At 42.6% G+C, this 144,179-nt stretch overlaps 3 protein-coding genes across 3 annotated transcripts; all 3 read right to left on the reverse strand.

Moving 5' to 3' along the window:
• Positions 1–23,430: 23,430 nt before the first annotated feature.
• Positions 23,431–24,348, reverse strand: LOC141141349 (olfactory receptor 2D3-like). The gene has a single exon (XM_073629016.1). The coding sequence runs from the start codon at positions 24,346–24,348 to the stop codon at positions 23,431–23,433; it is 918 nt and encodes a 305-aa protein (XP_073485117.1).
• A 15,689-nt stretch (positions 24,349–40,037) lies between these two features.
• LOC141141142 (vomeronasal type-2 receptor 26-like) lies at positions 40,038–104,303 on the reverse strand. Its single transcript, XM_073628847.1, has 5 exons — positions 104,211–104,303; positions 86,437–86,560; positions 78,681–78,984; positions 64,471–64,478; positions 40,038–40,633 (listed from the first exon to the last, which is right to left on the reverse strand). Exons 1-5 carry the CDS (start codon positions 104,301–104,303, stop codon positions 40,038–40,040), a joined length of 1,125 nt encoding a protein of 374 aa, XP_073484948.1.
• LOC141139123 (olfactory receptor 13C3-like) lies at positions 62,695–63,612 on the reverse strand. Its single transcript, XM_073624944.1, has one exon. The coding sequence runs from the start codon at positions 63,610–63,612 to the stop codon at positions 62,695–62,697; it is 918 nt and encodes a 305-aa protein (XP_073481045.1).
• Positions 104,304–144,179: the final 39,876 nt, after the last annotated feature.

The raw sequence follows: 144,179 nt of genomic DNA on the forward strand, positions 1-144,179 counted from the left end.
CCCAGCTCCATCTGACACGTCTCTGGATTCCCCTTGCCTGCTTATGTCTGCCTGTCCCTGATCTTGATTCTCGGCTTGTGACCTGACTCCACACTTCTGCTAACCAAACCTCAGTATCTCCAAATTCAAGTTTATTCAGACAGTATTAAAACCGTTTATATGGTTTGTTGAGATCATCTTTGGGATATCCTAGATAGGATGGGTTGGGTACCACATACAATAATTGGGTTAAATTCTTATATATGGGTCCCACCAATCAGGATCTTTTCACTTCCTAAAGCTGCAACATAGGGATGTCATGATTCTCCTTTATTGTTCTCCTTGGCCATTGAACTCTTTGCATTATACTGTAGATCACAGATTTCTGGATATTTGTCATACATATATCAATACCTGTCAACAGTTTTGCAGACAGAATATTAAACTGTAGAAAGGGGTCCAGATCAGCGTTTATATACAGTAAATAACAATCAATCATCAAGAGTATTATACTGTACATGGCAGAAACTATGCTTTGTGTATAAATCATTGTTGTGTCCTTACTATGTAAGGTTTGGGATACTAGTTTTTGGTTCCAGTGAGCTCTTTTGTAGAATCATGGAAGAAGATGCTGAATTACAGAACTGTACCATTGTAGCCAGGGTTGCTTGATACTGTTATTGACCCAGCTCCATCTGACACGTCTCTGGATTCCCCTTGCCTGCTTATGTCTGCCTGTCCCTGATCTTGATTCTCGGCTTGTGACCTGACTCCACACTTTTGCTAACCAAACCTCAGTATCTCCAAATTCAAGTTTATTCAGACAGTATTAAAACCGTTTATATGGTTTGTTGAGATCATCTTTGGGATATCCTAGATAGGATGGGTTGGGTACCACATACAATAATTGGGTTAAATTCTTATATATGGGTCCCACCAATCAGGATCTTTTCACTTCCTAAAGCTGCAACATAGGGATGTCATGATTCTCCTTTATTGTTCTCCTTGGCCATTGAACTCTTTGCATTATACCGTAGATAACAGATTTCTGGATATTTGTCATACATATATCAATACCTGTCAACAGTTTTGCAGACAGAATATTAAACTGTAGAAAGGGGTCCAGATCAGCGTTTGTATACTGTAAATAACAATCAATCATCAAGAGTATTATACTGTACATGGCAGAAACTATGCTTTGTGTATAAATCATTGTTGTGTCCTTACTATGTAAGGTTTGGGATACTAGTTTTTGGTTCCAGTGAGCTCTTTTGTGGAATCATGGAAGAAGATGCTGAATTACAGAACTGTACCATTGTAGCCAGGGTTGCCATAGGAAAAGAGATTTTGGTAGGAGCCTCTGCTTGAAGCCAGCATCAATTTACATGTGAAGGAATGATTTGAGTCTGTGTCACAACTGAAAGAGTGTGAAATACTGTATCTCCCGCCAGTATATCTGGAGGGCCGGGCATTCCCATAGGATGCGTAGAATGTCTCCCGTTTGACCACAATTCCTCCAGCATTGGTGGGATACTTGTTTGTAAAAGGTTGCCAGTGTGGCAGGAGTTAGATACCATCTGAGGGAGAATTTTTGAGTTAATTCACATAGTGTGGAGCAACTTGTAGATTGGTCTATATGTGATTTTTAGGTCTGTCTCCCATTGTACAAATGGTTTGTATTTTGTAAATTACTTTTTTGAGCCAAAGATAGAGTAAATTATTGAGATCCCCTTTTTGTTAGAGTTGGTACTGGTGAGAATATGCCATACCAAGTTGGGTATTGCATATAGGGGTTTTTCAATTTTAGAGAGACCATGTTTCAGCCTAAGATATGTGAAGAGCATGATAGGTGGTAGATGGAATTACTTTTGGACTGATAGTGGAGTCGATGAAGAGGTCTTGGACCTTGGTGATTCTGTGGAGACGCCATCCCTTTGGGGGTATGTCAGGAGTTATGAGCGCAAGGAATTCTATGGGGATAGATGGATGTATAAGCTGTGAGGTAGAGTCTTGGGCTTCTAATAAGGAGCACCACGTTGTCATTGAGGCCACCATAGGGGGTGAGAGAGACAATTTCAATGGAGGGTTGTAGGGTGTGCCTAAGATCCAGGTTTTTAGATTTTGGTTAGGTACATAGCTGGATTCTATTCGCCCCCATCTGGTAGAGGGTATGGGTTGTATCCACTCCTTTAATTGTGTGAGGAGAGTGGCAGTATAGTAGTCTTTAAAGTCTATGTATCCCGCTCCACCTGCTGATCTATGTTTTGCTAAATTATGATAAGCGCAACAGGGTTTTTTGTTTGACCCACACATAAGTACCCAAATTCACTTTGAGTGAGGTGAACTATGACTTTGGTATGGGAATTGGTAAAGTCCTGAATAAGTACAAAAGTTGTGGGAATTTTAACATTTTAAATGCTGCTAATCTGCCAGACCAAGAAAATTCATGTTTTTGAAGGGATTTGAGTTCAGTTTGCATTTTAGTTAGAAATGGGAGATAGTTTGACAATTCCTTTATTAAGTCTTCTTCTTTCCCCGCTTCTTCTGGTCTTCCTTCGGTTTTCTTCTTCTTCCTCCATCTTGTTCTTGCCCGCTTCTTCCTCTATCTTCCTCTGCTTCTTCCTCCGGCCCTCTGCTTCTTCCTCTGGTCTTCTCCTCCGGCATCTTCCTCCAGCTTCTCCTTCCCCGCTTCATTTTCCGGACGATCCGCCTCAAAGGGAGTCTCCCGCTGTGTGACGCTTCTGTTCTTGTGACAGTCTTTATATAACTAACTACAGGGCCACACCGTGACGTTCCCGGGTGATCCCGCCCCCCTCTGATGCACGGGGACATCCCTATGGCTTTCCAGGGGCATCAGAGGGGGCAGGGTTCACCCATTTATGTAATCGGGTGACCACACCCACCTCTCACACCACAGGGAAGCCATAGGAAAGTCCCCGTGAGTCAGAGGGGGCGGGGTCACCTGGGAACGTCACCGTGTGGCCCCGCCCTCAGTTATAAAAGAACTGTCAAAGCGAAGACGCGTCATACGGCGGGTGCCTCCCATAGAGGCGAGTCGGTCACGGCTTTGTTTTTTTTTTTTCTTTTTCGGTCTGTCAGCAGAACGAGAGAAGATGAATGGGACATTATTTTTTAATAAAGGATTGGCATTGACTGGCAGAAGCTCTTAACCAATTGACCACTGGGCACTTAATCCTCCTTCCTAACCAGACCAATTTTCAGCTTTCAGTGCTCTCACATTTTGGATGACAATTACTCAGTCAGGCAACATGCTACCCATATGAATTTTTTGTCCTTTTTTCACACTAATAGAGCTTTCTTTTGGTGGTATTTGATCACCACTGGGTTTTTTATTTTTTGCGCTATGAAGGAAAAAAGATCGAAAAATTTGTAAAATAGAAAGCAGTTTTCTTTGTTTCAGTTTTAAAATTTAGCAAATTAGTCATTTTTCTCCATAAAGTTTGGCCAAAATCTATACTGCTACATATCTTTAGTAAAAATAATCCAAATCAGTGTATATTATTTGGTCTGTGTGAAAGTTATAGAGTCTACAAGCTATGGTGCCAATCACTGAAAATTGATCTCACCTGATCACACCAGATGTACTGACGGCCTTTCTCATTTCTTGAGACACTAACAAGCCAGGAAAGTACAAATACAATCCAAGGTATTTAGTAAGAGGCATTGGAAGTTTTTTGAAGTTGTAATTTTTTCCCACAATTCTTTGCAACATGAAGATTTTATTTAAATTTTTTTCCACAGAATTGTCATATTAACAGGTTATTTCTTTCACACAGCATATGCATACCACAAATTATACCCCAAAACACATTCTACTACTCCTCCTGAGTATGGCGATATCACACGTGTAAGACTTTTATACAGCATGGCCACATACAGAGGCCCAACATGCAGGGAGCAACGTCAGGCGTTCTAGGGACATAAATTACACATTTAATTTTTTGACTACCTCTAATGCCCCCTACACACGGTCGGATTTTCCGACGGAAAATGTGTGATAGGACCTTGTTGTCGGAAATTCCGACCGTGTGTAGGCTCCATCACACATTTTCCATCAGATTTTCCGACACACAAAGTTTGAGAGCAGGCTATAAAATTTTCCGACAACAAAATCCGTTGTCGGAATTTCCGATCGTGTGTACACAAATCCGACGCACAAAGTGCCACGCATGCTCAGAATAAATAAAGAGATGAAAGCTATTGGCTACTGCCCCGTTTATAGTCCCGACGTACGTGTTTTACGTCACCGCGTTCAGAATGATTGGATTTTCTGACAACTTTGTGTGACCGTGTGTATGCAAGACAAGTTTGAGCCAACATCCGTCGGAAAAAATCCTAGGATTTTGTTGTCGGAATGTCCGATCAATGTCCGACCGTGTGTACGGGGCATTACACTTTTGAAGGCCCTGGAGCACCAGGACAATGGAAACTTCCACAAAATGACCCCATTTTGGAAAGTAAACACCCCTAAGTATATTCTATAAGGCATAATGAGTCTTTTGAATATGTCATTTTTTTCCACAAGTTTTTGGAAAATTTGGAAAGAAAATGAAAACGCATTTTTTTACAGAAAGTTTTCCATTTATAAGATATTTCTAACACATAGCATGTACATAGCAAAAATTACACCCCAATATATATTCTGCTACTCCTCCTGAGTATGGCGATACCACATGTGGGACACTTTTCCACAGCCTGACCACATACAGAGGCCAACATGCAGGGAGCACCATCAGGGACATACATTTCAAGTCTAATTTGACTACCTATTACACTTTTGTGATTCACTGATGGACACTGCAGTGGCAAGGATGCGGCCTGGATGAGAACAGATGGTGCACAGATGAGCCAGGGATGGATGGAGCAAGGATGAGCACGGATGGATGGAGCACGGATGAGCCAGGGATGAATGGAGCATGGATGAGCCAGGGATGGATGGAGCATGGATGAGCACGGATTGAGCATGGATGAGCACTGATGAGCCAGGGATGGATGGAGCACAGATGAGCCAGGGCTGGATGGCGAAAGGATGAGCACGGATGTATTGAGCACGGATGAGTCAGGGCTGGATGTAGCATGGATGAGCCAGGGATGGATGGAGCATGGATGAGCATGGATTGAGCATGGATGAGCACGGATGAGCCAGGGATGGATGGAGCAAAGATGAGCCAGGGATGGATGGAAAATGGATGAGCACGGATGGATGGAGCACGGATGAGCCAGAGATGGATGGAGCATGGATGAGTGTGGATAGATGGAGCAGGGATAAGCCAGGGATGGATGGAGCATGGATGAGCCAGGGATGGATGCAGCATGGCAGAGCACGGATTGAGCATGGATGAGCACTGATGAGCCAGGGATGGATGGAGCACAGATGAGCCAGGAATGGATGGAGAATGGCTGAGCACCGATGGAGCATGGATGAGCAGGGATTGAGCATGGATGAGCATGGATTGAGCATGGATGAGCGCAGATGGTGCACAGATGAGCCAGGAATGGATGGAGCAAGGATGAGCACAGATGGATGGAGCATGGATAAACCAGGGATGAATGGAGCATGGATGAGCCATTATGACTCATGTTATTTTGTCTACATCTGATGTATCTGTGAGTAAGGATGGATTCAATCTCCAGTTAGTAGTCCTGTTCTGTTTGTTAGGCGTTCGTAGTGTTAGTGAAATGGGGGCATGATCCGAAAGGGTTTTAATGCCTATTCTGGCTACCTGCAAGAGGGGCAGATCCCTTTGAGAGAGGAAAATTTAGTCGATGTGGGTGAACTTGTTGTGCAAAGCTGAAAAATACGTAAAATCTCTGCCTGAAGGGTTCTCCAGGCGCCATGTGTCCACTAGTGTAAGGGAGGTTAGAAGCGATTGAATTTTGCGCAGTTTGTTATATGGCAGACTATATTTGCCGTCTGAAGTGTAATGTAAAGGGTTTAACGCTGTGTTAAAGTCCCCACCCAATACAATGCATCCCGTGGCAAAACTCTTTAGCTCGTCAACTACATGTTGGCAAAATGTGACCTGTGCAGTATTAGGAAAGTATACATTCGCCAGCATAATTGGAGTCCCTGCTCAGTGTCCTTTAAGGGCCCGCCTCTCTTATAACTGCCTTTGGGGAGCTATATAGCAGCTGGACCCAGAACAAAAACGTGTCCCCAAAGCCGAACTTGCCCATAACTTCCCAGAGGTATTGCCACTTTATGCTGTCGAAAGCCTTATGGGCATCCAGTGACAGCAGTGCCCTGCCACCCACGTTATCCAGCTGAGCAAGTTAAGAAAAAGTCTGCGGAGATTTATGGCAGTTTTCACCATCCTTGACTGTTTGGTACTTAGAGCACCTATAGAGGGGGAGGTCTGGGAAGACTTCACAATTTTTGCAAGTAGACGGCATATCTGTTCCCCCTCCTCGTAAAAAGCAAGTCTATTGAAAAATCTCTTTCTATCAGCTGCTGAACTGGTAATACGATCAACTGCCTCTTGTGTGGCCAACTAGGCCTCCCTATTAGAATCAGTAGGGCTATCAATAAACTGTGTCTCAAAGCCGACTCACCAACCGCTCTGCCTGCTCCTTCTGTGCACTGGTTTTAGATTTAATACTCATGACTTCAGTGATAAGGATACCTCTCAGGAATACTTTAAAGGCATCCCAAGCTGTATTCAGATTGGGCTGGTCCACATAATGTAGCCAAAACTCTGTAATTACATCAGTTATGCCATCATGGGAGGGAAATAGATTTAACCAAAAGGCATTGAGTTTCCAAGGGGCCCCACGGCAGGATCATGTCAGGTATAGTATTCAGATAGACCAAGAGGGGAAAGTGATCTGAGATACCCCTAACTAGATATATAATGTCATGTAAGAAGTGGGATGTTTGGGGCATACATATACAAGCAGAGATCAATTCTAGAGAGGGAGAGATGTGTCTTAGAGAAGCAGGAAAATTGTTTCTGCTGCAGCTTGCGGCCTCGCCAGGGGTCTATCCATCCCACCTCCTCCGTGAATTTCCGCAATGCCGTTCAGGCAATTTTGCGGCCAGTCACCGGAGGGGGATGTTTATCCAGAACAGGGTCCATATAGCAATTAAGGTCACCCCAAACAATTAGAGGTAGGTCAGGGTTGCCTAGCTGAAATGCCAGGAGGGTTCTCAAAGCAGCAAGAATACATTTCAATTGGTGAACTTTACATAGCAGGATCACATACCTCCCCTCAGAATCAATCCATTTGTCATATACTTGGAAATCCACCAATCGGTGTACCAGTACACTCACCCTCCTTGAGTAGAAGGTGTGTGTGGAATGGTATGCCCATCCCACCCATGAAAAGTTAACACAAGATATTGTCTCTGGAACTAAATGGGTTTCCTGAAGGACATAAATAGCCGGTGAGTGCTTTCTGAGGACGGTGGACACCATGGTACGTTTGAGTGGATCCTGGAGCCCCCTAATATTCCAAGACAGTATAGGGACAGTGTTCATCTAGAAGCAATAAAGTATCTGTAATAGGGTAAAAAGAACCCCAGGTCTTTTGTGCCCGGGATAATGCATGTTCCTTGCTCAGCCCAGCATAATATACCTGGGTGTACAGCAGCATGTTGGTCACAGAGCATTGGGTAAATGTCAAGGCATGTAGATCTGGCTGGCGCTGTCCATTTAAGCCCCTCCCATTCATGACATTGTCCTGATGCCCCCCTGAAAAAAGTTCCCATGCCCTTGTCTAGTGCCTTTAGCTTTTCTGATCAGATGCAAGAAAAAACCCTGAATTTGAAACTTGAGCCAATGGTGATGAATAAAAGGCATAGAGGATCCCCAAAAAATGAGGTCCAAAGCCCAAACGCTCTAGAACCAAAAATATATACGGCCAGGAGACAGAGCTAAAGACTTTGAAGGTCAAGGGATAGCAGAAAGCCCTCTTGAGGGAGACCCCCAGACCAACCTGCAGGGAACAGTGAGATTACATCAATGGTACTCCTAATCTGGTCCAGACCTTGAGTTCCAGGGATAAAGTCCACTTAATTCTTATGTTTATACAAACTTATAAAAGATAAGCGCCTGTTAGCCATAATTTTGGTTAAAAATTTGGTTAAAAACTTAAAACCATTATTAATAAGACATATTGCTCTATAGTTGCTGACTTCCCCGTTGTCCTTTTCAGGTTTAGGAATGACTGAGATGTAAGGCAAAGTCGAACCAGAATCTAGGGCACCACCAGACCGGAGGAAAGTGAAGGACCTAGTGTCCCCCCAATAGTTTTATAATATGGAACAGGTAGCCCATTGGCCTTGATGCAAAGCTGCCCTTAGCCTGTTTAAACACCTCAATAACTTCCTCCACAGAGATATGGTCTTTAGGATGGTTACAGTGGAGGGTCGCCAACTGAGGTAATGGGAACTGATTAAAAAAGGAGTGTAGCCTACCTCCTTATCCTAGCTTTTTGGATTGATAGAGGCTGGAGTAAAAGTTATGAAATTCCTCTATCATTTTTTGGGGGTTCTGCATTTGCATTCCTTGTGTGGTTCAGAGTTTTGGAAGGGCATATGAGCGGACTTTAGGGGTTAACCTCGCAGACAGCATATCCTATCGCATTGGGAATAAAACCTAGCCCTGCTCCATCTAAGACTTTTCTCAGCTTTGGTGGTCAGGGCCAGATTCAGGACTAGCCTAGCCACCTCCAGCTTAGAAAGCATTTCATGTGAAGGCTTATGTTTATGACTCCCGCTCTTCCTCATACACTTATGGCTCTTTCTCAAGTTTAGCTATCTCTGCTTGATGTTCCCACTTGAACTGGGAAGCTACTTGAATGTTGAACTGGGAAGCTACTTGAATGAACTTTCCCATAAAGGTGGCCTTGCGAGCTGCCCACAGCGTCTCAAAGGAGATATCTTCAGTATTGTTACGCTGGAAATATTACTGCAACACCTTATCAATCTCAGAACATCACACCGGATCACTAAGTAGGGACTCATTTAGTTGTCAACTTGGGCTGCCCCGGATCTCTGAATGCATTTCCAACACAAGACTTTCTATGGAGTGATCTGACCAAATTGAGTCCCTAATTTAAGTGTTAGTGATGTGGGGCATAGTGACAGCTGACACAAAAACATGATCTATGCTGGCATAGGTCACATGGGGGGGAGAAGATTAATGAGTATAGTCCCTGGAGTTAGGGTGTAGCTCCCTCCAAATATCTACTAGCTGATGGGAGTGAAGAAGAGTAGTGTGCTGCAGGGAAGGCATTTAGGTAGGGGGCATGTCATGCAGGATTTGTCGAGACATAAATTGAGTGCTATAATGGAGTCTCCCCCATTATAACCATCCCCTCAATGTGAGGAGTTAAAGTCTGAAGCATGGAAAGAAAGAAACGGGTTTGGCTCCAGTTTGGGCCATAGTAGTAAATAAAGGTATAAATTCTGTCCCTCTTACCCCCTTTTGCAGAAAGAAATGACCTTTTGGGTCTTTACCTTCCTCCTTGAACAAGATGGAGATTCTATTGAAAAAGAAAATGGCTACCCCTTTCGTCTTGTCCTGGGCAGTGGCCAGAAAAAAAAGTGGTATTGCTGGTGGATGAATGAAGGACCATATTGCAGGAGAAGTGTCTTTCGTAAAGAAAGAGGACATCCACTTTTTGGGAGTGGTAGTAATTAAAAATGTTGTGCCAGGGGCGCATGCGTGGCTCTTCAAGATGGCGGACACACTTTGAATGAGCTCCGGCCCCGCTCCATTGTCCATGGCCCCTGTAAAGCTACACACTCCATGGTAAAAATCAGCTATCAAAAGCCATAACCCCAATCCAAATCCGAGCCATGGCCTATTAACACCATGGAGCGCTTTCTGACTAGGCCTGCATCCCTGGCCTCGATTTCCCAGGATGACCCGGCCTAACACATTAGCGTCCTCATGGCTGAAACATCCTCACAATTGGCTCCCCCTGTGCATCGAGTCCCCTCCTCACAATCGCTATTAACCCCTGAGCTGCTGGATGAAAAGCTCTAGGCCCTGCTACTCCAGCTAACCCGCAACATATCTCAGGAATTGCTGGGGGAGATAGATCTGATTGGGGAACACACAGAAATATTGGAAACAAAGTTTGATGACATGATTCAATATGTGCATGCTCTGGAAGAGGACAAATTATTCTCTTAAACACTCAGTATCACAATTACAATTGCACCAGGAAAATCTGCGAATTCGTGGGGTATCAGAAAACGTGCACGACAATAAAATCCACATCTATCTCCTGGGTCTGTTCAACTTTCTTGTAAAAATATATTACTAAATATAAACTTGCGCTGATGGAAACAACTAAGTTATAATGAAATGCAGCTGCTGTAGACAAGGTGCTAATCAGTTGGATAAATGTGGATAAGAAGATACAGCGCTCGCAACACACAATATAAGTCCAAATAAAAATCCAAATAAATGCAGCTACTTCATTGTGGACTTACACGTCAGTTGCATTTATTTGGATTATTATTTGGACTTTTTTGTTGATTTCACTTATATTGTGTGTTGCGAGCGCTGTATTTTTTTATCCACATTTGTTCAACTTTCTTGCTCCTGATATCGCTGACATAGACTGATGCCTGGACAGAGCCCGTAGATCCTTGGGCCCTAAACCCCCTACTGGAGCCAGGCCAAGAGACGTCATGGTACGTTTTCATTACTACGATAGCAAGAATGCCCTCACTATATCAACTCGCAACCGCTCTCACATCGAATACACGTATGATAAAGTGCAGATTTTCAGCGATCTCTCTCCTATCATTTTGGCAAAAGCGCAACCTGCAGTCCATCACTGCACACCTGCAATCCCACAAAATTCCCTATTACTAGGTTTTTCCATTCCATCTGAGTGTCATGAAGGATTGGAATACAGGATGTACTGCGTGATCTACATAGATGAGAAGCCTTCCTCAAAGGTCTGGGCCTTCTGTCTATTCCAGATGAAAATCCACTTCCACCACCTTCCACCTCATGGCAGCATTCGCTCCAACCAGGCTCTGGACCCCTGCCAAGGGTTTGGAAAAAAGGCTTCATCCACTCTTTAATGACCTTGATCCAACCCAACTTGATCTCCCTCTGGTCATCCTTCTGGCTCCAGCCGCAGTTTTGGCACCATGATGTCCTTCCCATGGAACCTTACACCAGCCTTTGTTCTGCTTTTTATGAGGTAAAAAGTTTGGTTTATCTGTTACAGTCCAGAAGTTAACGGTGACATTGGCTTTCATCTATCCTGGATGGAGAGTGAGATGAGGACCGATGTCTTGTCATCTCCATGTCTCTCCATATGTCCCATGGCACTGGCCCTGGGCTCCTGAGATGATGTTGCTTCTCAGGTCTACAACAGTTGTTTCTAATTTTTTTTTTATGTTTTTGTTTTTTAGGCCAATACAGCCTTTTGGTTGCTACACTACAGACTGCTTCATGAGACTTTTTTTGGGGGTGGTTTTTTCTATTTTGTTTGTTCTGTGTATGTTTTACAAGTTATTTTTTTATTCTGCTACTATCTCTCACATCATTGGGGTCCTCTCCATTATGCATTGTGTCATGGTTATGCAGTAATCTTTGTCTTTGTCTGTCAGCTTACCTCCTCCATGTGTTCACCTTTAGAGGCCAGCCACTCTCACCTGATTGCTTATATAATCTTCCCTCAGCTTTTCTCCACCTCAGTCTCTAATTAGGAACACTATATTAACCTGTGCATTGCAAGCCAACCTTGCTGATCAACCATTGTGTATTCATTGTGTGTTTGGCTTCCTGTTTCCTGCTTGCCGTGTGCTCTTCGTTTGTCTCTGTTACCAACCTTGGTACTGTTATAAACATGGGAAAGATGCACTACTTTACAGGCAGACTAAGGACACCCCCTGGCACGATATTTAAAGGAATATTTCATTTTTATTGTTTCACTTTCAGCATTGATAAAATCACTGCTCGTGGAAAAAACTACAGTTTTTAAAACTTTTTTTTGCATTCATACATGTCCCCTGGGACAGGACCTGGATCACCAAAAACACTTTTTGTGACAATAACTTGCATATAAGCCTTTAAAATTAGCACTTTTGATTTTTCACGTTCGCGTCCTATAGACTTTAATGGTATTCGCACAAAAGTTTTGCCTGTTCGCATGTTCTGCTGCGAACCGAACCGGGGGTGTTCGGCTCATCCCTACTCAGCTTGTAGATTAAGTGTTTGTGGGGGACTGTATCAAATGCTTTTGCAAAATCTAGTTATACCACATCCACCAGAATACCTTTGTCCAGATGGCAGCTCACTTCCTCGTAGAATGTTAATAAGTTAGTTTTGCAAGAGTGACCTTTTATAAATCCATGCTGATTACTGTTAATGATACTGTTTTCGTCAGCAATTTCCTAGATATGGTCCCTTATCATCCCCTCAAAAAGTTTACAAACTACCGACATAAGCCTTTTGCCAATCAGCTGGTACCAATCCTGTCAGTATGCTGTCCATGAAGATCAGGAATAGCGGTCTGGCTATAACTTGACTGAGTTCTTTAACTGACCGGCGCACACAGATGTACATTGACAGAATGGCACAGGCAGGCAAATGGGCGTACAGGTACGTCCCTTTAAATTTGCCACCTTTCGGGCACGCAGCATGCCGCAGGAACATGCCCGCGGGTCCCGGGAACTCGATGCTCTCCAGCGACCCGTGATTGCAGTGTGGAGAGGAAGAACGGGAAGTGCCTATGTAAACAAGGCATTTCCCCGTTCTTCCTTGTGTTGTGACAGAGATCACAGCTCCCTGTGATCGGGAGCAGAGATCACTGTCATGTTGTAGGTAGCCCCTCCCCCCCCCAGTTAGAATCATTCCCTAGGACACACTTAACCTATTCATCTCCCCCTAGTGGGTAACCCTTTCCCTGCCAGTGTCATTTACACAGTAAGCAGTGCATTTTTATAGCACTGATAACTGACAATGGTCCCAAAATAGTGTCAAAAGTGTCTGATGTGTCCGCCATAATGTCGCAGTCATGATAAAAATCGCAGATCACCGCCATTACTAATAAAAAAAATTTATAATAAAAATGCCATAAAACTATCCCATATATAACTTTTGTGCAAACCAATCAATATACGCTTATTGCGATTTTTTTTTTTTTCCCAAAAAGTTTTTGTTGAAAATTTTAAGCATCATACAGCGAAAAAAAGCAGAAACAAAGTACCAAAATAATAATCAATGTTTAACATGTCATATGGCTGAACAAAGCGGTACATATGTTACATATGCTGAGAGGCACAGGTCATGTATAGTAAGGGGCCTATATAAGTAGACATATTAAACAGTATATAGATCGTAAGACAATTCTTTTAATATAGTATGGTTGTTTATATCTGCTTCTATGTTATGAAATATAACTGATTCTATTCTCCATTTTAGTAAAGAATTCTTATTGAGAATCTACCGAGGTTAACTCAGAGACTGGACAAATCCAGCTGGTCTAGATATAATTGTTTTCTGAGCCTCGGTCATATCAACTTTCTATGTTAGCAATTCCGTTTCTCTTTCTACTCAATTTCTGCTTCACCCTAAATCTCCAAGAGGAAGGACAGAAGGGTATAAGGAGAGAAGTGGATAATAATACAGGATGTATAAGTAGCAAGAATAAAGAGAGAGCGGGAGGGGAGAAAGAGGAGAGAAGGGGAAGACAAGAGAAAAAAAAAGAGGGGCGGGGGAAGAGTAGAGGTAGTATTATAGTGGATCAACACCATTAGATATTCCAGGTGAGCCATGTATGATAATGCAAGTGGTATTGCCTGTAAACCGAACGTCAGTTACAATGACATAGCCTCTCGGCCAAGGGTCAGTCGTTATTCTGTATCAGTGCTTGATACTGTTGTGACTTTTTAAAGGTGAGCCGCGCCTCCCAGATAGCTGAAAAGCTAGATATCCTATCCGGTGAAGTGTGGATCAGCTCCTCCATTGTCTCTATGCGGTTAATACGATGTATCCAATTTTTGGTAGAGAGGGGAGATTTGCATCTCCAATGTACCGGAATACACAGCCTAGCAGCGTTTATCATATGCATGGCTACCGACTTAGAGTATTTCTTTTGGGGAATTTTAGATAGATGAAGGAGATATTGCGCTGGAGAGAATTCCAGAGGTAATGAAGAAATGGCAGTTGTTACTTCATGTACTTTCATCTAGTATGGCTGAATTAATGTGCATGTCCACCATATATGGAGGAAAGTGCCTGTCTCTTTTTCACATCTCCAACATTGATCTGATACTGTTGGAAATATTCTGTGAAGCAGTTCCAGGGTTTTATACCATCTTGTTTTAATTTCATAGCCATTTTCCTGGGCGTTTACATTGAGAGATCCCTTGTGGATGAATAGATAAACGTGATCCCAGCAGGCCCGGATTTACTCCCTTTGCCGCCCCAAGGCCGGGTCCTTCAAAGCCGCCCCCCGCAATGGGCAATGGCTGGCATTAGTGCTTCAATCATCCCCGGCACCATGGTTGGTATGGTGTCAGGAGGATTGAAACGCATTATTTCTATCATTACATTGTAATATAAAATGAAATAGTTCAACTCACCATAATGCAGAATCATTGGGAGCCCTGAGCATGTCACTTGCCACTATGCCTGCCACCAGATGGAGATGTCACTTGCCACGCTGCCTGCCACCAGATGGAGATGTCACTTGCCACGCTGCCTGCCACCAGATGGGGATGTCACTTGCCACGCTGCCACCAGATGGGGATGTCACTTGCCATGCTGCCTGGCTGCCACCAGATAGAGATGTCACTTGCCATGCTGCCACCAGATGATGATGTCACTTGCCACGCTGCCTGGCTGCCACTAGATGGGGATGTCACTTGCCAAGCTGCTACCAGATAGAGATGTCACTTGCCACGCTGCCCCCAGATAGGGATGTCACTTGCCAAGCTGCCTGGCTGCCACCAGATGGAGGAGGGCGGAACAGTGGTGCGGGCAATGAGAGATGTCATCTCTCTCCCCCGCCGCCGCCCTGCTGACATTACTTGTCTCCTCCGCGGCCCGGCAGCAGAGGCGCCGCGGCACACAGGTTGCAGACATTTCCTTTCAAAAATGTCGCCAGACGGCGCAATCACACTACTGCGCATGCACAGCCCGGCCGAGCACGTACAAGCTTTCCCGAGCCCGGCCAGCTTCGGAACGGCGCATGCGCAGTAGTGCGCGGCTCACGGCCATCTTTTCTTCAGGCACCAGTGCCCTTAATGAACATTAACGGGCAGCCCGAAAGGGGGGGCGGCCGCGAAGTCGCCGCAGGAGCACCACAGCCACCCCGAGGCCTGGCCTCGGTGGCCTTGTGGCAAATCCGGCCCTGGATTCCAGTCAGCATCTTCAATCTCCCTATCCAGTGCGTGTCCCCAGAATGTGTGGTCTGAGTGTAGTACAGAATAAGGCTCACCAAACAGGGAAGCGTAGAGTGATGAGATTATATGATTCTGGGGTGCTGAGCTTGAGCACAGACACTCGAACACAGTAGGTGTTGTCGTATAGCCTGCCCTTCTCCTCGGGTCATCTTAGAAATGTTTCAGCTGAATGTAGGACCAGAGAGGAAAGGATTTGGTGTTAGATAATGTTGCTAGATCTTGTTGCATAAACTTGCCCCTATGGGAAAAAATGTTTTGCAAGCATCTCTGTATAAGGCCATTCCTGTGCTAGGTAGGATTTACTAGTCCTGGAGGGAAGTCAGGGTTACCCCTGATAGGAGTAATCGAGCACTCCTTGGCTGTATGTGCATGTAATTTACAGGCCCTATGGAATTCCTGAAGGGTTGCCCCAATGAGGGGGTGTGTGTGGAGATGAGGGCATGTGGGTTTTTTGGAGAACCAAGGGAGTAGGCGAAGATCATATCCTGACATCAATCGTTCAAGATCTACCCAATCTTTGTACCTGGCATCACGTATCTTCCAGTCTACAACCCTAGTCATATGTACCGCCCAATAATAACGCAGTAAGTCAGGGAGGCCAATTCCTCCCTTGGCTTTGGGTAGAACCAATTTCACCCATTCGATGCGTGCTTGTTTTGATCCCCATAGGAAAGATTGACATAACTTCTTGTATTGTGCAAAGAAAGTTGGCGGTAGGCATATTGGTATAGTTTGCATTTTATATAATATTCGAGGGAGGATTGTCATTTTCAAAGCAGAGGCCCGTCCAAACCAAGATAGAGTAGGGACATCCCATCTTGTAAATCTTGTTTTAAATTTTTTAGTTCAGATGAAAAATTCTTTTCATAAAGGGTATCTAATTTACTAGGAAGTTGAATACCAAGATAGGTGATGGCCTCTGTCTTCCATTTAGGGGAAAATTTGACTGACACTGCCTTACTAAGTTGTTCGGTAGGGAGACATTCAATGCGAACGATTTTGAGTAGTTTATTTTTAGGTTAGAAATGTGTTTAAATTGTTGGAGGACTGGCATAAGGTTTGGCAGGGACGTCAGTGGCGCTGAAAGGAAAAGCAGGATGTCGTCCGCAAAGGCCGCAATCTTGTACTCCTTACCATGGACCTTGATACCTTTTGTGTTTGGGTTGGCCCTGATGCAGCGTAAGAGGGGCTCTAGGGTAAGATTACATAGTAAAGGTGAAAGAGCGCATCCTTGTCTTGTGCCATTATGAATGGGGAAGGCGTCCGATAGGCGGCCATTGACTTTGACTCTAGCTCTTGGATTTACTTAGATCACTCTAATAAAAGTACGCATACATCTTCCTAATCCAAGAGCGTCAAGAACTGCATCCATATAGTCCCAGGCCACCCTATCGAACGCCTTCTCCGCATCCATTGACAGGAAGAATATCTTTTGCTGGGTCAAAGTCAGCCAATGATGTAAATTTAGGGCCTTAATGGTATTGTCCCTGGCTTCCCTGCCCGGAACAAAGCCTACCTGATCCGCCTACCTGATCCCTTCCTACCCAGGCTGGTACATAGTATGATAGGCGCGTTGCCAGTATTTTCTAGAAAAGTTTTACATAAACATTCAGGAGTGATATTGTTCGATAAGATGTCACATCAGTGGGGTCTTTATATTCTTTGGGAATTACTGTTTTATACGCTTCTAATAAAGTAGCCGAGGGGTAAGGGGCAGTAGAGAGTGTGTTAAAAGCCTTGAGGAAGCATGGGGCTAGAAGTTCTGTATAGCATTTAAAGTATTGCGCCGTGAAGCCATCCGGGCCTGGGCTTTTGCCTGGCTTCATGGTCTTCAGAGCTGCTTCCCATTCTTCAGAGGACAAGGGTGCTTCCAGTTCAGCTGGTCGCTATCTGATAATGTACTCAGACTAAACTTACCTAGAAACTCCCATATCAGGTTAGAGCGAGTCTTGTCCTCTGTAGGGCTATGGATAGTTTTGTTGAGGTTATAAAGTTTGCAATAGAAGCGGAGGAATTGTTGCGCAATGTCCTCATTTTTAGTGTGAGTTTTTCCTAAGTGGTCAGTTACATGGTGAACTGTGGAGGCCAGTGTGCATTTCTGCAAGCATCTGGCCAGTAGCTTCCCAGGTTTGTTACCTTGTTTGTAAAATAGTTTCTGTGACCATATATGACGTTTTCGTGCCCTTTTTAAGAGTTCCTCGACCAACAGCGCTCGCGTGTCTGCTAGCTCTTGTGCTACTCGAATAGCCCCATTATGTTTATGCTGCGCCTCTAGTTTGGTTATTTTTTTGGATAGAGCCAGTATCAGTGCTTGGTGTTCCTTTTTTTTCCTAGCTGCGATGGCCAAGAGGTGTCCCCGTATGACACATTTATGTGCCTCCCATTGAACCATGGGAGTCACATCCGGTGTGTCATTATGGTTGAAATAATCCCAGAGGGCCTGTCTGATGTGTTCTGCATCTCCCGGGTCCGCTAAGATGGACGCATCTAGTCTCCAGATCTTAGTGAGGCCCACTCTTTGTGGGAATCGTAGGGTCATTGTGATCGGGTGATGATCAGACAGTACCATGTTTTCAATGGTAGCGTCTGCTAGATAGGATAAATCGGCCTGGTGTATGAAAATATAGTCCAGCCTTGAGTAGCAGTTGTGCGGTATCGAGTAAAATGTGTAATCCTTCTTTCGGGGGTTAAGAGTGCGCCAGGTGTCATGTAATGTAAGGGAGGCTAACTGTAGTTTCACTTGAAGTAGTGCAGAGTAGGGGAATGAGGAGGTGCCAGTGGATGTGTCTAATAGTGGGTCTAGAGCCATATTAAAGTCCCCTCCCAGTATCAAGAGATCTGTCTGGAATGCAGACAATTTTGAAACAGTGGTTTTCAGAAAGGGCACCCTATTTGAATTGGGACAGTATACATTTGCTAAGGTCACGGGTTTGTTTTTCCACATGCCTTTCAAAAAAAGAAATCTACCCTCGGGGTCTATAAGCTTGTCGGTAAGATAAAACATCATAGACTTAGCTAATAGGATAGAAACTCCCTTAGTTTTGGACTCAGTACATGTTGCATGATATACCTCCGGATAACGTCTATCTGCTAAACTTCCAGTACCAACTGGAGACCCCTACCTATGCTTGGTGAACGCCCCTAGTATGGGCAAAGCGTTAAATTTACCAGGGGTGGGTATAGCCCTGCTTACCCACCTAGTGGATGGTCTACAGGAATACGGGAATAGGAATAGACTATTCCGGGTATGTTCAAAGGGGGAACCTGCCTCCTTGAGGTGGGAAAGGAACCTAACACCAAAGTGGATCCAGATGCTATCACCACCCAGAGAGTTCCATGTTGGAGCTTAACAAGTATGAGATATCCTTCCACTACAGAGGCCTAAGAATACCAGATACAATCCTGTTATAGTCAGCCATTATTGACGTTATCAGTAGTCTCCCCCCCTCTCCCCCTTGATACTTGTCCCCTATAGGATAGCATACCTTAAAAAGCTGAGTTTAGAGTATGTCTATGGGTATATAAGAAATCGTTCCTGACCACATAAAACATTCAATGTTTATAACATATAGAATATATAAGACTTACATAGGATCATGCTCTCTGGGTATCAAATGTATAAGACAATTTAAGCCATTTCAAGGTTGGTGGACTGGCATCCTCAAACACCACAGGCCCTGGATCCCCACTAGATCCGCGGAGCCTCCAGTCACTGGAGTCCATAGGCAATCACCCAACAGTGTAGTTGACATCTCTGAGGATGCCAGCCCCCATTTCCATGTCATATATGTGCTCCGGCAGCTCCAGCATAACTGCTAGATCCTGGAGCATCCCGGAGAATTGCAACCTCTAAATTTGGATCTTGGGGGTTCCGGATAAGAGCCTGTGAAAAATAGCTCAGAACCTTCGTTATCCAAAGATGGATGTGTTCCTCAGTAAAGAGACCCATATACAGAAAAAGGAAAAATAACAAGTTAACAAATACATATAGCTCTGAGTAGGTAAGGTAAGCTAAAACCGAGCCACATAACCTCTATATGCACCCTTATCAATAATCATGGCTATAGCAGTGTTTCGGTGGTTCACGGGAGCCCCAAGTGTCCCCCTGCTGAGAGGAGGAATCTGTGGGTCCCATAGAACAACTAACAACCTAGTAACCCAATGACGTTGCTGTAAGAAAAAGAGAAAGTTTACAAGGCAAATGTTCTGTGGTTGGCAACTTGCATCCAAAGGCACAGTGGAGGAGCACCGCGGTTCCCATAACCCTTCTTGTACACTTGCTCAGTGTTAACCTTTAAGACAACAGTAACATGGAACTCATATGCTAATGCAAATTAGTATGTCACTCTCTATGTGTAGGGGAATGTGTCCCTCCACTTTTTGTGCAACCGAGTTCTGCAGCTAGGAGAGTTGCCAGTTCATTGTACTTGCATATGGTTGTAACGTAAGTTAAACAGAACCGGAAAACATAAGCAGTCTCATCCCCAGGCCTGGGGGTATTGCCTGCTGTCCGGTTCCTGTGCAGTTGTTAGTCACAGGGTTATCTAGCGCCTCTTATACGAATAGCCATCATGTGCTGGCCTTTATCTATCAGAGGCTGTTTATGTAATGGAACATCATGGTGCCAACGTGGTCACCTATAGCAAAATGTAGGTCTCAACGTTCAAATTATGAACAAAAAAAAGAGGAAGGTGCAAATCCGCTCACCCGTCAATCTGGAGTGTAGTTAACGATCGGTTCTGTGCCAAACGGATGATGGGGATACTCTTGGACTCTCATCTGTTTCCATGTCCACCCAGATCCTCGATGATGAGGCAGTTGAGATTCTGCGTCTTCTCTGTCTCGTTCTTTGTGATCTTGGTGTGGTGTCCTGCTGTGTGGGGATCCAAGGATCTGGTTACAGAAACGCACTGTACCAATCCGGGATATCTACTACAGGAATGCCCAGGGTGTCGCAGAATGGCTGCAAGTTGGCAGGGGTTCTTAGGTGCGCTGTGCGATTACCTACAGTGGCCTGTAGGCAGAAGGGGAATTTCCACCGGTAGGGGATGCGTCTGTCGCGTAGGGCTTGCAACGAGGGACGGAGATCTCTCCAGTGTTGCAGCATAATGGCCGATAAGTCCTGAAACAATTGAATGCGTGCCCCTTCATGTTCCAGGTGATCATGATTGCGCACCAGTCGCAGTATCTTCTTTTTGTATAAAGTTCACTAGGCAGCATACCGCATCTCTTGGGGGGTCAGTGTCTCTGCCCGCTCGGCCTGAGGGCCCTGTGACATCTTTCCATCTCCACTGGGGCATCTGGCGGTCTGCCCAGCAAGGTATTAAAGATAGCCAGATAGTGGTTTGTAGTTGGGGCCCTTCTACTTATTCTGGTATGCCTCTAATGCCCTGTACACACGGTCGGATTTTCCGATGGAAAATGTGTGATAGGACCTTGTTGTCAGAAATTCTGACCATGTATGGGCTCCATCACACATTTTCCATCGGAATTTCCGACACACAAAGTTTGAGAGCTTGCTATAAAATTTTCCGACAACAAAATTCCGATAGTGTGTACACAAATACGACGGACAAAGTGCCACGCATGCTCAGAATAAATCAAGAGACGAAAGCTATTGGCTACTGCCCCATTTATAGTCCCGACATAGGTGTTCAGAACGATTGGATTTTCCGACAACTTTGTGTGACCGTGTGTATGCAAGACAAGTTTGAGCCAACATCCGTCGGAAAAAAATCCATGGACTTTGTTGTCGGAATGTCCGATCAATGTCCGACCATGTGTACGGAGCATTACACGTAGGTTACGCCTGCGGCCCCTATTATCAAGGTCCTCCATGTGTCTGTGCATTTCCAGCAGATGTTGGGCATGAACACTCGTGACTCTTTGTACCTGCTGAAAAGCTGCCCCGTGTGTCATGGCTGCTGCTTCCACATGCTCCAGTCTAGAAGCCACTGCTCTAATGTCTGTTTTGAGGTCAGATATGGTCGCAAAGAGCGTGTTTTTAATGTCTGTGGCCACTAAATGGAGGTCTGCCAGGCACAGTGAGGGAGAGGTGTGCGGGTTGAGCATACTTGCTACTGCAGAGGCTTCAGGAGTGTCAGCGGTGGTGGCGGTGAAACTCCGGTCCGAGGCCTGAGATGCGGCCTGTGGATCTGCGTGCTGAGTGCGGAACATCGCTGGTATATTGTGGCTGAGCTGCGTGGATGGGTCCTGCGAGGACCGGGTAGCTGATGAGCTTCTCCCGGTCATTCTCGCTGTTGTGTGGAAGGATTATCCCGCTGATTAGAGGCGCTGTAGAAGCTCTGGATGGCGGAGCTCTCAGGTTATGCTGCCATTTTCCTCCGGTCCTAGGCCACGCCCCCGCGTTTTTTTTTTTTTTTTTCAAAAATATGTAGAAGAATACATATCAGCCTAAACTGAGGAAAAAAATTGTTTTTTTTATATATTTTTTGGGGATATTTTTTATAGCAAAAAGTAAAAAATATTGTTTTTTTTCAAAATTGTTGCTCTTTTTTTGTTTATAGCGCAAAAAATAAAAACCGCAGAGGTGATCAAATACCACCAAAAGAAAGCTCTATTTGTGGGAAAAAAGGACGTCAATTTTGTTTGGGTACAACGTCGCACGACCGCACAATTGTCAGTTAAATCGACGCAGTGCCGAATCGCAAATAATGGCCCGGTCATTCAGCAGCCAAATCTTCTGGGGCTGAAGTGGTTAAGGACTCTCGGATGTAAGTCATCTGGTCCTGGTGATTTACTTATGTTAAATTTTTCTAATCCTTTTCAGACTCTGGCCTCTGTTAGCCACAGGGGTATGATTTATGCGTAATGTAATATGTAATAATTTTGTGGTCGCTAGTGCCCAAGTTGTGCCATATTTTCACATCTGTAACACGATATGTATCATTTGTAATTAACAGATCTAGCAATGCGTTACTTCTAGTCGGGGAATCCACCAATTGGGACATGAAGTTGTCCTGTAGAACATGTAAGAAATAGCGGGCCTTTAATAAGTGTGCAGTCCCCTCCGCACAGTCAATGTCAGGATAGTTGAAGTCCCCCATTATGATGACATTTCCCTGTCTAGCTGCCATTTCTAACCATGAGAGGAGATCTTCTTCACTCAGGTTAGGGGACCTGTAACATACCCCCACTATTAATTTCCCACTCCCTTCCACCTTTTGGAGTTTCACCCATACTGACTCCACCTCCCCCCTTGCACCATCACTGATGTCATTCCATTCTTCTACCCGTTAGTCATTCCTGATATATATAAATACACACCACCCCCCCTTCTACCCTCCCTATCTCTCTGAAACAAAGAATACCCCTGGATGTTTGCCAGCCAGTCATATTAGCTGTCAAACCAAGTTTCTGTTATCCCCATGAAGTCCACATCCTCCTCGTGTAATAGCAGCTCCAGTTCCTCCATTTTACTGACTAGGCTCCTGGCATTTGTGAACATTCCCCTGAGTTTAGTATTGGTGCATATTTTTTTTTCCATATGATTTCTCAGGCTCTGTTTTTAAATAGGTAACTCATTAACCCGGGAATTAGATGTTATGGATATGATATAATCCGAATCCTCTCTTACCCCCCCCCCCAACCCTCAGACCTATACTCCATCTTTGAGCCTTCCTTTCTTTTCTCTTCTACTCCTTTCAAGTCTCTCTACCCTTAAACTCTTCTCTTTCCCTTTTTTGTTTGTACCACAAACACCTTATGCAATTGTAATTGATACCTTCCTAAATTGGAACATTTGTATGTCTGATTCCACAGCCAAATCTGAGGGTTTGCACATATGTTTGTATACCTTTCACTAACTGTAAATACTGCACTTATTGTATGTCCTTCTTCAACTCTTGGACTTTAGTTGTGGTTACAATACCTCTTTGTACTTTTTATAATGTTACATCTAACGCTGTTACTTCAGAAAAATGGAAATTCAATGAAGAATTTAGAACAAGAACAAAAACATGGGGGGAGCGTGGAAAATTGTACCAATTTTATTTTCAACAACCTGACCTAATCAACTGCAAATCCTTCTAAGCTCTTATCATCTGCATCATGGCTTTCTGAACATCTTTATTCCTCAGGCTATAGATCAAGGGGTTCATCATCGGGGTGATCACCGTGTAAAATACTGACACCTTTTTGTCTGTGTCTTCTGTGACTAAATGTTCAGGTCTACCATACATAAACATGGCTGATCCATAGAAAATGACCACCACCACAAGGTGGGAAATACATGTGGAAAATGCTTTGCTTTTTCCCAAATTAATTGTCATGACTGCAGTTATGATTCTGATGTATGAAAAAAGGATTAGTGAAAGTGGGAAGAAAAGGAAGATGGCCGTGCCAACTAGTTTTAAGATGTTGACTGTGGAGATGTCACTGCAAGAGAGCCGAAGCAACAGAGGGAGCTCACAGAAAAAGTGGTTGATGATGTTAGGGCCACAGAATATTAGTCTGAATGTTAAATAAGTGTCAATAGATGAAATGATGCAACCACTCAACCATGATATGCTGATCATCCAAAAACAGGTCATTGTGTTCATGATCATATTGTAATGCAGAGGGATGCAGATAGCCACATATCGGTCATAGGCCATGAATGCCAGAAGCATGCACTCTGTTGAACCCAAGAACAGGGAAAAAAAGAACTGGACAGCACAGCCTGTGAATGAAATACTCTTTTTTGGCGAAAGAAAATTTACTAACATTTTGGGTACAATGGAGGAAGTGTAGCAGATGTCCAAGAAAGAGAGACTAGACAAGAAGAAATACATGGAGGTGTGCAAATGTTTGTCGGTCCTCACAGCCAGAATGAGAAGGAGATTTCCAGTCAGTGTGGTCATGTAAACTATCAGGAAAATATGGAACAGCAACATTTGTGCGAAAGGATCCACTGAGAGTCCAAGAAGAATGAACTCCATGACAGTGCTTTGGTTTTGGGTGTACATATCAATCACTACAAACTGTAATGAAGAAATATTTTTGGATATATAAAGTCATCATATGTGATAATATACCTGCTAATACTGCCATTTTTATTTATGGTACATAGATAACTCGAGAAAACTTTTATCTCAGTTGTATATAAAATAACTATGTATGAATTTCATCAATATGTCATAGTTTTAGGTTTTTATCAAAAATGAAAAAATCAAAGTGTAACCTATACACCTATGGGGAACATTCACTTAAACATACAGACCTTTCTGGTGGTAGTCTCAAGTAAATAGTATCTCTGGATAAGAACACTAAACTCAGAATCTCAATTATTTACCATAACCATGTGGTTTACCTTAGCCTCATGGCTACAAAATCTTGCATGTGATTAGTTGAATGGCATTCTCTACCTGAAATCGTAATAATGGTACATCTGATGAGTGACTTGGCTAATGGCTAATGAAATGTTACCTCTCCCTGTCCTCTCCCTTTCCCATCCCTCTCCTTTTCATAAAGGATCATTAGCATGCTGATGTAATCAGTACTCTCCCTCCTGTAAGGTTATTCACAGTGTTAGGCCGCGTACACACGATCAGACTTTCTGACGGGAAATGTTCGATGACAGGCTGTTGGTGGTAAATCTGACGTGTGTATGCTCCATTGGACAATTGTTGTTGGACTTTCCGCCAACAAATGTTGGCTAGCAGGTTTTCAAATTTTCCGCGGACAAATGTGTGTTGTCATTTCCGAGCATGTGTACACAAGTCCGTCGGACAAAAATCCAAAGTACAAACACACATGCTCGGAAGCAAGGACGAGCCGGAACCGGTCCACCTAGTAAAACTAGCGTTCGTAATGGAGATATCACATTCATGACGTGGCAAATTATAAAATCTCTCAATGCAGCGCATTCTGTTCTTCTTGATAATGGTATAATAATGAAGCTGCTTTGCTGGCGATATTGACAGAGTTATGCCAAACGTATTTCATTTTTTTTTCTAGTGATCTCCAGACTAATATATATTTTTTCTTTTCCTAGTGATCTCCAGAATTATATATTTTTTTTCTAGTGATCTCCAGAATAATATTTGTTTTATTTTCTAGTGATCTCCAGAATAATATATATATATATATATATATATATATATATATATATATATATATATATATATATATATATATATTTTTTTTTTTTTTTTTTCTAGTGATCTCCAGAATAATATGTTTTTTTTTCTCGTGATCTCCAGAATAATATTTTTTTTTCTAGTGATCTCCAAAATAATATTTTTTTTCTAGTGATCTCCAGAATAATATTTTAATTTTTTTCCAGTGATCCCGAGAATAATATTTTTTTTTCTAGTGATCTCCAGGATAATATTTTTTTTTTTTCTAGTGATCTCCAGAATATTTTTTTTTCTAGTGATCTCCATTATTATATATATATATAGATATATAGATAGATAGATAGATAGATAGATAGATAGATAGATAGATAGATAGATAGATAGATAGATAGATAGATAGATAGATCGATCGATCGATAGATAGATAGATAGATAGATAGATAGATAGATAGATAGATAGATAGATAGATAGATAGATAGATAGATAGATAGATAGATAGATAGATAGATAGATTTTTTTTTTTTTTTTTTGGGTCAAGCTACCACAACACCATTATTATCTTGTATTTTTGAAGCTCAAAGTTACAACTATGTTGGTGTCCCTTGTAAATTTGACATTGTATTTTTGAAATCTACCTGCCTACTCACAAACAAACTGTCCTTTTTTAAGTAAAACACATAGCCAAGTATTTGTCAAAAAAAAAAAAAATTTGAATAGGGAGCACATGGTCATATAAAAATCAAGAGGAAAGCAAAGATGGAGAAATAGTTGGAATTGGTGAAGCGTTTGTACCCCAGGGCAGACATCAATTATGTGAATTTCAAAATTGGTAACCTGAGGAGTCCATTCAATAGGGAGCACAATACGGTCCTGGATTCCGAGAGATCGGGATCAGCAGCAGATGACATATATGTCCCAAGGCTGTGGTCTTCCAACAGCCTGCTTTTTTTGCCAGACCAGCCCGAACCCAGGCCATCACTCTCAATGCTTCCTTCCACACAAATAAACTAAATTAAATAAAAAATGCATTCTCTGCACAAAAAAAGAAGATGAACTCAAATCATCATTTTCAAAATAAACAAAAAGAAAATTATAAATTGTAGTATTGATAATCCCCAGCCCAGCGGCTTTGTTGGGGCTGCATTAGCCATGGGTCCGCCATGCTGCCCTGGTGGGTGGGGTGGCTGTGGTGTCTGTGGAGGTGGTGTAGGTGGTGGAGGATTATGCTATATTTCGCATATGTGCGTTTTCAGGGTAATTTGGCCCCTCCTCCCCTTGTGGAGGGGCTAAAGGATCATCTCCTCGTACATGCTGCGGTGGTCCTCCTCCATATCCTTCAACTTGTTTGCGGTTATGCAGCCAAAAGCCTCCTGGGCCATACTAATGGCACTTGTTGCATGCCTGAGGAAGGCAGCCGTGGCATCATCCAGGTTTCTGGACTTTTTGCCCCTTTTAGTTGGAGGGCGTAGGGGAGGAATCTGGGACTCAGTCTGGCTGCTGGGCATGGCCTCCTCTTGGCTGAGACTTTCCTATGTATGAAAATGGGACATATTTTTATGTTATTGGTCATCAATCACACACAATTTTGAGCTCATGACTGTTGACTTGTTGCAAATTGAATGTTAACAAATAGAAAAGACTATCATACTGACCCCAGCATTTTTCATTCTTGTCCCAATTATTTTTGGCCACTACTGTCTATTGATATGTAACCACTTTGTTAAGGCAGAAATTTGGGATCAATAACGTCTAGTTAACATCATTCAATTTTTGTCTGCAAATACAGTAGGTGACCCCAATATTGTGTCAATCTCACCACTGTTATCTGCAAGATTTGACACCTGCGAGCCCAGTCATGGGAGCCAGTGCCGAGTCCCGGGGCATTATGGGACTGTGACGTCATAAGGGGCCGGGGTCACAGGGTGACATCACCCGGTGACCATGCCGCATGCCTATATAAGTCATCGCGCACCGCTCACACAGCATTACAGCGGGAGAGAGTGTCATGTCAACATCGGAAGAAGAGAAGAGGGAACAAGACGATGAGGAAGACCAGGCCACCGCTAGCAAAAGAGCGGCAAAAGAGCAGAATATAGTGGAGGAGCCCGGCAGAAGAACCGGACATCAGGAGAAGAGGCCGAACACTGGGAGAAGAGGCCGGAGAGCGGGAGAAGAACCGCACACTAGGAGAAGAGGCCAGAGAGAGTGGAGAAGTCGGAAGAAAACCCCCAAAGTCGGATGAAGACCCCCAGAGATGCCTAATAAATTACTTTAAAAACCTGTGTAGTGTGTTTTTTTATTGACACTTTTTCCCCCAGGTGAATGGATAAGGGTCCCTTATACCTATTCACATAGGGTGGGGGGCCAGGATCTGGGAGCCCCCTTACTAAAGGGGGCTCCCAGATTCTGATAAGCCCTCCGCCCGCAGACCTCAACAACCAACGGCCAGGGTTGTCGGGAAGTGGCCCTTGTCCTCATCAACATGGGGACGAGGTGCTTTGGGGTGGGGGGGCCGCAGGGCACCCCCCTGCCCCAAAGCGCCCACCCCCCATGTTGAGGGTATGCGGCCTGGTACAGTTCAGGAGGGGTGGCACTCGCTTGTCCCCACCCCCTTTCCTGACCGTCTGGGCTGCGTGCTCGGATAAGGGTCTGGTATGGATTTTGGGGGGACCCCACGCCGTTTTTTCAGTGTAGGGGGTTCTCCTTAAAATCCATACCAGACCTAAGGGCCTGGTATGCCCCTGGGGGGGAACCCATGCCGGTTTTTTATTTAAAATTTGGCGCGGCGTTCCCCCTCATGATTCATATCAGACAGCTGTCATCAATGCCTGTCACTCATTGCGAAAGGAAAAAACAGCTTACCTTTTCCGATGAGCAACAGTACCCTGTTGCTGAGAACCAGCGCGATGGGATCGCGCTGGAAACACATTCGTGCGGTCAGGTACTGTATGTTCAACAATGCTATATATGGGTCAAGCTGGGCTTCTCTACACCTTCTTCCTATGTCGAAGGACCAGGGTGGACCTCAGGAGCTGTGGCCTCAGCTGATGTGGAAGGAAGCATTGAGAGTGATGGGCGTGGTTCGGTTTGGTCTGACAAAAAATGCAGGTTGTGGTAGTACTACAGCCTGGGGACATATATGTCATCTTCTGCTGCTCCGGATGGAAGCCTGAGGAAGGAGCACGCATGCTCAGAACGTGAAGCACCGCCCGCTGACCCGACCCGCTGATCGTAGTGCCAACCATCCAGAAGCACCAGCAGTAGTGTGGCCGGAGGAATGACCTAATCGAGTACACACGTCCACACCAGTGATGTCGGACCTTCCCCTTCACCCGGTAGTCTGAGCGGAGGATCCTATATTACATGCCTGCTATTACTACACCCTTGTAAGTGTATTCTAATATTTTAATTTTATTAAAGATGCTTACATAGTGCACTTAGAGGGCACCGTTCTTTGTTCCTTTCTGTATTATAGAGTTTTTGCCTTCTAGGCTTCAGAACTGGCAGCCTTCTGTGGACAGTTATTTTGTTTATCCTTACATGGACTAATATTACAAAGAACTTACCTATTACCCTATTCTCCTCTCCCAATCCATTTTAATTTTTACTTGTCATATCCTGAATGCGCCATATTACCCAATTGTATATATGCTGCTGCTCTGAATCTCTGGGATTCCATGACCTTCTTGCGCTCCCTATTATATGTACTGCGCAGGCTACCAATTTTGGCCTTCAAATAATTGATGTCTGCCGTGGGATACAGAGGCTTCACCAATTCCAACAGTTTCTCCATCGCTGCCTTCCTCCTGATTTTATTGGAATAATTTCTGCTTTTGACTTGCCATTGACATGGCAGCTCCCGGTATTGCTGGATAAATTTGGGTAAAAAATCTGGGGCTGTGAATTTATCAACCATTTTGCCTGCAAGACACAACACAAGACAAACCCTAATGTCAGGCTAAACTCTCATAATCTGGTCCCAATCTAGGCCTCAATCTATAAGCAGTAAAGGCCACTAACCACTGATGCCCCAATTTACAATTGTACCTTCGTTTTAGCATTCCTTTTGGTGATTTTGATCTTTCGTCCTCCACTCCCAGAACGTTCCTATGGCCCTTACATCGACTGCGTGTTATGGCTTTATATACACTGCGCATGCATGAAACTCCGCCCCTCTCCTTCTTTCTAGTGTATTCTCCGCCTCTTCTCTTTTGGGGCAGTGGGAGTGAAAATGCCAGCGAGACAGCAGGTGTGTGCTGAGAGCATCAATAAGGAAAGCCTGGAGCAAGAAACTTCCAGATCCAGGAAAAGATATAGGGCCTCAATATGTCGTTTGAAGAAATAGTGGAGATGGTGGACATCTTAATGAGGACAGACTATGATGGGAATCGTGGACCTTACAGAAACCCAAATGCCAGAAAGGTCAAGAACATGGCTAAAGTTGTGAGAAGTCTGCACAGGAATTTTGGGGTACGACGATCCAAGGATCAATTGAGAAAACGCTGGTCAGACCTTAAACTGAGAGAGGAAGATCAGTATAGAAAGATCAGGAAAGTGCTGCGAAAAAGTATTTGCCGTGTGTTCCTATTATTATTACTTTCGTGCTGGTCCATGTTCTTTTCTTTACTGTTGTACAGTTTAAAATGCAGTTTAAAGTTTTATTTTCGTGGACACAGGAATCGTTCACGGGACATTAAACATCGTTCGATCAACCACTAATACTTTGTTTTGGGAGATGCAGGTTAAATGCATTTGTTATGGCCTATTTTGAATAAAATAAGTTCATTAGATTGTTGTCTAGATGTGTTTGTAACTATAATGAAATGTCAACTTTATTCAGTGTCAGTAGAGGACACTCAGTGGCTGTTTACGCATCTGGATGCAGGAGCACTAGTGTTGTACACCATAACACCCTTTTTATGGTGTCCCACGCAGGTGCTCCAGTAGATACTAGGGGTATCTCCATGTGGGAAACTTGCACAAAACAGGTAAGTATTCCAACTTTTGAAAGGAACAAAATCATGTATTCAGCTTGGAACTCTGCCAAAACAGACAATTGGAAGACCCTTCCAAGCAATGTTTCATATTACTATTTCTAGCCTAACATACCTGTCTGCTAAGTATACCTTTTTTCTAATACATGGTGTGTTTTTTATTTTTCGGTGATGTGGATGTTGTAAAAGACCAAAATCACTTCAGCTGTGCAAGTGCACAAATCCTTATCAGTGAGCTCCTGGTTTGCAATAGAGAATTGGAGAAAATGAAAGAAAACATCCATGATGTACAAAACAGAGTTATCAACATCATCGATATTTTGGTGAAAATCTAAAAACAAAACATGTTTTATTTTTGTTGTTATGTTGTACATGTGTTTATACAGTTTTAAATTGATTACATTTGATTACAGAACCCCCCCCTTAAAGGAGTGGCCTCCGGACGCTCCAACTAGCCGCTGCTGGGAAAAGTCCAAGGCATCAAGCCAGGCAGTGGGCAGAGGCATAATACACTGGGCAAGAAGAAAGTCCTAGGCATCAAGCCAGGCAGCGGGCTGAGTCACACCAAGCTGGGCATATGAAAGGTCCATGGCTTTAACCCGGGCAATGAGCAGAGGCACACCAAGCTGGGCATGAAGAGAGTCCAAAGTATCAAGCCATGCAGCGGGCACATTGAGCTGAGCCGCAGGCACAGCAAACTGGGTAGCAGGCACAGGCACATTACACTGGGTAGCAAGCACAGGCACATCAAACTGGGAAGCAGGCACAGGCACATCAAGCTGGGCAGCAGGCACATCAAGCTGGGCAACAGGCAATGGCACATAAAGCTGGGCAGCAGGCACGGGCACATCAGGCTGGACAGCAGGCACGGGCACATCAGGCTGGGCAGCAGGCAGAGGCACATCAGGCTGCACAGCAGACAGGGGCACATCAGGCTTGGCAGCAGACAGGGGCACATCAGGCTGGGCAGCAGACAGAGGCACATCAGGCTGGGCAGCAGACAGAGGCACATCAGGCTGGGTAGCAGGCTCCGGATCATCTAGTAGAGCAGCAGCCTCCAGGTCATCTGGCAGGGCAGTAGGCTGTGGGTCATCTGGCAGGGCAGCAGGTTCCGGGTCATCTGGCTGGGCAGCAGGCTCCGGGTCATCTGGCAGGGCAGCAGGCTCCAGGTCATCTGGCAGGGCAGCAGGCTCTGGGTCATCTGGCAGGGCAGCAGGCTCTGGGTCATCTGAGAGGGCAGCAGACTCTGGGTCATCTGGCAAGGCAGCAGGCTCCGGGTCATCTGGCAGGGCAGCAGGCTCCGGGTCATCTGGCAGGGTAGCAGGCTCCAGGTCATCTGGTAGAGCAGCATGCTCCAGGTCATCTGGCAGGGTAGCAAGCACCGTATCAGCAGTCTGGTTAACGGGCACCAGCCCTACAAGCTGGGTAACGGGCAATGGCCCAGTAGGCTGGGTAACGAGCACTGGCTTAGCAAGCTGGGTGACAGGCACTGGCTCAGCAAGTCGGATGATGGTTACTGGCTTAATAAGTGGCACCGGTTCAGCAGACTGGGTAGCAGGCACCAGCTCCACAGGCTGAGCAATGGGCACCGGCTCCAAAGGCTGGGTAACGGGCACTGGCTCCACAGGCCGGGTAATGGGCAATGGCCCAGCAGGCTGGGTAACGAACACCGGAACTTCAGACCGGGAAAGGGGCACCGTAACTTCAGGCTGGGTAACGGGCACCGGAACTTCAGGCTGGGACACAGGCACCGGGACTTCAGGCTGGGACACAGGCCCCGGGACTTCAGGCTTGGACACAGGCACCGAGACTTCAGGCTGGGACACAGGCACTGGTACTACAGGCTGGGACACAGGCACCGGAACTTCAGGCTGCGACATGGGCACTGGGACTTCAGGCTGGGACATGGGCACTGGGACTTCAGGCTGGGACACTGGCACCGGAACTTCAGGCTGGGACACAGGCACTGGAACTTCAGGCTGGAACACTGGCACTGGAACTCCAAGCTGGACAGCAGGCAGAAAGATGTCAGGGTTAGGTTCAATATCATCAGAGGCTAACTTGGCTCCATTAGTAGTCATGGAGGTAGATTGGAGTGGGTCGGTCGGTGCGGAAGCAGGCTGGAGCAGGTTGGCTGGTATTGAGGCAAGTTACTGGCAGGATCAAATGAGTTGGAAAGAACTTCCGTTTGTTTTTTGGCTTAGCTACTGAAGTCCTGTAGGTAACTGCAGGACTGTAGGTAAGGGGTGAAGCAGACTGGAGAGGAGGGTTGGAATATGGCAGGGAAGAGGAAACAGTAGCTAGGGGAAGTTTTTGTGGGGTTGTAGGCAGCAGAGAAGAGGCAGGTGGATTAAAGGCAGGATAGATTCAGGGAGTAAAAACTGGGTATTGGTATTTTGTAGGAAGCAGAGTATACTGGGCTGCGACTGAGGTTGCCATGGGTGATGGGGAAAAAGACATTTGGGCAGGCAGGTGTCTGATGACAGAGGAGGTTTGTTGTGGGTTGGCTGGGGCTGATTGCAATATGTCAGACCATGCTAAGAGCAATGGTTGCACAAACTACAGTTCACATTCTGCCTGTCTGACAAGGGACTGTACAGAATCAACACACTCTGATATCACCTGTTGGGAACAAGCTGAATAATGTTCAAAAAAGTATGTGGAATCATCTTCCAAAAGCCATACCAGAGATACAACCTGATTAATACTGAAAGAGAAAAGTGAAAGAGGTGGGCTGACATTCGGAATCAGGGGAATTGGGATGAGAAGTACGACTACTGTTGGAGGAGGTAGACAGCCAATTTTGGGGGTGGGAATTGGGTGTGGGAGGGGTGGGGTTTGGTACAATGTCCCCAGACATTGGGAGTAGTAGGAGGAATTCGGGGTACTTTGTCGCAGTAAGTGGGCTTAGCACTATATGACCATATAGTGTGACCAAACCCCCGTATTTTTTTAATATGTTCAGGTGTTTTTAACTAGCCTTGCAGGAAATGTCATTCTTGAATGTGTGCGCTGTAAAATATTTTGTACTAAGTCTGATTGCGGACATCCTCCAACCTACTTCTGAGGTTACTCTGGACCCACCCCAGCATTTGACTGAACAGTGAAAGAAGAAGCAGCGCAATGATTAGCTCAACTCTTCATCCCTCCTTGTCTTTCTTTCTAGCCGTATGTTTCTTGTCAGCACACACACTGATTGGCTACTTGTGCTGCTTCTTCTTCTCACAATCCAGTCCAGCAACAGGCTCATTCTGGGTCAAATCTTTAACTACTTGCATTAAAAAGAAAAAAAAAAACATTGAATGGTTTATTATCGATTGTAGAGCTGCAATAATGTCTGTCTTTGATATCTGCTTAGAGTTTGGCTGTTAATTGTTCCCTGTGCCATAGACAGGTAGCACAGTTTGTGGTATAGTAATCTTCTTGTCCTTTTCTTGCATCACATTTACTCTGACACTCATCTTAACATTTGTTAAAGCAGATAGTGAAAGTTGTGTTTAGTGTTCTCTACAGCAAACATAAAGACTGATTTTTTTGTGTAAATTTTAAAAATCTTTGTCTGATTATTCTAATGCCGCATACACACGACCGGACTTTACGGCATACTTGGTTCGGCGGACCGGAGTCCGTCGGACAATTCGATCATGTGTGGGCTCCAGCGGACTTTTTTTCCCCAAAAGTTTGACGGACCTAGAAATGAAACATGTTTCAAATCTTTTCGACGGACTCGAGTCCGGTCGAAAAGTCCGCTCGTCTGTATGCTAGTCCGCCGGACAAAAACCGACGCTAGGGCAGCTATTAGCTACTGGCTATGAACTTCCTTGTTTTAGTCCGGTCGTACGTCATCACGTACGAATCCGTCGGACTTTGGTTGATCGTGTGTAGACAAGTCCGTTCATTCGGAAAGTCCGTCATAAAGTCTGTCGAAAAGTCCGCAGGACAAAGTCTGCCGCAAAGTCCGCTCGTGTGTACGCGGCATAATTCTTCCTTTCTCATCACAGGACAATTCAAGTCTGCTTGCAACCACTGGAGCACATATAAGCTATCTTATTGTCAACCATTTTATTCTAAACAATATAAAAATTAAATTAGTTCATGTTGTAAATAAGCCATTTTACAAGCTCCATCATGACACTGTATAACTAATCATAAAATGGTGCAGTGATTATTTAAAATTACCTGAAGGTATTCGATTGTGAATAATAAATTATGAGTGACAGATTGTCTTTCAGTCTTTTAGAAATAGAAAATTATACAAAATGCTGTAATTTTTATTTTACACTTAACATGAAATAATAATAAAAATAATAATAATAATGACAATAATAACTCTGTTCATATTTGTTCCTTTTGTCTTGATATTTCAATGAAAGATGTCATGAGATCAGTGTCTCTCTGCCGATTGCACTATAGTGCAGCAATACATGGATTAAAGAGGTTTTTATTTTAGTATTCAGTGTCTCATGAGTGTGTGTGTTGCTTAGTTCCCTAAAGTCCTATGTGTCCTTGTGGATATTTTTTGCAAATTAGAGAACTGATTAACACTTGCTATAAAGTGTAGAAACCTTTTTCTAAAGTTTATCATTGGCTTTACAGAAAACCAATTTTATTTTTTTCGGGGGAAAAGTATATAAACCACTTCAGCCCCAGAAGGATTTACCTGACCGGGCCATTTTTTGCGATATGCCACTTCAGCGCTTTAACTGACAATTGCGCGGTCGTGCGACGTTGTACCCAGACACAATTTATGTCCTTTATTTCCCACAAATAGAGCTTTCTTTTGGTGGTATTTGATCATCTCTGCATTTTTTTATTTGCGCTTTAAACAAAAGAACAATTTTGAAAAAAAAACGCAGTATTTTTAAAATTTTTGCTATAATAAATATACAAAGTTTAAAAAAAAAAAATCATCATATTAGGTCGATATACAGTGGGGACGGAAAGTATTCAGAACCCCTTAAATTTTTCACTCTTTGTTATATTGCAGCCATTTGCTAAAATCATTTAAGTTCATTTTTTTCCTTATTAATGTATACACAGCACCCCATATTGACAGAAAAACACAGAATTGTTGACATTTTTGCAGATTTATTAAAAAAGAAAAACTGAAATATCACACGGTCTAAGTATTCAGACCCTTTGCTCAGTATTTAGTAGAAGCACCCTTTTGATCTAATACAGCCATGAGTCTTTTTGGGAACGATGCAACCAGTTTTTCACACCTGGATTTGGGGATCCTCTGCCATTCCTCCTTGCAGATCCTCTCCAGTTCTGTCAGGTTGGATGTGAAATGTTGGTGGACAGCCATTTTTAGGTCTCTCCAGAGATGCTCAATTGGGTTTAAGTCAGGGCTCTGGCTGGGCCATTCAAAAACAGTCACAGAGTTGTTGTGAAGCCACTCCTTCGTTATTTTAGCTGTGTGCTTAGGGTCATTGTCTTGTAGGACAGTAAACCTTTGGCCCATTCTGAGGTCCTGAGCACTCTGGAGAAGGTTTTTGTCCAGGATATCCCTGTACTTGGCCGCATTCATCTTTCCCTCAATTGCAACCAGGCGTCCTGTCCCTGCAGCTGAAAAACATCCCCACAGCATGATGCTGCCACCACCATGCTTCACTGTTGGGACTGTATTGGACAGGTGATAAGCAGTGCCTGTTTTTCTCCACACATATCGCTTAGAATTAAGGCCAAAAAGTTCTATCTTGGTCTCATCAGAGAATCTTATTTCTCACCATCTTGGAGTCCTTCAGGTGTTTTTTAGCAAACTCCATGCGGGCTTTCATGTGTCTTGCACTGCGGAGAGGCTTCCGTCTGGCCACTCTGCCATAAAGCCCCGACTGGTGGAGAGCTGCAGTGATGGTTGACTTTCTACAACTTTCTCCCATCCCCCGATTGCATCTCTGGAGCTCAGCCACAGTGAACTTTGGGTTCTTCTTTATCTCTCTCACCAGCCCAGTTTGGCTGGACAGCCAGCTCTAGGAAGGGTTCTGGTCATCCCAAACGTCTTCCATTTAAGGATTATGGAGGCCACTGTGCTCTTAGGAACCTTAAGTGCAGTAGAAATGTTTTTGTAACCTTGGCCAGATCTGTGTCTTGCCACAATTCTGTCTCTGAGCTCTTCAGTCAGTTCCTTTGACCTCATGATTCTCATTTGCTCTGACATGCACTGTGAGCTATAAGGTCTTATATAGACAGGTGTGTGGCTTTCCTAATCAAGTCCAATCAGTATAATCAAACACAGCTGGACTCAAATGAAGGTGTAGAACCATCTCAAGGATAATCAGAAGAAATGGACCGCACCTGAGTTAAATATACGAGTGTCACAGCAAAGGGTCTGAATACTTAGGAGCATGTGATATTTCAGTTTTTCTTTTTTAATAAATCTGCAAAAATGTCAACAGTTCTGTGTTTTTCTGTCAATATGGGGTGCTGTGTGTACATTAATGAGGAAAAAAATGAACTTAAATGATTTGAGCAAATGGCTGCAATATAACAAAGAGTGAAAAATTTAAGGGGGGTTTGAATACTTTCCGTCCCCACTGTATATTTTTATATTCATATTTTTAGTTGAAAAAAGCAAAATAAGTGTATATTGATTGGTTTGCGCAAAAGTTATCTTGTCTACAAAATAGGGATAGATTTATGACATTTTTATTATTTTTATTTTTTTTTACTAGTAATGGCGGTGATATTTTTATCGGACTGCGACATTGCGGCGGACAGATCGGTCACTTTTTACACATTTTTGGGACCATTGACATTTACACAGCGGTCAGTGCTATAAAAATGCACTGATTACTGTATAAATGTCACTGGCAGGGAAGTGGTTAACACTAGGGGGCGATCAAGGGGTTAACTGTGTTCCCTAGTGTGTGTTTTAACTGTGAGGGGATGGGACTGCCTTGGGGAGGAGAAAGATCGTTGTTCCTATATGCTGTTTGCACATACAAATCCCCGTTCTCGCTCTGTCAGGAGCGATCACAGGTGCCGGGCAGACATGGCGGCTGCCAGGCACGCGCGTCGGCTCCATAGGGACGTGGTGCCCACACGCCCCCTCTACACTCGCTGTACAGCTACGGTGATTTGTGCAGGAGTGCCATTCTGCTGCTGTCAATCGACGGCAGACAGTCGGCAAATGGTTAAAAAGTGTGACATAAAATTATATCTAAAGCCAATTTTTTTTGTGAGTGGGAAAGTGTCAAACCACTTTCAGTTTTTTTTAATTGATGTTTCTTTTGCTAGATGTTCCCTCTCTTCCTGTCCTGTTAGTCATTTTTCATGGGAACAAGTGTCCCCTTTGGAAGATTTCCTCTCTGATCCTGTTCTGATGGCAACTAAAATTTTGCATTTATCCTTAATTTCATTCCCATGGCACTGGAAATCGTGACAGTTAGAAAGACTGAATCTCCTTAAATGGGACACAGACAGTAATAAACACCTGATAGGGGTTCAAACCTCTCCCACTTTATCCAAATCTAAAAAAGTTTTGCATTTAGTTATACTTTAGGTTCTAAGAGGGCAAGTCTTTGTTAACACCAAACTACTACTACCTAAACCTTAGCATCCACCTTTCAGGGATACTTTATATACAAAAGTTAAAAAGATATAAATAATTAGAAAAGAGCTTTTAAAAAATATAAAAAATAAAGGATCACTATCACCATTTAGACGTTACAAAGACTATAACAGAATATGTAAAAAGGAAATCAAGGCTGCAAAATTAAAATGAATGACAGATTTAAAATGAGAGTAGGCAAACCCCCAAAAAATCTTCAAATATATTAATAGTAAAAATGTAAAGTCTGCGCATGTAGGCCCTTTACTTGTACTGAATAACGTCTTCAGCTCCATGTATAAAAAGGTACACGAATGAGCTCCATAATGTGGATGATATTGACAAATGAACAAATATGGCTCAAAATGCATGTGGTCCAGACATATTTAGACAGAATAAAAGTATATAAAGCATCTGGACCAGATGGCATACACCAACGGGTCCTAAAAGAATTGAGCTCTGTCATTTCAAAGCCATTGTTTCTAATTTTTAGGGACTCTTTAAAAACTGGCATAGTACCACTGGATTGGCATAAGGCCAATGTACTGCATTGTCTATATTTAAAAAGGGTCAAAGTCCTTACCAAGTAACTATAGTAGTAGTAACGTGTTGGTTTAACTTCTATAGTTGGGAAGATCCTGGAGAGTTTAATAAAAGGCCATATAGACGTTTTTTTGCTAGAAAAAATATTTTCAGCAACAGACAGCATGGCTTCATGAAAAGACAGAAGTTGTCAAACAAATCTGATTTTTTTTTTTACGAGGACAAACAAAACTTTAGACAAAGAAGTGGTTGTGGACATAGGATACTTGGATTTTGTAAAAGTGTTTGACACAGTTCCCCACACATGACTAATGTGTAAAGGAAAAGTCTACAGCAGGGATATGCAATTAGCGGACCTCCCGCTGTTCCAGAACTACAAGTCCCATGAGGCAGAGGCATGATGGGACTTGTAGTTTTGCAACAGCTGGAGGTCCGCTAATGGCATATGCCTGGTCTACAGGCTTGGAAAGAAAGAAAAAACAGACGAGAGGAAAAGGGAGGAGAGGGTAGGGAAAAATAGGGGGATCAGGATCAAGGGATAACAGGCTCTGGTAGCTAGTATACCTGGGGACAGTAACTAAAAATCATTGCAAAGAGGTTGCCAAAGGCAAGCCATTGAGGGGGGTCATCTTGTCTAGAAAAAAAATACATAAGATGAAATATCTCAGGTAAGGGATAAACTGACTAGGGGTCTAACGAGACAATCTCATACTCAAGGATGATGCCCTTCTGCTGACTGCACACAGCTAAGTGAAAATGTGCACAGTCCTGGTCCCCTAACAGAAAAGGAATTTCCTCTTTTCACAGCCTGGAAAAACTGCTTTCTATCCCTTCCTTTATATGTCTCTGCACTGCGACTTGCAGTCTTTCAGCCCACCCACATCCATAGATGAGTCTTTTTACCAAATTACATCTCCTATGATCCATCATAGATTTGCATTACAGTCTTTTTGATACTTCATGTCCCACTGGCTTCCTCTAGTGGATGGAAGGGGAATGGCACTGGCTAGATCAATATAGAAGCATAAATGTCTGTATGAACACATTGAGCAGCTGCAGCACAGTGTCTCTGTAGTTGCTTCTTCTCTGCCAACTAAGAAGTGGGCAATTTTCTTAATAAAATGAATTCTTATAAAAATCTGATACCTTTTTTTGGTTTATTATTTATACATTAATATTTACCCATGTGCTCCTCCTCAGTTGCTCCACAGCTTCATTATACTTATTATCCATATTTTTAATTATTATTATCCAAGTTTTAATCCATATTATATTTACCCTGCTTCACATTTAATGACAATAGTTTTCTCTTGCTTGTATTTACACATGTCTCATTTCAGCTGTTGTTTCTGTGTTTTTTTCCATAGACTACCTATCACAGATACTGCTCTTACTGTATGTTCTCATGGCAAGCATTTTATTTTGGTAATATTTATTAGTTACAATTCACAGCATTACATTTTATGCCAATAAGTATTTTACATTTTTACTTAAGTGTTTTTCTTTGAGTGACAGTTGCCTTAGCATTCAGCTCTGGTCTGATCAGAATGATGTAACATTTGGGAATGAAGATGCAGCCCAGGAACCCAGCACTGGAGGACAAGATGGCAAAGACCTCCACAGCCACCATGTATTTCCCTTTGCTGCTGAGATAAGCTGGGATGAAGGAAATCCACACACTACAGAAGACCAGCATGCTGAATGTGATGTACTGAGCTTCATTGAATGTGTCTGGAAGTCTCCTGGCTAAAAATGCTACAATAAAGCTGAACATAGCCAGACCACCCATGTATCCAACCACAATGTAAAAAGCAGTGACAGACCCCTCATTACACTGTAATATTATCTTTCCAAGCTCCACATGGGTGTTATACTCTGGGAATGGTGGGGAAAAGACTAACCAGAAGACAGAGATTGCAAGCTGCCCAGAAGAGCAGATAATCAGGAGGAGAACAGAGAATTGTTTCCTCAGCCTTTGGTTTACTTTGCTAATAGGTCTGGTAACACTAAAAGCTAAAACGACAGTAACCGTTTTAGCCAGAACTGAGGAAACTGCAACAGAAAAAGTCATCCCAAAAACAGCTTGTCGAAGAAAACAGGACATCCGATGAACAGCAAAGGACAAAGAAAAGACAGGATGAGTGACAGGAGAAGAATGAAGCTGAAGGTCCGGTTATTTGCTTTTACTATAGGTGTGTCTTTGTGCTTAACAAATATCCCCAAAATGATAATAGTTCCAAAACACAACAACAAACCCATAAACACAAGAGCAATTCCCAATGTATCGCCATAGGACAGGAAATCAGTTGTTCTTTGTATACAAGCATCTCTTCTCTCATTGGGCCATTGATCCTCTGGACACTTATAACACCTTGCCATGTCTGAAAGAGAAAAAAAAAAAGATTCTTATGTTAAAGCCCAGCTTCATATTTGATTGATTTTGCTAATATTTAGTGACAGACTTCAGGGGCCTAAAATTGGGCCTACTCGCTGTGTACATAATAACATTTGCCACAGTCCCTGTACCAACAAAATATGCTTTAATTATTGTGCTACAAGTGACATTCTCATAGGCACGTACACACCCCAGCACAATCATTTGTAAAAAAAAATGAAACACTTTCATTACATATAATTTTCTGTACCCAACCTATCTTGAAGAAGAACCTCATTAACATAATCAATGATTACTTAACAATCAGCAACCTTTATACCAAAAATCTGTTAGAATATAGGGGTTAGGAGTATATAATGTACTTAGAGTGCAGTGGTCAGGTCTATGCGAAATACCAGCATACAGGGTGCAGTTTCCAGGATTATGGCATATAGAGCACAGAGTACCAAATGTAGTGGTCAGGAGTATACCATATACAGCCAAACATACAGAATGCAGTGGCCAGGGATTAAGTCATATACAGCCCAGCATACTAAACTCAGTGGTCAGGATTATGTCATATGCAGGTCAATGTAGAGTGCAGAGTAAAGTTCCCAACAGAGTGCAGAGTGCAGTGGTCAGGAATATTGTTCATAATGAACAGCTAAGCCTTGAACAGAGACTCGATTGAGGGGGTCTACTTCAGTTCATTATTAAAAATCTAAAGTAGGGAGAGGAAACCCTGGAAAGGAGAAAATCTGTATGGTAAAGAACAAAGATCACTAGGGTACATTGTGCTATTCTAAGAATATAACCTAACAAGACCCTGTTAAAATGTGAGAAAGGATTGAAGACTTCATGTGCCAGTAGTAACACAAAGTGCAGAAATCAGTAGTATCAGTAGTATATAACACAGAATTAAGAGGTCAGTGGTAGCTAATGCAGAGTGCAAGGGTCAGGAGTAATACATATAGAGGTCTGTATTATGTAATGTACACTGCAGAATTCAGTAGCAACACAGAATGTAGGGGTCAGTAGTAAGTAACACAGGGTTAAGAGGTCAGTAGTTTGAAAAAGTAGTTTTGAATGCAGGGTCATGAATAAGTAACACAATGCAGTAGCATGTAAGGTAAGTCAGAACAAAGTAACACTGGGTACAGAGGTCAGAAGTATGCAATGCAGAGCTTACAGGTCAGGAAAATTTAATGCAGAGTGCACAACCACTGTACAGTGGCTAATTGGCCCCTGTCAGGAACTGGAGGCACAGCTGATGTGCCTGCACCACTTGACAGACACTCTGGGGGGGTTGAAACCACCTATCCCAGTTTTTTTTTCCCAACAGTATTTATTGGTATTACAGCAGTGTTACAGCATCCAAAGTTGGCAGAAATGGATAAAAATAACATGGAAGAGTAAACTAGAGGAGTAAAGGTTGGGTACATCTTGTAAAAAGAATATGAGCAAAGAAGAAATCAACAATAATGAAAATTGCTAAACATCAAGGGTGACATCCCAAGGGGCGTACCATTGGGGTTGTGGTGCCACCATTACAGATGAGCAGTCAGGCTGACCACTGTGCACAAAATGATTGGCCGTTTTTAACAGAGAACATGAGCGGTGCACTTGTTTTAAGTGAGCTTCCCAATGCGAGGTACAGTGGGAGACTTTTAGAAGATTATTAGTTGGGTTAGACCATTGAGGAAGGCTGAGGGTGCCAGAGAGGCCTGATTTTCAGGTTTTCATACATTGAGTTTCCTCCTGGTAAGAGGGGGCCAGGAGCAGTTGGTAGAATTATATGATGCCTTTTTTGTTTAATGCAGGAGAAGCATAGAAGGAGAGGACTTCTTGTGGTACTAAAATGTCTGGTTTGGTGATGGGTCCTAAGATCCATGTGGCGGACACGTAGATATTTATAAAAGTCTCTATGAGGGAGGATGTAGCGCTTTTGTAGATGTTCATAGGAGAGGAGGTTAGAGTTGTCTAGGAGGTAACCGATCAAGTGGATACCCGCTCACTGAAAGATAGGGCTTCAGTGAGGAACTCCAAAACATTTAAAGGAAGAGTCTGTAAGTAAACAGGAGCTTTTTTAAGGAGGGCAGATCAGGGTTGAAGCCAGAAGGACACAGTTGCTTTGATCATGTAGAAAGGTGAAGGCAGAGGTGCAATTCCAAGAAGGAGTGCACTCAAGAGACCATTGAGTCGTCGCCCCATAATGGCTTGTTCTATATTGGCCCATTGTTTAACTGTCGGAGGTGACCACCAGGTGGAGGCTTGATACAGGATTACAGCATTGTAGTAGCCCCTTAGATTAGGGACACCAAGACCTGTGGAAGATTTGGACCTGTATAGGATGTTGTTACAGAAACAAGTTCTTTTTTCCCCATATGTAATTGTTGAGAGTGGCTTTTAGTTTCTGTAGATAGGAGCTAGATATAGGTATAGGCAGCGTACAAAAATGGTATAGGATAGTTAGTAATATGGACATTTTGGTCCAACAGCTGCTCTTCCTGCACAGGAGATTTTCACTTTGGAAAATTCTCGCGTTTGTTGTTGTTGTATAGTCTGTAGTAATGCTTCATAGTGCTAAATATAGAGGAGCTAGGTGAAGCCAACTGTACCCCTAAATGTCTTGGGGGCCCAGGAGAAGCCCGAAGATCCCGAGAAGTGAGACTGAGCCTTTTTAGATAGAGAGATAGGGTGCATCTGGGATTTTGAGTAATTAACCTTATAAAGTGACAAGAGACTAAATTCTTACAGATGATCAGAGACCAGAGGGAGGAATGAGTCAGGATTTGAAAGGGAAATAATGACATCATTGGCATACATTCCTATTCTGTGGTCAGCATGGCCGATTTTAACCCTGAGATTTTAGGGTGAATCCTACTTGACTGAGCAAGGGTTCCATAACTAGAGCTAAGATGATAGGGGACAATGGGCACCCCTGCCTAGTGCCGTTAGTAATATTGAAGGGTTGTGAGAGGGTGCTGGAGGAGTAAACTTTAGCACAGGTGTTGGAATAAAGCCACCTATCTCGGTTTTACCTATGCCCCAGATAACATGAAATCTTTAGTAGATTTGTGATCAATACCTGTCATAGTATGGAAAATTAGGTGACAGTCTGTATTTTACTATTAGTTGTGCCTAAAAAGGAATCCATTTTCACTTTCCATCTTTTTTGCTTATTTTAATCTTACATTTTATTAGGATTAATACTACTAGGAACAGTCAGGTTTTTCCAGGAGTGCAGCATGTTCTGGCATTTCAATTAATGACAGAGAGGAGGCTGCTAGCAATGTGCATACAATCAAAAATTGTACAAATGTAACGTGGTTCCTGATAAACCAGCCAAAATTTGCTACGTAGGTGGCTGTGGGACCCCTCCTGCCCAACATCCTTCAATTGAAAAATCATAGGGGCTGGATCAAATATTTTTGGCAAAACAGCAGCTGCATCGTACAGGACGTTACGTTTCGGTCCTGGACAGATGCTATATTTTGCCTATATATGGGTTGTGGACCCTTTAAGGGGGATGATTTGTGTGCAGTTTGGAGTACTGAAGGATTTTCAACCATGCAGGGTGAGGGCTTCTGAGGTAATGTGATCCTAGAGGAAAAGACTGACTCTGAATTGATAATTTCTCATCCGGGACCCGGAATGAGAAGGTTCAGAGATACAGTATATTTGGGTGGGAAAGAACCTCCAACCTTATTTTTACAGGGACTCTGGTCCTGAAAGAGTTAACCCTACCTCCAGAAATAAGCCCTTAAACACAGGAAGCTCCTTGAGTATGCACAGTGTAGTAGTGAGTGGAGAGTAGGCAAGTGTCTGGAGTGCTACATGTCTGCTGGAAGCTGCCTAAAAGTTCTTGTATTGAACTTTACTTCCTGCAGGTAAAAACCTTGTTTGTGTGTGTAGAGTTAAGCCATTTTTGTTTGTTACCAAAAGTATTATTTTTTTGCCTTGAGAAAAACAAAGACTATTTATTTAAAAATGGCTTTACTTGTAGTCTACAATAGGTATTCTGATAACTGGCTGCAGCAGCTGAAGGAGCAGAATTTTGGGTTAGAATTTTTAACAGTGTATGGCTAGCCTTAGGAGATTCAGAATAGTTTAGAGGGAAGAAACCAGCATTCAAAAACCTTAAAAAAATGTCTAGCTCTGATGCTTTTTTAATTATCTTAATATTGCAACAAGTGATTTTTTTTTATGATTGCCCCCCCCCCCAGTCATGTAGGCAATGAGTACACTTTCACATCTACACATTAGCTTTTTCTATTACAATGTACCTTTTACACATTTATTTAAGGGGCTGTATATCTGGGGTCCCCTTATTTTAACCGCTACAATATCAGAGACTTCCACCCCCTTCCTGCCCTGGCCAATTTTCAGATTTCAGCACTGTCACGCATTGAATGATAATTACTCAGCCATGCAACATTGTACTCAAATACAATTTATCTGTTCAGCTAAACTAAAGACTGGAGGCAGAATCCACACATGGCAAAGGGAAAGTAGAACTTACATATTATATAATTAAGGCGTAATTATTGAATAAGAAAGGTCATAGTATTAGAGGTACCAACCATTTTTATTGGTGATCTCATTTTCTGGGCAGGGCACACAATAGTGACAACACGGTTGCCCTCCTTTATGTTGAAGTTTTTGGTATCGAGGGAGGCAGCACTCGGAGCACAGAGAATGTGGAGTCTGAAGATAAAATCCAGTTTGTAAGTCAATATATTATATTTTTGATGGTGTTCTAGAATAATTATTACCAATATTTATTAAGTTTTCCTATATGTACTGTATAAACAACCCTTTTGTAAGAAAGGTTTACAAAACCACATTACAAGACCACATTTTTATAGCATGCAACACTTTGCAATGATGTGCTCATTACCCTTTTTTTCTAACACAGTGTTTAAAGCATTTCTAAACCCAATAACAAAAATGTCAAATATTACAGCTTTCAAGTCATTAGTTAAGGTGGCTGCATTCGTTTTATTTTTAAAGGCTAAGAACATTTGTTGCAAGTACAGAAAATACTTGTTGATCTTGTTGGAAGCAGGTTCCTTGTCAGTTCCTGTGAGCTAAACAGGAAAATCAAAAACAAAAAAAATTTTCTTGGCTAAACTACCTGTGCCATCAAAGTGATTGTAAGCCTTCATTTTTTTTTTAATTTAAAATAACAAACATGTCATACTTACTGCCACTGTGCATCTCATTTTGCACAGAGTGGCCCCCGATCGTCCTTTTCTGGGGTCCTTCGGCGGGCTCTCACGGCTTCACCCCACAATAGGGATAAAACTTTTTCGCAGAAGGGAGTTTAACAAGACTTGTGGCCACTCATTAAAATTAGAAGAAAAGAGGTTTAACCTTAAACTACGTAGAGGGTTCTTTACTGTAAGAGTGGCAAAGATGTGGACTTCCCTTCCACAGGCGGTGGTCTCAGCGGGGAGCATCGATAGTTTCAAGAAACTATTAGATAGGCACCTGAACCACCACAACATATAGGGATATACAATGTAATACTGACATATAATCACACACATAGGTTGGACTTGATGGGCTTGTGTCACCTACTATACTTTGCTAAGATAACCCCCTAGTAGAAGCGTTCTTCTGAGGGGGTTAACTTTCGGGCGTAGTCACAAATTTTAGATTCAGCCCCACCCCCCTGCACTCGCGTCATTGGATTTGATTGACAGCAGCAGGAGCCAATGGCTGCGCTGCTATCAATCTATCCAATCAAAAGCTGGGACCCCACACAAAGAGGGACATCGCGTCTCCACCGAGGGAAAAACGGGGCTCAGGTAAGTAAAACGGGGGGCTTGGGGGCCGGTCACTGCCAGAAGTTTTTTCACCTTAATGCATAGGATGCATTAAGGTTAAAAAACACGAGGGTTTACAACCCCTTTAAGTATCATGTAATGAATATGAACAAAGACTGACATATTTGACGTCTAGCCTGTGAGGCAACCATAACTGTCCCCATAGATATCCTCATAGCTATCGTGGAAAAATAAGCACAGATTTGAAGGGGCATGATGTGTGTTGTTTTTGGGATTATGGAGCAGTAAAATTGCGGCTCAGCTGTCTGTTTTTACTACCTCCAAGCTGCCCATGTGAAAGAGCATAAAAAGCCTGAAGAAGGAAGCTAATGCATCCACTACATACAATATAAGGATTGCAATGTACAAAAAAATTTTGTTTTGGGTTTGTGAACACTTTAAATTAGGAAAGAATAAAAAAAATGTAATTACAAACTATTACTTGTTAGGTGTTTTGTTTTCTTGGTTTCGGCACTTTTTACCTTTTTTCTTTTTTATTATTTTTGTGTTTTTTTGTGTTATGTGGACTTTATGCTATTTGAGCAAAACAGTTGTTTTTTCATTGACCAAAAAATGCTTTCTTTAATCTTAAATTTGATGTATATGTGGTTTTATCTATTTATGTACAATAAAATATATATTTTTTATACATTTATATTTGAGTGGCTCCTTTAAAGTCCCATTTATGTAAATAGTCTTTTCACTTTAAATCTGGGGATATGTAGCCTGAATCATTCTGACAATATCAATCTTATTTTCAAAAATGCAGTTGATATATTTAAATCAGCCATATGTTGCACAACACTAACAACAAAATGACACAATGGTATGGCATGGGACTTTTAAGCCACAGCATTAATTTTCCTGTTAATTTTTTTTTTTTTTTTTTCGTATCCATTTAAAAATTTACACCTAAGTATAAACTCGTATTGCACAACAATTTCGGGTACATCATGGTAACATACAAAATGTGAAAAAATCCAACATCAGTAAGGGGTGTATTGTTTAAATGTGATTGTTGTTTAAAATCTGTTTTGGTGGCTCCTGACAAAGAGGACAATGTCCAGAAAACATGTTGAGCCATAAAGACTAATATATGCAACCAATTCACCAATGCTGGATTGTTTCACATTTTGTATTTTACCACGATGTACCTGAAATTGTTGTGCAATACTAGTTTATACTTATGTGTATATTTTTAAACAAAAATGTTGGCTGTTTGAACCTGTATGCACAGATTCTCCCCTCCCTGTTCTGTCCCCCTGGACAAGTCTGAATAAGACAGAGCCTTTGGAGTCAGGCTGCACATGCTCAGTTTGGTGTGTATTGGTGTGAGGTTTTGGTGTGAGGTTTTTTTTTTTCTCGGGAGAGTGCATGCGTCAGCACAGGGCCAATCAGCACTGCCCAGACAGAGGGTCAGGAGCTCTGCATCCTGATAGTGCAGTATGAAAACTCCTCTTACAAGCTTCACCAGGAACTGATAGAAATTACAAGACTGCTATATACTGCTGATGAGAAAAGGTATTTAGGAATTTCTATTTACTAAAATATTTGCATTTCCATGTTCTGTGTACTGTGGGAGACCAGATATAGTGAATGCAGTGGCCTGGGTTTAGTAACACTTTAAAAGTCCCATGCCATACCATAGTGTAATATTGATGTTAGTTTCAATTTAGGGATTTGACATTTAAACTTCTCATAATTTGACTGGGTTGTACAACACTGTATGAACTCCCCGCAGTCCATCCATTCTGCTCTAAAAGTTCAGGGGGGCAACTCTAATACAATTATATACAGTGGCGGCTGGTTAACCCCCACCCCCTGGTTGGTCACCAGCCCCACACTTACCCCATCTAGGTCGTGGGCAGCACTTCCTCCGGGTGGAGGATGGTGGCTTCCCCTGCATCTCCTCCTCCACAGCTTCACTGTGGCTTCTGCCGTGCTCTGCTCCCCAAACCCACCCTTTTTTTGAAGTAAATTAGAGCCTCAGGCTTGGCTTCTAAAAAAGAAAAACCCCATTGAAATCCATGTGTCCAGCACCCTGCATGTAGATTAGGGGCCAGGCGCATGGATTAGGGGGCATCGCTCCTGCACCCCATAAGGACGGGCCGTCACTGCTTATATAAGAGCAATGGTCAGAAGTCCACAAACCTCTGGCCATGTAATGCCTTGTAATGCATGGTAATCTATTGTTTCTCAACTTCAATATAATCAGTTTCTTTTCAAAAAGTATTTTATACCTAAAATACTAAGTTACAGTGTCTTGAAAAAGTATTCACACCCCTTTTTTTTCCACATTTTGTGATGTTTCAACCAAAAACGTAAATAAATTTTATTGGGATTTTATGAGATAGACCAACACAAAGTGGCACATAATTGTGAAGTGGAAGGAAAATGATAAATGGTTTTTATTTTTTTTTTACAAATAAATATCTGAAAAGCATGCATTTGTATTCAGCCCCCTTTACTCTGATACCCCTAACTAAAATCTAGTGGAACCAATTGCCTTCAGAAGTCACCTAATTAGTAAATAGAGTCCACCTGTGTGTAATATAATCTCAGTATAAATACAGCTGTTCTGTGAAGCCCTCAGAGTCGGTTCACAGTGAGGCAGCACGACTTGCAGCAAGACTGCCTCAGGCAACTTGAACACGACAGCAGCGGCGAAGTCAATGCAAGTCGTCTCAAATTGCCCCCAAAGTAGTACAGGAACCTTTTTCTAAGTTGGAGCGACTTGCGCCTCTCCGATTAGAATGGTTCCATTGTACAGAACGGGACGCAACTTGTCAGGCGGCTAAGTCGCCTGACAAGTCGTCCCAGTGTGAACAAGCTCTCAGAGGTTTGTTAGAGAACCTTAGTGAACAAACAGCATCATGAAGGCCAAGGAACACACCAGACAGGTCAGGGATAAAGTTGTAGAGAAGATTAAAGCAGGGTTAGGTTATAAAAAATATCCCAAGCTTTGAATAACTCATGGAGCATTGTTCAATCCATCATCCGAAAATGGAAAGAGTATGGCACAACTGCAAACCTACCAAGACATGGCCGTCCACCTAAACTGAAAGGCTGGAAAAGGAGAGCATTAATCAGAGAACAGCCAAGAGGCCCATGGTAACTCTGGAGGAGCTGCAGAGATCCACAGCTCAGGTGGGAGAATGTGTCCACAGGACAACTATTAGTCGTACACTCCACAAATCTGGCCTTTATGGAAGAGTGGCAAAAAGAAAGCTGTTGTTGAAAGAAAGCCATAAGAAGTCCCGTTTGCTGTTTGCGAGAAGCCATGTGGGGGACACAGAAAACATGTGGAAAAAGGTGCTCTGGTCATCAGACCAAAATTAAACTTTTTGGCCTAAACGCTATGTATGGTGGAAAACTAACACTGCACATCACCCTGAACACACCATCCCCACCGTGAAACATGGTGGTGGCAGCATTGTGTTGTGGGGATGCTTTCTTCAGCAGTGACAGGGAAGCTGTTCAGAGTTGATGAGACGATGGATGGAGCCAAATACAGGGCAATCTAAGAAAACCAGTTATGGTGCGTACACACGATCGGAATTTTGGTCGGAAAAAGCTATGATGGTTTTCCAACGGGATTCCGCTCAAGCTTGTCTTGCGTACACGTGGTCAAACCAAATTCCGACCATCAAGAACGCGGTGACGTACAACAAGTATGATGGGACTAGAAAAAGGAAGTTCACTATCCAGTGTGTCACCCTTTGGGCTCCTTCTGCTGATCTTGTGTTTATCTCGTGTTAGTAGAAGTTTGGTGAGAGGCGATTCACACTTTTCAGACTCGTGCTTTTTCAGATCATTTTACTGCTGTTCAGTTTGTGCTTGTAGGTTTGTATCTGTTTTTCAGTGTGTGTAGTCAGTTCGTATCTGTTTTTCACTGCGTTCTTGTCCGCTCGTTACTGATTTTCAGCTCGCTCTTCACAGGCCTTGCTGTTCTTCAGTGCATTCTGTTTAGTTCGTTCTGACCAGTTGACCTTTTTGAAGCCATGTTGCTGTGCAGGGGTTTGGTGTTGGGGTTCTTATTTTGACCCAAGCCCAGTCCATGAACAGGGTGGGGAGGAGTTCATGGACCAAGAATTGGTTACTCCAGCGTGACCAATTCTCTCATATGCCTTTGCTGCGGGAGATCCAGGAGAATAACCTTGATGATTTCAGGAATTTTCTCCGGATAACGGACCCCGTTTTTCACCATTTGTTGCCTTTGCTCACCCCTTATATTACCAAGCAGGGCACCTGCATGTGGCAAGCCATCACTCCGGAGTAGAGGCTAGTCGCCATGTTGTGGTACTTGGCGATGGGGAGAAGTCTACAGGACCTCAAGTTCTCTACAGGCATCTCCCCCCAGGCTCTGGGGATCATTATTCCAGAGACCTGTTCTGCTATCATTCAGGTCCTGCAGAAGTACTATATTAGGGTAAGTTTTCTCCTTTAACATTACATTATATGTATTTAATGTTTGCTAATGTATTGTATTTCTTTCATCATTCCATAATTACCTTGATTGTAATATGCTGTGAATGTCTTCTTTATCCTCATGCATGCTGTAATATTTTAATGCTCCTTTTTTGTCCTTCATGCATATTTGCCTTCACTAACCTCCCCAGCATGCTATCCTGGGCCCATATACACCTAGCCTAGGCACTTAACAATGTACTTTGTCAGCTCCATTGTAGTGCTTTACCCTAAACACCCCCTAAAATGTGTCCAAATGTTATTGTTGTCCTTAAATTCAGGCAGAGTGCCAGAGGCTTTTTGTTTTCTCCCAAACTCATTAAGAACCCCCCCCCCCTAAAATTTTTACAATGGGCCATCAGAGGGGGTGAGGAATCTGATAAGTGGACCTTATATTTTTGTCTTTAAATCTTTAAATACTCCTTAAAATAAATGTTATACTGATGTTGGGCAAGAATGTTTGTGTATAATCTGCTTGCAATGCTTATTTGCAAAATTACTAATTTTTCTTTTTGGTTTGACTCCACAGTTTCCTTCAACGCCACAGGAATGGCAGACTGTGGCCTCCCATTTTGCTCATCATTGGGACTTTCCCAACTGTGGAAGGGCAATCGATGGCAAACACAGCCACATCATCCCACCACCCCATTCGGGGTCATACTATTTTAACTATAAGGGGTTTCATAGTATCGTGTTGATGGCGGTGGTGTCAGCGACATATAGGTTTCTTTATGTAGATGTGGGGAAGAATGGCTGGATGTTGGATGGTGGAGTCTTTGCCCAGACCGAGTTCTACAGACGTCTCCAGAGTGGTGGCTTTGGATTGCCACCTGCTGAAGAGAACCTGGAAGGACTCCCATTTGTTTTTATAGCTGATGAAGCATTTGGTCTGGGTAATCACATGATGAGGCCATTCCCCCAGAGGACCCTCACCCCAGAGAAGAGGGTTTTTAATTACCGGCTGGCCAGAGCCAGAAGAGTCGTGGAGAATACCTGGATAATGGCCAGCCGGTTCCGCTTATTTCTAACATCAATTAACATGGCAGAGTACAAACTTAACCACATTGTTTTATCCTGCTGCATACTGCACAACTTTTTAAAATGAAATGCAGCTGGTTATGTTGCCACAGTTGGGCCTGAGGCCGGACTTCATGAGAATCCAATGACAGCCCTGGAAGCTGGCCTTCCTGGCTTGCCCCCCCCAAAGCGCCTGTGAAGTACGTGAAAGATATGTGGAATATTTTACAGGTAAGGGGGCCATTACTATGCCAGCTAATTTTTAAATATTTTCAAAATAAAAAAAATTGATATGATAAAATCTTGATTTGTATTTACTGCTTGTGTTTCTTTTATCTGTCTCCTAGGTTCTCCTAGTGCACTTGTAGTGCCAAGTGGTTTTAACATTATTTAAATAACACCCATTGTCCCTGTAAACACCAACTTAATACAAAAAGTGTTATTGAAAGAAGAAGCCACACATTGTTGAGTAGAAAGCCTTTTACTCTGTGCACATTCACATGTGAGTTCTAAAACATTTTGTGGTAAAAAAAACACATCTAGACAGCAATGTCCTAAACTTCTTTTAATACAAATTAGCATGACAAAATGTAGTTAACCCTGTATCTGCCCAAAACATCTTATTTAGTTAACAAACGAACAATGTTTCTTACAACCGATTACTGTGCCCATGAACATGAAAGTAGCCATTTTAAACTGTACTACAGTAAAGAAAAGCACATGGAGCAGCATGCAAGTAATAATAAGAATAGAAACACACACCAACTACTTACTTATTAGAAGAACTTTCTTGATCCTTCTGTACTGATCCTGCTCCCTCAATTTGAGGTCTGACCAGCATTTCCTCAATTGCTCCTTGGATCGTCGTACCCCAAAATTCCAGTGCAGACTCTTCACAACTTTAGTCATGATCTTGGCCTTTCTCACATTTGGGTTTAGGTACGGTCCATACTTCCCATCATAGTCGGCCCTCTTCAATATGTCCACCATCTCCACCATCTCACCAAAGGACATATTGGAGGGCTTAAATCTTCTCCTCCAGGATTGGCACGTTTCTTGCTCTGGGCTTTCCTCCTCCTCGTTACTGCTTTTATGCACCTGTTGTGTCTCCGCCATGTCATCTCCCACTGCGCCGAAAGAGAAGAGGCGGGGAATATTCTAGAAAGAACATCGGGGCGGGAGACGTGGGTGAAGTTTCATGCATTCGCAGTGTATATAAAGCTAACACACGTGTGTTGTACCTACGTTCTGTGTGCGGAGGAAGGAGGACCGGAAGCGCCGAACGTTATAACGAAGGTAACATTTTAACTTGGGACATCAGTGGCCTATACTGATTCGAGATTTAGGCCTATATTGGCATAAGATTTGGAGAGTTTAGCCTGATATTAGTGTTTTGGTCTTGTGTTTTGTCTTTCAGCAAATATGAAACAATTCAAAGAACCTGAATTCATGGGCCAGTTCATAGACAGATAAAGGGATATGAGAAATTTGTGGGAGGTTAAAAACCCCTTATATCACAATAAATCAGCTAGGAAGGCATCGCTGGAGAAACTGCTGCAAATTGTGAAGACACAGGTCCCTGACGCAGACATTGAGTTTGTGGAGAAGGAAATTGGTAGCTTGAGAAGCATGTATAGGAAGGAGCTTAATAAGGTCCAGGCTTCCATGAGATCAGGAGCTGCAGCAGAGGATGTGTATGTACCCAGTCTGTGGTACTACAACAGGATGCCGTTTCTGGAATCACTTTCTACACTTCCATCCAGCCTTCCCTCAACCCTTCCCTCAACCCCAGCTGAAGTTTCCGAGGACCAACCTGGGCCTTCCATCCTGTAAGAAGTTGAGGAGCCCAGCTGGAGCCAGGTATAGTGTTTTTTAAAATATTTATTGTCCAAAAATGATTGTTGTTAACTAGATGTTATTATTGCTAACAAATTAATGATTTAACAAAAAGTGTTTGACATATCACTAGACAGTAGGGGCCAAAAATGATTGGGACAAGAATGAAAAATCCTGAGGTCAGAATGATAGTCTTTTCTATTTACTAACATTCAATTTGCAACAGTCATGAGCTGAAAATTGTGTGTGATTGATGAACCAAAAACTAAAACTATGTCCCTTTTTCATATACAGGAAGACCTCAGCCAGGACGAGGCTCTGGAATGTGGCAACCAGGAGAAGGAGAGGGTAAGTGTCAGCCAGGAGGTGGCCAGGCCCAGTAGCCTCACCCAATCCCAGGTGCCTCCCCTCCGCCTTACAACAAAAAGGGCCAGGAAGGGGAGTAACATGGAGGAGGCAGCACTGGGATTTATTAAGGACGCTAATGCGGCCCTGAAAAGCCCCCCCCCCCGACGCTGAAGAGGCCTATGGCTGCTATGTAGCTGCTAAATTGCAGCAAATGGAGGAAGGCCAACGCTTCAGGTGTGAGAAATGTATTTTTGAGGCCATTCAGAAGGGGTTGAGTGGCCAAATAAGTGATGACATGCACTTATGTGTGCTCACTCATCCTCCTCCTCCTCCTCCTGCCACAGTCCACCTACAGAGCCACAGCCTCCAAGGAAGTCTGCAGGGAAGGCTGCAGGGAAGTGTGGAGGGAAGGCTGCAGGGAAGACAAGAAAGTGATGGCCTGGGTTCAGTCTGGTCTGACAGAAGACGCAGGCTGTTGTAGTACCACAGCCTGGGGACATATATTTCATCTGCTGCTGTTCATGATCTTGGGGAGTCCAGGACCAGATTGTGCTCCCCATTATATGGACTTCTCATGCTACCAATTTTATTTCCAAAATTGTTGATGTGTGCCCTGGGGGCCAAAGGCTTCGCAAATTCCAGCAGTTTCTCCAGCATTGCCTTCCTCTTTATTATCTTTATTATCTGGCTTTAAAAAAAGATTATTCATGAGAGCACGAGAATTAATAAAGAAAGAAGTTTGTGAGAACTCTGTGTGAATATGAGCAGCAAAACAACTTCATTCTTCTAGCATTATAAAGAAGAAGAGAATGCGCTGCATTAAATTATTGAAAAAATTTCAGCATGACGAATGTGCCATCTCCATTACGAACGGTAGTTTTACCAGACCGAGCGCTTCCGTCTTGTACTTGAATCTGAGCATGCATGAATTTTTGTGCGTCAAAATTGCATGCACACGAACACATTTTCGGATAGGAACTTTTTCCGACCGAAAAATTGAGAACCTGCTCTCAATCTTTTGCTGGCGGTAATTCGGCCAGCAAAAGTCCGATGGAGCATACACACGGTCGCATTTTCTGACCAAAAGCTCTCATCGGTCTTTTGCTGGCCGAATTTCCGATCGTGTGTATGCAGCATTAGAGTCTGCAAAATACAGTTGTGCGAAAAGTATTTGCCCCCTTGATTTTTCAGTTTTTTGCATATTTGTCACACTTAAATGATTCAGATCATCAAAAAATTTTAATATCACACATACAGTGGGGACAGAAAGTATTCAGATCCCCTTAAATTTTTCACTCTTTGTTATATTGCAGCCATTTGCTAAAATCATTTAAGTTAATTTTCTTCTCTAACAGCACCCCATATTGACAGAAAAACAAAGAGTTGTTGACATTTTTGCAGATTTATTAAAAAAGAAAAACTGAAATTTCACATGGTCCTAAGTATTCAGACCCTTTGCTGTGACACTCATATATTTAACTCAGGTGCTGTCCATTTCTTCTGATCATCCTTGAGATGGTTCTACACCTTCATTTGAGTCCAGCTGTGTTTGATTATACTGATTGGACTTGATTAGGAAAGCCACATACCTGTCTATATAAGACCTTACAGTTCACAGTGCATGTCAGAGCAAATGAGAATCATGAGGTCAAAGGAACTGCCTGAAGAGCTCAGAGACAGAATTGTGACAAGGCACAGATCTGGCCAAGGTTACAAAAAAATTTCTGCTGCACTTAAGGTTCTGAAGAGCACAGTGGCCTCCATAATCCATAGATGGAAGATGTTTGGGATGACCAGAACCCTTCCCAGAGCTGGCCATCCGGCCAAACTGAGCTATCGGGGGAGAAGCGCCTTGGTGAGAGAGGTAAAGAAGAACCCAAAGATCACTGTGGCTGAGCTCCAGAGATGCAGTCTGGAGATGGGAGAAAGTTGTAGAAAGTCAACCATCACTGCAGTCATCCACCAGTCAGGGCTTTATGGCAGAGTGGCCCGACAGAAGCCTCTCCTCAGTGCAAGACACATGAAAGCCCACATGGAGTTTGCTAAAAAAACACCTCAAGGACTCCAAGATGGTGAAAAATAAGATTCTCTGGTCTGATGAGGCCAAGATAGAACTTTTTGGCCTTAATTCTAAGCGGTATGTGTGGAGAAAACCAGGCACTGCTTATCACCTGTCCAATACAGTCCCAACAGTGAAGCATGGTGGTGGCAGCATCATGCTGTGGGGGTGTTATTCAGCTGCAGGGACAGGACAACTTTTTTGCAATCGAGGGAAAGATGAATGCGGCCAAGTACAGGGATATCCTGGATGAAAACCTTCTCCAGAGTGCTCAGGACCTCAGACTGGGCCAAAGATTTACCTTCCAACAAGACAATGACCCTAAGCACACAGCTAAAATAACGAAGGAGTGGCTTCACAACAACTCTGTGACTGTTCTTGAATGGCCCAGCCAGAGCCCTAAATTAAAACCCAATTGAGCATCTCTGGAGAGACCTAAAAATGGCTGTCCACCAACGTTTCCCATCCAACCTGACAGAACTGGAGAGGATCTGCAAGGAGGAATGGCAGAGGATCCCCAAATCCAGGTGTGAAAAACTTGTTGCATCTTTCCCAAAAAGACTCATGGCTGTATTAGATCAAAAGGGTGCTTCTACTAAATACTGAGCAAAGGGTCTGAATACTTAGGACCATGTGATATTTCAGTTTTTCTTTTTTAATAAATCTGCAAAAATGTCAACAATTCTGTGTTTTTCTGTCAATATGGGTGCTGTGTGTACATTAATGAGGGGAAAAAATTAACTTAAATGATTTTAGCAAATGGCTACAATATTACAAAGAGTGAAAATTTTAAGGGGGTCTGAATACTCCCCACTGTAGATAACCCAAGTAAATACAAAATGCAGTTTTTAAATGATAATTTAATTTATTAAGGGAAAAAAGCTCTCCAAACTTGCCTGGCCCTATGTGAAAAAGTACAGTAATTCACCCCTCCTTGCTAAATCATGAATGAACTGTAATTAATAATTTTTTTTTTGGAAAGCTGAGTTAACCACTTCAGCCCCGGACCATTTGGCTGGCCAAAGACCAGAGCACTTTTTGTGATTCGGCACTGCGCGGTCGCGCGACGTGGCTCCCAAACAAAACTGACGTCCTTCTTTTCCCACAAATAGAGCTTTCTTTTGGTGGTATTTGATCAACTCTGCGGTTTTTATTTTTTGCGCTATAAACAAAAAAGAGCGTCAATTTTGAAAAAAAACGCATTATTTTTTACTTTTTGCTATAATAAATATCCCCAAAAAATATATTAAAAAAATGTTTTTTTCCTCAGTTTAGGCTAGGGATGAGCTTCGTGTTTGAGTCGAACCCATGTTCGACTCGAACATCGGCTGTTCGATCGTTCGCCGAATTGCGAACGTTATGGGCCGTTCGCGCTAAATGCGTGTGGCGCGTCACCATAATTCACTGCGGCATCGCAGTGCATTGCTGGCTGATGATTGGCCAAGCATGCACTATGACCCGCATGCTTGGCCAATCACAGCGCTGTCAGTAGAGAGAGCTGTAATTGGCCAAAGCCAGGGTGGCTTTGGCCAATTATGGCTCAGGGGATTTAGTACACACCCCACACTATATAAGGCCGCCTGCACGGCGGCCCTGTGTAGTGTGTGTTCCGGTGTGCTGAGAGATAGAGAGAGAGAGAGACAGTGTCATTTGATTTGAGTTAGATAGATTAGGCAGAACAGTCAGTCAGTTAGCTGCACTTACAGTGTATTGTGTATATATATGCATCCCAGGTGTTGCATATATATATATACACTGTATTCAGTTTAGCTAGATCCGTTCCTGTTATCTTCTATCTAGACTATTTACATTTAATGCAGTGCGTCCTGCTCACAGTGTTCAGCTAGATCCGTTCCTGCTATTTACATTTAGTGCAGTGCGTCCTGCTCACAGTGTTCAGCTAGATCCGTTCCTGTTATCTTCTAGACTATTTACATTTAGTGCAGTGCGTCCTGCTCACAGTGTTCAGCTAGATCCGTTCCTGCAATTTACATTTAGTGCAGTGCGTCCTGCTCACAGTGTTCAGCTAGATCCGTTCCTGCTATTTACATTTAGTGCAGTGCGTCCTGCTCACAGTGTTCAGCTAGATCCGTTCCTGCTATTTACATTTAGTGCAGTGCGTCCTGCTCACAGTGTTCAGCTAGATCCGTTCCTGCTATTTACATTTAGTGCAGTGCGTCCTGCTCACAGTGTTCAGCTAGATCCGTTCCTGTTATCTTCTAGACTATTTACATTTAGTGCAGTGCGTCCTGCTCACAGTGTTCAGCTAGATCCGTTCCTGCAATTTACATTTAGTGCAGTGCGTCCTGCTCACAGTGTTCAGCTAGATCCGTTCCTGCTATTTACATTTAGTGCAGTGCGTCCTGCTCACAGTGTTCAGCTAGATCCGTTCCTGCTATTTACATTTAGTGCAGTGCGTCCTGCTCACAGTGTTCAGCTAGATCCGTTCCTGCTATTTACATTTAGTGCAGTGCGTCCTGCTCACAGTGTTCAGCTAGATCCGTTCCTGCTATTTACATTTAGTGCAGTGCGTCCTGCGCACAGTGTTCAGCTAGAGCCGTTCCTGTTAAATTCCTACTGACCGGCAGGCTTGTCTGGTTACAGTATATAAAGCTACCTGAAGAAAATTACAGGTGTTCTATTTGATCCTATTAGTACCACGGTCAGGCAGCTAGACTATTTACATTTAGTACAGTGCGTCCTGCTCACAGTGTTCAGCTAGATCCGTGGAGGAGGAGGCGGCAGCACATCACCAACGAGGCAGGATGCCCTCCAGGGGCCAGCCTAAGGGCAGCACATTGACTGCATCACACCCCAAAGCTCCACATGTGCAGGGCGCTGCAGTCTCTGCGCGTTATTCAAAAAGTTCTTTGGTGTGGGCCTTTTTTGAGACGAGTGCATCAGATCGCACCGCTGCTATTTGCAACATATGTCTCAAGCGTATCTCGCGTGGCCAAAATATCTCCCACTTGGGTACCACATGCTTGACCAGACATATGTTGACCTGCCATGCAGTTCGTTGGCAAGCGTATCTAAAAGACCCACACCAAAGAACAAAGAGGATCTCTCCTTGCTCCTCATCAGCTGAGATTTCCAACCCCACTAGACCTTCAGTCCTCTCTGAGACCTGCAGTGAGAGGAATGAAGGTGTAGAATTAGGTGTGTCACAGCCAAGTACTTGTGGGCAATCTACAAACAGGGGCGTGTAATTACAATTTTTGATGCAATACTTTGCAGCAGGGCTCGTTCCTGCGTTCCAACTAGAGTGTCTGTGAGGGGTTGCAGTGTTGTGGCACCAGCACCAGTGCCTAAGGCCCAATTTTTCTGCCCCTGTCTAACAGGGGCGTGTAATTACAATTTTTGAAGCAATAATTTGCAGCAGGGCTCGTTCCTGCGTTCCAACTAGAGTGTCTGTGAGGGGTTGCAGTGTTGTGGCACCAGCACCAGTGCCTAAGGCCTAATTTTTCAGCTCCTGTTCAACAGGGGCATGTAATTACAATTCTTGATCTAATATTTCACAGCAGGGCCCTGTGAGGGCTTACAGTGTTGTGGCCACAGCAACACCTAAGGCCCAAATTTCTGCTGAGTATATAGGGCAGGACCCTACTTTCAAACATCTAACTTACAAACGACTCCTACTTGCAAACGGAAGGAGACAACAGGAAGTGAGATGAAATCTACCCCTAGGAAGGGAAATTCTCTCCTGTAAGAGTTAATATGGGAAAACAAGTTCTCCTTTCCACTGATGCTTTCCAATCCTTGTTCCACAAAAAAACCCAAATTTTCAAAAAACATTTTTCATTGGGACAAAAAAGTGAGGTGAAATCTTCTGAAGAGGAGGAAAGACAGCAAAACAAATGTCACAGGGGTGATAACCCTTCCCTATGTTTTCCAAAAAGCTTAGAAAAGATTTTTTGGCTGGAGCTAAACACGTTAAAAATGTTCAAAATTACAAACAGATTCTACTTAACAACAAACCTACAGTCCCTGTCTTGTTTGCACCGCCTGTATACTGCTGTTCAGAGTATATAGGGCCTGGTGGCCCCACACCTTTCCTTATTTTAATTTGGGTGCGGGGTTCCCCTTAATATCCATACAAGACCCAAAGGGACTGGTAATGGACTGGGGGGTACCCATGCCGTTTGTCTCACTGATTTTCATCCATATTGCCATGACCCGACATGACATTAAACCCGCAAGCAGTTTTAAATGAGATTTTTTCCTTTAAAAATGACATTTGGTGCAGGGACTGTTCTAAACATGGGAAACACGCGTCACTTTACAGGCATACTATAGACACCCCCCAGGTACGATATTTAAAGAATATTTCACTTTTTTTTTTTTACTTTAAGCATCATTAAAATCACTGCTCCCGAAAAAACGGCCGTTTTTAAAAGTTTTTTTTGCATTGATACATGTCCCCTGGGGTAGGACCCGGGTCCCCAAACCCTTTTTAGGACAATACCATGCAAATTAGCCTTTAAAATGAGCACTTTTGATTTCGAACGTTCGAGTCCCATAGACGTCAATGGGGTTCTAACGTTCGTGCGAACTTTCGGTCCGTTCGCGGGTTCTGGTGCGAACCGAACCGGGGGGTGTTCGGCTCATCCCTAGTTTAGGCCAATACGTATTCTTCTACATATTTTTGGTAAAAAATCACAATAAGCGTTTATTGATTGGTTTGAGCAAAAGTTATAGCGTCTAAAAAATAGGGTATAGTTTTATGGCATTTTTATGAATAATTTTTATAATCAGCGATTTTTATCCTGACTGCGACATTATGGCGGACACATAACATCATGGCGGACATTATGGCGGACACATCATGTACTGTGACATACTGAAGCCGAGCATGATCCCCTCCCTTCGAAGACTGGACCGCAGGGCAGTATTCCAACATGATAACGACCCCAAACACACCACCAGGACGACCACTGCCTTGCTAAAGAAGCTGAGGGTAAAAGTGATGGACTGGCCAAGCATTTTTCCAGACCTAAGCCCTATTGAGCATCTGTGGGGCATCCTCAAAAGGAAGGTGGAGGAGTGCAAGGTCTCTAATATCCACCAGCTATGTGATGTCGTCATGGAGGAGTGGAAGAGGACTCCAGTGGCAACCTGTGAAGCTCTGGTTAACTCCATGCCCAAGAGGGTTAAGGCAGTGCTGGAAAATAATGGTGCCCACTGAAAATATTGACACCTTGAGCCCAATTTGGACATTTTCACTTAGGGGTGTGCGCACTTTTCTTGCCAGTGGTTTAGACATTAATGGCTGTGTGCTGAGTTATTTTGAGGGGGCAGCAAATTTACACTATTATACAAGCTGTACACTCACTACTTTGCATTGTAGTAAAGTGCCATTTCTTCAGTGTTTCCACATGAAAAGATATAATAAAATATTTACAAAAATGTGAGGGGTGTACTCACTTTTGTGAGATACTGTATATACACACCCTCCCTTTCTCCTACCCTCCCTATCTCTCCAAAACAAGAAATACCCCTGGATGTTTGCCAGCCAGTCACGTGAGCTGTCAAACCAAGTTTCTGTTATCCCCATGAAGTCCACATCCTCCTTGTGTAATAGCAGCTCCAGTTCCTCCATTTTACTGACTCGGCTTCTGGCATTTGTGAACATTCCCCTGGGTTTAGTATTGGTGCATATTTTTTTCTCCATATGATTTCTCAGGCTCTGTTTTTCATTAGTTAACTCATTAACCCAGGAATTAGATGTTATGGATATGATATGATCCAACACCCCTCTTACCTCCCTCCCCCCCAACCCTCAGACCTATACTCCATCTTTGAGCCTTCCTTCTTTTTCTCTTCTACTCCTTTCAAGTCTCTCTACCCTTAAACTCTTCTCTTTCCCTTTTTTGTTTGTACCACAAACACCATATGCAATTGTAATTGATACTTTCCTAAATTGGAACATTTTTATGTATGATCCCACAGCCAAATCTCAGGGCTTGCACATATGTTTGTATACCTTTCACTAATAGTGAATCCTGCACTTATTGTATGTCCTTCAAATCTTGGACTTTAGTTGTGGGCACAATATCTCTTTGTACTGATTATAATGTTACATCTAATGCTGTTACTTCTTAAAAATGGAAATACAATGAAGAATATTGAATAAGAACAAAATCATGGGGGAGCGTAGAAAATTGTACCAATTTTATTTTCAACAAGCTGACCTAATCAACTGCAAATCCTTCTAAGCTCTTATCAGCTGCATCATGGCTTTCTGTACATCTTTATTCCTCAGGCTATAGATCAAGGGGTTCATCATCGGGGTGATCACCGTGTAAAATACTGACACCTTTTTGTCTGTGTCCTCTGTGACTAAATGTTTAGGTCTACCATACATAAACATGGCTGATCCATAGAAAATTATCACCACCACAAGGTGGGAAATACATGTGGAAAATGCTTTGCTTTTTCCCAAACGAATTGTCATGACTGCAGTTATGATTATGATGTATGAAAAGAGGATTAGTGAAAGTGGGATGAAAAGGAAGATGGCCGTGCCAACTAGTTGTAAGGTGTTGACTGTGGAGATGTCACTGCAAGAGAGCCGAATCAACAGAGGGAGCTCGCAGAAAAAGTGGTTGATGATGTTAGGTCCACAGAACTTTAGTCTGAATGTTAAATAAGTGTCAAGAGAGGAAACAATGCAACCACTCAACCATGATATGCTGATCATCCTAAAAGAGGCCATTGCGTTCATGATCATATTGTAATGCAGAGGGATGCAAATAGCCACATATCGGTCATAGGCCATGAATGCCAAAAGCATGCACTCTGTTCCTCCCAAGAGCAGGGAAAAAAATAACTGGACAGCACAGCCTGTGAATGAAATACTCTTTTTTGGTGAAAGAAAATTTACTAACATTTTGGGTACAATGGAGGAACTGTAGCAGATGTCCAAGAACGAGAGACTAGACAAGAAGAAATACATGGAGGTGTGCAAATGTTTGTCGGCCCTCACAGCCAGAATGAGAAGGAGATTTCCAGTCAGTGTGGTCATGTAAACTACCAGGAAAATATGGAACAGCACGACTTGTATGAAAGGATCCACTGAGAGTCCAAGAAGAATGAACTCCATGACAGTGCTTTGGTTTTGTGTGTACATATCAATCACTACAAAATGTGATGAAGAAATATTTTTGGATCATATAAAGTCATTATATGTGATAATATACATGCTAATACTGTTATTTTTCACTTTATGGTAAATAGATAACTTGAGAAAATTTTTATCTCTGTTTTATTTAAAATAATTATGTATGAATGTCATCAATGTGTCAAAGTTTTAGGTTTTTATCAAAAATGAAAAAATCAAAGTGTAACCTATACATCTATGGAAACATTCACTTAAACATACAGACCTTTCTGGCGGTAGACCCAAGTAAATAGGATCTCTGGATAAGAACACTAAACTCAGAATCTCAATTATTTACCATAACCATGTGTTTTACCTGCATGTGATTACAGGCAGTCCCCAAGTTACGAACCCCCAGAATTACAAATGACTCCTACTTACAAATGGACCTCAATGCCGGTTGCTTGTGTTCCACGCTGGTCCTGGATACCTCCGAGTAGCTATCTTGCAGCGCCGGACACATCCCACACTGCAGTACTACATGTACTGCATGGCCAGAAGAGCCCCAGATAAAATAACTGCATGCCCAGAAGTACCCGGAACATCCCACATCCCTGCACAGGCTGAAGTTACGCTTAAAAATGCACTGTTCCGACATACACACAAATTCCACTTAAGAATAAACCTACAGTCCCTTTTGTGTTCATAACCCAGGGACCGCCTGTAGTTGAATGGAATTCTCTACCTGAAGTCATGATAATGGTACATCTGATGAGTGACTTTAGAGAAAATGGCTAATGAAATTTTACCACTCCTCTTCCTGTCCTCTCCCTTTCCCCTCCCTCTCCTCTTGATAAAGGATCATTAGCATGCTGATGTAATCAGTACTCTCCCTCCTGTAAGGTTATTCACAGTGTTAGACTATCAATGCCGTTAGGAGACCAGGAGAAAAAACAGAAAGCTGTAGACAAGCCACCACTTTTCTAAAAGTCAGTAACAAAGCATATCTAAACACAGAAAAAAAAGTTTTATATTGTCGGGCACTTTTTTTTCACCTGGTAATCCATCGATTACTACACTTTCTGTCCTAGATATCCATACTTACTAAGTACACTGTATCTAAACAGGGAGCCATGTTTGTCACCAATGCTGCTTTCCTGATTTGGACAACAAATATGTATTTTTTTTTTTTGTTCATCTCCATTACATAAAGGGAAGAGAATTAGTTACAGAAAATAGCATGAGACTAAGGCAGGCCATACATGGGTTGAATTTCGAAATAATTTTCTTTCGAAAATCTTATCTAAGAATTTTTGTTCGAATTTCACATCATTAATGGACTGCAGCAACAACCGATTTTTGTGCGGCCATTGAATTTGAGTAATAGGGCATGTTGTAAATATTTTGAAAAACAAACAATTTTTGAATTATTGATGGGAGAATCATGCGAGAAATGTAGTCAAAAAAGAAATGCGCATGTGCAAGAAAAACTGTGAACAAGGCTTGTGCCGAAACGCAATTGCTTGTCCTTTTTATACCTATGATACAATAAAGATCACAGATGTTCTATCCAGCAGTGCCGGCTCTTCCTTCAGTTTTCCTCAAGTTTGCCTATTTGGATGTAAGAAGGACATCCTGAGCCCTAGAGCACCTGGATTTTGGGTGTGCTGAGGTTACCAGTTACCTGTTATCTGGATATTGTAGTTCAGAGTGATGTTTTTTTTGTGTTGCATGTGCAAGAAAAGAATATTCCTGGAAAGAAAAGAATATTTCCAGCCACAAAAATTATTTTCTGTAGCAACAGTAGGTGAAATTGAAGGCTTGGTTGGTCGAATTTCGAAATTAATGGTGGCACCATCAGATTATTATTATTAATATACACGATTTATATAGTGCCAACAGTTTATGCAGCACTTTACAATGTAGAGGGGGGACATCACAATTACAGTACAGTTCAATACAGAAGGGACAGGAGGGCCCTGCTCATAGAGCTTACATTCTTAAAGGGAGGGAGTGGTGGTACAAAAGGTAATAGATGCGGAGAATGATTTGATGGGGGTGGCTCGGGAACATTTGGTAGGTGGGTGTGGGATAGGCTTCACTGAATAAGTGAATTTTCAGGGATCTCCTAAAGGTGGACAGTTTCGGGGCAGGGAGTTCCAGAGGATGGGAGAGGCTCTGGAGAAGTCCTGAAGGCGAGCATGGGAGGAGGTAACAAGGGATCTAGAGAGCAGGAAGTCCTAGGAGAAGCAGAGGGGACAATTTGGGCAATATCTGCAGATAAGGTTGGTGATGTAGCTGGGGGTGAAGTTGTGGATGGCCTTGTATGTTGTGGTTAGCATTTTGAATTTTATACAATGGGTAGGGTAAGCCATGAGGGGATTGGCAGAAAGGGGCAGCAGTCACAGATCGGTTAGTGAGGTGTATTAGTCTAGCAGCAGCATTCATAATAGACTGAAGGGGGGATAGCCTGCATAAGAGTAGGCCATTAAGGAGAGAGTTGCAGTAGTCAAGGCGGGAAATAATCAAGGAGTGAATAAATTGCTTTGTGGTGTCATTAGTCTGGAATGGTCGAACTCTGGAGATGTTGCGGAGGTTAAGGTGGAAGGATTTAGCCAGTGATTGGATATGGGGGCTGAAGGAGAGGTCAGAGTCAAGGATTACACCCAGCACCCTGGCATGTGTGGAGGAACCAATGGTTGTGCTGTTGATCTTAATGGTAAAGTCATGGGGGGGGGGGAGGAGGAAATATAGCAAGCTCAGTTTTAGAAATATTGAGTTTGAGAAAGTGGTGTGACATCCATACCGTAGGCTGTAGGGGGTCGAGAAGGTTGTTGTCTGTGGGGTAGCAACTCATTCGGTCATGGACAAGGTGTTCAATGAGCTTGGAGGCAAATGGGAGCAGGGAGATGGGTCTTAAGTTATTCAAACAGGTGGGGTTAGTGGGGGTAACCAGCACATGTTTGAGCAGGGAAGGAAAGGTGCTGGAGGAGAGGGAGAGGTTGAAGATGTGGGTTAGGGAGCTTAGGATAGAGTGGGAAGGTGGTTGCAGTAGTTGTGAGGGAACAGGGTCCAGGGGACAGGTGGTGAGGTGGGCCATGGAGAGTTTATCAACTTCATTGGTGGTAACTGGGCAGAAGGAGGAGAGTATTGAGTGTGGTGTTGGACCTAATGTGTTGGGTAGGGGAGGAAGTTGAATTCTGGATATCTCCTTGCGAATTGTGTCGATTTTGCTTTTGAAGTGGTTGGCAATCTGTTGAGCGGTAAGCAAGTTGGTGGGTGGGGGCAGTGGGGGTGAAGTAAGGAATTAAGGGTAGAAAAGAGTTGATGAGGCTTGAAAGAGAGGGTTTTGATGAGAGTGTTGTAGTAGGTTTGTTTAGCAGTGTGGAGGCAGGAGTTGTATTTGAGAAGGGCAGATTTGTAGAGGGTAAAGTCTTGCAGGGATTTAGATTTACGCCATTTACGCCATGCTCGCTCAAGAACACTGCTGCATCTCTTGAGACTTCTGGTGTCGTCTGTTTGCCAAGGTTGGGGCAGATGGGGCCTGGTTCGTGTAGAAAAAGGAGCAAGTACATCTAGGGAGGATGACAGCGTGTTGTTGTAGATGGAAGTGGTTAGGTTTGGGCAGGACAGGGGTGAGATTTTGTTATAAAGGCCATCAGTAGCAGAATGAAGAAGGGAAAGGTTGAGGTTGCAAAGGTTTCTGCGGGTAGTGGTTTGTGGGTTGGCAGCATGGCAGGTAGGAGACAAGGAGAGTGTTAAACAGATAAGGTTGTGATCCGAGAGAGGAAAGAGGGTGTTAGAGAGGTTGCAGGGAGTACAGTTTTGGGAAAATTCCGAGGTCAAGAGTATTGCCGTTGGAGTGAGTGGTGGTTTGTGTCCATTGTGTTAGGTTAAAAGTGGAGGTTAGGTTGAGTAGTTGAGAAGTGGTTGCAGTATTAACATTGATTGGAATGTTAAAGTCACCTAGAATGATGGCAGGTACTTCAGAGGAGAGAAAGTAGGGTAGCCATGCAAAGAAGTCATCCAGAAAGCGCGACACTGGTCCAGGAGGCCGATAAATGACTGCAACCCTCAGACAAGCTGGAGAGAAAAGGCGAATGCGAAGAGCAGGGGGAAAGAGAGGGAGGTGTGGGAAGAACCTGTAAGGTGCATTGTGGGGAGAGGAAAAGTCCGACGCCACCTCCTTTTCGTCCACTGGGTCTGGTGGAGTGAGTCCAGAGGAGGCCACTGTGGGACAGGGCAGCTGGAGAGGTAGTATCGAATTCCTGGAGCCAGGTTTCAGTATTAACAAATAGATTAAGGGATTTGGAGAGGAAAAGGTCATTGACAGAAGCTAGTCTGTTGAAGACCGAGCGGGCATTCCAGAGGGCACATGAAAGAGGGGGGCTGACTTGTGGAATCAGGGGAATTGGGATGAGAACGTGGGAGTTTCAACTACTATTGGAGGAGGTAGACAGCCAATTTTGGGGTCAGAATTGGGTGTGGGAGGGCTAGGGTTTGGTGCGATGTCCCCAGACATTGAGAGTAGTAGGAGGGTGAGGGTGGTAAGGCGGGAGTGGGATTTATAGGAGAGCAGTGGAGTGGAAGTGGTGATACTGTGTGGGCTTAGAATAATATTGAGTGGGCAGAAGATAGGAAGATATGTACAGGTTTGCTGGCTGGAGAGGGGGGGTAAAGAAATGAGAGTTTGAGGAGAGAGGACGTTATAGCAAAGATTAGTGTGAGCATGTTGGAGGGTGGGGAGATGGGAATAGAAGGAAGGCTGAGGAAAGTTAGAGGATGAAGAGGAACTTCATGTAAAATAGGTGTGGAACACTAATGTCTGTACTTGCTTTTTTTTTTGTAGCAGTGCCTTAGTCAAAGTGCCCATGTACAAGTGCCAAACACTTGTCGCTGGAGTGACACTTTGCGCAAGGAGTGGCCAGCCCAAATCCTCGCCAGCCATCCCAAGAAATAAACTACATTTATACAGGGATGGTGTGGGGGGGGGGGGAGATTCACAATTTTTCAATTAGGAGCTGATAAAACCAGGCTCGTGGGGGGTGGGGTTTACAACTGGCCTGGACAGAGTGCAATGCAAGAGGGGGCAACAGGATAAGGTTAAATGTTTGATCTTGTCCAAGGCAGCGTAATACAAAATAAGTGACACTTTCAAAAATGAACAAACAAGCAAGTATAGACAGCAGATTCAAATTCTTAGTAAGGCAGAATTATGCCTCGTATACACGGTCGGATTTTCCGATGGAAAATGTTCAATGGGAGCCTTTTATCAGAAATTCCGACCGTGTGTAGGCTCCATCGGACAGTTTCCATCGGAATTTCCGTCACACAAAATTTGAGATCTGGTTCTCAAATTTTCTGACAACAAAATCTGTTTGTGTAAATTCTGATCGTGTGTACACAATTCCGACGCATAAAGTGCCACGCATGCTCGGAATCAAGCAGAAGAGCAGCACTGGCTATTGAACTTCATTTTTCTCATCTCGTCGTGCATGTTGTTCGTTCTTGACGTTCACAATTTCTGACCAACTTTGTGTGACCGTGTGTATGCAAGACAAATTTAAGCCAACATCCGTCGGAAAAAAAACATGGATTTTGTTGTCGGAATGTGTGATCGTGTGTATGAGGCATTAGAGTTCAGTTAGGCAATGTAGTCCAGTGTTTAAGAAAAGAGTGGAGTCTGTGCAGTTACCAGAGGGTATGAAGTGTCAGGTGGGAAATCACAGACAGGTAGAGCCACTTTGTGTTGCAGGGAAGATCTATGCAGTTACCAGAGGGCACGAAGAGTCAGGTGGGAAATCGGATCACAAAACGCACAAAATTTCTGATTTTTAAAAGAAAATTATTTTGAGATTCGACCATGTATGGCCAGCCTAAGATATGATTGTTTGTGCTTTTAAGTCACCTCGCAAAAGGAAGAAGGATAACTCAATTCTGGCAAGATCAACAGGTATTTGTATTACTTGCTGAAAATATTCTTGGTCTAAATAATAAAAGCAATGCAGTAATAACATCTAAGAACTGATAATCTGCCATATATTACATTTTTAATTTTTGTTTTAGAGATCTTTTAGCAGAACCCCATTCAAAAATAACATGAAAAAATGCGTAGGTCATGAAAAGATACAATAACAAAACCATATTTTGCTGCAATATTCACCTTTGATCCAGAGATTTCCAATACAGTTCCTTTTTTTTTCATCATTAAATATCTTAAGTCTGATTGCGGACATCCTCCAACCTACTTCTTCTACCCACCCCAGCATTTGACTGAACAGTGAAAGGAGAAGCAGCACAATGATTAGCTCAACTCTTCATCCCTCCTTGTCTTTCTTCCTATCCGCATGTTTCTTGTCAGCACACACACTGATTGGCTACTTGTGCTGCTTCTTCTTCTCACAATCCAGTCCAGCAACAGGCTCATTCTGGGTCAAATCTTTAACTACTTGCATTAAAAAGAAAAAAAAACATGTAAAGCGGAGTTCCACCCAAAACTTCTGCTCATTTGTCTCCTCTCCCCCTCCGGTGCCACAATTGGCACCTTTCAGGGGGACAGGATACCTGTCTTTGACAGGTATCCTGTTCCCACTTCCAAGAGTCCAGGCCGCGGCCTGTGACATCACCGGGGGGGGCTCCCTCTCCCTGTCGCCAGGCCAGTAGGAGAGAGAAGCGGGGCCTCGCGCATGCACAGTAGGGTTCCCGGCATGAAGCCGTAAGGCTACACTGCCAGGTACCCTTACCCACAATGGCGGCGGCAGCGTCCGACAGCTGATGGAAACAACAGATGCGGTGCCGACATCGCTGGACTCCAGGACAGGTAAGTGTCCTATTATTAAAAGGCTTTCAATTTTTTTTTTTTTTGGGCGGAACACCGCTTTAATGGTTTATTATTGATTACAGAGCTGCATTAATTTCTATCTTTGATATCTGCTTAGAGTTTTGCTGTAAATTGTTCCCTGTGCCATAGACAGGTAGCACAGTTTGTGGTATAGTAATCTTCTTGTCCTTTGCTTGCACCACATTTAATCTGACACTCATCTTAAACTTTGTCAAAGCAGATAGTGAAAGTTTTGTTTAGTGTTCTCTACAGCAAACATAAAGGCTGACTTTTTTTTTGTATAACTTTAAAAAATCTTTGTCTCATTAACCTAATTCATCCTTTTTTCATCACAGGACAATTCAAGTCTACAAGTCTGCTTGCAACCATTGGAGCACACATAAGCTATCTTATTGTCAACTATTTTATTCTAAACAATATAACAATTAAATTTGTTCATGTTGTAAATAAGCCATTTTACAAGCTCCATCATGACACTGTATAACTATTCATAAAATGGTGCAATGATTATTTAAAATTACCTGAAGGTATTTGATTGTGAATAATAAATTATTAGTGACAGATTGTATTTCAGCCTTTTAGAAATAGAAAATTATACAAAATGCTGTAATGTTTATTTTACATTTAACATGAAATAATAATAAAAATAATAATAATAATGACAATGATAATTCTGTTCATATTTGTTCCTTTTATCTTGATATTTCAATGAAAGATGTCATGAGATCAGTGCTTCTCTGCCGATTGCACTATAGTGCAGTAATACATGGATTAAAGAGGCTTTTATTTTAGTATTCAGTGTCTCATGAGTGTGTGTTGATTAGTTCCCTAAAGTCCTATGTGTCCTTGTGGATATTTTTTGCAAATTAGAGAACTGATTAACACTTGCTATAAAGTGTAGAAACCTCTTCTAATGGTTATCATTGGCTTTAGAGAAAAACAATATTTTTTGAGGGGAAAAGTATATATTGGATTTACCCCCTCACTGACCGGGCCATTTTTTGCGTTATGGCACTTCATCGCTTTAACTGACAATTGCGCGGACGTGCGACGTTGTACCCAGACACAATTTATGTCCTTTTTTTTCCCACAAATAGAGCTTTCTTTTGGCGGTATTTTATCACCTCTGCGGTTTTTATTTTTTGCGCTTTAAACAAAAGAAGAGCGACAATTTTGAAAAAAACACAATATTTTTTACTTTTTGCTATAATAAATAAACCAAGTTTTAAAAAAATAAATAAATAAATTCTTCATCAGTTTAGGCGGATATATATTCTTTTACATATTTTTGGTTAAAAAAAATGCAATAAGCGTATATTGATTGGTTTGCGCAAAAGTTATCGTGTCTGCAAAATAGAGGATAGATTTTTGGCATTTTTATTTATTTATTTTTTTTTTTACTAGTAATGGCTGTGAGCTGCGATTTTTATCTGGACTGCGACATTGCAGCAGACAGATTGGACACTTTTGACACATTTTTGGGACCATTGACATTTATACAGCAGTCGGTGTTATAAAAATGCACTGATTACTGTATAAATGTCACTGGCCGGGAGGGGGTTAACACTAGGGGGCGGTCAAGGGATTAAATGTGTTCCCTAGTGTGTGTTCTAACTGTGGTGGGATGGGACTGACTTGGGGAGGAGACGGACGTTATTCCTATATACTAGGAACACACGATCAGTCTCCTCTCCCCTGACAGGATGTGGATTTGTGTGTTTGCACACACACAAATACCCGTTCTCGCTCTGTCAGGAGCGATCACAGGTGCCCGGCGGATATTGCGGCTGCCGGACATGTGCATAGGCTCCTTAGGGGCGCGATGGGCGCACCCCCTATACTCCTTAAAGTGCCCACCTTACAGCTACAACGATTTGAGCAGGAGTGCCATTCTGCTGACGGTGGGCAGTCGGTAAGTGGTTAAAAAGTGTGACATAAAATTATATCTAAAGCCAATTTTTTTTTTGTTAGTGGGAAAGTGTTAAACCACTTTCATTTTTTTTTTCATTGATGTTTCTTTCGTTAGATGTTCCCTCTCTTCCTGTCCTGTTAGTCACTTTTCATGGGAACAAGTGTCCCCTTTGAAAAATTTCCTCTCTGATCCTGTTCTGATGGCAACTAAAATTTTGCATTTATCCTTAATTTCATTCCCATGGCACTGGAAATCGTGACAGTTAGAAAGACTGAATCTCCTTAAATGGGACACAGACAGTATTAAACACCTGATAAGGGTTTAAACCTCTCCCACTTTATCCAAATCTAAAAAAGTTTTGCATTTAGTTATACTTTAGGTTCTCAGAGGGCAAGTCTTTGTTAACACCAAACTACTACTACCTAACCCTTGGCATCCATCTTTCAGGGACACTTTATATACAAAAGGTTAAAAGATACAAATAATAAGAAAAGAGCTTTTAAAAAATATAAAAAATGAAGGATCACAATCACCATTTAGACGTTACAAAGTCTATAACAGAATATGTAAAAAGGAAATCAAGAAATCAAAATGAATGACAGATTTAAAATGAGAGTAGGACAAACCCCAAAACATTCTCCAAATATATTAATAGGAAAAAGGTCAAGTCTGAGCATGTAGGTCCTTTGCAAAATAATCTGGAGTGGGTGACTGGGGACAAAGAGGAGGCAAATGTCCTGAATAAAGTCTTCAGCTCCATGTATAAAAAGGTACATGAATGAGCTCAATAATGTGGATGATATTGACAAATGAACAACTATGGCTCAAAATTCATGTGGTCCAGAAATATTTAGACAGAATAAAAGTGAATAAAGCACTTGGACCAGATGGCATACACCAACGAGTCCTAAAAGAATTGAGCTCTGCCATTTCAAAGCCATTGTTTCAAATTTTTAGGGACTCTTTAATAACTGGCATAGTACCACTGGATTGGCGTAAGGCCAATGTACTGTATTGTCTATATTTAAAAAGGGTGTTGGTTTAACTTCTATAGTTGGGAAGATCCTGGAGAGTTTAATAAAAGGCCATATAGAAGTGTTTTTGCTAGAAAAGATATTTTCAGCAACAGGCGGCATGGCTTCATGAAAGACAGAAGTTGTCAAACAAATCTGATTTCTTTTTACGATGAAAAACAAAACTTTAGACAAAGGAGTGGCTGTGGACATAGTATACTTGCATTTTGTAAAAGTGTTTGACACAGTTTCCCACACATGACTAATGTATAAAGGAAAAGTCTACAGCAGGGATATGCAATTAGCGGACCTCCCGCTGCTCCAGAACTACAAGTCCCATGAGGCATAGTAAGACTCTGACAGCGCAAGCATGACACCCAGAGGCAGAGGCATGATGGGACTTGTAGTTTTGCAACAGCTGGAGGTCCATAATTGCATATCCCTGGTCTACAGGCTTGGAAAGAAAGAAAAAAGGGAGGAGAGGAAAAGGGAGGAGAGGGTAGGGTAAAATAGGGGGATCAGGATCAAGGGATAACAGGCTCTGGTAGCTAGTATTCCTGGGGACAGCAACTAAAAATCATTACAAAGAGGTTGTCAAAGGCAAGCCATTGAGGGGGGTCATCTTGTCTAGAAAAAAAAAATACATAAAATGAAATAGCTCCGGTAAGGGATAAACTGACTAGGGGTCTAAGGAGACCAGTTTCTTCAGGGCCTCCGAGCAGGAATAATGGTCCCAGACCAGCCAAAGGGTCTTAAAGTTTTAGAGTGAATCAGTCTTCCACGCTGAAACCTCCTCCATCTGCATAATATAATTGACAATGATAACCCATTGGGCAATGGAGGGAGTGGAAGAGGACTTCCAGCAGGAGGAGATTAACTGACGGGCAGCAGAGAGAAAATATCTCAGCAAACTCGATTTTTGAGCTTTATATGATCCTGGCAAGATAGATAATAAAACTATGTCTGGCGCTGAGCCAAGGACTTGTCATAGATCTCATTATAGATTGTGGAAACTTTGCGTCAGATGGGGGAAAGCTTGTCACATTCCCACCACACATGCAGATATGTTCCCCTGGCTACATTACATCTCCAACAAGTGTCAAAAATCATACTAACTATTTATAATTTATTTATTTTTTTATAATTTTTTTCCTGGGCATAACTGCAGACGATTTATGAGCAAATGTAAGAGCTGTATGCCAGTCCTCAGGGGTGATCTCATGTTCCAGGTCCCTGGACCACTCAATGCTAAATGTGGCTAATGATCCCTGAGATTGCATCTGAATGCATTTATACACAGTGGAGAGAGTAAAAGGATGGGTCTGGTCAGAGGTATGTGTGATAGAAAAATCCTATTAACAATGTGTAATGTGTGCTGATTTAACAAAGTGATAATAAACAGAGTTTATTCTCTTTGTACAGAGCCCTATGTTGATTGTCAACACAGGGCTCTGGGCTGTGATTGGACACAGCCGATTAGCAGGTCCCGGCCATGAATCATTGGCAGGGACTTGCTGACAGACTCCTGCTGTGTACAATCACAGGGGTGTCAGCAGGGGGGGCATGCATGCATGTGCCCTAAACCCAAAAACAGGCAACAATGTACCTGTATGCCGATTTGCCTGCATGGGCCTCCTGTCTGTACTATATTGTGGGCGGGCGGGCAGTCATTCAGTGGTTAATATTTAAATAATGTTGCTTTGTTAGATATTTTCTAGATTGAACATTTATTTATTTTTTTACTATGTGGTGCTTACCCCAGAAGTACCTGCTTGATGTATCAATACTCTGTTCTTGTGCCATGATTTTGCGAACAGCTCAGTACTCTCTGACACACCTGGTTGGGCAAGAGACAGCTATAGACACCTGTGCATGCACAAGATAAATAACCTGCAAACAACTATGGAAAAACACCAGGAATTGGTGTAAGTGGGTGTAAACAGGCACAAATGGACATGTGTCCGTTTACACTCGCTTGCATCCAATCCAGTCCAGTCTGCTAAAAACAGATAGATTGGGATTCTATTCCCCATCCATCTAGCAGATTGGATCGGATGGTATCCAATGGAAATGGACAGGTGGTCCATTTCCATCTGACCTCACCATAGAGAATAGTGGGCTGTGTCCGTGTCTGCTCTGCATTAGCGGGGACCTGTCATCCGCCTGCTCAGTGGGGATCAGCAGACAGATCCCCCCGCTGAGCAGGCGGATCTGCTTGGCAGTGTGAAGGGGGTCTTACCAAGAGCGGCCGGTCCATTAGGGGCGCAGGGGCATTTGTATGATTTTTTTTTCAAGCCGCATGATTAGAGCCTGAGGCTCTAATTGGCTTGAAAAGGGTTGAGCTCAGGGCGCAGAGCATTGAACCCCAAACCCACCCATTTGTGACAATTGCGAATTAATATTAGCTATTGTCTACTGGTTTCTCCTCCTGGCCAATCAGGATGGATCAGGTTGACCAGGAGGAGAAGCTGAGGGAGCCGTGGAGGGGGGTGGGGTGGGGGGACCACCACCGTGGAGGGGTGAGTGTGGGGGGGGGCAGTCACCATGGAGGGGTGAGTGCAGGGGGGAACTGTCACCGTGGAGGAGTGAGTGCAGAGGTGACTGTCACCGTGGAGGGGTGAGTGCCGTGGGGGGGCAGTCACCATGGAGGGGTGAGTGCGGGGGGGGAACTGTCACCGTGGAGGAGTGAGTGCGGAGGTGACCGTCACTGTGGAGGGGTGAGTGCCGTGGGGGGACAATCACCATGGAGGGGTGAGTGCGGGGGGGGAACTGTCACCATTGAGGAGTGAGTGCGGGGGTGACCGCCATCGTGGAGGGGTGAGTGCCATGGGGGGACCGTCACCATGGAGACGGAGAGTGCAGGCGGACCTGGGGGGGCTTACTATGTTTGTGTAATTTTTTTTTTTACTTTTTACAGAGGTCTAAACAGACCCCCATATCTCTTTTCTTGAGCCAGAGAAGGGGACTGAAGATAGTCCCTTTCTCTGTAGCACTTTACTTGAATTAATGGAATAGAGATTCCATTCATTTACAAAATGACAGTCCGATACATTGTAACACTCGCTGTTACAATGATCAGCTGTCAGTGAATATAGCATCAATCGCCGCCTATATCCATTGTATGGGGGGGTTTGGTATACGCATGTATATATTAGGCCCCCAAAGCTACAACTTCACCCCCACCCGCACAGCTCCCCCTCCCGCCACGCTCAGCAAACTTACAGATCTCAGAGATCTGTGCAGGGAGAAGCTGCAGGTGGAGGGAGGGTAGGAAGGATGCCGCTCGGAGCGACCATGGATCGGGAGTGCGGGGGCATTTGGGGGTGTGATCAGAGGTATTTGGGGGACATATCTGGACCCCCCAAGCCCCATGCAGCACCAGTCTTTTATGGTGCTACATCCCTTAATGGGTTCTGCATGATCTAGTGTTCCTAAGTGAAAGTAAGTGTCAGAGAAATAGTGTCAGGGAATAGGCAGTGGAAGTACTGGCAATCTTGCCAGTAGAAGAAATGGGCGCCATGGGCGGTTCGTGTGACAGATGGTTCCCCCTGCTGGCCTATATAAGGCTGTCTCTGTCTGACCCAAGTTGTTGGATTGTCTTCAGCTCTTCCCTGTTCCCGAACCTGTGTTATACTTCCAAGTGATTCCTGTTGTGACCTTGGCTTGCCTCCTGACCTGCTCTGATCTCCTTTCCAGTGTTTGAACCCCGGCTTGGCTCACGGACTTTGCTATACTTGCACCTGCCTGATTACTAGTGTTTGACCCCTAGCTTGGCTCACGGACTTTGCTTATCACTTACCTGTGATTGACATTCAGCTGGCTTCACCACAGCCTCCAATCTGCTCTCCTGTGTTCTACCCTCAGCCAGTCTTTGTCTAAGTGTCCGGAATACTCCTTGTTGTCTTCTCAAGCAAAGTCTCCAAGTGATCATTAGCTCAAGCTTTCTCAACCTGCTGGCATCCCATGCTTCTTTGAGCCCTATACCTCCTGTACCATCTTCAGAGGAACACTGCGCTTAGCCGCAAGGGGAGCCTCTCTCAGCATCTTGGCCTTGGAAAAGGTACCTGACAGTAAGACCCCCTCTGCTAGCAGCAGTAGTGTAAAACCAACAAGTGACTGCTCACTAGTCCTGTGCACACGGCAAACTCCAGTCCAGATGCTCAGCAGCCAGGGAACAATATTGTCAGTGTGGGTCTTCTCCCTATAGAACTGGTTCCCAACTGTCAAGGCTACAATCTCATGCTCAAAGATGATGCCCTTCTGCTGACTGCACACAGCTAAGTGAAAATGTGCGCAGTCCTGGTCCCCTAGCAGAAAAGGAATTCCCTCTTTTCACAGCCTGGAAAAACTGCTTTCTATCCCTCCCTTTATGTGTCTCTGCACTGCGACTTGCAGTCTTTCAGCCCACCCACATCCATAGATGAGTCTTTTTTTTACCAAATTACATCTCCTATGATCCATCATAGATTTGCATTACAGTCTTTTTGATACTTCATGTCCCACTGGCTTCCTCTAGTGGATGGAACGGGAATGGCACTGGCTAGATCAATATAGAAGCATAAATGTCTGTATGAACACATTGAGCAGCTGCAGCACAGTGTCTCTGTAGTTGCTTCTTCTTTGCCAACTAAGAAGTGGACAATTGTCTTAATAAATTAAATTCTTATAAAAATCTGATACTTTTTTTGGCTTATTATTTATACATTAATATTTACCCATGTGCTCCTCCTCAGTTGCTCCACAGCTTCATTATACTTATTATCCATATTTTTAATTATTATTATCCAAGTTTTAATCCATATTATATTTACCCTGCTTCACATTTAATGACAATAGTTTTCTCTTGCTTGTATTTACATATGTCTCATTTCAGCTGTTGTTTTTGTGTTTTTTTCTATAGACTACCTATCACAGATACTTTATTTTGGTAATATTTGTTAGTTACAATTCACAGCATTAGTTTTTATGCCAATAAGTATTTTCCATTTTTACTTAAGTGTTTTTCTTTGAGCGACAGTTGCCTTAGCATTCAGCTCTGGTCTGATCAGAATGATGTAACATTTGGGAATGAAGATGCAGCCCAGGAACCCAGCACTGGAGGACAAGATGGCAAAGACCTCCACAGCCACCATGTATTTCCCTTTGCTGCTGAGATGGGATGAAGGAAATCCACACACTACAGAAGACCAGCATGCTGAATGTGATGTACTGAGCTTCATTGAATGTGTCTGGAAGTCTCCTGGCTAAGAATGCTACAATAAAGCTGAACATAGCCAGACCACCCATTTATCCAACCACAATGTAAAAAGCAGTGACAGACCCCTCATTACACAGCAAACAGGACATCTTTGTGGGACATCCGATGAACAGCAAAGGACAAAGAAAAGACAAGATGAGTGACAAGAGAAGTATGAAGCTGAAGGTCCGGTTATTGGCTTTTACTATGGGAGTGTCTTTGTGCTTAACAAATATCCCTAAAATAATAATAGTTCCAAAACACAACAACAAAGCCATAAACACAAGAGCGATTCCCAATGTATCGCCATAGGACAGGAAATCAGTTGTTCTTTGTATACAAGTGTCTCTTCTCTCATTGGGCCATTGATCCTCTGGACACTTATAACACCTTGCCATGTCTGAAAGAGAAAAAAAGATTCTTATGTTAAAGCCCAGATTCATATTTGATTGGTTTTGCTAATTTTTAGTGACACACTTCAGGGGCCTAAAATTGGGCCTACTCACTGTGTACATGGTAACACATGCCACAATCCCTGTACCCACAAAATATGCTTTAATTATTGTGCCACAAGTGACATTCTCATAGGCACGTACACACCCCAGCACAATCATTTGTAAAAAAAAATGAAACACTTTCATTACATATAATTTTCTGTACCCAACCTAACTTGAAGAAGAACCTCATTAACATAGTCAATGATTACTTAACAATCAGCAACCTTTATTTATACCTTTACCAAAAATCTGTTAGAATATAGGGGTTAGGAGTATATAATGTACTTAGAGTGCAGTGGTCAGGTCTATGCGAAATACCACCCAGCATACAGGGTGCAGTTTCCAGGATTAGGGCATATAGAGCACAGAGTACCAAGTGTAGTGGTCAGGAGTATACCATATACAGCCAAACATACAGAATGCAGTGGCCAGGGATTAAGTCATATACAGCCCTGCATACTAAACACAGTGGTCAGGATTATGTCATATACAGGTCAATGTAGAGTGCAGAGTAGAGTTCCCAACAGAGTGCAGGGTGCAGTGGTCATGAATATTGTTCATAATGAACAGCTAAGCCTTGAACAGAGACTCAATTGAGGGGTCTACTTCAGTTCATTGTTAAAAATTTAAAGTAGGGAGAGGAAACCCTGGAAAGGAGAAAATCTGTATGGTAAAGAACAAAGATCACCAGGGTACATTGTGCTATTCTAAGAATATAACCTAACAAGACCCTGTTAAAATGTGAGAAAGGATTGAAGACTTCAGGTGCCAGTAGTAACACAAAGTGCAGAAATCAGTAGTATCAGTAGTATATAACACAGAATTAAGAGGTCAGTGGTAGCTAATGCAGAGTGCAAGGGTCAGGAGTAATTTCATATAGAGGTCTGTATTATGTAATGCACACTGCAGAATTCAGTAGTAACACAGAATGTAGGGGTCAGTAGTAAGTAACGCATAATTAAGAGGTCAGTAGTTTGAAAGGGGTAATGAATAAGTAACACAATGCAGTAGCATGTAAGGTAAGTCGGAACAATGTAACACTGGGTACAGAGGTCAGAAGTATGCAATTCAGAGCATACAGCTCAGGAATATTTAATGCAGAGTGCACAACCACTGAACAGTGGCTAATTGGCCCCTATCAGGAACTGGAGGCACAGCTGATGTGCCTGCACCACTTGGCATACACTAGGGGGGGGGTGAATCCACCTATCCCAGGTTTTTTTTTCCAATAGTATTTATTAGTATTTAACAAATATGACAAACATTCAATTCTTTTTTGCAGAAGTAAATGCATCAACAGTGTTACAGCGTACAAAGTTGGCAGAAATAAAAATAACATGGAAGAGTAAACTAGAGGAGTAAAGGCTGGGCACATCTTGTAAAAAGAATATGAGCAAAGAAGGAATCAACAATAAGGAAATGGCTAGACATTAAGGGTGACATCCCAAGGGGCGTACCATTGGGGTTGTGGTGCTACCATTACAGATGAGCAGTACACGATGAGGGGCAGAGCCAGGCCGACCACTGTGCACAGAATGATTGGCCGTTTTTAACAGAGAACATGAGCGGTGCACTCGTTTTAAGTGAGCTTCCCGATGTGAGGTACAGTGGGAGACTTTTAGAAGATTATTAGTTGAGTTAATCCATTGAAGAAGGCTGAGGGTGCCAGAGAGACCTGATTCCCAGGTTTTCATACATTGAGTTTCTTCCTGGGAAGAGGGGGCCAGGAGCAGTTGGTAGAATTATGTGATGCCTTTTTTGTTTTATGCAGGAGAAGCATAGAAGGAGGGGACTTCTTGTGGTACTAAAATGTCTGCCTTGATGATGGGTCCTAAGATCCATGTGGCGGATTTGTAGATATTTATAAAAGTCTCTATGAGGGAGGATGTAGCGCTTTTGTAGATGTTCATAGGAGAGGAGGTTAGAGTTGTCAAGGAGGTGACCGATCAAGTGGATACCCGCTTTGTGCCACTCATTGAAAGATAGCTCTTCAGTGAGGAACTCCAAAACATTTAGAGGAAGAGTCTGTACGTAAACAGGAGCTTTTTTAAGGAGGGCAGATCAGGAGTGAAGCCAGAAGGATTGTGTTGTGTTATCAACCTAGATATCCATTATTGGTCATCACTTAAGCTGTAACCATTATATGTGTTATATGTGAGTGGCATATGTATATATGCAGTCTACTGGTTAGTGGTCATTGCTGACTCATATTTTAAATTGCATTAAGATGAAGCTCACCTTCTCTTTATCTATCATTAGATGGCGTCTGCATTCCTTTTTTTAGGTATTGTTTATTTATATCACATGAAGATTGAGATGACATTCTCCTTATTTACCATTAGATGACGTTTTTGATTCCCCTTTTAATCTTTATTAGATGGTATTTATATTCATCCACCACTAGATGGAGCATGTTACTAAGTTTTATATTTTAACTTTTCTTATTGACCCTTTGATAAAGTCACGTGTGGTGTGACGCAACGCGTGAGGGAGGAGCCAGGTTCCGCTGCTTCCGGGTACGGCCGAACCCGGAAGCTCCTTTATTTACTGTGGAACGCACAATTCTTTATGTAAGTCACTGCTATTTTTTATTAATAAAACCTTTAATATACTACACTATGGAGCCATCCCTTCTTTTCCCACTATCCATCTGAGGACCTTTGAGGATACCCACTGAGTGCGGGGGAGTGTTGAGCTGTGGCCAGTATATCTCTGTTCCGGGAGGTTGTGACAATGATTAGAAGCCTGTCTCCGCTGCACTGCTTCATTGCCTGTGGACTCACGCTCGATTCGGCCCATTGGAGGCCGCAACTTCAGGTGAGCGGCTGGGGGAAACGCTCAGTGCACCCTGGAACTGGATTGGATTGATTACTGATTATCGGACACTGGTCATTGCAGAGCTCTATCCACTGCACTCACACCTTTTTCCATCATCTGTGAAAGACTTTTACCTGCACTTTTGCTATCATTTTTTAGAATATCTGCACCATATGGTTACCGGGAGCTGCACGTTATTTATTTATTGCATTACACTTTGCGTTTTGTTTGGACATTCGTTTGTATTTATGATCTATCCATTAGCATTCTTTGCACATTTATACTTCTATTCACACTGATTCATTGCACTTGCACTTTTTTACCACTTTGGTGTTAGTCCTTGTCGGAGCTGTTTTATTTTTGATCTTTACACAGTGTACGGTAATATTACTAGCAGTTTACACATCTCTTTTTTTGTTTATTATCATTGCTTTTTCTGCTAGAGTTTCACTGGATGGAGTCTTCTTTGTGATTCTTTACTTTATGTTTGGCATTTATACACTATGCACTTTTATTAATGAGGTCACGTCATTATGTATGGCTTTGCACATTTATCATTATGGACCTGATTATTCTACTATTGTATTGCTCATCTTATGCACCTATGAACTTTTATTAGTGAGGTCCCGGCATCTTTCATCATTTGTTTTGCACATTTATATATGCCATTTTTATCAGTTTGTTTCTTTATGCCATTTTGAAGATTGTTCAGTTTATTATATTTTTTTGGATTAATTATTCTTTTTGGATCATTTTTGGTACATACCTCTTTTATCCGTTATCATATTTCAGATGAGGTAGAGCCACATATTTATTTTTTCTAGATTTGCCTTGAGTTTTGTGAGTACACTCCTCTATGTTGGCAGCTTCCCGTGTCTGTTAGTGAGTGTGTTTTTTTGCGCACTAGGCTTTACTATTTGCTTCTGAGGTAATGTGATCAGAGAGGAGAAGACTGACTCTGAATTGATAATTTCTCATCTGGGACCCGGAATGAGAAAGTTCAGAGATACAGTATATTTGGGTGGGAAAGAACCACCAACCTTATTTTTACAGGGACTCTGGTCCTGAAAGAGTTAAACCTACCTCCAGGAATAAGCCCTTAAAGACAGGAAGCTCCTTGAGTATGCACAGTGTAGTAGGGAGTGGAGAGTAGGCAAGTGTCTCGAGTGCTACATGTCTGCTGGAAGCTGCCTAAAAGTGCTTGTATTGGACTTTACTTCCTGCGGGTAAAAACCTTGTGTGTGTGTTTGTGTGTGTAGAGTTAAGCCATTTTTGTTTGCTACCAAAAGTATTATTTGTTTGCCTTGAGAAAAGCAAAGACTATTTATTTAAAAATGGCTTTACATGTAGTCTTGGAACACTGCAACAGTTGCTAATACCTCCAAACTTTACAATAGGTATTCTGATAACTGGCTGCAGCAGCTGTCACAAAAGGAGCAGTGGGAGACTTATCCATCCTGCCCTGTATAGCGTGAAGGCTAGAATTTTTTAACAGTGTATGGCTAGCCTTAGGAGATTCAGAATAGTTTAGAGGGAAGAAACCAGCATTCAAAAACTTTAAAAAAATGTCTAGCTCTGATGCTTTTTTATTATCTTAATATTGTGTAGCACTAACTCCCGGTGGAGCTGCTGGTTTAAGCGGGTCTGTTACCTTCACTCTACTTCCCTCTGTTTCACCGGCACCGGATCTAGGGTTCCGTTGAGTTTACCTCTGGACGACACACGCACCAACACTGGAGTATGTTTTCAATGCTTTATTAAACACTTGACTTAGGAAATAGCAGGAAAGAGGTGGAAAGGAAACTGCAGAAGAAACTCAAACATCTTCTTGTAGGGTTCTTTTGACAAATGTCCTGGTAGAATTCAGATATTGTATGGAATGCGCTCCCCTCGTGGGACACACTCCTTGCTGGCCTGGATAGGCCTCTCTCGCTAGCCTAGCAGCCAGTACGTAGCACGAATCAAAGTCTCTGCCACAGACTTGCTTGGGAACAAACCCATACGATCCTCTGCCACAGGATGTATCAGATTTTCTGTAATGAATGTCAGTCACAGTGCCAGAACCTTTAAGCCAACCCGGCAACAGTATGCTGTATAGTTACTTTCGGATACGTCCTCCAACCGAGTCACCAGGCCCCTCTCTAGACCAGCACTCTGCGTGATCCCTCCAAGACGGGTCCTCCCCTGGGATCTCCTCGGTTGTCCAGCTTCGTCACACAGGACCGACAGCTCAGGACCATTCCTCGGTCGCGGTGGTAGGCCCCAGACAAGCCTCTGGGCCCACCCCTGCGCCGCAGTATTGTGGGCCTCCGGAATGGAGGACCACGAGGTAGCTCCTTAATGCATACCTGTCGGCCAGGAGGGCCAGCAGGTGGCTGTAAAACAAACCCCAAAACATGGCGTCTGTCCCATAAATACCCTCGCCCAGAATGCAACTCAGGGGACCACCTCCACCGAGCGTGCCTCCGGGACAGAGGCGCATCCATACGCTTCAACATGTTGCCTTTCCAACACTAACCAGTGATAACAGGGACACCCACTGGTCAGCACGGAAACACACACAACGTCAGCCAGGCTGAAACAGAGGCAAACTTAACCTTCCTAACGAACAAGTTACTAAATTTACCTAACATGCGGTAGATCGCAAATCTACCAGCGCTACAATTGCAACAAGTGATTTTTTTTATGATTGCCAGCCCTTGTTCATCATCTAAGTCATGTAGGCAATGAGTGCATTTTCACATCTACACATTAGCTTTTTCTATTGCTATGTACCTCTTATGCCCTGTACACAAGACCGGTTTTCCCGTCAGAATAAACTCTGAAGGTTTTTCTGACAGAGTTCCGACGGAATTCTGCTCAAGCTGTCTTGCATACACATGGTCACACCAAATTCCGACCGTCCAGAACGGGGTGACGTACAACACGTACGACGGGACTAGTAAAAGGAAGTTCAATAGCCAGTACGCCACCCTTTGGGCTCCTTCTGCTAATCTCATGTTTATCTCTTGTTTATCTCATGTTAGTAGAAGTTTGGTGAGAGAGGATTCGCGCTTTTCAGCTTTCGTGCTTTTCAGTCCGTTACTGCTCTTCAGTTTGTGCTTGTGGGGTTTGTGTCAGTTCTTCAGTGTGTGTAGTCAGTTCATATCTGTTTTTCAATGCGTTCTTGTCCACATTAAAAGATCACAGAATTTGTAGTGAGAGGAATGTGCTATCTCCAATACGAACACTAGTTTTACCAGACCGAGCGCTTCCGTCTCGTACTTGCTTCTGAGCATGCAACATTTTTTGGTGCGTCGGAACAGCATACAGACAAGCGATTTTTTCGATAGTAATTTTTTCCGTCGGAAAAATATAGAACATGTTCTCTATCTAAGTCTGTCTGAATTTTCGATGGAAAAAGTCCGATGGGGCATACACAGGGTCGGAATATATGATGAAAAGCTCCCATCGGACTCTTTCTGTCAGAAATTCCGACCGTGTGTCCGTGGCATTACACATTTATGTAAGGGGCTGTATATCTGGGGGTCCCCTTATTTTAACCACTTCAATATCAGAGACTTTCACCCCCTTCCTGCCCAGGCCAATTTTCAGATTTCAACACTGTCACACTTTGAATGATAATTACTCAGTCATGCAACCAGTCTTGAGGTGATTCAGTTCGCATTTGCAGCGCTATACAAATCATTCATTCAACATCCAGCATAGACACACGGCAGGTGGGAACAGAAGCAGCTGACTGTATCCACCCCCCGAGGGTCCACTGAGAACATGCTTTTTGAGCCTGTGGTTGTGAAGGAGGCAAATTTCAATTTAGAGCCTGCAGCTGTGTTCAGTGCTGGCTGCCTGTACCACTGTGCCTGTGGGCTTTGGAAGGCACTACATGGTACTAGTAGCACATTTAAAAATACAGCTCTGATGCTGGCTTATTTCTTTCTGTGAGAGGAGAGAATAATGCACAGAATGCACAAGATATGAGTTTGTAACACACAACCTGCGCACAGGGTCAGGCAGTGCACAGAAGCTGCAATAAAGACTAAAACACCATGTGCATGCTAGGTCAGGGATTTCTCTTGGGAAACACACATCATTGTGCCAGAGATTGGACCTTTAAAAGTACCGTAAATGAAGCTGCTTCAACATTTATAGTCGCACCATGAATTCATGTAAATTGTGCCCCTAGTGGAATGAATAAATGTTGTATTTTTATAAAATCAAAAATCAAATCTTGACTAAGACCCTCTGTTGCGGAAGTAGCCGCTTTTTGATCCTGGTAGCAATACCAGGGTTTTCTTTTGTGTGCAGAGATTGGTTTACCCTGAAAAAGACCAATCTGTGTGTATGCTGGAGGTGGGATCTCAGTAGGGAAGGGCCAATGTGTGTAATGGAGGTGGGATATCACTGCTGGCGCAGGCTCTGTTCAGCTAAAAAGACTGGAGGCAGAATCCACACATGGCAAAGGGAAAGTAGAACTTACACATTATATAATTAAGGAGTAATTATTGAATAAGGAAGGTCATAGTATTAGAGGTACCAACCATTTTTATTGGTGATCTCATTTTCCGGGCAGGGCACACAGTAGTGACAACACGGTTGTCCTCCTTTATGTTGAAGTTTTTGGTATCCAGGGAGGCAGCTCTTGGAGCACAGAGAACGTGGAGTCTGAAGATAAAATCCAGTTATATTATATTTTTGATGGTGTTCTGGAATAATGATTACCAATATTTATTAAGTTTTCCTATATGTACTGTATAAACAAACCTTTTGTATGAAAGGTTTAAGCTTCTAAGTGATGACCACATTTTTATAGCATGCAACACTTTGCAATGATGTGCTCATTACCCTTTTTTCTAACACAGTGTTTAAAGCATTTCTAAACCCAATAACAAAAATGTCAAATATTACAGCTTACAAGTCATTAGTTAAGGTGGCTGCATTCGTTTTATTTTTAAAAGCTAAGAAAATTTATTGAAAGTACAGAAAATACTTGTTGACCTTGTTGGAAGCAGGTTCCTTGTCAGTTCCTGTGAGCTAAACAGGAAAATCAAAAACAAAAAAACTTTCTTGGATAAACTACCTGTGTCATTAACCACTTGAGCCCCGGACCATTATGCTGCCTAAGGACCAGAGGTCTTTTTCCAATTTGGCACTGCGTCGCTTTAACTGCTAATTGCGCGGTCATGCAATGCTGTACCCAAACGAAATTTGCGTCCTTTTCTTCCCACAAATAGAGCTTTCTTTTGATGGTATTTGATCACCTCTGCGGTTTTTATTTTTTGCGCTATAAACGGAAAAAGACCGAAAATTTTGAAAAAAAATGATATTTTCTACTTTTTGTTATAAAAAAAATCCAATAAACTAAATTTTAGTCATACATTTAGGCCAAAATGTATTCGGCCACATGTCTTTGGTAAAAAAAATGTCAATAAGCGTATATTTATTGGTTTACGCAAAAGTTATAGCGTCTACAAACTAGGGTACATTTTCTGTAATTTACACAGCTTTTAGTTTATGACTGCCTATGTCATTTCTTGAGGTGCTAAAATGGCAGGGCAGTACAAAACCCCCCCAAGTGACCCCATTTTGGAAAGTAGACACCCCAAGGAAATTGCTGAGAGGCATGTTGAACCCATTGAATATTTATTTTTTTTTGTCCCAAATGATTGAATAATGACAAAAAAAAAAAAAAAAAAATATTTACAAAAAGTTGTCACTAAATGATATATTGCTCACACAGGCCATGGGCCTATGTGGAATTGCACCCCAAAATACATTCAGCTGCTTCTCCTGAGTATGGAGATACCACATGTGTGGGACTTTTTGGGAGCCTAGCCGCGTACGGGGCCCCGAAAACCAATCACCACCTTCAGGATTTCTAAGGGTGTAAATTTTTGATTTTACTCCTCACTACCTATCACAGTTTCGGAGGCCATGGAATGCCCAGGTGGCACAAACCCCCCCAAAATGACCCCATTTTGGAAAGTAGACACCCCAAGCTATTTGCTGAGAGGCATATTGAGTCCATGGAATATTTTATATTTTGACACAAGTTGTGGGAAAGTGACACTTTTTTTTTTTTTTTTTTTGCATAAAGTTGTCACTAAATGATATATTGCTCACACAGACCATGGGCATATGTGGAATTGCACCCCAAAATACATTTAGCTGCTTCTCCTGAGTATGGGGATACCACATGTGTGGGACTTTTTGGGAGCCTAGCCGCGTACGGGACCCCGAAAACCAATCACCGCCTTCAGGATTTCTAAGGGTGAAAATTTTTGATTTCACTCTTCACTGCCTATCACAGTTTCGGAGGCCATGGAATGCCCAGGTGGCACAAAACCCCCCCAAATGACCCCATTTTGGAAAGTAGACACCCCAAGCTATTTGCTGAGAGGCATGGTGAGTATTTTGCAGCTCTCATTTGTTTTTGAAAATGAAGAAAGACAAGAAAAAACATTTTTTTTTTTTCTTTTTTCAATTTTCAAAACTTTGTGACAAAAAGTGAGGTCTGCAAAATACTCACTATACCTCTCAGCAAATAGCTTGGGGTGTCTACTTTCCAAAATGGGGTCATTTGGGGGGGGTTTGTGCCACTTGGGCATTCCATGGCCTCCGAAACTGTGATAGGCAGTGAAGAGTGAAATCAAAAATTCACGCCCTTAGAAAGCCTGAAGGCGGTGATTGGTTTTCGGAGCCCCGTACGCGGCTAGGCTCCCAAAAAGTCTCACACATGTGGTATCCCCGTACTCAGGAGAAGCAGCAGAATGTATTTTGGGGTGTAATTTCACATATTTCCATGGCATGTTTGAGCAATATAACATTTAGTGACAACTTTGTGCAAAAAAAAAAAAAAAAAATGTGTCTCTTTCCCGCAACTTGTGTCGCAATATAAAATATTCCATGGACTCGACATGCCTCTCAGCAAATAGCTTGGGGTGTCTACTTTCCAAAATGGGGTCATTTGGGGGGGTTTTGAACTGTCCTGGCATTTTATGCACAACATTTAGAAGCTTATGTCACACATCACCCACTCTTCTAACCACTTGAAGACAAAGCCCTTTCTGACACTTATTGTTTACATGAAAAAGTTATTTTTTTTTTGCAAAAAAATTACTTTGAACCCCCAAACATTATATATTTTTTTAAAGCAAATGCCCTACAGATTAAAATGGTGGGTGTTTCATTTTTTTTTTTCACACAGTATTTGCGCAGCGATTTTTCAAACGCATTTTTTGGGGAAAAAACACACTTTTTTAAATTTTAATGCACTAAAACACACTATATTGCCCAAATGTTTGATGAAATAAAAAAGATGATCTTAGGCCGAGTACATGGATACCAAACATGACATGCTTTAAAATTGCGCACAAACGTGCAGTGGCAACAAAATAAATACATTTTTAAAAGCCTTTAAAAGCCTTTACAGGTTACCACTTTAGATCTACAGAGGAGGTCTACTGCAAAAATTACTGCCCTCGATCTGACCTTCGCGGTGATACCTCACATGCATGGTGCAATTGCTGTTTACGTTTGACGACAGACCGCCGATTGCGTTCGCCTTAGCGCGAGAGCAGGGGGCGACAGGGGTGTTTTTTTTTTGTTTTTTTTTTTCTTTATTATTTTTCTGCTTTTTTTATCTTATTTTTAAACTGTTCCTTTCATATTTTTTTTTTTTAATCATTTTTATTGTTATCTCGGGGAATGTAAATATCCCCTATGATAGCAATAGGTAGTGACAGGTACTCTTTTTTGAAAAAATTGGGGTCTATTAGACCCTAGATCTCTCCTCTGCCCTCAAAGCATCTGACCACACCAAGATCGGTATGATAAAATGCTTCCCCAATTTCCCAATGGCGCTATTTACATCCGGCGAAATCTAAGTCATAAAATGCTCGTAGCTTCCGGTTTCTTAGGCCATAGAGATGTTTGGAGCCACTCTGGTCTCTGATCAGCTCTATGGTCAGCTGGCTGAATCACCGGCTGCATTCTCAGGTTCCCTGTTGAGACAGGAGAGCCAGAGAAAAACACGGAAGACGGTGGGGGGGGGGCATTCCCTCCCACGGCTTGTAAAAGCAGTCTAGAGGCTAATTAGCCGCTAGGATTGCTTTTACATGAAAGCCGACCGCTGGCTGAAAAGAATGATACCAAGATGATACCTAAACCTGCAGGCATCATTCTGGTATAACCACTCAAAGTCGTGAATGGCGTACCTGAAGACAAAAAAATGGTTAACAATAAAGCACAGTAAACGGTAAAGTATAAAAAATTGCATACCTGAAAAAGCAAACATGATAAAACATAATAACAATAAAACATTGCAGAATAGAATACAGTAAAAAAGAGCAGAACAATAGAGAGAGAATAGAGAGAGAGAGAACAATAAAACGACAACTATTTTTTTTTATTTTATATATATATTTTTTTTTTTACACTTTTTTTGTAACTAACTTTTGTAACTGTAACCGGTTCCAGGTTCGGGTCTCTCAAAATGCGATGGCATCTTGGAAGACCCTGTGAAAGTGTGCCTAGTCTGTGCAATGCTGTACCCTACGCTAATACTCAACTAGTGTATGGTAGCGTTCAAAACATTCACCAATGCAAAGACCAGGATTGTCAGGACAGGAGGGACAATAATAGCGGGTGTCACGCCTATATCCGCGCTTGCTGCAGACACAACATCTTTTTTGGGGGTTTGTTGGGTAGGGGTACTCGGTAGGACATAAAGAAAATGCCTCTCATGCAGCCGACTGCATTTGGTTGGGGATGTGAATGGGGGAAGTACGGGTGCTGCAGAAGTGGTGGGTTCCCAATTAAGATTGGCGAATGCAGCAGGAAGGGCACTATGGGCACGACGGGCCTGTTTGTCCTCTTCTTGGTGGCAGCGGGACACTACTTGTGCTTGCCACCTCACCAGCTTGAACTGCACTTATGGGACTCGCCACGTCACCAAGTGTTACTGCAGTGCTGGTTTGACTACGACCGGGGTGTACTAGGCCGCTGGTGCTTGCCAGTTCACCAAAACGCTACCAAAAAAACTGTTAGCGATCGCAGGGATCAGGCCTGACTCTGCGAACGCTGCAGTTATGCGTTTAGTGTTTTGTAAGTGTCAGGGATCGATCGATACTGCACTTGGGTGGGCTGGGCTGGGCCGGGCGGAGGGGCAAAACACAGGTGCTAGCAGGTATCTGGGCTGATCCCGCTAACACTGCGTTTTTGGGAACCCTAAACTGCTGGGGACGCTAGTATAGATCTGATCGGATCAGATATTGATCCGTTCAGATACTATACCACTAAGGGAGGTGTACGGTGCGTGCGTGGGTGTTAGCGGTACTGGCGCTAACCTGATGCTGCCTGGGGCTGGTGCTTGCCAGTTCACCAAAACGCCACCAAAAAAACTGTTAGCGATCGCAGGGATCAGGCCTGACTCTGTGAACGCTGCAGTTATGCGTTTAGTGTTTTGTAAGGGACAGTGATCGATCGATACTGCACTTGGGTGGGCCGGGCCGGGCGGAGGGGCAAAACGCAGGTGCTAGCAGGTATCTGGGCTGATCCCGCTAACACTGCGTTTTTGGGAACCCTAAACTGCTGGGGACGCTAGTATAGATCTGATCGGATCAGATATTGATCCGTACAGATACTATACCACTAAGGGAGGTGTACGGTGCGTGCGTGGGTGTTAGCGCTACTGGCGCTAACCTGACGCTGCCTGGTGCTTGCTTGCCAGTTCACCAAAATGCTACCAAAAAAACTGTTAGCGATCGCAGGGATCAGGCCTGACTCTGCGAACGCTGCAGTTATGCGTTTAGTGTTTTGTAAGTGACAGCGATCGATCGATACTGCACTTGGGTGGGCCGGGCGGAGGGGCAAAACGCAGGTGCTAGCGGGTATCTGGGCTGATCCCGCTAACACTGCATTTTTGGGAACCCTAAACTGCTGGGGACGCTAGTATAGATCTGATCGGATCAGATATTGATCTGTACAGATACTATACCACTAAGGGAGGCGTATGCTGCGTGCGTGGGTGTTAGCGGTACTGGCGCTAATCTGACACTGCCTGGGGCGACGCATATCACCGCCGGGCGATCAGGGGGCTAAACCTTTATTCGGTAATAAACGGCGGGTGCCCTGACACTATAAAAAATAAACAAACTAACCAGCGTCAACCGTAACGTTTATACGGTGATCAGTGGTGAAAGGGTTAACTAGGGGGCAATCAAGGGGTTAAAACATTTATTAGATAGTATATGGGGGTCCCTGTCGCTATAAAACGCTGACGGCGAACCTAAATATTTACGTCCCTAACTAGCGTCACCAGCGACACTAATACAGCGATCAGAAAAATGATCGCTTAGCAACACTGGTGACAGGGGGTGATCAAGGGGTTAAAACTTTATTAGGGGGGGTTAGGGGGGTATCCTAGACCTAAAGGGGGGTAATACTAACTGTCCCAACACTGTAACTGTCACAAACTGACACTATGCAGTAATCAGAAAAAAAAAAAAACCTGCTGGTGTCAGTTTGTGACAGGGGGGGGGGGGTGATTGGGGGGGGATCGGGGGGCGATCGGGGGGGGGATCGGGGTGTTTTGTATGCCTGGCATGTTCTACTGTGTGTGTAGTGTGTTGTGCACTTACATTGATGTCTTCTCCCCTCGGCGCTGGAACGGAATACCGAGCTGAGGGGAGATGACATCATTTCCTTTGCTGCTGTTTAGCATACAGCAGCAAAGGAGTGTTCCCATTGGCCGGCGGCGATCGCGAGGGGGGGGCCACGAACGGATGGCCTCCCCCTCATCTCGGATCGCCGGGGAACAGAACGGGACCGCCTCGGGCGGCGGGGGGGGTCCGATCGGACCCCCCACCCGCGGAAGGCAAATCACGTACATGTACGTGATTTTGCCTGCCCGTGCCGCTTTGCCAACGTAAATCGGCGTTAGGCGGTCCTTAAGTGGTTAAAGTGATTGTAAAGCCTTCATTTTTTTTTTATTTAAAATAACAAACATGTCATACTTACTGCCACTGTGCAGCTCGTTTTGCACAGAGTGGCCCCCGATCGTCCTCTTCTGGGGTCCCTTGGTGGCTGCCGCGGCTTCACCCCACTGTGGGGATAAAACTTTTTCGCAGAAGGGAGTTTAACAAGACTCGTGGCCACTCATTAAAATTATAAGAAAAGAGGTTTAACCTTAACCAGTTGCCGACCGCCGCATGAGCAGAATGGCACGGGCAGGCAAAAGGACTTACAGGTACGTCCTTGCCTGCCCACGGGTGGGGCGTCCGATCAGACCCCCCCCCCGGTACCTGCGGTGGTTGGCAAATCTTCCCCGGCGATCGGAGGTGAGGGGGAGGCCATCCATTCGTGGCCCCCCCCCTCGCGATCGCTCCTAGCCAATCAGACCATTTCCCTGCCTCTGTATTGTACACAGAAGCAGAGGAAATTATGTAATCTCTCCTTGGCTCGGCATTTTCCGTTCCGGCGCCGAGGAGAGAAGACTGTAATGTGAGTGCACAACACACACACACACTCAATAGAACATGCCAGGCACACAATACACCCCCGATCCCCCCCAATCACCCCTCCCCCCACCCCCTGTCACACTGACACCAAGCAGTTTTGTTTTTGTTTTTTTTCTGATTACTGCATTGGTGTCAGTTTGTGACAGTTAGTGTGGTAGGGCAGTTAGGGTTAGCCCCCTTTAGGTCTAGGATAACCCACTACCCCCACCCAATAAAGTTTTAACCCCTTGATCACCCCCCGTCACCAGTGTCGCTAAGCGATCATTTTTCTGATCGCTGTATTAGTCTCACTGGTGACGCTAGTTAGGGAGGTAAATATTTAGGTTCGGCGTCAGCATTTTATAGCATCAGGGACCCCCATATACTACCTAATAAATGTTTTAACCCCTTGATTGCCCCCTAGTTAACCCTTTAACCACTGATCACCGTATAACCGTTACGGGTGACGCTGGTTAGTTTGTTTATTTTTTATAGTGTCAGGGAACCCGCCGTTTATTACCGAATAAAGGTTTAGCCCCCTGATTGCCCGGCAGTGATATGCGTCGCCCCAGGCAGCGTCAGGTTAGCGCCAGTACCGCTAACACCCACGCACGCAGCATACGCCTCCCTTAGTGGTATAGTATCTGAACGGATCAATATCTGATCCAATCAGATCTATACTAGCGTCCCCAGCAGTTTAGGGTTCCCAAAAGTGCAGTGTTAGCGGGATCAGCCCAGATACCTGCTAGCACCTGCATTTTGCCCCTCCGCCCAGCCCAGCCCACCCAAGTGCAGTATCGATCGATCACTGACACTTACAAAACACTAAACACATAACTGCAGCGTTCGCAGAGTCAGGCATGATCCCTGCGATCGCTAACAGTTTTTTGGTAGTATTTTGGTGAACTGGCAAGCACCAGCCCCAGGCAGAGTCAGGTTAGCGCCAGTACCGCTAACACCCACGCGCGCACCGTACACCTCCCTTAGTGGTATAGTATCTGAATGGATCAATATCTGATCCGATCAGATCTATACTAGCGTCCCCAGCAGTTTAGGGTTCCCAAAAACGCAGTGTTAGCGGGATCAGCCCAGATACCTGCTAGCACCTGCGTTTTGCCCCTCCGCCCGGCTCAGCCCACCCAAGTGCAGTATCGATCGATCGATCACTGACACTTACAAAACACTAAACGCATAACTGCAGCGTTCGCAGAGTCAGGCCTGATCCCTGCGATCGCTAACAGTTTTTTTGGTAGCGTTTTGGTGAACTGGCAAGCACCAGCGGCCTAGTACACCCCAGTCGTAGTCAACCCAGCACTGCAGTAACACTTGGTGACGTGGCGAGTCCCATAAGTGCAGTTCAAGCTGGTGAGGTGGCAAGCACAAGTAGTGTCCCGCTGCCACCAAGAAGAAGACAAACACAGGCCCGTCGTGCCCATCATGCCCTTCCTGCTACATTTGCCAATTTGCCAATTTGCTAATTGGGAACCCACCACTTCTGCAGCGCCCGTACTTCCCCCATTCACATCCCCAACCAAATGCAGTCGGCTGCATGAGAGGCATTTTTATGTCCTCTCGAGTACCCCTACCCAACGAACCCCCCAAAAAAGATGTCGTGTCTGCAGCAAGCGCGGATATAGGCGTGACACCCGTTATTATTTTCCCTCCTGTCCTGACAATCCTGGTCTTTGCATTGGTGAATGTTTTGAACGCTACCATACACTAGTTGAGTATTAGCATAGGGTACAGCATTGCACAGACTAGGTGCACTTCCACAGGGTCTCCCAAGATGCCATCGCATTTTGAGAGACCCGAACCTGGAACCGGTTACAGTTATAAAAGTTAGTTAGAAAAAAAAGTGTAAAAAAAAAAATATATAAAATAAAAAAAAAATAGTTGTCATTTTATTGTTCTCACTCTCTCTATTCTCCCTCTATTGTTCTGCTCTTTTTTACTGTATTCTATTCTGCAATGTTTTATTGTTATTATGTTTTATCATGTTTGATTTTCAGGTATGCAATTTTTTATACTTTACCGTTTACTGTGTTTTATTTTTAACCACTTTTTTGTCTTCAGGTACGCCATTCACGACTTTGAGTGGTTATACCAGAATGATGCCTGCAGGTTTAGGTATCATCTTGGTATCATTCTTTTCAGCCAGCGGTCGGCTTTTATGTAAAAGCAATCCTAGTGGCTAATTAACCTCTAGACTGCTTTTACAAGCAGTGGGAGGGAATGCCCCCCCCCCACCGTCTTCCGTGTTTTTGTCTGGCTCTCCTGTCTCAACAGGGAACCTGAGAATGCAGCCGGTGATTCAGCCAGCTGACCGTAGAGCTGATCAGAGACCAGAGTGGCTCCAAACATCTCTATGGCCTAAGAAACCGGATCTACGAGCATTTCATGACTTAGATTTCGCCGGATGTAAACAGCGCCATTGGGAAATTGGGAAAGCATTTTATCACACCAATCTTGGTGTGGTCAGATGCTTTGAGGGCAGAGGAGAGATCTAAGGTCTAATAGACCCGAATTTTTTCAAAAAAGAGTACCTGTCACTACCTATTGCTATCATAAGTGATATTTACATTCCCTGAGATAACAATAAAAATGATTAAAAAAAAAAATATGAAAGGAACAGTTTAAAAATAAGATAAAAAAGCAAAAAAAAAAAAAGCACCCACCATTTTAATCTGTAGGGCATTTGCATTAAAAAAATATATAATGTTTGGGGGTTCTAAGTAATTTTCTTGGAAAAAAATAAATACATTTTTCATGGAAACAAAAAGTGTCAGAAAGGGCTTTGTCTTCAAGTGGTTAGAAGAGTGGGTGATGTGTGACATAAGCTTCTAAATGTTGTGCATAAAATAGCAGGACAGTTCAACCCCCCCACCCCAAATGACCCCATTTTGGAAAGTAGATACCTCAAGCTATTTGCTGAGAGGCATGTCGAGTCCATGGAATATTTTATATTGTGACACAAGTTGCGGGAAAGAGACAATTTTTTTTTTTTTTTTTTGCACAAAGTTGTCACTAAATGATATATTGCTCAAACATGCCATGGGATTATGTGAAATTACACCCCAAAATACATTCTGTTGCTTCTCCTGAGTACGGGGATACCATATGTGTGAGACTTTTTGGGAGCCTAGCCGCGTATGGGACCTGAAAACCAAGCACCCAAAAAAGATAACCCCCTAGGAGAAGCGTTCTTTTGAGGGGGTTACCTTCCGGGCATAGACACGAATTCCAGTCTCAACCCCTCCCTCCGCCCCCCGCGTCATTGGATTTGATTGACAGCAGAGGGAGCCAATGGCTGCTATCAATCTATCCAATCAAAAGCTGGGACCCTGTGCAGAGAGGGACAGCACATCTCCGTTGAGGGAAATACGGGGCTCAGGTAAGTAAAATGGGGGGCTTGGGGGCCGGTCACTGCCAGAAGTTTTTTCACCTTAATGCATAGGATGCATTAAGGTGAAAAAGCACAAGGGTTTACAACCTCTTTAAGTATCATGTAATGGATATGAACAAAGACTGACATATTTGACGTCTAGCCAGTGTGGCAACCATAACTGTCCCCATAGATATCCTCATTGCTATCATGGAAAAATAAGCACAGATTTGAAGGGGCATGATGTGTGTTGTTTTCGGGATTACCAGTGGTGTCACCTGTTAGACATATGTACAGCCCTGTCTGGCTGTAATGTAGGTGGGAAACCATGGAGCAGTACAATTGTGGCTCAGCTGTCTCCTACCTATAAACTGCCCATGTGAAAGAGCACAAAAAGCCTGCAGAAGGAAGCTAATGCATCCACTACATACAATATAAGGATTGCAATGTACAAAAAATTTTGTTTTGGGTTTGTGAACACTTTAAATTAGAAAAGAATCTAAAAAATGTAATTACAAACTATTACTTGTTAGGTGTTTTGTTTTCATGGTTTCGGCACTTTTTACCTTTTTCCTTTTTTCATTTTTTTGTGCTTTTTTTTATTGACCAAAAATGCTTTATTTAATCTTAAATTTGATGTATATGTGGTTTTACCTATTTATGTACAATAATATATATATATATATTTCATATATTTATATTTGAGTGCTCCTTTAAAGTCCCATTTATGTAAATAGTATTTTCACTTTAAGTCTGGGGATGTGTAACCTGGATCATTCCAACAATGTCAATCTTATTTTTAAAAATGCAGTTGATATATTTAAATCAGCCATGTGTTGCACAACACTAACAACAAAATGACACAATGGTATGGCATGGGACTTGTAAGCCACAGCATTCATTTTCCTGTTATAAAAATTTTTTTTGTTAGTATTCATTTAAAAATTTACACATGAGTATAAACTTCCATTGCACAACAATTTCAGGTACATCATGGTAATATTCAAAATCTGAAAAAATCCAACATCAGTAATTTGTTCACATATATTAGTCTTTACGGGTCAATGCATTTCCTGGACATCATTCTCTTTGTCAGGAGCCTCCAAAACAAACTTTAAATATAATGCAATCTAAATGAGAAAACACTTGTCAACAATCACATTTAAACAGTACACCCCTTGCCTAATGGACCTCATCCACACATGCTGAAATAGAAAGGGATGAAAAAAAGGGAACCAAAGAGCAAGGATGGAAAGGAGGGAAGTAGCAAAAGGCTATGTCACCCAGCACCCCCACATACAGCAGTTTATTACATTGAAGAAGGTTCTTATTCCTTTAGTGATATTTAGCTTGTTTATAATGACATATATAAGCCTTTGAGGAGGAGATAAGGAGGGGGGTCTGGGTGTGGTAGCATCCATGTGTGTGAGGGTTCCCCATGACCCTGCTGGGTGACGTAGCCTTTTGCTACTTTCCTCCTTTCCATCCTCGCTCTTTGGTTCCCTTTTTTCCCCCTCCCTTTCTACTTCAGCATGTGGGGATGAGGTCCTTTATGCAAGGGGTGTATTGTTTAAATGGGATTGTTGACGATTGTGATCTCATTTAGATTGAATTATATTTAAAGTCTGTTTTGGTGGCTCCTGACAAAGAGGACAATGTCCAGAAAACACGTTGAGCCGTAAAGACTAATATATGCGACTGATTCACCAATGTTGGATTTCTTCACATTTTGTATGTTACCATGATGTACCAAAAATTGTTGTGCAATACTAGTTTATACTTATGAGTATATTTTTCAACAAAACAAAAAGGAACAAATAAAATTTTAACTGTAAAATGTAAGCTGTGACTAAATCCACAACAGTAAAATCAGTCTGTATATGCAGTAAAGCATGCTTGCTATACTCACTGTGGAACCTAAGGGGTTAATCCTCTGCATTGTGTTAAAAGGCTGTTTGAACCTGTATGCACAGATCCTCCCCTCCCTGTACTGTCCCCCTGGACAAGTCTGAATAAGACAGAGCCTTTGGAGTCAGGCTGCACATGCTCAGTTTGGTGTGTATTGCTGGAGAGGTTTTTTTTTTCTTGGGAGCATGCATGCGTCAGCACAGGGCCAATCAGCGCTGCCCAGACAGAGGGTCAGGAGCCCTGCATCCTGATAGTGCAGTATGAAAACTCCTCCTACAAGCTTCACTAGGAACTGATAGAAATCACAAGACTGCTATATACTGCTGATGAGAAAAGGTATTTAGCAATTTATGTTTACTAAAATATTTGCATTTCCGTGTTCTGTGTACTGTGGGAGACCAGATATAGTGAATGCAGTGGCCTGGGTTTAGTAAGACTTTAAAAGTCCCATGCCATACCATAGTGTAATATTGTTGTTAGTTTCATTTAGAGATTTGGCATTTAAACTTCTCATAATTTGACTGTGTTGCACAACACTGTATGAACTCCCTGCAGTCCACATAGACATCCATTCTGCTCTAAAAATTCATCCAGGGGGGCAACTATAATACAATTATATATAGCGGCGGCTGGTGGATCCCTACCCCCCAGTTGGTCATCGACCCTGCACTTACCCCATCTAGGTCGCGGGCATCGCTTCTTCTGGGTGGAGGACGGAGGCTTCCCCTGCATCTCCTCCTCCACAGCTTCACTGCAGCTTCCGCCGTGCTCTGCTCCCCGAGCCCACCCTTTTTTGAAGCCAATTAGAGCCTCAGGCTTGCCTTCTAAAAAAGAAAAACCCCATTGGAATTCATGCGTCCGGCACCCTGCATGTAGATTAGGGGCCAGGCGCACGGATTAAGGGGGTGGCGCTCCTGCACCCCATAAGGACAGGCCGTCACTGCTCTGGCCATGTAATGCCTTGTAATTCATTATAATCTATTGTTTCTCAACTGCAAAATAATCAGTTTCTCTTAAAAAGGTATTTTATACCTAAAATACTAAGTTACAGTGCCTTGAAAAAGTATTCACACCCCTTTTTTCCACATTTTGTGATGTTACAACCAAAATTGTAAATAAATTTGATTGTGATTTTATGTGATAGACCAACTCAAAGTGGCACATAATTGTGAAGTGGAAGGAAAATGATAAATGGTTTTCAATTTTTTTTACAAATAAATATCTGAAACGTATGCATTTGTATTCTACCCCCTTTACTCTGATACCCCTAACTAAAATCTAGTGGAACCAATTGCCTTCAGAAGTCACCTAATTAGTAAATAGAGTCCACCTGTGTGTAATTTAATCTCAGTATAAATTCAGCTGTTCTTTGAAGCCCTCAGAGGTTTGTTAAAGAACCTTAGTGAACAAACAACATCATGAAGGCCAAGGAACACACCAGACAGGTCAGGGTTAAAGTTGTAGAGAGGATTAAAGCAGGGATAGGTTATAAAAAAAATATCCTAAGCTTTGAATATCTCACAGAGCACTGTTCAATCCATCGTCCAAAAATGGAAAGAGTATGGCACAACTGCAAACCTACCAAGACATGGTCATCCACCTAAACTGACAGGAGAGCATTAATCAGAGAAGAAGCCAAGAGGCCCATGGTAACTCTGGAGGAGCTGCAGAAATCCACAGCTCAGGTTGAAGAATGTGTCCACAGGACAACTATTAGTCGTACACTCCGCAAATCTGGCCTTTATGGAAGAGTGACAAAAAGAAAGCCATTGTTGACAGAAAGCCATAAGAAGTCCCGTTTGCAGTTTGCGAGAAGCCATGTGGGGGACACAGCAAACATGTGGAAAAAGGTGCTCTGGTCATGAGACCAAAATTTAACTTTTTGGCCTAAACGCAAAACGCTATGTATGGTGGAAAACTAACACTGCACATCAACCTGAACACACCATCCACACCGTGAAACATGGTGGTGGCAGCATCATGTTGTGGGGATGCTTTTCTTCAGCAGTGACAGGGAAGCTGTTTAGAGTTGATGAGACGATGGATGGAGCCAAATACAGGGCAATCTAAGAAAACCAGTTAGAGTCTGCAAAATACAATTGAGTGAAATAGTATTTGCCCCATTCCTGATTTTTCAATTGTTTGCATATTTGTCACACTTAAATGATTCAGATCATCAAAAAAATTTATTATCACACATAGATAACCCAAGTAAATACAAAATGCAGTTTTTAAATGATAATTTAATTTATTAAGGGAAAAGCTGTCCAAACCTGCCTGGCCCTATGTGAAAAAGTAATTCACCCCTCCTTGCTAAATCATGAATGAACTGTAATTAATCAATTTTCTTGGAAAGCTGAGTTAAATTTCACTTGCCACACCCAGGCCTGATTACTGCCAGACCTGTAGAATCAAGAAATCTCTTCAATAGAAGCTGTCTGACAAAGTGAAACGCACTAAAAGATTAAAAAAAAGCAACACATCATGCCGCAATCTAAGGAAATGTAAGAACAGATGAGAAACAAAGTGGTTGACATGTATCAGTCTGGAAAGGGTTACAAAGCCATTTCTAAGGCTTTGGGACTCTAGCCAACCATGGCGAGAGCCATTATCCACACATGGAGAAAACTTGGAACAGTGGTGAACCTTCCCATGAGTGGCTGGCCAACCAAAATTACTCCAAGAGCACAACAACGACTCATCCAGGAGGTCATAAAAGAACCCAGAACAACATCTAAAGAACTGCAGGTCTCACTTGCCTCAGGTGAGGTCAGTGTTCATGATTTAACAATAAGAAAGAGACTGGGCAAAAATAGTGTCCATGGGAGAGTTCCAAGGCCAGGGCCACTGGTGACCAAAATAGAACACACAGGCTCCTCTCACATTTGCCAAAATAATCTTGATTATCCCCAAGACTTTTGGGAAAATATTCTGTGGACCAATGAGACAAAAGTTGAATATTTTTGAAAGGTGTGCATCCTGTTACATCTGTTGTAAAACTAACACAGCATTTTATAAAAAGAACATCATACCAACAGTCACACATGGTGGTGGTAGTGTGATGGTCTGGGGCTGCTTTGCAGCTTCAGGACCAGGACGACTTACTGTCATTGAGGGAACTATGAATTCTGCGCTCTACCAGGAAATCCCGAAGGAGAATGTCCGACCATCAGTTCCAGACCTCAAGCAAAAGCACACTTGGGTTATGCAGAAGGACAGTGATCCAGGAAACACGCCAGCAAGTCCACCTCTGAATGGCTTGAAAACATTAAAATGAAGGTTTTGGAGTGGCTTAGTCAAGGTCTGGACTTAAATCCGATTGAGATGCTGTGGCATGACCATAAACAGGCCGTTCATGCTGGAAAACCCTACAATGTGGCTGAATGAAAATAATTCTGCAAAGAAGAGTCGACCAAAATTTCTCCACAGCGATGTGAAAGACTCATTATCAGTTATCGCAAATGCTTGATTGCAGTTATTGCCGCCAAGGGTGGCACAACCAGTTGTTAGGTTTAGGGGGCATTTACTTTTTCACATAGGACCAGGCAGGTTTGGACAGCTTTTTTCCCTTAATAAATTAAATCATCATTTAAAAACTGCATTTTGTATTTACTCGGGTTATCTTTGTGTAATATTAACATTTGTTTGATGATCTGAATAATTTAAGTGTGACAAATATGCAAAAAAATAAAAAATGGGGAAGGGGCAAATACTTGTTCACAGCACTGTACTTGGGACTGGGGCGGAGGTTCACCTTCCAGCCGGACATTGACCCTAAACATACAGCCAGAGCTACAATGGAATTGTTTAGATCAAAGCATATTCATGTGTTAGAATGGCCCAGTCAAAGTCCAGACCTAAATCCAATTGAGAATCTGTGGCAGGACTTGAACATTACTGTTCACAGAAGCTCTCCATCCAATCTGACAGAGCTGGAGGTATTTTGTTTAAAAGATTGGACAAAAATGTCACTATATAGATGTGCAAAGCTGGTAGAGACATACCCAAAAGACTTACAACTGTAATTGCAGTGAAAGGTGGTTCTACAAAGTATTGACTCGGGGGGGGCTGAATACAAATGCACGCCAAACTTTTCACATATTTATTGGTAAACAATTTTGAAAACTATTTACCATTTTCCTTCTACTTCACAATTATGTGCCACTTTGTGTTGGTCTATCACATAAAATCCCCCCCAAAAAATACATTTAGATTTTTGGTTGTAACATGACAAAAAAATGTGAAAATTTCAAGGGGTGTGAATACTTCTTCAAGGCACTGTAGATGTATTTTATATATTTATAGTGTATCCAGCAGCCCTCAAATTTTCCACTCGCCTGCTCGCATTTTACGAGTGGAAAATGAGGGCTGGCGAGGATGGGCTGCCTGGGAGCGGGGGGTGGGGGGGGTGGGGGCGAGTACCCCTGTTAGGCGGGATTAAATGGGAGCTCTTCTCTCAGTGATCGTGGAGGGGAAGAGTGAAGAGAGAACCGGCCGGATGATCAGAGCATGGGAACATCACTGTAACAGCTTTAATTTCAAATGCTGCGTGTTCCCCGCACTCGCTGTCACATACAGCCTGCCTCCTGGTCCCAGGACTTTAATAGACAGATCACCCATCCAATCCCGGGGCATGTGACATGTATCAAAGTTCCCCGGCCAGGAGGCAGGGTTGTATGTGACGGCGAGTGGCTGGAACACACAGCAATTGAAATGAAAGCTGTTCCAGTGATGTTCCTTGGCGCTTTGATCATCTGGCCAGCAGTCCTCTTCCTCGCCTCTCTTCCCCTTCACTTGTAGGCTGCATGGTGGGCACAGGCATGCTGCATTGGTGGGCACAGTTAGGCTGCATGGTGGACACAGGCATGCTGCATTGGTGGGCACAGGCAGGCTGCATTGGTGGGCATTGGCATGCTGCATTTGTGGGCATGCTGCATTGGTAGGCATGGGCATGCTGCATTGGTGGGCACGGGCAGGCTGCATTGGTGGACACGGGCAGGCTGCATTGATGGACACAGGCAGGCTGCATTGATGGACAAGGTGAAGCAGCATTGATGGACACAGGTGAAGCAGCATTGATGGACACAGGCAGGCTGCATTGATGGACACAGGTAGGCTGCATTGATGGACACAGGTGAAAAGCATTGATAGACACAGGTAGGCTGCAATGATGGGCACAGGTGAGGCTGCACTGATGGGCACAGATAAAATTGTTGTTAATATTTATTTTTATAACTTAATTCTGCATAAAACATTTAAGTGTCATTTCACAAGATAATTTATGAGGGCGTGTTTAGGGGTGGAATTAAGGGGGGGCAGGGTAGGGGTTGGGTGGGGCAACTGGTGGCGAGTAACCCTTGAGGCTGGCTTGTAGTTGTAGAACTTGAAATTTTGAGCCCTGGCATACAGTATATAGTAGGTCCTTATCCCACATTATAGATGATGCCACACAAATTAGGCCCAACATTCATGTTTGGACTTCAACATTAAAAATAGGTGATTAAAGAAAAAATGTATTTTTGGATACCTGAGGGAATTTTGGATTCCACTGAATTGCACTCTCATTAAATTGGAGTCTCAGTTCTCTCCCATCATGGTAAAAATATCCAACTGTAGTCATCGATAAAGATTTTTTAGGTCCAAAAATAATGTTTATTAGATCAAACTTTGATGAGACTTTTCCTTCATTAAACTGTATTTCCTCCCCTCCTCTGGTTGTAAAGCTTGCTGTCCTCAGATACCTGTTCATCTAGAAATATTAATGGATACAAATTTACATCTTCCGCTCATTTGCTCATATCTCCTCCCTTCTCCTCTCCACTCTTGTTCATTCAATTTGGTTCTTTACATTCTGTCTTTTTTGCTAAGGTTAGCCTGGTATATATATTCTACCCCAAAGACAAAATTAGCATTTAACTTATTTAACTTCCAGTCCAGAGTTCACCTTTAATTCTATTTTTATGTAAAAAATGGTGGGTCAATTTAATTTGAAAGTAAATGAAATGCATGTGATATGGATTTCAGGCTTGCATTTGTCAGACTTCATGGAAAGTAAAATGTTAAACAATATAAAAAAAGATGTATCTGTGTGCTGTGGTGGGGCGGCAGCTGACACAGATAAGTAATATACCCAATTTATAAATAATCTTAAGTAAGAAAAAGTGTGTAGCTCCAAAAGTAAATGAACAGCAATGAGATGAGACCACTGTGTTATAAATGGACAGCACATTGAAATAAAGTCCAAAAAAGTGTTAAAGAGAAAAAATGCTAAAGTAAAAAAAAAAAAAAAAATATATATATATATATATATATATATATATATATATATATATATATATATAATATTTTATAGGATTGCTATATTTGTCCCCTCAAAATAACTCAACACACAGCCATTAACCACTTTAAGACCGGGCCTATCTTTCAAGCTTGTTGTTTACAAGCTAAAATCTGTTTTTTTTGCTAGAAAATTTCTTAGAACCCCAAAATATTATATATATTTTTTTCTAACACCCTAGAGAATAAAATTGCGGTCATTGCAATACTTTCTCTCACACCGTACTTTTTTGAATTAAAAAATAAGACAATAGTAAAGTTATCCCAATTTTTTTTATATTGAGAAAGATGAGTACTTTGAAACCCAACATGTTACGCTTCAAAATTTGACCGCTCGTGGAATGGCGACAAATATTTATCCTTAAAAATCTCCATATGCGAAGTTTAAAAAATTCTACAGGTTGCATGTTTTGAGTTAAAGAGGGGGTCTGGGGCTAGAATTATTGCTCTCACTCTCACACCTCACATGTGTGGTTTGAACATGTGTGGTTTCAAATGCAGGCGCTACTTATGTATGTGTTCGCTTCTGCATGCAAGCTCGGCGGGACAGGGCGTGTTAAAAAATATATATTTTTTATTATTATTTTACTCTTTATTTTTTATTTTTACACTGTTCTTTAAAAAAATTGTGTCATTTTTTTTCCTACTACAAGGAATAAAGGGAACAACATCCCTTGTAATAGAAAAAAAGCATGACATGACCTCTTAAATATGAGATCTGGGGTCAAAAAGATGTCACATCTCATATTTACACTAAAATGCAATAAAAAAAGAAAAAAAAATGTTTAAAAAAAAAAAAAAGACCCTTTAAAAGCTATGGGCGGAAGTGACCCCTTCCGCCCTGCAATGTTATGGAGCCGGGTGGAGGCCATCTTCCCCTCACTCAGCTCCATACCACAGAAGGGAGAGGACGTGATGGCCTCTGCTGCTGTTGGTGGCTCCGGTAAGCGGCGGAGGACACCGGAGCCCCCTCGATAGAAGTGATCTTGTGGCGAGTTCACAGCTGAGTCCACTTTTATCTGAAAGCGGACCGCCCGCTGAAGAATAGGATACTGGGGTTATGGCAGCTAGCTTCTGCCATAACAACGATATTCCTCTTCAAATTCCTGCTATATAATGACGGCAGGTGATCCATAAGTGGTTAATGTCTAAACCGCTGGCAACAAAAGTGAAAATGTCCAAATTGGGCCCAAAGTGTCATTATTTTATGTGGCAATCAGTATTTTCCAGCGCTGCCTTAACCCTCTTGGGCAAGGAGCTCACCAGAGCTTCACAGGTTGCCACTGGAGTCCTCTTCCACTCCTCCATGATGACATCACAGAGCTGGTGGATATTAGAGACCTTGCGCTCCCCCACCTTCCATTTGAGGATGCCCCACAGGTGCTCAATAGAGTTTAGGTCTGGAGACATGCTTGGCCAGTCCATCACCTTTACCCTCAACTTCTTAAGCAAGTGCCGCTGCCGACCCAGTATCGGACAGTGGTCTGACATCATGCCTAGTGTCTCCTATCCGACACGTTTCGTCCAATAGGACATTATCAAGGGGTCCTCTAGTGTCAGACGTCAAACTAGTTTATATAGCCTCTCAAAACCGCTCCTTAGAGAAATTGCAAACAGGAAGTGATCTGTTGGCCATTTTGCTGGCAAAATGGGCGACGGATCACTTCCTGTTTGCAACAACTGACATGCTGATGTCCAAAACTAAATAACCAGTATATCTAGAGGCATGGCATATTTATTTCCACCCCATAATTACACCCCTAATAGCTGCACAGCTAGTCATTGCCCAATTGGAAGAACACCCACGCTCCCACTTCATATCCATTCTTAATCAACACATTAACATGGAAAAGTTTTGTGCCTACTGAACCTCCTGGCTAAGCAACCTCAGGTGCAAGCTTGACATCCTGTAGTGATAAACCCGTGCATCTTCAACTGCCAGAATGCATGACATACTCGCAGCAAAGCCTATTACGATTATTTTTGGGTCTTGCATTATCACTCTGTGATTTATCATATCAGTTGCTGCCCTGACATATTCAGGACTAGGACTAACTATGGCCCCCAGAGGAACTTTCCCTTATTCTAACAAAAATAGTCCCAAGAGCTAATAAACACCTCTACTTTGCACCTGGCTGTTTTTCCAGTTGGCAACTCGGTTATATATATATATATATATATATATATATATATATATATATATATATTTTTTTTTTTTTTTTTCCAATACATTTTTATTGAGTTTACAGTTGTTAACAAATTATTAAAACAGTACAATAAGGTAAAATAAGATAGATCAATACACACATTATGTATTGTTATATATTCATTGTCAAGGAGGTTGTTGATATAGATCAAAATTCCTGTGTAGGTTTCATATGTTACTATATTTCTCCATCCAAATTGACCAGTTTTTATCAAATGTTTTGCAATGCATAGAATTAATAGCAATGAGGCGTTCAAATGTATGGTTAAGTTGGACAGATTTTAGTACTTCAGATCCCCTAAAGCCAACTTTATGGATGAATTATCTTTCCATTTGTGACGTATTATGCTCTGTACACACGATAGGATTTTTCCGACAACAAAATCCATGTTTTTTTTCCGATGGATGTTGGCTCAAACTTGTCTTGCATACACACGGTCACTCAAATCTTGTTGAAAATTCCGATCACCAAAAACGCGGTGACATACAACACGTACAGTGAGAAAAATGAAGAGGCTCTTCTGCTTGATTCCGAGCATGCGTGGAATTTTGTGCGTCGGAATTGTGTACACACAATCAGAATTTCCGACAATGGATTTTGTTGTCAGAAAATTTGAGATCCAGATCTCAAATTTTGTGTGTCAAAAATTCCGATGGAGCCTACACACGGTCGGAATTTCTGAGAACAAAGCTCCCATTGAACATTTTCCGTCGGAAAATCCAACTGTGTGTGTACGGGGCATTAGATATATTAGAGATTTTGTGAAGTTTACCTTGTAATAGGAAACATCTCCAAAAGTCATTAGGATATTGTGGGCCTGTGCTAGAGATCAAAAGAAGGATGACGTCATCCTCAAATAAGTTTATGGTGTGCGTGTGAGAACCAATTCGGAAGACTCTGATTGAGGCATGTGTTCTGATGGATTCTGCTAATGACTCTATCATTAGGTTAAATATTCTTGGCGATAAGGGGCATGTTAAAAGGGTTTGGACGGGAGACCTGAAGTGTACACTTGTGCTGAAGGGCATGAGTATAGAGCTAGGATTGCTGTTAATATAGATCCCTTAAAACCAACTTGGATAGTACCATTTCCATATATGTCCAATGGACTCTATTGAAGGCCTTCTCTGCGTCTATGGATAGCAGCAGAGAAGGCATTCGATTTTGTTCAGCATAATGCATAACATTTATAATTCTTCTCTTAGCATCTGAGGTTTGTCACCCCTTCACAAATCCCATCTGGTTGGGCTGAATAATGGAGGGGATGATGTTTGTTAGCCTTTTGGCCAATAGTTTTGCGTAAATTTTGATATATATATTGAGGAGGGATATTGGTCTAAAATTGGCCAGTTTATTAGGTTCTTTTCCCAGTTTAGGTTAGGTTGCAATGGGGCTTATTTACTAAAGGCAAATCCACTTTGCACTACAAGTGCACTGAAAGTGCACTTGGAAGTGCAGTCTCTGTAGATCTGAGGGGGACATGCAAGGAAAATAAAAAACAGTAATTTTGCTTGTACCTGATTGGATGATAAAATCAGCAGAGCCTCCCCTCATTTCAGATCTTCCCCTCAGATCTACAGCGACTGCACTTCCACACTTGTAGTTCAGAGAGGATTTGCCTTTAGTAAATCAACCCCATTGTGTGCTCACAGCATCCCTTGAGGGAATGATGGTGTTTCTACTGCCTTTGTAAATACCGTTTGAATGTATGGTGATAGTATGTGTTTGAATTGGAAAAAATGAAATGGGGTACACGTGGCGCTACTCTAGAGTAGGGAGGGGTATCTCATTCCCTCAGTGTTGAGACAGTGGTGCACTACCCAAAAAGCTAGTGTGCTCCTAAGTGATAATCTTAAAAATATATATACCACCAAACTGTAACATATATTCATTTAAAGTGCAAATAGAACACAATACAAAAACCTCTGTTCACATATTAGTACAAGTAATTATTAATAAATGACCAGCATGAGTGGCTAAACTCCACCTGTGAAAAAAAGGGCACCCAAAAATCTCAAAAACAAGTTGTGTACATAAATGAAAAAGTGAAAAAGTGAGCACTGAATCAAAACACAATGCTGGTATTCAGTCGTAAATGAAACTATAAATAATAGCTCATCAAAAAATCGATATGCATTTAAACATAAATCATCCCATAGAAATGGTGTGCTATCTTGCTGTGAATTCCAAAGTGACCAAGTACTTGACAAATCAAGTGACTCTTGTGCTCCCCCTTAAGAGTTCCCACTCACCAGCTCCTATTACCCCTGCAGGGGTGGTTCGCATGTATGGATACACAGGTACAGCGTTTCCTAATGGCTTCTCCAACCACTTCACCAGACCGAGATATCCAAATGATCTCCTATTCAACGATATCCAATGGCAATTTTCCAGAGAATACTTCAGTGGTGTCCCAGGGATAAATCTTCACAAGGAAAAAACTGGGCTCCCATAGTGTAGTATTTAAGGCTATTTATTTAAAAAAAAATCAAAGTAAAAAACATCTTCCCCATCAAATGGGTAAAAAAGCCTTAAAAACAGCTACAAACTATGACAGATACAATGTATTCAGGGGGCTCCAACTGCGTTCCAGGCTCCCTGCTATCGTACCGGAAGTGGCGTGAGTACATGGCTCCGCCTAACTCACGTCACTTTCAGACCACCCATCTGGTCCTAGTGATTTTCCATTTGGTAATGTAGTTATAACAGATTCTATTTCTTGAGTTGTGAATGGGGCATTTAGTTTTTCTAACTGGGTGTTTGAGAGAGATGGAAGCTGTATTTTTTGTAGGAATTGTATTTTTTCTATGGTTGGTTGTGGTGCTGATGGGTCTTTATTTAGGTTGCATAACGCACTATAGTATTCTGTAAATTGGCTCACTGTGTCTTGCGGATTGGTGATTTTGTTTTGTAGAGTGGGGTGTATCAAATGTGCTATCGTAGATTTGGTGCATGCTGCTTTAATTCTGTTGGCTAGGTATTTGCTCTATTAGCATTGGCATAGTAATTCAGTTGTAGGCTCCTGAGATGTTTATCATATTGTTGTGATAGGTGTTCCCTCAGACTTTCTCTAAGTATTGAGAGTTTGTTTGTCAAGGTATCAGTAGGTGACTGTTTATTTAAGTTTTCTACCATGTGGATTTCGGACAGTACGGTGTTTAGTTTTTATGCATAGGGTTTTTTCTCTTTTGCCCCTAATTGTATGAATATCCCCCTCATGACCGCCTTATGGGCATTCCACAGTGTGTATGGGTCATGTACAGATGAGTTGTTGTTCAAGAAGAATTCCTGAAGATGATGAGAGAGTGTTATGTTTGTTTGGTGCTCTTGTAGCAGCCTAACATTGCAGCTCCAGGTGGGGGAGGAAGAAGAGACATCCTGTTCTCTGATAGACAGAGATATTAGTGTGGTCTGACCACGTAATAATATTAATTTTAGTAACTGATATTTGTTGTAATAACCATTTGTCAGTTATATACATATCTATACGTGAGTATGAGCAGTGTCTATGTGAAAAAACGGTGTAGTCCTTCTCATTGGCATGTAGGAATCTCCATGCGTCGAACAAGTCTTCTGTGTGTAGTATATTATGGAGGGATGCTATGCCACTGTGTTTGCTCGAGGTAGTGTCCATTTTTGGATCTGATGTTATGTTGAAGTCTTCACAAACCATGAGTTTCCCGTATTTCATGGAGTTGGCTCTTTTAATTACTTTCTTTATAAATTGAAGTTGGAGGAAGTTTGGGGCATAGAGTGTTGTATGTATACCAGTGTGTATAGTTGGGAGTTGATTGCTAATGTAACAATGATGTATCTGCCTCCTCCATCAAAGAATGTCTACTCATTTTGAAAAGAAAGCGAGTTTTTGATGACTAGCATTACCCCTCCCTTTTTTGTGGTTTGGGTGCAATCCAGAAATACATGCGGGTAGTCTCTATGAGAGCATTGTGGAGTTATGGTCAGTTGAAAGTGGGTTTCCTGTATGAAGAGGATAACCACTTTCTGCTTAAGTGCATGTTGCTGTGCGGATGGTGTGAGTACTCACTGCGACCATAGGGTCTTTGTGTAGAGCTTTGCAGTATGGAAAGTTGGTTTGAGTCTTGTTTTCTTCATTAGAGGAGTAACAGTATCTTCCAACTGAGCTGTGTGTATTGAACATATAACAAAAGGAACAAAGAACATGTAAAATTAAAATAGTTAACATAAGAAATGGATCTTGTAACGCATCCTTGTGCAGACGTAACTGCTATCGGTGTTAGGAGGGTAAAGGGAGAAACGAGTATTGTTAACTCCTATAACTGGAGAGATTTGGGCTTTCCTGTGTTGCTGAGTTGTGAGCTTCCACCAATGTTTCTTGTTTGTGTGGTTGTGTACTACCACTTGCCATCCATTGGGGACTGGTTGCATCTTGATGAAGGTGGCGGGTATGGTGCCTGGTCTGGGAGTATGCCCCATTGTCTGAGGGCTGCGAGCCCTTCTTCTAGCGTGTTGATTAATGTGGTGGTCCCGTTATGCATAATAGAGAGAGTTGCAGGATAGTTCCATTTGTGGAGAACCTTGTGGTTTCTTAGGGCCTTGGTGATTGTCACCAGATTGCGTCGGGGTTGTAATGTGTGCCTGGATAGGTCAGGAAGTAGACGTATAGTGGCATATTGTGGAGGAATGCTGTCAGGTTTACACGACACTTGTAGAATTTGCTCCTTCACATGGTAATAGTGTACCCTTAATAATACATCCCTTGATGTTTCTTCAGGAAGGAAAGAGGGTTTAGGGAGCCTATGGATTCTGTCCACTATGAGGTCTTGTGGTGTCAGCGTTGGGACCATCGAAAAAAAGGTTTGGGCATATTGTAAAAGTTGGTTAGGCGGAACAGATTCTGGTATGACTCTAATTTTGAGGTTGTTCCTTCTGGATCTATCCTCTAAGTCTAAGACTTTGTCCTTCAGCCATGCGATTCCATCACCCTGAGCTGTATGGGTATCAACTAGCACGTTGAATGATGATGCATACTCATCCATCTTGCTTTCCACTTTGTCTACCCTGTTTCCCATAGCTTGAACTTCCCTCTGGCACTTTTTAATCCCTTTGACCATGTCTGATTGCAATGAGGATCTTAGGGGCAGTAACATTTCTTTTACCATTGTGTCAGATATGGGCCTGTCTGATGTTGGGAATTCTGCTATGGGATCACTGGAGGGTGTATCATGGGAGGTATCAGCATTTTGTGGCCCGCTTACCTCCATGTCTCTGTCAGCTTGTGGCTTAGCTGGGGAGTGCCTCCTCGGTTTAGACTTTGCCGGACTTCTCGTGGACGGCTGGATGCTCCAGAGGAGGATCCACTGTATAAGTTGGCTGTGGGGGTGTAGTGTAAGGCCCCCCGTGGCCGTTGTTGTGCACCCCGGCCTTGTGTTTCGGCCATTGTTCCCAGGCGCGGGCACCATTTTGTTGTAGCCCGCGCTGGCGTGCTGAGAAGAAATCCAGCATATTGTGCTGCTGCGGTGGGTTCTTTCTGCACCTTGTCATCCCTGGGTGGTTTGGCAGGCGAATGGAGCTCCTATCTCAAGCATCCATCCTTGAGCTAAGTCGCCACGCCCCCTCCCTGGGGTATTTAGTTCTAGTCCTTTAGGTATGTGATGCTAAAAAACCTACTTGAAGTACCATATACACCCTCACCAGGGCGCACTAGTGTTTAGGGTGGCCCATACTATCAAGCTCCTGGAACTATTATAGAAATCAGCCTGTCTATATGAACACTGTTCTCTTAATTTATGTTTACATTTGATGTACCTCTCCTTTGTCAGACGCATGGCTTTTTTGACCTTTGGCTTATGTAACTTTATTGTTCGTATCAATAAAACAAAAGTTTTATCAACAAAAATAAATAAAACAATCAGTATATCACAAACAAACAAAAGATTTCCCAGCACACTTACCAGCCAGCCTGCAAAACAACCAAAGGCCCTGTCTAACAGTTTAGGTTAAAAACAGAGGGTTTTGTTTGCACACATTTACAAATACTGTATGTGCCTAAGCTGCAGTGCCAACGCCAAGGGACCTCTATATATATTGCGGTCCCAGCTTTAAAGTTCGAGAGCCTCCATAGTAGGAGAAAATATAAGAATGGATAGATTAAGGGCAGGTATGCCCGAAGGAAGCTCACCCCTCCTTAAAGGCACATAAACCCTTTCAAGGCTATAATGCTGTCTCTGTCCTTTCTGTGGAAATGGACCATCTCTAATTGTTCTGGTGATCCTTGACTCCAGGACAGAAAGTTGAAGAAAATTTAAAATTGTTGTTACCTAAACAGAAATAGAGGGTAAATCTTCCAATGAGGACATCTGTTTTGGTATTTTTTCTCCCTTTGGAAAGATCTACTTTCACCAGAGTTGCTAGGATTGTAGAAGACATGAGTATATCAGAGTACATGATGCAAAGGAACTCTGTGATGCATATAGCTCACTGTGGCAAATTGTTGGCATGGCCAGACCTCAACCAACAGTGGAAGTGGCTTGAAGGGGAATACATGCTGTTTTTTTTCCTACTGAAGCAGAATAAGGCAAAATGGTGTCAACCCAATAGCTGCATTTTTTTTCAAACTTAACTATGTAACTTTACAAAAGGCTCTTAGACCTGAAATTTTGGATTACAAGGTTATTGTAATTTGAGATCCTGTCTTATTTTGCCTGAACATACTCCTTGTACCTGCCACATCTGCCAATTTTGGGTTCTGGTCTCAATGACGTCCATCTTCTTGTGTACATATGTATCATGTAGAGCATACACCATCGCATAAACTGCCAAGTACACACTAAAAGTGTAGTGAAAATTTTCCACATCATAATAAGAGGGATCCATAGAATGAAAACTGTGAGACTTATCACATGCTGCATAGAGTGAGATATTTACAAGAGATTCAGGCACACAAGAAAATCGGGAAATCCAAGCATCGAGTAACATGGGGTTATCGGGATATTTCTCAGGGTTCATATCAAGCAGATAATCCTTTAGTCCTGGAATATTCCCTCTGTGCAAATGGACCAGCAGAGAACCATTAAGAGCAATAACAGGCTTGTAGTTGTTATATATCTGAAAAGCTCCAAACAATACAAAGATTTTTCTTAAAGCTGAAACAGCGCTGATGGCATTTATAAGAGAAGCAGCCCTTATATTACCATACAGTATTACATTGTTGCAGGTTGATTGCGAAAGGCTGCAATAAACTTTTTTAACATTCTTAACACCAAGTTCATCAGCTAGAGAGACAGCAAACTCAACACAAATCCTGTTTTGTATCAGAAAGTTTTTCAGCTCTGACTTGACCGTCTGACTGTCCTCATCACCTGAAGTAAGGATACCCACCCAATTCCAGCCAAAATGCTTCAGTAAAAGGAGGATAGCTGTAAACTGATCCCTGGTATCAGGGACTGTTCGATAAAACGATGGAAACTGGAACTTATTAACAAAGCTTGGATTCATTGCACCATAGCTGATCTGTAATAACAAAAAAGTCAAATAGTATTCAAATCCATCAATGTACATCTTTGGTTAATGTTGATCCTCTTATGCCCCATACACACGAACAGAAATTCCGTCAGAAAAAAACTTTGATGGTTTTTCTGACGGAATTCCGCTCAAGCTTGCCTTGCATACACACAGTCACACAAAAGTTCTCTGAGCTTTCAACCGTCAAGAACGCAGTGATGTACACACTACGACGAGCTGAGAAAATGAAGTTCAATGCTTCTGAGCATGCGTCAAATTGTTTCTGAGCATGCGTGATTTTTTTGCGCGTCCGAATTGCATACAGACGGACGCATTTTCGGATAGGAACTTTTTCTGACCGAAAAATAGAGAACCTGCTCTCAATCTTTTGCTGGCTGGAATTCTGCCAGCAATAGTCTGATGGAGCATACACACGGTCGGAATTTCTAACCAAAAGCTCACATCCAACTTTTTGCTGGTGGAATTTCTGATCGTGTGTACGGGGCATAAGCCCAGACACCAACAGTTGCTGGTGCTTGGCGACCTTGCACTCGGGAACAGTCTGTTGAGGACCTGCTGCCCACTACTCTAAGCTGTTAATATCACAGTGTTGTGTATAAATTTGTGTTACCACTTACTGTCCCTGTGGGGCTGGCTCAACAAGAAACCTGAAAGGAGGAAGTAGAGAGAGAGAGAGAGAGGAGTTGACACCACATGTCCACATACAGGTGCTGTATTACAGCAATACTGTATTTTATCCAGACCAGAAGCAGAAACTATTAGGTAATTGTTCCTGTGTTCTGGCTGTTAAACTGTAGCAGCCCACAACTTCTTGATCTGATTCCTAATGACAGACAAGTCTCTGTCATGTTGTTATTATTTAACATGCACAGCACCACAGCTAGATCTGTGCTACATGTGGTCATCTTCCAGTAGGTGAACCTGTTTATTGCAATAGAGTTTATATGCAGCTCCTGACATATTAGCTATGTGCAGCTCCTGTTATTTTAGTTAACCCTGTCCTTTCTGGTCTGGTATTCTATAGCTAATTTTAGCTTGGGACTTGATAATCAGCATGGCCTAGAGCCAGGATAGGCATCCCAATGCCAATTCTGGTAGTTAGAGGTCCAGCTGAATGTCAGATTAGAGACTACCAAGGTGGTACTAAGCACAGAGTAAATAGACTGACTTTGAGTTTCAGTGCCACTCCACAGTTCCTGATGGGAAAGAACCGCATTCCAGGCTGGTTGGACAACAGTTGGAGAATCTCCCCATCACCGCTGATCATTTCTTCAGATCTTTAACACAAAGACAGGTGCTGCATTATGATCATCCTCAGGGCCCCTTGCAACTGGACTTTGCTAAAACATTCATCTGGAGGTATCTCTATTAATACCAATATATACCCGGGCATATTGTATGTGCACAAATCCGCCACCATTATCACTTGGTGGTGGAGAGTGCCCTCAGCCCTGTGTAAAATCCAACTAAAGCAACTTAAAGATTATATGGGGTTTCCTCTCTTTATTCTGAAAGGGTGAACAGCAGAACAGGGAACCAAAAGATACATGAGTATGTAATGCTAGATTGAGGGGAATTACATTAAACCTGTCGCTTTGCCTTGCAAAAGTCTAACTAGTATAAATGAAAAGTTACACTGGATGCTTTTAGCTCATTTGGTTCCTTTTTCTAGACCTATTGCCACAATTTTTCTTCACAAATATTAAATGGGTGTTATTCACATTACCTGAGCATATTGATAAACCCCAGTCAGTGCTGCTGATGCCAAAGATGAGGAAGTAGTCTTGTGACCTATGAACCCGACTACTTTATTCCTCTTATGACAATCAAAGTTTGGAACCGGAGACTCCGACCCAGATAATATGTCCAGAACACACTGTACAGCTTCATATTCCCTGTTACATGTATCATAAACTTGGAATCCCAGTGTTGTGTTCGGCAAAAGGTCTGTTCTGTTGTTAATTTCCTCTATGGCAAAAATAAAGACCAGAAGATGTCTCAGATACCTCTGAGAATATCTGAAGAGAGACAATTAATTTTGTTTTGTGTGCAACAAAAATATCTATAAGTATTTTGCAAACAATGTTAAGTTTATGCCAAGGATCAGCCTCTTCCTATCTGCATCTTATAAAAAAATTATGTTAGCAAGAGAAATAGTACAACAAAGGCCCAGTTGCTACTGAAAACCAGTAAAGGTAAATACATTTATAAAAATGGGTATTAGGGCCAGTTCACACTGGTGCGATGTCAGAGATTGGATGTGATTCGCACCGCACTGCAGTGAAAATCACATGCGATCTCTGTGTGATGTGATTTCAGACATAAAGATCATATGGCTGAATTTGCATCGAACTCACACAAGACCCTTTTTTTTGTCCGCAGCAGAATCGGATCGGATGGGTGTTCACACCGTCCGATCCGATTCCCGTCCGAGTTTGCAGATCGCACTGGGATCTTCAAACTGATTTGGGGTGTCATTAACTTTTACCTGACACTCCCAGCAGTTCGCATAGGGCAGTGTGAACTGCTGCCGGGAAACATGAGATGAGGGAACCCACAGTGGATTCACAAGGTTCCCGCAGCAGTGTGAACCGCCCCTAAGGGTTGCCCTACACATTGAGGTATTGTAAGGATTGGAAAAAATCTTGTGGGTTAATTGGGTGGTGACATTGGAATTCCTAAAGTACTAGTAATGAGCAAGTTGGATCAAAAAACTTGGTAATTGAGACACTATTTGAAGTATAGATAAAGGATAAAAATGCACGATTAAATAATATTATGAAAGAGGGAGAGATATACACAATCCAGGAATTAACACACAAAAAGGAGTTACTAGTGATACAGTGCCTTGCAAAAGTAATCACCCCCTTGACTTTTTACCTATTTTGTTACATTACAGCCTTTAGTTCAATGTGTTTTTAATCTGAATTATATGTGATGGATCAGAAAACAATAGTCTAAATTGGTTAGGTAAAATTAGGAAAATATATACATAAAACTATTTTTCAGAAATAAAAAAATGATAATTGGCATGTGCGTATGTATTCACTCCCTTTGTTATTAAGCCCATGAAAAGCTCTGGTGCAACCAATTACTTTCAGAAGTCACATAATTAGTGAAAGGATGTCCACCTGTGTGCAATCTAAGTGTCACATGATCTGTCATTACACATACACATCTTTTTGAAAGACTCCAGAGGCTGCAACGCCTAAGCAAGAGGCACCACTAACCAAACACTGCCATGAAGACCAAGGAACTCTCTAAACAAGTAAGGGACAATGTTGTTGAGAAGTACAAGTCACAACAGCAAACCTGCCAAGTGACAGTCGCACACCAAAACTCCCAGACCGGCAAGGAGGGCATTCATCAGAGAGGCAGCACAGAGACCTAAAGTAACCCTGGGGGAGCTGCAGAGTTCCACTGGAGTATCTGTACATAGGACGACAATAAGCCGTATGCTCTGTAGAGTTGGGCTTTATGGCAGAGTGACCAGAAGAAAGCAATTACTTTCTACAAAAAACAAAATGGCATGTTTTGAGTTTGCGAAAAGGCATGTGGGAGACTCCCAAAACGTATGGAGGAAGGTGCTCAGGTCTGATGAGACTAAAATTGAACTTTTTCACCATTAAAGAAAACACTATGTCTGGCGCAATCCCAACACATCACATCACCCAAAGAACACCATCCCCACTGTGAAACATGGGGGTGGCAGCATCATGCTGTGGGGATGTTTTTCAGCAGTTGGGACTGGGAAACTGGTCAGAGTTGAGGGAAAGATGGATGATACAGGGATATTCTTGAGCAAAACCTGTACCACTCTGTGTGTGATTTTGAGGCTAGGATGAAGGTTCACCTTCCAGCAGGACAATGACCCCAAACACACTGCTAAAGAAACACTTGAGTGGTTTAAGGGGAAACATGTAAATGTGTTGGAATGGCCTAGTCAAAGCCCAGACCTCAATCCAATAGAAAATCTGTGGTCAGACTTAAATATTCCTATTCAAGCCGTCCAACTTGAAGGAGCTGGGGCAGTTTTGCAAGGAGCAATGGGCAAGATGTGGCAAGCTCATTAAAACTTATCCAAAGCGACTTGGAGCTGTGATGGCCTCAAAAGGTGGCTCTACAAAGTATTGACTTTAGGGAGGTGAATAGTTATGCATATTAACCTTTTCTGTTATGTTGTCCTATTTGTTGTTTGCTTCACAATAAAAAAAAATCTTCAAAGTTGTGGGCATGTTCTGTAAATTAAATGATGCAAATCCTCAAACAATCCATGTTAATTCCAGGTTGTGAGGCAACAAAACACGAAAAATGCCAAGGGGGTGCATACTTTTGCAAGGCACTGTAGATGAACTAAGATACCATCAGTTAAGACATTTTATAAAGACACTACCGCACCCAATAAGATCAGGAAAAAGCTTATTACCGTTTGAAAAATTGCTCAACTTACAGGAAGCACCAAGACACAGAATTTCCCTGATTTATAAGATTCTTAATGTCTGAACAATTGGTACAACCTTTCTTGGAAAGGTGGGAAGCAGAACTTGGAGTGAGCAAGAGAAAGAGAAAATATTGAAAATAGCAGATGGAACAGCAATAGATATAAACACAATATAAACTAATTATAAATGTCTGTCAAGATGGTATATAACACCTATCAAAGCACACAAATATCAAAAGGAAAAATTACAGCTTTGCTGGAGAGGGTGTGGGAAAAGAGGAACAATGACACATATATGGTGGGAGTGTTTGAAAATACAGAAATTTTGGCTAGAAGTGATACAACAGATCCAAGAAATTACGGCAGTAGATGTGCCTAAAAATCCAGAAACCTATTTATTACATATTACCAAACTTACAATAAAACAATATAAGAGAACGATAATACCACATTTAATAAATGCAACCAAACACCTGATCCCAAAGCATTGGCAAGTAGTGGAAAGCCCCAATGTTAAGAGAATGGGTTCAAAGGGTAGAATGTTATATATAACATGGAAGAATTGTGTCATTACGGAGAAGACAGAATAGAAACGTTTTCAAATACTTGGAAAGGATGTAAAGAGTTTAAGAATACAAAGAAATACTCTGAGATCATGGGAATTTAAAAAAAAAAGAGAGGTGGAGGGAATTAATGAAAGAAGATTATAACACATGTTTAGGAAATGTGGGATGGGGAAGGTGAGGTGAGGAGGGAGAGAGGAAAATTATAGTTTTATGAACTAGTATTTTGAACAAAGTATTTTATATTTTGTATAATGTGAAATTTAATAAAATTTAAATAAAAAAAAAGAAAAACTTGGTAATTGACATATTCCATTTTCTTTATTATGACTTTATAGTATAGGAAGATTATTATTATTATTATTATACGAGATTTATATAGCGCCAACAGTTTACTCAGTGCTTTACAATGTACAGTATAAGGGGGACAACACAATTACAGTACAGTTCAATACAAAAGGTACAGGAGGGCCCTGCTCGTAGAGCTTACATTCTAAAGGGAGGGGGTGGTGGTACAAAAGGTAATAGCTGCAAAGAATGATTTGATGGGGGTGGAAGATAAATGAAACAATTTATAAATCCTAATTGTTGTTTTGTTTGCTGGACGTAATTCCATGAGCAATAAGAATGAATGTTCCATCCTGTAGTAAAGAAAATTTGTGATGGATTGGGCCAATTAGTAGATTCTTTTGTCTTCAGCCTTTCATTTTTTGCTGCACGTGGGCATGTGTGTTTTACCTTCTCATCATTCCTACTATACCATCTTGTTTAAGGACATCTTTTCTACCTTCTGCAGCAAATCAGCAGAGATGAAGTGAGTGAGAACTCCACCAGATAAAGATTTTGGTACACAAGGACAGTCAATGTTTTGTTGAGTTGGAAAAGAGTAAGTTGGAGTATGCCTGCTTTTGAAGAGAGTTGTGACATTCATCATCAATGTCTGCATAGTGATAAGCTGAACTGCCCTGAGTCGGTTCAAGAATGTGTTTAATGTGTTTAATGAACTTTGAAGAAGTTTGGATGCTGAACTTGAACCCCATTTTCTTTTATTTCCCAATAGTTATTTCCCAATAGAACAGAAACAAAGGTTCTAAAGGCTCAAGGTTGTTTTTACCTTAATGCATTCTATATAGTAAGGTAAAAAACCTAGATGTAGCTCCCCCCAAGCCCCTCCTTATACTTACTTGGGCCCCATCTCAACCCAGTGATGTGCACAAGAGCAGCGGCTCTACCAGGTCTCTCTCTCCTCACTGGCTCACACAGTAGAGGGAGCCATTGGCTCCTGCTGCTGTTAATCACAGCCAGTGAGCCAATGAGTAGAGAGCAGGGGGCATGGCTGAGCTGCTCTCTGTGTGTAAATAGACACACAGAGCTTGGCTCAGGAGGGAGCCTGGTTGAGTGCCCCCATAGCAAGAGGCTTGCTATTGGGGGCACTCAGCAGGGGATAGGAGCCAGGACTGTCGGCTGAGGACCCAAAAAGAAGAGGATCAGGGCTACGCTGGGCAAAACCATTGCGCAGAGCAGGTAAGTAAAATATGTTTGTATTTTTTTTTTTAAAGTAATTCTTTCCTTTAGAATCATTTTAACATTGTGATCAGAATAAAAATACCAGTAGAAAACACCAATTTGTACATCATAGTTTGGCTGATACGCATACACATCTTGACCAACATAAGAGTGCAGCTCTTTGCTGCGCCTTTGGAGAATATAAAAAATAGTCAAAAACTATCAATTTATATGTATGTTTATACAGAAGATGACATATAAAAAAAGAACAAGATTAGCAGCCACAGTACACACCTAAAGTCCTCATGCAACCATAGTAATACCATAATGATGTAACATCATACAATTGCAACCATGCATCCGATTTAAAGTTAACATCACCTGATCTTTGATTTAAGCAAGTTAGAAAATGCTTGTTAGAGCATTGAACATTTACTCTGTGTACCACCTCCAAATGGCTGGGGTCTACCGCTTGCTTCCACTTGTTAGTTATCATCAGTCTAGCTGCAAATAATATATGCATAACAATGATTCTTAATTGGGGGTTTAGAACTAATCTTATTGTTGTTTGTAAACATCCCCATGACTCTAGAAATCAAGGAGAATACTGACCTCTGAAAGCCTGTAAGAATTTTACAACTCCATAATATATGAAATAAATGTCCTACCTGACTGTTCTGCCTCCAGCAAAGTGCTAATTTATTGGGGAACATTATCGACAATTTTCAGGAAGACAAATGCCATCTATGAAGAATCTTTATCAAATTCTCCCAATGTATAACACCGTAAGTAGCCCTCTGAGACAAAAGTATCACTTTTTGGCACTCCATGGGGCACAATTTCTGCCCTATATCCCTCTCCCATTTAAGAATAGTAAGGGTCTTAAAAAATAGTGTTACCCTTTGAAAAAAATGATAAAATTAGGAAATACCCCCTTTTGTAATAGGAAAGATATTTTAATACTTTCAAACCGTTTTCCTTCAAACGAATCTGGTAACTTGGGAAGGTCTAATGAAAATGTTGAAGCTGAACTAATTTATAGGCCTCTAACCATGGACATCTTTGGGAATATCTTGTAGAGTCATGTAACTCTTAACTGACCAGGTGAAGGAGTGAAAGGAAAGAAATAAGTATTGATAACTAGAGAGATGTCGAATTGCATGTTCACAGCTTCTGGCTTATACAGTACTCCCAAGCTGACAAAGAAGCTTGCAAGGAGGTGAAAAGTGGGACAAATAGTCATTGAGATATTGTTTTTGCCAGTAATAAAGATATAAGGTCCCTTTCAGAGACTATAACTTTTTCTGTGGGCACCCAGAGTCTACTCGGGCTATGTTCAAACCAAGCCTTTAATTGGTCTAACAACATGGCCCTATAATAATCTTGTAGCGCCAGAAGGCCTATGCCACCCCCACGATCTATGTTTAGATAGAATGGCCTGAGAAAGTCTGGGCTTCTTGCCTTTCCAGAGATACTGTTTGATATCAACATTGATTGTCTGGAAGAACTGGGGTGGCAGTGATACAGGGGTAATTCTAAAACAGTATAATATTTTTAGTAATACCATCATTTTAAATGCTGCTACTTGGCCTACCTACATCACCTCACCTTTGCCTAAATGCATCAAATCTTGTTTAGTCATCTGCAAACATTTCCTATAATTCGTTTGTACATCCTAGAGGAAGATGAAGTAAGTTTGATGCCTAAATAAGATACACTTTTGCAATTCCATGTGTAGGAAAATTCAGTTTTCAGAGATTCACATTCACCCTTTAGTGGAATACATTCCCAAAGTTATCAATCACCTCTTGCACTGCCCACAGAAAAGGAGCCAAATTAATTAAGGTAAATATAACATCATCTGCAAATAGATTATCTTATGCATGCATTTGCAAATGTGTGCTAACTAAGCTCCTTTTTTTAACGCAGATTGTTGGACAGGTTAACTTGGTCAGTTGGCAGACTGGTTGGTGAGTTGAGCTATGGAATAATCAGTTTTTTTCTTTCATGGGAACAATTAGCAATATCTACTCCAGATATAGCAGGGTGAAGTCTAATTGCCGTTAGTGATATTAAAACAATCTGATAATACATTTAAGGTATATACCTGAGCAGAGGGTGCTGTATATAATGCAGATGTTGCTAAATACACAAACCCTTGTAGCCCAAATATGCTCAGGGTCAAGCAACTATCCACAATGGACCTAATCAAATTATTTTTCAGCATCAAGTGTAAGGAACTGAGGGGATCCTATGAGATTCAACATAAGTTAGTAAATTAAGCATGCGCCTAGTGCACGCACCTAGTGCATGCGCCTAGTGCCATTTGGGGCCTTTTTATATATTTATTTATTTTTACTAGTAATGGTGGTGATCAGCGACTTATAGCGGGACTGCGATATTGGGGTGGACATTTGGACACTACTGACACTTTTAGGGAACCAGTGACAATAATACAGTCACTGTATTAATCACACTGGCTGGGAAGGGGTTAAACATTTAGGGCAATCAAAGGGTTAAATGTGAGCCTAGCCAGTGTTTTGGTGTACTTTTACTGTGCAGGGAAAGAAAATCTATTACTTCCCCACTGACAGGACAGGCCTTGTTTACATAGGCAGGGCTCTGTCCTGTGTAAATTAATGACGATCACCGGGTGCCAGTAATCCATTGGCTGGCACCCGCTGATCAACATCTGCTGTGTTTAATCACAGCATGGCCAGGTCGCCACAAACCACACTTGATCATGTTTAATAAGCAAGGGGTAAGCTCAGCCAACATGTTAGCCAAAGCTTTAGTGTACTGTATATTTTTAAATCCATATTGAGGAGATATATTGGCCTAAAATTTTGAGGGCAATTTGGTTCCTTCCCTGGTTTGGGCAGTATCACAATTATAACCCGCAACACTTCATTTGGTCAAAAACTTGGGAATGCAGCTTCATTAAATAGATCCTGTAAATGAAGAGCTAGCGCATCTTGAAATACTTTATAATATTCTGCTGAAAATCTATCCACCCCTGGGGAGATTTGGGACAGAAGCTATCACTTTTTTATCTCTGTTAAAGAGAATGTGGCATTGAGACAATTAAATGTTAGTAAATTAATAGATGGGAGATCAGAGAACTCCAAAAATGAAAGATAATTTTATCAGTAGGTTGCAGAGTGCTCTGGTCTCCTAAATAATAAAGAGACTCATAATATTTAATAACGGAGTATGCTGTATTCTTAGGGCGATACATTTTAAATTTGTAGGACTGACTGCTGCGGATTGTACCCAGGGAGGTTCAGGAAATAGGTCTACTGGATCACTAACACAGATCCCTGTGGGAGCTAGAGCATAGATTCCCTAGGGTGCGGAGTCTAAGAGCCAGCAGGTGTTCACCAGAGCCTCTAGTGGTGAGGATGGACTGCGCTGCAGTCTGGCTCCAGGTCACGCCCCTAGGGTCTCACAGCTCATGCTAACAATAGACTACAGGAGAAGGAAGCAGCAGGCTGGAACAACAAGGGTAGTAAAGGCATAAGGCAGAGGTAAGGGCGACCAGCAGACAGGAACAACAGAGTACACGCCAAAGATTCAGGGTCATAGGCAAACAGGGATAGTCAGGGATACGCCAAAAGGTCAGGATCACGAGCAGATAGGAATAGTTGAGAACACACCAAGGTCGGAAACAGAGACAAACGTAGAGCACACGGCAAGCAGGAAACAGGAAGCCAAACACACAGTGAATACACAATGGTTGATCAGCAAGGTTGGCTTGCAATGCCCAGGTTAATATAGTGTTCCTAATTAGAAGCTGGGGTGGAGCTATGCTCAGGGAAGGTTATTTAAACAGTCAGGTGAGGGTGGCTGGTCTCTAAAGAAACACATGGAGGAGGTAAGCTGACAGACACACATCACTGCATAACCATGACACCAGTTTTTTCAGATCATTGGCTAAAATGTTACCCGCTTTACCCTGAGAATAATAAGTGGCTTTTAATCTCTAACCTCTCTTAATCTTTCATTTTTCCTGAGGGGATAGTAAAATCAGCTCATTCCTACATTTTTGAAGTTCTAAAGTAATAGCCTGCATAGCTGCTTTCTTATGTTGTGTCTTTAATGTCCTTATTTTAGAAAGTGTGGTATTCTCCATTTTTTCTCTGGCTGACAGATGTATCAGTATTCCTCTGCTGAAAGCTTTATGTGAACACCACACCATGAACACACAAGTGTTGGCCAAAGAGTTCTACTAAAAGAAATCCTTAAGTTAGGTAGTCACTCTCTCTATGTGTCTGATTAGTGAGAAGAAACATGTTGTTGCTCCACAAGTGAAATTGTTGTCTCCTTCACAGATGGGATAATAGGGCATGATCTGAACAAATAATATTTTGAATGTTAGCGTGAACCACTTTATGATGGAGTTGCAGGTCTGTAAGAATGAAATCAATCCTCAAATAAAACTTGTGAATGCTCATCGGTCTCCACCTTCTGGGACGCTGTCTTATCTACATTACAAAAGTCTTCAGAGTGAAGCTTTCCAAGGACCCTTTGCTATGTCTCTTTGGATATGTGCCAGCAAGCTTGACTCAGTCGCCTGCACCTTTGGGCCTACGACAGTGGGCTCATGTGTGTCTACTGGTATCTTGTAGAACAACTATTCATAACTGGATTCACCCTTCTCTGCCTTGGCCTCCTGCTTGTGAAACAGGCATTACTGTTTCCATTATATTTGGAGAAACTGAATATTATTGTATAAAATTTTCACACTACTCGACACTTCTTTGCTATATGGTGACGCTTTATGGACTACTCAGTCTCTCAAGAGGATCTTCCGTCCCACATGCGCCCTTTTCGATATACTGACTGGTACTTGAAGGCTGAGCTCTCCAACTCACTGGGCAGAATTAAAGTCTAGGATCAAAATCCAGCCCCTTGACTCTTCCTATCATACACCCCCTGGTCCTCTAGGACCTCCCTGTTAGCTGGAAGCCCACTGCTGTTAGTATCAAATGGTAATCCCTGTCTTAGATTATATATATATATATTTTTTACCACCATATACTTACAGTACTTATTTGGTTATACTCTGCAATGCTTTCACTCCTGAGGAGTAGAGCTGTGTAGGTATATATAGTCTATCTATCACCCAGCGAATTAAATTCAAAATACTAGCCACAACATACAAAGCCATTCACAACTATGCCCCAAGCACAATGTATGCCAAGAATCCATCCCTACTGCTGAATGAGGAAGTAAAAATTCAACCACTATGTTAGTATTCTAAGGAATATAGCAAGCTGAAGACAGCAGATATACATGTAAAACTTATGTAGGGAGATTTGTTTCATCAATGTGTATCATCTAAAGGCTGTTCACTTCATTGGGTATAGGAGAGGATTTACATCCACTTTAAGGGTGGTGTCCAGTAACAGCTTACCAGAAGACTATGGGGTCTATGTATTTCCTGGTATCGTCTAGGGAGCTATGATTGTCACTGCACTCACCTGAGAGAAGCTGCAAGTTGTACTACTTCAGCTTGTTTTTTTGCAGGCTGGTGAATGGTGAGTCAAAGAGCCTCTGTGCGGCTGCTGTGGAGATGGTGGGTCACCTGCTAATGTATGATCACAATATACAGGTCTTTAAATGGTTACTCTAACATTGGGAGGAAACTAATTAACCTAAAGTCTTGAAAGAAGGCATGCGCCCACACATTGGGCTAGAGGCAGTTAAATCTTAAAATGTGTAAGGGGTTCTTTACTGTTAGTGGCTCTGAGAGGGGTAGAGAAGTAAGTGCCACCTGAGAGTAGTATTAACAAATGATGTTTAATGACACCAGGTAAAAACACACTCAAGGGATAAAAACATATAAAAGGCTCATCTGTATAGGTATGTGGTCCTCGGTGTTCCCTCTGATCCTGTGGTGGTGACGCTGCAGGGATGCTGGGCTGCAGAAGGTGGATTACCAGCCGGGAGCTCCTTCTGTGGCCATCAGGAAGAGACTAGGGGCCAGTGTGGAGCGCACGTGGAGCATGCATGACGTCACAGGTCGTCTGTCTGCTTCTGGGTTTGGTATCCAGGGGAGGGATCGTCCAGGGAGGAGGGCTAGCAGGGAGGTTGAGAGAAGGCTACGCGCTCGAAGCCACTGCTCCTTCAATAGGCCTAATAGGGAGGTGTCTGCAATGTGCTTTTATATGGCAGTGCTGTGAAATAACAGGTCCCAGCATCTATCACAAGAAAGCACAGTGCCACCTGTGGGCGGGAGGGGAACTACAAGGTAACATAATATACTGTACACAGAGAAAAAAACAGGAGGTTATATAATAGTCAGTGTCATGGAAACATATATATGAAGAAGTGCATGGTAGTAAACATGGAGACAATAATATTAACAATAGTAAAAATGGGAGTAACAATGGGGGCAAAAGATGGAGGTAAGTATAAAAGTATAAAAGTATAAGTATAAAAAAAAAGTATATAAAAAAAAAAATATATATATATATATATATATATATATATATATATATATATATATATATATATGTAGAGAAAGGCAAAAAAATGGTGAAAAAATTATGGTATAAGAAGTGGACATGGATAAAGCATGCGTATTATATGCATGCTTATATATATACCCCTCAGAGGGATGTATCAGTGCAAAAAACCCCTCTGCTTAACCTGCCAGTTCATACAACACGGTCAGAAAACCTTCACTGTCAAAGGAAAAAACTATACCCTAAAAGAATTCTACAACTGTTCAACTGACTTCGTTATATACTGCCTCACCTGCCCCTGTGGCCTAATATATGTCGGCAGAACCATCAAAGTCCTAAGGGTACGCTTTGGGGAGCACCGGCGCTTTATCGAAAAAGGCCGTGACCACCACAGCGTCCCTAAACACTTCCTGACTCACCACGGCCGATCTACAGCTGGCCTCAGTGTGTGGGTCATTGAATCAATCCCGGCCAAATACCCTGCCGCTCAGCGGTATAAACGTCTTTGCCAGCAAGAAACTTAAGGGATCTACTCTTTGGGCACTTTAGCACCTGGGGAGTTGAACGAGGATATTGAGGTGCACACACTACTTTAAGCCACCCCGTTTCCTCATGAGACCACCCCTACAGATGTAGCCTTGCTACAATATATATATCTTTAAGAACCCTGCACAGATACGTGCTTCCCTGTTTCTTGTGTTTTCCCAATACGCATGCTTTAGCCATGTCCACTTCTTATACCATAATTTTTTCACCATTTTTTTGCCTTTCTCTACTTATTTATATATATATATATATATATATATATATATATATATATATATATATATATATATATTTTTTTTTTATACTTTTATACTTACCTCCATCTTTTGCCCCCATTGTTACTCCCATTTTATTGTCTCCATGTTTACTACCATGCACTTCTTCATATATATGTTTCCATGACACTGACTATTATATAACCTCCTGTTTTTTTCTCTGTGTATATTATGTTACCTTGTAGTTCCCCTCCCGCCCACAGGTGGCACTGTGCTTTCTTGTGATAGACGCTGGGACCTGTTATCCCACAGCACTGCCATATAAAAGCACATTGCAGACACCTCCCCATTAGGCCTATTGAAGGAGCAGTGGCTCCGAGCGCGTAGCCTTCTCTCAACCTCCCTGCTAGCCCTCCTCCCTGGACGATCCCTCCCCTGGATACCGAAACCCGGAAGCAGACAGATGACCTGTGACGTCATGCACGCTCCACGTGCGCTCCACGCCGGCCCCTAGTCTCTTTCTGATGGCCACAGAAGGAGCTCCCGGCTGGTAATCCACCTTTTGCAGCCCAGCATCCCTGCAGCGTCACCACCACAGGATTAGAGGGAACACCGAGGACCACATACCTATACAGATGAGCCTTTTATATGTTTTTATCCCTTGAGTGTGTTTTTACCTGGTGTCATTAAACATCATTTGTTAATACTACACTCAGCTGGCGCTTCCTTCTCTACCCCTCTCTCATCCATCACAGAGCCAGCTCTCTGAGGACAGCAGCCGCCTAGCCTACCAGCCTACTTTAACCATTACATTACCGGTTACCACTTAACCCTTGAACTTCCAGCCCGTCCCCTATGGACTAAGTTGCTCAACCCTTTATATCTCCTGTTATATATGGACTTGTGTGTTTGCGCTTACAGTTACTAATACTCTGTTTGACTGTTAGTGGCTCTGGCCGACTACCCTGATACCAGCATATTCATGAAATCAAGTTAAAAGGGTTATTCCCTGTGGCAGAGAGCAGCTGTTTTGACCCTCCCTGGCCCATAGGTATCATATGGATACCAAACAAAGGAACATTGGCACTCTCAGAAGAAGAATTGTTCAGGTGGCATTTTTCTGAAGTTTGTTGCTAGCATATGAAGTGTGCATCCTGGGGAGGATACCCGTGTCAGTCCATTAACTTGTCAAACTTTCCGATATAATAGGGTGTGAATACAGGTTTATTTTCGGTACAGAGACACCTCGTTAGAGCTCTTGACGGGCTCTGAGGATTCCTTGGAATCGTGACCTTTTTAAAGGGTGGTAATGTAATAAGGCCACGATTGTGGTGAAACATGTAGAGGCACCGATTCTTTTGTATAGCGACCACTGAGCTCCATTGTGCTCTTTTTTATACTAATTGTCTTCCTTTTTATATTTGTTTAATAAAATTATTTATATTTTTCTAATATCAATATCCATTGATTGTCTGCACCTTTAAGCTCCAAATTTGTCTCTGGTAATATTTCTGAATCTCAAGGAGGTGTTGTATATGGTGAAATCTCCAACCTTTAATGTTGAATTTATCAAAAGAATTTGGACATTTAGATGAGGCTGAGAGCAATGAAAGGCTCTATTTAAAGTTAAGAAAATGTACTTAAATACATTTGTTTTTATGGTTTCAGCTTATTACCACACTCATATTTAGGGTTTTTGAAGAGTACCCAGTCCCCAGGTATTAAAGGCAATACATCAGTTGTTGTCTCATTTGCTATATGTTGGTGCCATCCCAGCACTCTTTTTTTTTTGCTTTCATTAAATGGTCCTGATGTTCTTGTACCCATTTATGTGGTGTGCGTGTAAGGTCACTGAATCAGGCACTTATAGCAACAATTCTAAAGGCACCCAACTGCATTGCCCAAACATCAGAAAGGAATGTGTATATCCAGTAGTTTTGTGCACAGTGTTGTTACACCCACAGGACATCTAGTACAGATTGTGGCCGGTGATCCTAGTACCCTAGCTCCAGGGTCCAAATCATACTCAAAAATATCCAACTGATCTCTGATGAGTGATATTTAACACCTGGAAACCGTATACAAAGAATCTCTGTCACGGTCTTTAAATGTTCTTCGGTCTTTAAATGTGCTTCGAGAGTGATTAAAATCCCACTGCCTCTCTAAAGTGAAAGCAATACAAAATTTAAACACATCTACTATGTACAGGGCATTAAGTGTGGAAAGCTACTAGCTCATGCTCTCAGGACACAAAGGGCATATTCCTACATTCCTGAAATACTAACCCGTACTGGCAATAAAGCTCATGAATCTCCTGCAGTAGCAAAGGCTTTTAAGGAGTATTATGTCTCCTTTTATATCGTTTCCAAGCCCAGCACCATTACGCAAAAAAAAAAAAAAAAACAGCCCGTATGGATAAAATCACTCAATATTTATTAGAGACTGACTATCTCCAACTTCTTGATGAAGCATCTATGATCACAGAAGCCCTTATATCCTCAGAGGAGTTTATGTCGGCCTTAAAACAAATTCAGACAGGGAAAGCACCAGGAATGGATTGCCTTATCCTTTCCTACTACAAATCCTTTGTTCCTGTACTTACTCCATATTTTTTAAGACCCTGTTATGTGATAGGGACTTCCTCAGGATTCTCTCCAGAATCCTTAAAAAGTTCATATTACCATAATTTCTAAAGAGGGCAAAGTTCCCCATTCTATTTATCGCCTGAAATCATTACTGAATGCAGACATGAAACTGTTCACCAAAATACCACCAGGCAGGCTCACGGCAGTTATTCCAACGATTGTGCATTGAGGTCAAGTAGATTTTGGCCCATCCATAGAAGACAGGGATAATCTAATTAGGACTTTGGATGTCATACATCTGGCCAAGGCAACTACCAATGCTACTCTCCAGAGAGAAAGCTTTTGGCTGGTTTCACAGGGGCGTTCCATTTGTTTGTTTAGTTCAGTCACGTTTTTTTTTTGTAAAAAAACTAGAATGGATACAGATGTAAATTTTTACATCCGTTTCATATCCGTTGATATCCGTTTCAAACACTATATATAGCTGGTTGCTAAAGAGGGGAGCCGGCCACCGCGTCCTTAACAACCTACGAGTCATCAGTTGTTCGCGTGGTTCCCTGCGGACAGCTGAATGTAAAGAGAAAAAAAATTGACGACTAAAAAAAAAAATCCCAAAAAAAACAGTGGGGGGTCCCCCCCCCAGGTCCATACCAGGCCCGTCAGGATTAGTATGGATTCAGTGGGTACCCCCCATGCCAAAATAAAAAAAAAAATAAAAAAAAAATCCAAAATCCATACTAGACCCTTATCCAAGCATGCAGGTCGGGAAAGGCAGGGGACGAGCGAGCGCCCACCCCCCCTGAATTATACCAGGTTGCATGCCCTCAACATGGGAGAGTGGGTGTTTTGGGGCAGGTGGGCTCTGCACCAGCTACCCCAAAGCAGCTTGCTCCCATGTTGACGAGGACAAGGGCTTCTTCCCGACAACCCTGGCCGGTGGTTGTCGGGGTCTGCGGGCAGGGGGCTTATCGGAATATGGGGACCCCTTTAAGACATACTACCCCTACCCATTCACCAAAAGGCAATGAAATGTAAAAAAAAATAAGAGGCGGTTTTTGACAATTCCTTTATTAATAGCTCTGTCTTCTCCCGGTGCCGTCCTCTCCACTACCGTTTATTCCCACCGCCGTCTTCTCCTGCCATCTCTCCAGGGGTGCCTTCTTTCCCACTGTCAACTTCTCCTGCCGCTGTTTCTCCTGGTGCCTTCTCTCCTGTCATCGGTGAGGAAGAAGATGGTGGCGGGAGAGAAAGCATCAGGGAAGACGGCGTCGGGGAGAAGGCACCGGGAGAGAAGGAGGCAGGAGAAGGCAGTGGAAGGAGGAGACGGTGGCAGGAGAAAAGACACCGGAGGAGATGGCAGGAGAAGACAACGGCAGGAAGAGACGGCAGTGGAGAGGATGGCACCTTGAGAAGACAGAGCTTTAATAAAGGAATTGTCAAAAAACGACTTTTGTTTTTTTTTTACATTTCACTGCCTTTTTTCGTGAATGGGTAGGGGTAGTATGTACCCGATACCCATTCACATAGGGGGAAGGGGCCCAGGATCTGGGGGCCCCCTTGATAAAGTGGCCCCAGATTCCGATAAGCCCCTGCCCGCTGACCCTGACAACCACCGGCCAGAGGTGTCGGGAAGAGGCCCTTTCCCCCATTTTCCAGAGCCCCCCCTTCCCCAAAGCATCCACTCCCCATGTTGATAATAAGTGTGGTATTTGCATTTGGAATCTATTGCTGTGAACATACATCATGTGTTCAAAGGAGCTGTCCATGCAAGTAAAACAGGCCATTGTAAAGCTTCAAAAATTAAACAAATCTGTCAGAGAGATAGCTCAGTAACATAAAAAGGCCTGGACATCCACGGAAGACAACAGTAGTGGATGATTGCAGGATCCTCTCTATGGTAAAGAAAAAATAATTCACAACATCCAGACAAGTGAAAGACACTCTCCTGGAGGTTAGCATATTATTATCAAAGTCTACAATCAAGAGAAGACTTCATGAGAGCAAATACCAAGGGTTCACCACAAGGTGCAAACCATTCATAAGCCTGAAGAATAGAAAAGCCATTATAGACTTTGCCAAACAACATCTAAAAAAGCCAGACCAGTTCTGGAAAAGCATTCTTTGGATGGATGAAACTAAGATTAATCTGTACAAGAACGACGGGAAGAAAAAAGTGTGGAGTTGGCTTGGAGCAGTTTATGAGCCAAAGCACACAACGTCATCTGTAAAACATGGTGGAGGCAGTGTGATGGCATGAGCATGCATGGCTTCCAGTGACACTGGGTCATTGGTGTTTATTGATGATGTGACAGAAGACAGAAGCAGCCAGATTAAATCTGCAGTGTTTAGAGCAGGAGTCTCAAACTGGCAGCCCTCCAGCTGTTGCAAAACTACAAGTTCCATCATGCCTCTGCCTGTGGGAGTCATGCTTGTAACTGTCAGCCTTGCAATGCCTCATGGGACTTGTAGTTTTACAACAGCTGGAGGGCCGCCAGTTTGAGACCCTTGGTTTAAAGATATACTGTCAGCCCAGTTTCATCCAAATGCAGCAAAGTTGTTTGGACGGCGCTTCAGAGTACAGATGGACAATGATCCAAAACATGCTTCAAAAGCAACCCAGGAGTTTTTGAAGGAAAAGAAGTGGAATATTCTGCAATGGCTGAGTCAATCACCTGATCTCAACCCAATTGACCATGCGTTTCACTTGCTGGAGGCAAAAATAAAGCAGAAAGACCCACAAACAAAGAACAACTGAAGACAGCTGCTGTTAGAGTCTGGCAAAGCATCAGCAAGGAGGAAACACAGTCTTTGGTAATGTCCATGGGTTCCAGACTTAAGGCAGTCATTGCCAGTAAAGGATTCTCAACAAAATAATAAAAATTAACATTTTATTTATGATTATATTAATTTGTCCAATTACATTTGAGCCCCTGAAAAAAATGGGGGGACTGTGAATAAAAATGGTTGCAGTTCCTAAAATTTGTACTTGATATTTATGTTCAACCCCTTGAATTAAAGCTGAAAGTCTGCACTTCAAATTCATTTGGATTGTTTCATTTTATTTTTATTCTGGTGACGTACAGAGCCAAAAGTATGAAAATTGTGCCTGTGTCCAAATATATATGGACCTAACTGTATAAGAACATGTAGTTGCATTTGGCAGCGACACCCTTAGTGCTCGTTCACAGGTAAAGTTAGGGGTGGTAAAACAGCAGGATATAATAGATGTCTATGGCTAAGAGCAGCAAACTGCAGGAAAGCTGCAAGTACATTGCACTGCACCCGCAGTATGGATAAACGGCAGTGTATCAGTGTGAAAGCAGCGCTATACTATGATGCCCAGTGTATTGCTTCACACTGACCTGAAGATCTCTTCTTTTCTGCTGCTGGCACCACTCTGACTGCTAGCCAGGATAAGAGGTGGAGTGCAATTGGTATCACTCTGCATGGGACAGGAGTCAGCACTACAGAGGAGTCATCGGCTTATGCGGCTCTTGCTCTCTACTACAGCTCCAACTTTACAAGAAATTCCTCTGCTTTGGACTATGTTTGATGCTCTGGAATGGCAGTCAGCAAGCCCAAACCAAGATCTACCAGTCACCTGTCCGCAATTAACTGGTAGATTTTGATCCACAGGTTGCTGACCCCTGGAGTAAACAAACCAATGTTGTACAGTTGTAGAGTTGGAGAAATTGCCATTTAAGTCAATATGATCATTTTTCAAGATTGTGTCTGCATACTCTGAATCCCCACTGCACATTTGTGGGACGTCTGATGTCATCACACATGGCCAGGTGATGGCACACTTACAGCCTCAAACCCAGAGGCATGCAGGTGGCATGTCAACTATGGGCAAGCCGCCTTATACCATCTGGGAGAGGAGAGAGACACCCAAAGGCACTCAGAGCTGACAGGGTACAGCATTGCCAGCTACCCATCTACCCCAGTGCTAAGGTATCCCAACCAATGGCACCCAGAGCTGACAGGGGACAGCATAGCTGGCTATCCATCTGCTCCAGGTGCTAAGGCATTCCCACTTGCACCAGGCAGGAAGGACAGATACAGTCAAATTGGTAACTGTAACTGTATAATCTTTTCTGTACTTTGTTTATAGAAAACTAGTAACATGTATCTTCAAAATATATCACTCTGTGTATGGCCTGTGCTTCCTCTGTTTACTGATATGACTGTATCTGTCCTTCCTACCCGACGCACGTGTGGATAGAAATACAAAGCCCTTGGCAGTTAAAAAAGCTCCCATAAATCTATTTAATTTGTGTATTTAGCTGTTTGCCTGGAGTATGGCTTTAACTACATCAATATGGAAAGGTTGTTCTGATAACTTGATAAAAGTTTAGTCCCAACTTTTACAACTGAGGACTGCACATAGATGTGTTGTGTAAGGAGGAGCTGGGACTTTCTGAAAGGACTTACTGTATACAAGGTTCCACTGCATGACTTTTTGAAAGGAAGCGAGGGGAAGCTGATGGATATTGATTATCAGACTGAGATATTTCTAAGATCCCTCCAATGATCATATCACCGTCTCTAGTATGGTAATCTGGTCTGTCGTGGATCATCTCCAAATGACACGGCGGTCTCTTCACATAATCAACATTATCTTCTTTCATGGGTGGCAAGAAAAGTCTATGCAAAATAGATGTTTTCTTCAGCATTTGTATCTGAAAATCAAGACAAAAATGACTAGAGAAAAACAAATTCAAATGTAATTTTGTAACTTTGTATCAAAGTTTTTCATATTTAGAGTATGTCAAAAAAATGCTAGAGCAGTGGTTTTACTGCTCTGTGACAGTTTATGTTTTTGGGGTTTATTTTGAAGTGCAGAGAGATCACACAAACACTTGCAGGCAAAAACATACTGTATATAACATTTAACTGAGTAATGACAAATAGAGGTAACAAATGTAATAGTATTAAAAAAGTTTAACAAGAAACTAAGCTGCAAATAGAGGTGCCTTTTTCAAAGAGTCCTGCCCCTTTTCAATGGTTTGGCAGATGATCAAACCAGACTTGTGCATGTGCCTGCGCTGAAAAATGTACTAAAATAACGTGCATATATAGTAAATTAATCCACTATAAATGAGCTGTGAAATCATATATGTATACTATAAAAGTGCAAAATTAAGCCTCAAAGTGCATATAACATTGTGCAAAAAACAATATAACCCATTGAAAGTGCACCATGCATAAATAAAAACAACAACAAGTGCACAGGTAACCTGTGTATTGCAAGTGTCCAGCTCAATCCACGGGTTAAAATCCAAATAAATGTATATAAACAGTGTCCATAAGAAAAAAGTTCCTCCGAGATCTTCTAAAAAGGTGCTCAAATCACAGCAAACAATACGTGCTCTCCCGTGACACCCCACATGTGCTTGCGCTCACCTCTACTCGTGTGACCCAGTATTTAAACTGTGTCAAACACGCAGTGGGGCCAATCCTGGGCTCCCTCAGGATGGAATAATAAGAATACAATCCTCACAGGTGCAGTCAGTATCCACATGTATAGGAGAGAAGTAAGAACTCCATAGTGTAATAAAGCAGGGATATTTTATTAAACCAAAAGAAAATCCTCCAGGAGGGTACTCACATTCAGTGGGTGCTTCAGTGCACCAAACTTAACAAGCGTATAAAACAAGCTGCGATCCAGATGGCGTGCGGTGTGGTGTGTAATGTCTCCTCCACTGCTGACAGCTCCGTCCTACCCCTCCCCGACGCGTATTCGGCACAGGGATCACGTGCCTTCCTCTGGGGTGTCACGGGATGTGGGGATGTGGGGTGTCACGGGAGAGCACGTATTGTTTGCTGTGATTTGAGCACCTTTTTAGAAGATCTCGGAGGAACTTTTTTCTTATGGACACTGTTTACATACATTTATTTGGATTTTAACCCGTGGATTGAGCTGGACACTTGCAATACACAGGTTACCTGTGCACTTGTTGTTGTTTTTATTTATGCATGGTGCACTTTCAATGGGTTATATTGTTTTTTGCACAATGTTATATGCACTTTGAGGCTTAATTTTGCACTTTTATAGTATACATATATGATTTCACAGCTCATTTATAGTGGATTAATTTACTATATATGCACGTTATTTTAGTACATTTTTCAGCGCAGGCACATTTATTATTTTTATGCTTTATATTACACGATATGAAACGTGGTTGAGTGTTTGCTGCTAATTAATTAATGATTGTCACCCCTTAGAGGCATTGATCCATTTGTGGCTCGCAGGAAATTCCCATTTTTTGTTTGCAGACTTGTGCATGTATCAGCTTTGTGGAGAGACTAACTTATTCCAGTTTTACTTATTCCAGACTAACTTATTCAAGGCTGAATTATAATCAGGAATAATTGGTATGACCAACCATAACCCTTGGAATATAGTATCACCTTTTAAGGAAGATAGCCTACATTCTTGGAGGGGCTTTGTAAGTTTTGTGCAAAACCAAGAGTAAGGACATTTCTGCAGTGTTTGGTCAGCTGACTACAAAACCATCCCCCTCTATAGCCCCTGAATCACGATTGAACACTATTGGACACTATTCTGTACTACTTCTCCTGGATCTCTCTGCTGCCTTTGACACAGTGGACCACCCCCTCCTCCTCAAAAAACTCCACTCCTTTGGTCTCCGTGACTGTACTCTTCGCTGGTTCTCATCCTACCTATCCCACTGCTCCTTCAGTGTCACTTACAACTCTACTTCCTCCTCTCCTCTTCCTTTCTCCGTTGGGGTCCCCCAAGGTTTCGTTCTTGGACCTCTCCTTTTCTCAATCTACACCACCTCCTTGGGTCAGTTGATTGCCTTCCACGGCTTTAAATATCATCTCTACGCTGATGACACCCAAATCTATCTCTCCACCCCCCAGCTCTCTCCATCTGTCTCCTCACGCATTACCAACTTACTAGCAGACATATCAGCCTGGATGTCACATCACTTCCTCAAACTCAACCTATCCAAAACCAAGCTCATGATATTTCCTCCCTCAGGTGCCACTTCCCCTGATTTCCCTGTCAATATCAATGGCTCAACTATCAACCCATCTCCCCACGCCAAGGTCCTAGGTGTAATCCTGGACTCTGAACTAACCTTTCGACCCCACATTTTATCACTATCCAAAACTTGCCGCCTCAATCTCCACAACATCTCCAAGATATGCCCCTTCCTAACCAATGTCACCACAAAGCTTCTAATCCACTCCCTGGCCATCTCCCGCCTCGACTATTGCAACTCCCTCCTCATTGGTTTACCTCTAAATAGGCTATCCCCCCTTCAGTCCATCATGAACGCTGCTGCCAGGCTCATCCACCACACAAACCGCTCAGCGTCTGCTACACCCCTCTGCCAATCCCTCCATTGGCTGCCACTCAGTCACCGAATTAAATTCAAGATACTAACTATAACTTACAAAGCCATCCACAACCTGGCCCCCAGCTACATCTCTAATCTAGTCACAAAATACCAACCTAATCGTTCTCTTCGCTCCTCCCAAGACCTCCTGCTCTCAAACTCCCTTGTCACCTTATCCCATGCTCGCCTTCAGGACTTCTCCAGAGCCTCCCCCATCCTATGTAATGCTCTACCCCAATCCGTCCGATTTTCTCCTACTTTATCCACTTTAAGACAATCCCTGAAAACTCATCTCTTCAGAGAAGCCTATCTGGTCCCCACCTAACAACTGTACATTTATCTTCTCAATCAGCACATCACCCACAGTTATTACCTCTTGTATCTCTTGACCTTCCCTCTTAGATTGTAAGCTCTAAGGAGTAGGGCCCTCTGATTCCTACTGTATCAAAGTGTATTGTATTTGTACTGTCTATCCTCAAGTTGTAAAGCGCTACGTAAACTGTTGGCACTATATAAATCCTGCATAATAATAATAATAATAATAATAATAATTAGGGATTAGCCCGATGTTCGAGTCGAACGTAAGTTCGACTCGAACATCGGGTGTTCGCCTGTTCGCCGAATAACAAACAATTTGGGGTGTTCGTGGCAAATTCGAAAGCCGCGGAACACCCTTTAAAAGTCTATGGGAGAAATAAAAAGTGCTTATTTTAAAGGTTAATATGCAAGTTATTGTCATAAAAAGTGTTTGGGGACCTGGGTCCTGCCCCAGGGGACATGTATGAATGCAAAAAAAGTTTTAAAAACTGCCATTTTTTCGGGAGCAGTGATTTTAATAATGCTTAAAGTGAAACAATAAAAGTGAAATATTCCTTTAAATTTCATACCTGGGGGGTGTCTATAGTATGCCTGTAAAGTGGCTCATTTTTCCTGTGTTTAGAAAAGTCCCTGCACAAAATGACATTTCTAAAGAAAAAAAAGTCATTTAAAACTACTTGCGGCTATAATGAATTGTCTAAGGGAGAAATCAAAAATGCTAATTTTAAAGGTTAATATGCAAGGTATTGTCATAAAAAGTGTTTGGGGACCTGGGTCCTGCCCCAGGGGACATGTATCAATGCAAAAAAAGTTTTAAAAACAGCCGCTTTTTCGGGAGCAGTGATTTTAATAATGCTTAAAGTGAAACAATAAAAGTGAAATAATCCTTTAAATTTCGTACCTGGGGGGGTGTCTATAGTATGCCTGTAAAGTGGCGCATTTTTCCTGTGTTTAGAAAAGTCCCTGCACAAAATTACATTTCTAAAGGAAAAAAAGTCATTTAAAAGTAATAGCGGCTATTGTGAATTGTCGGGTCTTGGAGCTGCCTATTGATTTCAATGGCAGAGGCGGTTTAGGAGTGGTGTATACACCGCCCCTGCACCGCCCCACAGACGCTGCTTGCAGGACTTTTTTTTCGGTCCTGCAAGCGCACCGCCCCAGTGTGAAAGCACTCAGACTTTCACACTGGGGAGGCTTGAGAGGCGCCTTTCAGATGCTATTTTTAGTGCTAAAGCCCCTTCAGTGTGAAAGGGGTCTTAGTAGGCCATGACAAGGAAAAATTACATTTTTCCCATCACTCCACGACCTGGCTCACAAATATCATAAAGTAATGCTTCCATCTGTACGTAACGGTAAAATCTCAGCAGTGGAGAAAAAGAACCTAGTTAGTAAATAATATAGTAAATGTACACAGAGATGTATGACTATTATGATAATAACTATATACAATAGGTTATGCAATATACCCCCAATTCAACTCCCACTCTGGAGAACCAATTAGCTGGATTCAACCATGAAAGGCAGCTTGGCCATCATGGGTTCCAGTCTGTTTGTAAAGTCTCTTCCCTGAATTTATTTTTCTACCGTCTAAGGTGTTGAAAATTGCCTTCAATAAACTCACAAAGATTTGGTGATATATAATTACAGTAAGCTGTACCCACAATTGTACACATTCCTCCTTGTGAAGTGATCAGATAAATCAACAGAAGCCCGTACTGAGCTATCAACTTGGTAAGCACTATTTCCACATGCATACCACCAGTCATGTGGCAACTTAAGTCGACCAAGTTGGCTTATCTGATGAAATTAAAGGTTCACGTTAACACAGTGTCTTGAAGTAAGTTCCTTTATTGTCCTATTTCATCAAAGCATATTTGACTTTTCTCAATAAATAAAAATGAATGGCAATTCCCAGTGGTGTTTGTCCCAGTTCATGAGGCACACTATTAACTGATGTGCTATATTGTGGTTTCTCACGGGGACAAATTACTGACTTTCCTACAAATGTGTAATTTCTAGCTGCAGTCTACCTTGGATCTGATAGCCATACCACTAATAGCAGTCCCATCACTGTTCAATTGAACTTTCGCCATTGTCAAGTCTCTATAATTGTTCTGTGTTGTATTCAGAAGTTCTTCTGGTGGTGCTGGAATAGTAACATACGGTAGAGTCTTGGAGGAAAGTGGGCTGTGGGTGCATATCCACCAATCCGTCGAGTTCACCAACTGGACATAACAGTGATGCATAAAGAGCAGTTTATTCTCCAAAATGTCTTGTAGAGAATCATGATAGTCATAAACCATCGCAGGTAACAGCAACAGCAACAGCAGAAAGGGCCACCACATGCTTTCACTCCAGGATTGGAACTAACCTGTGGAAAGGAAATACACAGGATTAACGTCATCTTCTCTGAGTACCAGGTAAATGTTACTTTATCCTCTAGCAATTACCTCACCTTGCCTTCCACTTTCCTTCTGCTACACTGGGTACTATGCATACCTTTGATTCAGTTTGATTTACATAGGTTTTTGCTATTACCATGATGTGTCTAACTGGTTGTCCCTTGCATAATTTGCCGCACCTCCATGGGCAATTAGTCGACAAAATTCTCTAAAAATATATTGAGTTATGTTACTGCCTCAGGCACACCAGTCAGTGATGTAAGTGAAATGTAATGTGGTCACTTTTCATAATAAATACAAATTTCACTTTTCATAATAAATAGAATCCGTTTGTAATATCATTTCTGGCCCAGCAATCCCAATGTTCTTATCTCTCACTTGCCTTTCCCAAAAAAGGTTTGACATTTCATGTTTCTCTCTGAGGTTTAACACATTCTTTCTGGTTGTATAACTTCCTGTAGGTCAGCTCCCATCATTTTCTGTGTTTTTGCATCATAGAAAATGGTGTAATAGGGCGTGTATTACCGACCTGGACCATACCTCCCTCATTACAATACCACCACCTATTTATTGCTTTAAGGTAACCATACACATTACAATCTTATTGTGCAATCTCCTTTAGATCTACCATCAGCTATGTAGTGCAAGGGCCTGCCTGATTTGAAATAAATTAATAGATTGTTCAGGTGGGCCCTCCTATTCCATAGTTCTTGTAAATCTAAAGGAAATTGTACAGAGAATGTACAAGCAGATTCCTGTGCATGCTTTTTTGGAGGGGGGACTTTTAGAGCATTTCCACTCGTCATGCATAGGGCAGCCCATTCACTTGATGGGCATTACCACGACCCACTCTGAGAGCTCAAGCTTGACCAGATATTTTTCCAAAGTCCTTTTTTCAAAGCCATGGGCCTTCTCACACTGCTTTTTCATTCACAGTCCAGTTATCTTTTTTGCCAGGTAGTGTTCCAAGTTGTCATACTTTTGAAAACAGAACAGCTCTCTGTGTGGCTCACTAAAGGGTCTTCAGTTTCTTCAAACACCATTCCTATTGTCTGTAATTCAGCAAACTGGCTGCACCCACCCTCTCCAGTGTGGTATAACATTGTCTCTGTGGAGGGTTGAAAATATCAGCAGTCCAAACTCAGCCTTTAGCATAATCATGGCTGAACTGTCGTTGTACCGTGCAAATTGTTGTTCATCAACCAAAAAATTCTCTCAAGCTGGAATGGACTTTCATCAATCTTGATGTATGCATCAAGCTCAACGAGTTCAAAAGTTGCCAGTCCTGCAACTGTTAGCTAAAAGCAGTTGGTTCTTGAGCAGAGATGCCACCTCTCTCCATTTCTACTTCTGAAGAGTCGGCTTCTGGGCAACTTTAGTTTGTGCACCAAAATACAAAACAGAAAAATCAGTGCTACTACCCATACAACATACTCAGCTGCTGGCTGAGTAGAATGATATAGGAAAGATGATCTGCACACCGCTTGTTGTTCTTAAGGAATCGGTTGTTGCTCTTAAAGAATCTTTATTTTATTGAAAAGCCACAGTGTACAAACGCAGATAAAATCAGTTGACCCGTTTCAGCCTATAGGCCTTAGTCATATGACTAAGGCCTATAGGCTAAAAATGCATCAACTGATTGTATCTGCGTTTATACACTGTGGTTTTTCAATAAAATAAAGATTCTTTAAGAGCAACAACTAGTGTGGGGATCATCTTTCCTACATCAGTTTGTGCACCAAGTCCTTCCTGTCTGACCCACCCATAAATAGGTAAGTCTGTCAGCACTACCAATGGCTGCTGCAGTTGTATTTCAAAGAGGCTGTACTTCCTTTAAGCTGTAGAGAATTGTTTTGACCAGAAACCAATTGTTTTTTTTCTAACCCCCCCGGCTGTGGGGCCTTCTGTTATAGTCCTCAAGACATTCCATTTTCAGTGGATACATTCAAAAAGAAAGGTTGATCTGGCTGCAAGGGGATTATGGCTTTGTATAGTCTCTTTGGCTAAATCCAGGGCACTTTGTTGTTCAGGGCCCAAGCTGAAAATTGATTTCTTTATGGTAATATTGTAAATCAGTCTCAAAGTTGATCTCACCTGAGACCCTGCATCAGCCTGCTCTACAGCTTGGCTGCTGTCCTGCACCTGCTACTGTTTACCTGCACCTGCCAGTCCACCAGTCTGCCTGCTGTTCTGCACCTGTTGGCGTGTATCCACATTGGCCAGTTCACCAACCTGCCAGCTGCTTGGCACCTGCTGCAAGTATCTTCTCTCCAGGATCTCCTACCAGGCACCCGTGCCCTGTTATATTCTGTCACCACCTTCAGGAGGAACAGGACAGGAGGCGTAAGGGAAAGCCCTCCTGTCAGATCGGCCTCAACCAGGTACGTGACAGTACCACTCAGCCATGGAGGTGCTTTCCCATTGGAAATTCTTGCCAGAAACTTCTTGCTCTGACTCAGGTTGTGAAAGATTTTCTTGATGATCACTGTTGGCTGAAGGGCTGTATTCAACTGTTAACTTTGAGTTCGCCTACTGACTCGGGAACGGACTTCATATTTGAACCCTCTACTGCTACTTGGGCTTCTTCAGTACCCACCGTAATCTTGCCACCTCCAGAACCCCGGGTTCCCACATAGAATGTTTCTTAGGAGATTGAAGTGCTTTCCAGGCATTTCGGAATGCATGTCACTTCGTCATCTCCCTGCTGCTGGGAGAACCCCAATCCTGGGCCCATCGTTTACTGGAACAAAAAAACTCATTATTACAGACTTTACACTCCTTCTTTGTGGCTATGGCCCAGCTCTACGAGGATCCTCAGCGGGTTGCCACGGCAGGCCTGTGGAGGACTATGTTTTGGAATTTCGTAAATGGGGTGCAGACACTGACTGGAACAAGGCAGCCCTGCATTACCAATTCTGTTTGGGCCTGTCAGAACCCGTTAAAGATGAAATGGCTAGAGGGGCTTTGCCCGATTCCCTAGAAGGTCTGATTCAATTAACCATACAATTGGATCGGAGATTACGTGATC

This window comes from Aquarana catesbeiana, linkage group LG04 (assembly GCF_042186555.1).
Source record: "Aquarana catesbeiana isolate 2022-GZ linkage group LG04, ASM4218655v1, whole genome shotgun sequence".
In the NCBI taxonomy this organism is placed as follows: domain Eukaryota; kingdom Metazoa; phylum Chordata; class Amphibia; order Anura; family Ranidae; genus Aquarana; species Aquarana catesbeiana.

Excerpts from the sequence above, each read along its gene's own strand:
- LOC141141142 (XM_073628847.1), bottom strand. The coding sequence starts at position 104,303 with ATGACTACAGTTGGATATTTTTACCATGATGGGAGAGAACTGAGACTC. Across the intron at positions 86,561-104,210 it reads GGAATCCAAAATTCCCTCAG|ACTCCACGTTCTCTGTGCTC; the intron begins GTATCCAAAAAT and ends TTTTATCTTCAG. Across the intron at positions 78,985-86,436 it reads TGAGATCACCAATAAAAATG|ACATGGCAAGGTGTTATAAG; the intron begins GTTGGTACCTCT and ends TTTCTCTTTCAG.
- LOC141141349 (XM_073629016.1), bottom strand. The coding sequence starts at position 24,348 with ATGTACACCCAAAACCAAAGCACTGTCATGGAGTTCATTCTTCTTGGA.
- LOC141139123 (XM_073624944.1), bottom strand. The coding sequence starts at position 63,612 with ATGTACACACAAAACCAAAGCACTGTCATGGAGTTCATTCTTCTTGGA.